The sequence below is a fragment of the Ctenopharyngodon idella genome, chromosome 10, assembly GCF_019924925.1.
Source record: "Ctenopharyngodon idella isolate HZGC_01 chromosome 10, HZGC01, whole genome shotgun sequence".
NCBI classification, from domain to species: Eukaryota; Metazoa; Chordata; class Actinopteri; order Cypriniformes; family Xenocyprididae; genus Ctenopharyngodon; species Ctenopharyngodon idella.
The window spans coordinates 21050430-21194608 of NC_067229.1; the positions used below are offsets into that span (position 1 = coordinate 21050430).

The 144179-nt window shown below is 36.3% G+C and overlaps 5 protein-coding genes, 1 long non-coding RNA gene and 2 other non-coding genes across 18 annotated transcripts in view; 5 read left to right on the top strand and 3 right to left on the bottom strand.

The window, feature by feature from the left end:
* ncl (nucleolin) overlaps positions 1-7130 on the top strand; it is a 10102-nt gene extending 2972 nt beyond the window's left edge. For 4 of the 6 annotated variants that reach the window (XM_051909158.1, XM_051909161.1, XM_051909160.1 and 1 more), the window contains exons 5-17: positions 2077-2196; positions 2319-2450; positions 2539-2661; positions 2817-2906; positions 3090-3213; positions 3339-3475; positions 3662-3788; positions 3873-4003; positions 4128-4266; positions 5284-5426; positions 5602-5728; positions 5972-6240; positions 6517-7130. In XM_051909158.1, coding sequence (XP_051765118.1) covers positions 2077-2196; positions 2319-2450; positions 2539-2661; positions 2817-2906; positions 3090-3213; positions 3339-3475; positions 3662-3788; positions 3873-4003; positions 4128-4266; positions 5284-5426; positions 5602-5728; positions 5972-6240; positions 6517-6572 — 1718 coding nt within the window. In that variant the 3' untranslated portion in view covers positions 6573-7130. The remainder of the gene's footprint in view (positions 1-2076; positions 2197-2318; positions 2451-2538; positions 2662-2816; positions 2907-3089; positions 3214-3338; positions 3476-3661; positions 3789-3872; positions 4004-4127; positions 4267-5283; positions 5427-5601; positions 5729-5971; positions 6241-6516) is intronic. The other 2 variants (XM_051909159.1, XM_051909163.1) reach the window with 1 other exon arrangement.
* Positions 2948-3019, top strand: LOC127521991 (small nucleolar RNA SNORD82). Its single transcript, XR_007932506.1, has one exon. It is a non-coding gene; the product is annotated as a small nucleolar RNA SNORD82 (small nucleolar RNA).
* On the top strand, positions 5764-5898 carry LOC127521983 (small nucleolar RNA SNORA75). The gene has a single exon (XR_007932498.1). It is a non-coding gene; the product is annotated as a small nucleolar RNA SNORA75 (small nucleolar RNA).
* Positions 7131-18070: 10940 nt separating the features above from the next.
* b3gnt7 (UDP-GlcNAc:betaGal beta-1,3-N-acetylglucosaminyltransferase 7) lies at positions 18071-22236 on the bottom strand. The gene is made up of 2 exons (XM_051910958.1): positions 22010-22236; positions 18071-20260 (listed from the first exon to the last, which is right to left on the bottom strand). Coding segments are annotated over exons 1-2 (1233 nt in total). The 5' UTR covers positions 22012-22236; the 3' UTR covers positions 18071-19029.
* Positions 22237-38553: 16317 nt separating this feature from the next.
* Positions 38554-83366, bottom strand: LOC127521415 (lisH domain-containing protein ARMC9). 3 transcript variants are annotated; one of them, XM_051910665.1, is made up of 27 exons: positions 82977-83366; positions 82675-82713; positions 82433-82518; positions 82213-82338; positions 81486-81656; positions 81061-81216; positions 80679-80771; positions 78816-78840; positions 77918-78075; positions 77712-77810; positions 75618-75653; positions 72645-72679; positions 71859-71970; positions 71322-71414; positions 70502-70592; positions 69670-69793; positions 68304-68443; positions 68053-68129; positions 65975-66049; positions 64408-64498; positions 64011-64081; positions 63736-63834; positions 58899-59008; positions 50643-50779; positions 48656-48764; positions 47339-47520; positions 38554-39213 (listed from the first exon to the last, which is right to left on the bottom strand). In XM_051910665.1, the coding sequence occupies exons 3-27, from the start codon at positions 82505-82507 to the stop codon at positions 39191-39193; spliced, it is 2508 nt and encodes an 835-aa protein (XP_051766625.1). In that variant the 5' UTR covers positions 82508-82518; positions 82675-82713; positions 82977-83366; the 3' UTR covers positions 38554-39190. The 3 variants fall into 3 exon arrangements, with proteins under 3 accessions (XP_051766625.1, XP_051766624.1, XP_051766626.1); XM_051910664.1 differs by lacking the exon at positions 82675-82713 and having other exon boundaries at positions 82977-83363; XM_051910666.1 differs by lacking the exons at positions 75618-75653; positions 82675-82713 and having other exon boundaries at positions 82977-83192.
* Positions 83367-83713: 347 nt separating this feature from the next.
* On the top strand, positions 83714-89494 carry polr2h (RNA polymerase II, I and III subunit H). Of its 2 annotated transcripts, none has more exons than XM_051911063.1 (6): positions 83714-83932; positions 84040-84160; positions 85159-85242; positions 86370-86463; positions 87099-87182; positions 88799-89494. In XM_051911063.1, the coding sequence occupies exons 2-6, from the start codon at positions 84088-84090 to the stop codon at positions 88914-88916; spliced, it is 453 nt and encodes a 150-aa protein (XP_051767023.1). In that variant the 5' UTR covers positions 83714-83932; positions 84040-84087; the 3' UTR covers positions 88917-89494. The 2 variants fall into 2 exon arrangements, with proteins under 2 accessions (XP_051767023.1, XP_051767022.1); XM_051911062.1 differs by having other exon boundaries at positions 83714-83866.
* Positions 89495-90527: 1033 nt separating this feature from the next.
* On the top strand, positions 90528-107090 carry mfsd8l1 (major facilitator superfamily domain containing 8-like 1). 3 transcript variants are annotated; one of them, XR_007932431.1, is made up of 13 exons: positions 90528-90977; positions 92218-92403; positions 92482-92544; positions 94211-94330; positions 97841-97920; positions 98012-98327; positions 99866-99939; positions 100439-100652; positions 100749-100871; positions 101113-101243; positions 101982-102067; positions 102327-102524; positions 106471-107090. XR_007932431.1 is itself a non-coding variant. In XM_051911006.1 (12 exons), exons 1-11 carry the CDS (start codon positions 90902-90904, stop codon positions 102060-102062), a joined length of 1464 nt encoding a protein of 487 aa, XP_051766966.1. In that variant the 5' UTR covers positions 90528-90901; the 3' UTR covers positions 102063-102067; positions 102327-104658. The 3 variants fall into 3 exon arrangements, 2 of the variants coding, with proteins under 2 accessions (XP_051766966.1, XP_051766967.1); XM_051911006.1 differs by lacking the exon at positions 106471-107090 and having other exon boundaries at positions 102327-104658; XM_051911007.1 differs by lacking the exon at positions 106471-107090 and having other exon boundaries at positions 102416-104658.
* Positions 107091-133675: 26585 nt separating this feature from the next.
* On the bottom strand, positions 133676-135906 carry LOC127521656 (uncharacterized). Its single transcript, XR_007932432.1, has 3 exons — positions 135769-135906; positions 134901-134949; positions 133676-133897 (listed from the first exon to the last, which is right to left on the bottom strand). It is a non-coding gene; the product is annotated as an uncharacterized LOC127521656 (long non-coding RNA).
* Between the last annotated feature and the right edge of the window lie 8273 nt (positions 135907-144179).

Consider the following 144179-nt stretch of genomic DNA (forward strand, 5'->3'; position numbering starts at 1 on the left):
GACATGCGTGTAAACTGTACGATGATGACACCTATTGACTCGTAGGCTATGATGCAAGTTTCTATAGAAGAATATAACGTCATCAGCATACGCTAGTAAACAAAAATACCATGTTGAATCACACTTTGGCAGTTGTAGATTTTGTGTGCTGAAAATAAAAAGGAAGTGGCAAAATAAGAAGGGGAAAAGAACTTGAGGTAAGTGGGTTTTAAGTTTTAGTGCCGTGTCGCATTGATTTCATGTCGCGTTTTTATTGGCTGGTCAGTAGACGTAGGTCGTAGCACCAAACGCACTGTGCGTTGATCATGCTGAATTTCTGACACTGTCAGAAAATGATTGTAGGCTATCTTTGGTCGCAAAACCAGGAAAACGGCCAGCTTTGAACCTCTCTCACTGTACAACATAAGGCCACGATCACAGAAATCATCACGATTGTTTCACGATGGCAATCTTTCGTCTGGGACAGCCAAAAATCATGCAGTGTATCCTGGGCTTAAAATGTTTACTTTTTTTTTTTTTTTTGGTTTATCTCTCCATATTATATATTGTCTATGTATTTTAAACATTTGAATGGACCGATAAAGGGAGCTGTAAAGTGTTTTTGTTGAAGTACGGTGTCGTTTTGACCATAATGTACCAAATCTAACTTAATATTACAGTAATAGAGAGATACTAGGCTTTACATACATTTATAGGTAAAATTGAACTCCGAACCTCCTGTACCCATTCTGTGACGCCAAACAACTTCCCTGTGCAAAGGATCATGGGGGCCCGAAGTGTCCATCAGTTGTACCCTTTGAAATCATTCCGAAGGGCCACTTGAAGGCAGCTTTTTTTTTTTTTTTTTTTTTTTTTTTTTAAATCCTTAAATTATAATTGAATATTTAAAGATGGAGGCAATTTTATGTTTAGTTTTCTCCCTCCTGCTGTACCGAACCGTGACTTCAATACCGAGGTATGTACTGAACCGGAATCAATTATTCTGCTTATACTGCGGTTAAAACACCTCAAGGCTCTATTCCGATGTTGTATTTCAAGATATTTGTCAGATTTCTGTCCTTAAAACACTCTTGTGTGTGGGACTAATTTCTTACGCATCTCATCCCAAGCCTCCGTTGCTAATTCTAAAACAATTTCAGAACTAGTAACGAAGGCTTGAGTCTTGATAGCAGTATAATACCGTTGATACAGTTAACGCAGAGAGAGAGAGAGAAAATAAGCAGCATATGTGAATTAGCCTACCTGATCTGGGGTGCGTTTCCCAAAAGCATCGTTAGCCAACTATGGTCGTAAGTCCCATTGAACTCTTGGTAACAATGGAACTTGCGACCATAGTTCGCTTTGGGAAACGCACCCCTGTGCGTCTCTAACGGCAGCATTGTCTCTACCAATAGCGAAACTAAGTTCATCTCAAGAACCACACCGTTATTACCTCACTGGCAAGTCATGTATCTTAAGTTGCTAGACCAAATTCGTCAGAGCAGGCGCTGACCAAACGTTTGTGCGAGTGTGTCCGTACTAGACGGTAAGTTATGTGTGTATGTTTGAAAGCGAGAGTAAGCGCTTTCAGGACACAATGTATTTTGTGGCACAACACAATTTGTCATTTTCATCCTATTTACTATATTTATTTGCTTGGTCTGTGTCGTTGTGTGTTTTTGGTTCTTTTGCGGTTGTAGGCTGTAAGGACCTATTGAAATAACTGAAAACATTTTGCAAAGTGATAAAGAACTGCAATGCGGTCAAGACCTGCTAGAACTACTTTAGCCATGTGTTTCCCTGAAAATCAGATTCGAGCATTCAACATCCCCGTAGTATAAATCTGTTAATTAAAACACATCTGAAAGTGGAGGTTATCCGCTTGCTTACTCTTGAACATACCCCGGTTTGTCATACAAGCTGCTTTCTGGAATACCCCCAGAAAGAGTGTCGGAAGATGTGGTACAATTTACCGAAACGAGTATCTGTAGTTAACAAGAACAATGAACTCTACAGGGGAGAAAAACAACTTTGCTGTCCAAAGTGCTTCACAATTTAATTTCTAACAATTCTATTTTCATTTCCTGTCTTGTATAGATGAATCGGAAGAAGAGGCACCACCACCCAAGAAGGGTGCACCTGCAAAAGCCACACCGGCGAAGAAAGCCACTCCTGCGAAGAAAGCTGCTTCTGCTGAGGAGTCAGACAGCGATGATGGTATGAAATATTCTAATTATACACCAAAGACTGCCTACCGTCATATTTAAATCAAGTCATTATTTTCACTGGGAGCATGCCTTTTTGTGTAAATGACTGTCTAAACTTGCGTTCCTTTGTAGATGAATCTGAAGAGGAAGAAGCTCCACCTCCTAAAAAGGCTGCAGCCGCTAAACCTGCAGGCAAAGTGCTTGCCGCAAAAGCACCCGCAGCCAAAGAGGAATCGGATGATGACGATGATGATGACGATGATGGTATGTCTTTTTTTTTTTTTCTTTTTTTTTAAAGATATTTATTTTTACACGTCTCAAATGTGATATTTATCGGCTATTATACATTCAGAAGAAGAGGAAATGGACACGACTCCTGCGCCCAAAGCCTCTGCCAAAAAGGCAGGAATGGTGAAAGCAAAAGAGGAATCTGAAGATGACGACGACGACGATGACGACGACGACGAGGAACAAGGTAGGACCATAAAGCTGTTTTTGTACCATTTAATTTATACTTTCATGGCTTTGTATTTTTGGAGCTTGGCAGACTTAGTTGCCGACCCTGCAAATGCTTGTTTTTGACAAGTTTTTTTTTTATAAAGTTAACGTGTTCTGGGTTTTGTGCTCCAGAAACCCCTGTCACTCCAGGGAAGAGGAAGGCAGAGACTAAAAAAGAGAAGGGAACACCACCAGCTAAGAAAGTTAAAACTGATGGCGAGGGTGAGACTTGCATTCTATATACTTTATTTCTTGTGCATTTAACTACATATGATGATCAAAAGGGACTTAATACTGATGTATGTGATGTCACCTTTTTGTGAATTCTGATGCTGTTTAAGGGGGGAAAAAAGGTGGATTTCTTTGTCATGGTATGGTAATCTTACCTTGGTTTTAAATTTTCAGGTTTCAGTGTCTTTTTGGGCAACTTGAACCAAAATAAAGACTTTGATGAACTTAAATCTGCAATCTCCAAGTTCTTCTCAAAGGAAGGCCTTGAAATTCAGGACGTGCGACTTGGTGGGACCAAGTAAGGAGGTTTTTTTTTTTTTTTTATTTTATTTTTTTTTTTTTTTTTATAAATTTTATTTTAGTCAAATTTGTTATGTGAAACATTGTGGACTCTTGAATGAAGCTTCCTACTTTCTTTTGAAGGAAATTTGGCTACGTTGACTTTTCATCAGAAGAAGAGTTGCAGAAGGCTTTAGAGCTCAATGGCAAGAAGCTGATGGGTCTGCCGCTGAAACTCGACAGGGCGAGAAGCAAGGAGAACTCCCAGGAAAACAAAAAGGGTAAGGACCTACAGCTGCCACTTTGAACGTTAAGCCGACAATGTCTAGAAATGATGACAGCTTATCACTTACCTGAACTCCTATGTGGAAATTAAGATGGTCAAGTACTGATCTGGATCCATCACTATGTTGTATGTTAACACTGAGCTTGCAGAAGCCAACGTTTTATCGTTTTTCTTCCCTCAGAGAGAGATTCACGCACTTTGTTTGTAAAGAACCTTCCGTACTCCATAACACAAGATGAACTGAGGGAAGTCTTTGACCAGGCTGTTGATATTAGAGTACCAATGGGCAACAACGGTTCTAGCCGAGGGTAAGACTAATCCATGACTGTTCGCGTTCTAACGCATATTGTTTCAAACAAATGGTTCACTGACGTCCTCCGCTTCGGCAACAGAATCGCCTACGTTGAGTTCAAGACAGAGGAAATTGCTGAGAAGATGCTGGAGGAGGCACAAGGAGCAGATGTTCAGGGCCGTTCTATCATGGTTGACTTCACAGGAGAAAAGAGTCGGCAGGGCGGGAGATGTGAGTAATGATGCAATCTAGGTGTCTCTGTTCCTGCAGTTTGGCTCTAGACTAAATCTGTTTTAGTTCTCATCTGTCCTAGTTTTGTGTTATCATGAATGCTAAGAGCACTCTTGTTTTCTAGCCCATTCAGCCCCTAGTTCTACAAGCAAAGTCCTTGTCGTGAACAATCTATCATTCAACGCAACTGAAGATTCCCTCCAGAGTGTGTTTGAGAAGGCAGTGTCCATCAGAATACCACAGAACAACGGCAGGGCGAAGGGGTACGCCAGTTGCTTCATTAATGTCATTAAGGATGTGTAGGCATATATTGACTATATGTATCAAAGTACTGACTGTGATACTTAGTTGGTACTGAAATTTTAAAAATGTGACCCTTTGAGCGCTGTTGAGCAGATTCGTAAACACCTGATTGGCCGTTGTTCACGTGCTCATTGGATATGAATGTGATTGGCTGCAATGTTCAACGCATGGGAGCGTATGAAAGCACACGGAAGTGTTTGAAAAGTTGAATTTGAAAGCAAGATAAATTAAAAGGAGTGAGCAAAGATGAGCATAACCGATGTCCCCTGCATATGCAGATTGATATTTAGAATTTTTTTTTTTTTTTTTTTTTTTTTTTTCCCCTTCACACGAACATTTAGGTATTTAATAGAATAAAACGCCTATAACAATGTGAACTAGGTAGTTTCGCTGATTACCTTTTAAAAGTCCATAGATATACCATCAGTTCATACTGCTGTTAACACTTTATATGCTAGACTTCCATTTCTTTAGCTGCTGTAGGTAAAAAATTAGTATAACAAAGTATAACTAGCAAATGAAACCACTTACACTGTAAAACAGTGGGTTTACGATTAAAAGTTCAAATATTGTAAAATACCAGTTTGCAATGTCAAGCAGCATACATAAGGCTTCTTTCCTTTGTTTTTCCAATACACAAAAAAAAAAAAAAAGCGAGTGATACTGAAAGCCAGACAAATTCAACTTAATGGCTGCTACCACTCTTACAATGAATATGGTGGATTGGTTGGCCAGTTTTCTTCGCAGTGCTAAGAACATTAAGTAAAATGTTGTATTGATGCATGCAGGTTTTCATGTTGGTCTGAATAGACTCATTAGCAACCGTTCATTCAAGTAAAATGTTTATTGCATCAAATATTGGACCAGATATGTTGTAGTGAACAGGCCATAAAGTTGGATGCACATTTTGGGTGTTTTTGCCCACTTATTGGACTGGTGTAATGTCTTGTGTTGGGGGTTTTTTTTTTTTCTCCTAGATTTGCATTTTTGGAGTTTGAGAGCATGGAGGATGCCAAGGAGGCACTGGAGAATTGTAACAACACAGACATTGAAGGCAGAAGCATCAGATTAGAGTACAGTCAGAACGAGAGAGAGCGAGGCGGTGGAAGAGGAAACTCTGGTTTGTAGATTGCTTTTGACTGAAGTTATATATATATATATATATATATATATATATATATATATATATATATATATATATATATATATATATATATATATATATATATATATATATATATATATAAATTAAGTGCCAACTTTTTTTTTTTTTCTTTTAAACCCACTCTATTTAGGACCTACAAAAACCCTGTTTGTCAAAGGTCTGTCAGAAGAGACCACAGATCAGACTCTGAAAGATTCTTTTGAAGGCGCCGTCGCTGCCAGAGTTGCCATGGACAGAGAAACCGGATCGTCAAAAGGGTACTATGTTTGATTCTCTCGCAAACCATGATTTTTGCTTCTCATGAGCTCCTCTCTGTCAGTTCAGTGGCGGTGTATGGATTCGCAAGAGAAGTAGATTCAAATTCACACTTAAACAGGTGTTTCCAGATGTTATATTGGAACATACCCATGTCTGATGTGAGACATTTTAAGCAGTTTAGATCTAGAAACTGCTGCTGTTTGTCCTCCTGAGTGTTTACCAAATACGGTTTCCTCCCTCAGTTTTGGTTTCGTAGACTTCGATAGTGAAGAAGACTGCAAGGCAGCCAAAGAAGCCATGGATGATGGAGAGATTGATGGAAGCAAGGTCACTCTGGACTATGCTAAGCCCAAGGGAGAGGGCGGCCGAGGGGGTGGTTTCGGAGGCAGAGGTGGTTTTGGAGGACGAGGTGGCGGACGGGGTGGTTTCGGTGGCCGAGGAGGCGGTAGAGGAGGCGGCTTCAGGGGAGGACGAGGAGGAAGGGGTGGTGGCTTCAGAGGAGGGAGAGGCGGTAGGTGTCATCTGATTTATTTGATTCAAAAACATCATTTGTAATGGAAAAATGCTATACTGTACTATTTAATGTTCTGAAGCACCAAAATGGCTTGTTGGCACCACCTACAATATTTCAAAGTTTCATGTATGAAATTCAGTAGTCTTGTGTAACTTCTCAAATTCAGCAGTGTGCTGGTCTGAATGTTTTAACATTACTAAATTTTTATGATGTAAAATTAAAAAGAAAAAATTCTTTTTTTTTTTTTTTTTTTTTTTTTTCTCTCTTCATCAGGTGGACGAGGTGGATTTGGGGACAGGCCACAAGGAAAGAAGACTAAGTTTGATTAAATCTGTAATTGAATGAACTGTTTTCATTGCTTAAGTCCACTTTGTCAGAGCATTTCTAGGACATTCCAGAAAGCATCAGTAACTGTACAGTGACTCCCAATCCCTCTGAGACGTCCCGACCATCCGCGTAAAAATTAAATGTGAATGTTGTAATTATGCTCTGCTGGTTTAGGTACATGTTGTACAAGTTTGTTTTTGACTTCTTTTGTTGGTGTGCGTTTCTCCACTCGTTAAACCTCCCCCTTTTTTTTTTTTTTTTTTTTTCTCCTTTTCCTTTTTTTTCTTTTAGTTTCCTTTTTAGGTGCAAGTTTAATGTGCAGTACCTTTTTAATGTGCAAAGCATATTGTAACGTATACATAAGTTTGTTGCCTATTTAGTAGTATTTAGATGTAAATCTATAAGAAAGGTTTGAATAATGAAGACAGGCAACAGCTCTGTGAGGATGTCAAATTTATGTATGCATTAAATTTGGCTTGTGACTTAAGGATTTTTCTTTTTCCAGTTCATATTTTTCATAATGTAAAGAACCATTTTGATTAAATGTGGTTTTTAAACTATTTGGTTTGTCGTGATTTGAAGGTATTATTCAACAGTTGTGTGTGTGGTGCAAATAAGAAATACTACAAACTGATATCACTTTAAATCTTTTCCTAAATTTAATGTATTCAAGACCAAACCGGTGACAAATTTTCCTAATCTGTCAATCGGGCGAGTTTCCCAAAAGCATCGTTAGCCATCTAACATCGTAAGTTCTGTCGTTACTAAAATAGTTAAACGATTTGGTGTTTCCCGAAACCATAGTTCAAACAAACGTTCGCAAACTCCTGACCTTTAGGTGAGAATTCAGTATTCATAAGATTAATATAAAAAGCTGTTAATAAGCGGGCATGGCTGACTTGTTTTGATTTTAACGTTGTTAGCGTTATTTCCACCGAATTGAACATACTTATTAATTTTATTCTAAAAACAACTTGCATAACGCTACTAACATTAGCTACCATTTTGCCAATGAATACAACTTTAGTTGAGCTCTACGATACTATATTGTCAAGATGTTCTGTGCAATTTCATAATGACAGGGTTTGAAACGAATACCTGTAAAATGCAGGAGGAACTGTGGAGGGTAACTATGTCAGATCACTAGGCAATTTGGCAGGTTGTTTCACAGGTTATGTCTTGTAGCCCATTCCAGCCTTGTGAAGGTCTACAATCTTATCCCTGATGTCCTTTAACAGCTCTTTGGTCTTGCCCATGGTGGTGAAGAGGTTAGAATGGGAGATACAGATTCTGTGGACTGGTTTCTTTTATACTCGTAACAAGATGACATTAGGAGTACTTAAAGTGACAGGACTAATCTGTGTTCCACTTGGACACAACCAATCTGTGGGAGCCAGAATTCTTGTTGGTTGGTAGGGGATCAAATACTTATTTCACTCACTGAAATGCAAATCAATTTAAAACATTTATATAATGTGTTTTTCTGGATTTTTTGGTTGATATTCTGTCTCTATCCGTTTAAAATAAACCTACCATAAAAATTATAGACCATTTCTTTAAGTGGTCGAACTTACAAAATCAGCAGGGGATCAAATAATGACTTTCCCCACTGTGTGTGTGTATATGTATGTATGTATGTATGTATATATATATATATATATATATATATATAAATGAATGAATGAAGCGTTTGGTTCCAAAACGCGATAAACGCCATTTTTTTTTTTTTTTTGAGTTTCCGCCAAAATCAGTAGCCTATTTGGTCGGTATTCAAAAGTCATTCATTAATTTTGTGCAAAATGTGATATCCGTCGTGTTATTCTGTCATGTTTTGTCCCAAATATCTAGCATGCTAAATATCTGGAGCTGTCGGCCGACTTCATATCCTGTGGTGTCACGTGTCGCGACGCAAGCCAATGAAATATACACTGATGTCTATGGAAGCAGCAATAACAATCCATTCAAATATAATTTGCTGACGTTTTTTGTCTTTTTGTGTATGCTTCGCTCATGTTTCCATTTCTCCTCGAGATGGTGCGGGAGCCTCAACAGCGCAACGTTGTTATCGGCTACATTATCCATCTTATTCCTACGCCCCATGACGCTTTGCGCGAATTATGGGTGTAACTTCCATCAAAGAGTATAGAACCCAAGAGGCGACACTTTGATACTTTTTGGGTAACAGCCACTAGATGGCGCTCCGGTAGCGCAGCTGCCATTATGGGGTGAAAACACTAACTGGACCATAGAATCCTTCACATCTTACGCACACAAAATCGGCGAATTTCACTGCCAAATCAGAAGCGCAAAAGAACAGTTTTTTAAATTAAGTCACCAGTAAATTGTATGGCTCCCACAGTAAATGTTGTATTGTCTTATATATGTTTTATTTGACCAGTTGTGGAATCCAACCATTCAACCATCTGAGGTAACGTAGTTAGCCTACTTTATTGAGTATTTCCATTTTATGCAACTTTACACATTTATTAATAGTAAATTAATAATTAATAAATGTAAGATCATCATGTTTGCAGCGAACAATATATTTCAGACCTAGTGGAGTAATAATAGTATAGGTCTGAATTGAAATATATTGTACGTTTTAATGGATCACGCTACAAACATAGCGATCTTATAATACATGATGCATTGCTGTGTCCATTATCGCATAATTCCCACTTTTGGACACTTTTGCTTTAACGGACATTAGACAACACTGCAAAATCAAGCTGTTATATTCATATATTTATTGTCCAACATTCCCAATTTTTCTGATGCATGTCCTTAATTTAATTTCATATGTTGGTATTAATTCACTGTTTATAATGCTAATACTTGAACTTCAAAGAATTTTAACCCAAACTGACTGAGTTTCTAGAGAGCAAAGGTTTTGTGAAAAAAGTGGAAGACTAAACACAAAGTGTGTAAAATAAACTGTTAAAATGATTTGATGATCACTAGTGATAGTATTTTACTCTGTGTTGTCATCATTCAGGTTGGATTTCAGCTTTAATGTACGTTCCTTTTTTTTTAACAAAGCAGCTGATATTACCATAGAAACTAGTGGACTGCCGACTCGCTTTCACCCCAAAATGGCGGAAACGCAGGGCTGCTGCTGGGCGCCGGTGTTGCAATGGAACCTTCTATTAAGTGTCGCTTCTTGTTAGTGTATATTCTTTGCTTCCGTTAAGCTGTAAACAGTCAGTGAAAGGCTCGCTCTATGAACGCAGTAATACGTTTTTTTTAAACTGGGTACAATGAGATGACATTTTTCTACTCACCCTTCAACCAACGAACATGAAAAGGACAGTGTAAAAGCATCAACAAGGTACTTTCAACAGGCCATGAAAAAGCGCGATTCTTTCCGCAGCAATAACGGACGGGTTAAATATAACTAGTGATATATATCTGTATTATGTAATATACGTTGCCTTAATAAAAAAAATGTTCATTAACTTCAGCATTGCGTGATACTATTTCAAAGTGATTTCCATAATTTTTAGATAATAAATTGTATACCTGTGAAAACAAACCTGGAAAGAGACGCGAGGCTTTGAGGAGAAAAAAAATCTTGTTATAACATATTACGTTAAAATACCAAGCGTTACATTATTCTCATGATGTCTGAAAATAAAACATAAAAGAAAAATTGACAGCTCATTCAGTCAAACTGACGGATAAGCTTTATTTGTAGGGCAACCTTATTTGAAACGATTCATTTCAGTCTTTTTAAATGGAAGTTCCCCAAACCGGAAGTGCAACCCATAATTCGAAACGCAGTAGGCTAGTCAGGAATAAGGTAGATACAGCCTATTATTATCCACTATGGATCGCCACTTAAACTAAATGTAATAAATTCAGTCACTCTCGCGTTTTTTTTTTTTTTTTTTGGTACTGACGTTTTAATCAGGTCCTACACTTATCCCGGACTAATTGACAAGCGTTAGTGTCGAGCCCTTACATGTTAAACCAGCGCTAAAATCCTGATTTATAATCGAGACGTTGTCTGACAAAATCACCATACACGTAATATAAAGACATTTGCTGTGATTTTGGCTATATGTACACGTAAAATGATCACTCAGATTAGAAGCAATATTTTATTTGTTCTCTGACATCCTCAACTGAATGCGCTGCTCCTCTCAGCCACTCACTGAACAGAGCAGACACAGGTACGCCTGCGGCAGGAAAGCAAGACCTCGTGCTCATGCGGCAGTACCAGGGAGTCTCGGAAGCTAGATCAGGTCAACAAATATCCAGCAGGGGCTGGCGCAAAATGCGCTTTCTTGGAAAAAAGTCGCAAAAGGGGTCTGAAAAGTCGCCAAGTTGGCAACACTGATTCAACCTTCCGTCTCCATGCCCCAGCCCGCCGCTGTCCAAAACGGCGTTACGACAATTTTGCACCGGCCGGAGGCAATTACCAAACTGGTTCCGTGTGTGTATCACACCAATGTAGATATTTTGCGACAGCAAATCAAAGTTATTAATTATAAAGGCTATATTCAATATAAACTGGTATTATTTTCCTTCAAAACTATCTAAAAAAAGTAATGCCTGTAGGAATAAAATTTAATGCTTTTTAATGCCATTTAAGGCCGTAATTTTCGCAAAATCCATTTAATGACTTTTAATGCTTTTTAATGCCCCGCGGGTACCCTATTTTAGAGTGTAACTTCACCCTTTAACTGACATCTCTATAAAAAGAATAAAATGAATAAATCTGTCAAAAGGAGATGAGAGAGCAATCTTACAGCTCTACTGTCCCATTCCCATGTCCATATGTAATTTTTTTTTTTTTTTTTCATTCTATTTTTTTTTTATTTATTTATTTATTTTTTTTCATTTAACTTTTTGATACACTGCCCTGCTGGGGTAACTTAATGGCTGCACTTTGTTCTGCACTATGTTCCACCACTTTAAGACAAATGGATTTGTTGTTTGTTGTTTTTTCATATTCAAGAGATTATAAGCTAGATGAAGCCTTTTTGGGTTCACATTGAATGTTCTTGGACGTTTATACATAATAAATCTGTTTATGAATAAAGATTGATCTGTTGAAAGCAGTTATTTTGAGTTAGATGCCAAATGTTCTCCTCCTATTTAAATTTTACATCGAGGGGGTGCACACAACATATTTCAAGAAAAAGAAGAAAAAAAAAAAAACCTGTGGAAAATAAATGCAGAACATGTTCTCATAGGACACTCTTAACACGACTATATGCATGAAACCATTCAGAAAAAAATTGGGCACAAATGGGTTAAATTTAGACGAATTGAGCACCTGCGCATTTCTGGCTTACTTCAACACAACCATCACTAAGCAACAAGTAAAGGCGCGTTGGTTTGAAGGGACCAAGAAACATTATAATGTGTAAAATAGAAAGAACAACATCGCAGCAGTGAACAGACCCTGGCCAGATATAAACACTGGTTTTGTAGCAGCGATCAAAATGAGTAAATGACCTTTGAAACTAATGTTACACTTCAGATAAAGATTGCATTACATTGTTATGCCAGTAGGTAGCGACCAGTGACTTTTAAAATGTTTTTACTTTTTAAATAGAGATTCGTTCAAAAACTTTGGACAAGTCTTCATTCATTAATTTCAAACGATTTTTTACACAATGAATCCATTAAAAAAAAAAAAAATCCAGATTATCCAGATATTAACAAAGTCCCTTTAAGACAAGTCATTTCACTCGGCGGCCATCTTTGAAACGCTTCTCGGGCATTCAAGTGCAGCTCCTATCTCTTTGAATGGAGAAACATCAAATTCTCCAAAGCAGTTTGCCAAGCTTTCGTATTTGAAATCACCAATTAAATCTGACAACTGTCTCATAAATGTTGTTTCTAAATGCTCAAATCATGACAAAAAACGGTATTTTTTCAGGCTGGATCAAGCTAATTCGCATGCGCGTCTCATGTGTCTCATTTCGGAGGCGCGCGTCTGACTGTTTCTATAGGAACCGAAGCTTCTAAGGGCTGCGACTTACGCGCCATACTGCGCATTGCACTTTCTCCCATTCAAAACAATACGAGTGACGCGTCTTGTGTTATTCATAAATTAAAGGGATAGTTCACCCAAAAATGAAAATTATCTCATGATTTACTCACCCTCAAGCCAGGTGACTATCTTCTTTCAGACGAACACAATCAGAGATATATTTAAAAATATTCTTAGTCCGCCAAGGTTTATAATGGTTGTGAATGGGGGGCCGCATTTTGAAGCCAAAAATATCCATCCATAAAAAAAATAAAAACAATAAAAAAGTCCATACGACTCCAGTGGGTTAATAAAGGCTTTTTTAAGCGAAGCGATGCGTTTTTCTAAGAAAAATATCCATATTTAAAACTTATAAATTCAAATAACTAGCTTCTGGTGGACAACAGTACGTAGAATGCGCAAGTCAACTAGCGCCAAATGAGTAATCTTTTGACGCGACGTATGACGCAGCAGGATGTAGTATTGTAAGCTTACACACCTCTCGCGGTTCAAACAAATAGGGCTGTGCAACACATTTAAGCTCCTCTTATATAGAAATCCTCTGAAATTTCTCATTAAAAACACACATTTCTCGTTTTAGATTTATAATCTGTGACTAGTAATTTCTTTTGCTTTATCCTCTGCGCCTCCGCGTTCCTCATTACGTTGTGCGTCAGGTCAAAGGATACTCTTTTGCCGCAAATCGTTTTGCGCAGTATGCGTACTGTCGTCCGCCAAAAGCTAGTTATTTGAATTTATAAACTTTTAAATATGGATATTTTTCTGACAAAAATGTATCGCTTCACTTCAGAAGGCCTTTACTAACCATCTGGAGTCGTATGGATTAGGCTACTTTTTAAAAAAAAAAATTTTATGGATGGATGCATTATTTTTGACTTCAAAATCGTGCCCCCCATTCACTGCTATTATAAACATTGGAGGAGCAAGAATATTTTTAAATATATCTCTGATTGTGTTCATCTGAAAGAAGATAGTCATATACACCTAGGATGACTTGAGGGTGAGTAAATCATGGGATAATTTAAATTTTTGGGTGAACTATCCCTTTAAGTTTTAAAAAAATATATAATAGCCTATATTTGGCATCTAACTTATAAGCACTGTTTCTAATATTAAAATGTACAATCTTAAAGACTAGGATGAAATCTTTATGCACATTATCAAGGCTTTGGGACAATCATGATGCCTTATAATCCAGGATTCTGGAATGTTTTCAAAAATAAGCAAGCTTATGGTGACCGGGAGGGGACATGCTCGGTTCACTTATAGTTTTGTCTTGGCAACGACATATAAACTCGAGGGAACGTGATATGTCGTGGCCACGAGATATTAATTCGTGGGAACGTGGCCTCGAGATCATATGGTGAGGAAACGAAATATTTTTCTCGTGGCCACGACTTCATTATGTTGAGGGAACGACATCTATTTGTGTAAACAACCTGCGCGACCTATAGCAACCTGGAATTATCAGAAATGGATAGGCCTATAATAGTATTTATTTTTAATTAAGAAATAATTATATTTACATATTGCAAATTATATTATATTGCATGCTTATTAAAACCAAGTTATTTTTCCTTCGTTGAGCAATATAGGGTTTTTTGCTAATTTAACATCTTATCCATATTACAAATGTAGATTGTGAATGAGACAAACGCGAACTTTAAAATTAAGAGCACTTATTTTGTGCAATATTTAGTTATCTAAAATGTGTATATCCTTTGACAGAGCTGCCAGTAGGATGTAGAACGAACACGAGAGGGCGCTAATGCTTCTGTTGCTCGAAGCACGGAAGGAAATTTTTGTCTATGGGGAATTCGGTAGGCTACATCGCTAGTTATTTTTTACTTTTAGTGACAAGTTTAAAAACTAGTTGACACAGTCTTTTACTGAAAAATATACCTTTTATAAAGAAGTTTAACAACATTGTATCGGTTGAATTACCCATAATCACCTGCTGTAATGCCAGATGGCCAGGTGATGGCGGACTCCTCAAGAAAGAAGATCACAAAGAGAAAAGCATTTAAAAAAAGGACACATTGAACGTTTAAAGAAAATAGGGTTTGTTATCGTCCCTGTACCTTGAACGAAACTTATTTCCCCACAGATTCTGTTTTTTTTGTTGATTTACTTATGGCAGCGTCTGCTGATAAAATGATGGTCTGGTTTTCAAGCACTAAACATGTTATTGTTCGTGCTTGTGCCGTTTTTCTTTAAATCATTTGTATATTTGACTTTTAAAAAGGGTTTTTTCAGTATGTCTTGTACAAGCAGCTTTGAACTCATAAATAAGCCCCGCGGAAAGTGCGGATGGCCACAGAGGCCTTCTCTTAGCATCGTTATGAAATAAGTTTGTTGGAGGGTTTTGTAGAAACTCTCTGTGAAGAGCTTACAGCATTTCGACCTCAGCACTCTTCATTTACTCTCAGAAAACAGTCGGTGATCACAGCTGGGTATCAAAGCCTTTGAACTGGGGTTTTGTTCAACAGAAGATCCAACCAGATCTATCGTACTGAAGTCTATGGTTCACACAGTCATTCAAATGAATAAAATTAAAAATATCTAATAAAAAAAAAAGATACATACTACCTTTCAAACATTTGGGTTCAGTAAGATGTTTTTAAAGAAATGAATACTTTTATTCAGCAAGGATGCATTAAATTTAAAATGGCAGGATTTTAAAACAATTCAAAAATGTCCATTTCCACAGAAATATTAAGTAGCTGTTTCAGCATAAGAAATGTTTCTTGAGCAGCAAATCAGCATATTAGAATGATTTCTGAAGGATTATGTGACACTGAAGACTGGAGTAATGATGCTGAAAATTCAGCTTTGATCACAGGAATAAATTACATTTTAACATATTCAGAAAAATATATATAAATAAATAAATAAATTGTAATAATATTTCATAATATTACTGTTTTTATTGTATTGAATCTATTAATAAATATTAAAAAAGATGAATATCTGGCATATGAATGAAAATGTGCACAGCAAAAAAACAAAAACAAAATCATGAGGAACTAGAAAAGTCATAGAAATGTATGTCAAAAGGTGAGAACTGCAAGTTTATAATTCACAATTCTGACTTTTTTCCCCCCAGAACTGTGAGATATAAACTCATAATTGCGAGGGAAAAACGTCACTATATGGCCAAATATGTGAACACTTGAAAGCCACATGCATATCTGCTCAATGAGTATTTTATTTCAGAACCAGTGGCATTAATAGGGAGATGCTCCTTCGTAATGTCACAGTCTGTTTAGTTTCAGTTTCTGTTCATAAGGACTTCAGTTTGTTTTCATTTGTCACATGTTCCTTTTACATTGGTTTACTTACATTGGTTTACAAAGTGAGATTAAATACATAAAGGCCCGGTTTCACAGACAAGGTTTAGACTAATCCAGGATTTGGCCTTAATTCAATTAGTGCATTTAAGTAGCTTTTATTAACGTACCCTAGGGAAGAAAAAAAAAACATACTGGTGTGAATGATGAGACAAAACAATGGCACTGACATATTTTAAATTATGTCAGTGCAAGTTCCTTTCAGTTAACTTTAGAGTAGCACAGCTGATTAGATCTCTTTAGATTGAGGTATGAAAGCTGCACTGCTTCATTCATTGTGCTTACGAATTCTCAGTCATGTGACATGGCTTTGTGATGTCAGGCATAACTTGATCTCAGTTTACAGAATCACCATTCATAGGTATGTTACTGTAGTCAAATAAAGGGTTGCTGAACCCTCTGGTGTCACATGTCAAGATGTCTATCTTTCTGTATAGCAGTTTATATACTGACGGTTTTATGTTTATTTTTCATTTTTGTCCTTTTGTGTGTGTTTTTCAACCGTATTTTGACTTTTTAACTAGCACAATGAACAAGAAATCCTACACCATTTTTACTGGGTGTACCAACTAGGGCTGCACGATATTGGAAAAAACTCACATTGCAAAATTTTTTTTTTTTCCTGCGATATATATTTTGATATGAAAAAAAAATTCAACAGATGACTTGAATAGCTCTATTTGGAAAGAATTAATAATTCTAGGATGATTGGTATGATTTTGTAGGTGAGTGAATATGCATAGAAAATAATGAACAAATTACAAGAATAGATAAATATAATAGAACAAAGATACAAATGAAATAAATAAATAAATGTTTTATATATTTTAGGTAAGTCTGACAGTATTCTGGTACAGAAATTGAATAATCAATTGTAAAATAACACTGCATAGTCTTCACTGTATAAATTAAATATAATCTGTGTTAAAACTACAAAAGTGATTTTTCTCTTTGTCTTTTGTTGTTTGATTAACATTCATGACAGAAAGCAGCAGAGGCTTCTGTCACTTTAAGACCGAACGCACAGCGCGGATCCAAAATACTGTTACACATCCGTTTTTCTTGTATAATCATAAGCCATAATCAATTGTGTTTACGAAGATAGGCGATCTTTTAAGTGCATTTTGACATTTTTTTTTTTTTTGCATGTATGTGTCCGTTCAGGCACAAATAGGCGCGGAAGAGAACGGCATGCGGTGTTCACGTGCATCTGCGCAGCTCTACTTGTGTGTGCGCACATAAAACAGCCGCACGTGCAGAATTGAGTTCCGTTTCGCTCAAATGGTTTAAAAATCGCTTGAATGTTTAAACTGACAGGACCATTGTATGGTGGTCAAACTTTGCAATTAATCAGAGAATCAACCTGCGTTTTGAACCGTGGTGTCTGGTCCGTATGGATTAACGATCCCTATACTAAACATCGCACATCCTGCGATGAGACTATCGCAAATGCGCACATCGCGATTTCGATGCTAAAATGATATATCGTGCCGCCCTAGTACCAACCCAAATGCAAATACAGTGAACTTTAATTTTTTTTTTTTCTTGAATATCTTAGTATTCAAGAAAATCTAGTATTTGACTTGTATCTGCTTGAACACTGTTTAGTAGCGTACATCTTCATTTTAGGAAAATAATATCAAGATTATTGATATTATAGAGACTATTGTGGAATTTGTTTCAAAGGGTTAGAAGGTGGAAATGTTGTGAATACATTAAACATATTGTAAATTTCATAAATGAACTATTTCAGATATGAACTATATGATATATTGTTATATTTCAAATATATATTGTGTATTTTATGTATGCAATATTATGAAATATATACTATTATATTTTAAATATATATTTGAATTGTGTTGAAATTTTTACATTAGAAAAACTGAAAAACTCACAAAAGACAACATATTGTACATTTAAATACAAAAATTATATGTACTTCTATGTTACATCATTTCTAATATTTCAATTAAATACATAAGTATATGTGAAACTTTGAAATTTTGAAAAAGATCTTGATGAAATGCAATTAAATACAAATACATAAAGAAAAAATAAAAATAAACTAATGCTCATTTTAAAACTTTTTAAGAAGACTAAAAATGTTTACTTTTGACACTTCAAAAAAGATACAAACACTTCGTTTTTCTTTTTGAATAAATGTTTATTTACAAATAATAATCCATTTTCACCTTAGTTTGTTCATTCTTTTTTACAGACCATGTAGTGTTTTGCGTAACCTTCAAGTACAATTAAATTTCATACACCAGAATCCGCCCCCTCTGATTCAAGGAGGTATTTCATAAATTAAGACAACATGTACATGTACCAGACAGTTTGCTGTTTCACAGTTTTAAAGTAAACCCTCTACCAAATGCATCTCAAGGCTATGGGCAAATCAAACAATGCCAGTGTGTAAAGCAGAAAAGAACAAGCTTTAAATGATGTAACCTCTTGAAGAGCAACTATCATTAAAATATATGTACATTATGTAATGTAATTTTAGTACATCATTGCAGCAAAAATAACATGGTCTTATTTATTGAATGCACTCTGAAAGCATATTAAGGTAGCATTCATCCACAGAGGGGCAGACTAAAACAAAAATGGTGAGGTAGAGACTAGTTTCCTTCTATGTATGACAAATGACTTAAAGTGTTTGTTCACTCAAAAATGAAAATTCTGCCTTAATTTACACACCTTGTGTCTTTTTTGTAAATACATTAAATGTCAGTGGAGTCCAGAATATTAGACCACTTTGACTTTCACTGCATAAACCACAATATTTTTGAGTTCCACAGAAGAAAGAACGTCCAACAGGTTTGGAACAAAATGAGGGTGTGTAAATGATTTTAATTGTTGGGTGACAAAAAAAAAAAAAAAAAAGAACCCTTTACACATTATTCACATTGTACAAACTACATACTATGTCATTTGGTACATAACTTAAATTAAAATATTGTCCAGAAATCTCCTCAAAAAAGGAGTACATTGTCTTTGAGTAACCTCAAAGTTCTCTCTGCAGATCCTTCATTTTATTTCCTTCAATTATGAATAAATTCTGAGATCTTTCAGATTTAGAAACAGCAGCAACGTCTTAGACTATAAGAATTCCATTTTCTGCGAACAGATCAAGTCACTGTTGACCAGTTTCCACATGTTTTTTAGATCCGGCGGAAGCAATTTATGAACCACTATCATGCTCTTAAAGAAACACGGCTCCCTGTTCAGTCGACTGGTTTTGTTCTTCACGAGCCCAAACGTTTTGAAAGCTTCGTGTTTTATTGGAGTTACTTGAAGCACCTCCAAACACATTCCAAGAAACACATCATCAATAGGATAAAGTTCCAGAGTTTCGCAAGCTTCGTAGAGTTTCCGTGCCAAAGGGCCATCCATCAGGAAACCACCTCCACCGGCATACGGTGGGTAGAGCGTCTTATTATACAAGGCTTGTGGGATGTAATACTTGTTCTGCTTTTTGCGAATGGGCTTGGCTTTGAAGAGAACGTCGCCAACAAAGAGGTCCTTCAAGTCTTTGCTGACTTCCAGATACTCCAAGATGTTGGGAACGCTGACAAACACGTCATCGTCGCCTTTGAAGATGTAACGGGTGCTTCCGCAGTAGATGGAGAACCATTTTAGGAAGTGGATCTCCTTGAGGGTAAGATTGAAAAAGCTATCCATGAAGTCCCATTGCAGGATATCTCCGTAAATGTAATCCTCATATTCCAGAAGCTTCTGATGGTTCACTCGTTCTTCTTCGTTGGACGACGTTCCGAGAAGGAAAAGAGTTTTGATTCTTTTTCCGTTGATCACTTGTTCTTTGCCCCAAGTTTGCCTTATGACCTCCCTCCGATCATACTGTGTTATTACTGACTTGATGACCATCAGCAAGTCTACGTCTCCAGCGCACTTCTCTGGATGATTCATGAGGATGGGAAAGTATCGGCAGTGCCTGTAAACCAGGAACTGCTTGAAGTTGGCTTCAAGACCCGTGAACCAGTCTGATGAAGAGAAGTTGAGGTTGATGCTGCAGTTGGAGGCGGTGACGTCCCAGGTTGTAGGCCTTTGCCTTTGGGTTGTTCTTGGACCTTCTGTGTTGGACTCCAATCTTACTAAACTACTCTTCCAGAAGTTTATAGTAACCAAGCCCTTTTTCTGCAGCTCGCCTTCCGCCATGAGCTCCATCCGTGTTTGCCTCTCGATCCTGTCTGTCTGGAAGTCTTGTAATGAGGTGATGTTTCCTCTGTGAACCACAGTAAGTGTGACTATAGCCAGGAAGAACATCAGGCTAATGCGCTTGTAAACTCTCCATCGTTCTCTTGTGGTCATCCTAGAGTCAAACACGAGAAAAGCAAGAAATGTGATCTCCTTCTACATCATGAACAAACGGCTTAAGCAATAGGCCTATTAAAAGCCTCAAAACATGAGCAAATTATAATGACTTCGATTCAAATGCAGCTTTACATCTAAACAATGGAAATTTTATCCTATATATGATCAGTGTTTGCCATTAAAACAACCACAGTTCTTGGCATAAACAAATGGGCTGCATTATAGGAAACATTTTTTTATTTTCTTTTACATGGAATAATTGTCTTTGTTTTTTCAAAGGGTTTCAGTCTTATTACAGATACTGATGATCTGACTGCAGAATGTTCATGGTGAAAATTCAATTGTATTCAGTTGTAAAAAAATATCTATAATCGCTAAAAAAAAAGTGTTGCATAACATTACATAATGTTTGGAGTCAAATGTGATCATTTGTTCAGTTATAAAAATGACAAAAACAATGTTTCAAGTTAAATCTGAGTATTTGAATTCAACTATGCCTGGAATGTGTAACATTAAAAATGAGTCAATTGTGTAATGTGTGTGTGTGTGTGTGTGTGTGTGTATATATATACACATTATATATACAGTCAAACCAGAATTTATTCGGACACCTTGAACATTTCATTTATTATTACAGTTTATTCACTATAGTTAAAAAAAATGGTAATAAAATATGACAAGATCTCAGAGTTAAACTGTGTCAGAAAAAAATTATCTTAATTATGTCAGATAAAACTTAAGCAAAACATGGTCAGGTCAAAGTGTCTGAATAATTATTGGTTCCAATTTTTTTTTTTTTTTTTTCAGTTTTACTGTTAGTCCACTGTATGAAGAATTTTTGGGTATAATATGTCACAGTTTACTTTATTTTGCTATCCCCACTTAAATGAACTATAGTGTCCTGCACCCACTAGTAAAAATATATCAAAAATGTCTGAATAATTTTTGGTTTGACTGTATACATACATACATAAATATATATAATGTTTAACATATTAGTGCATAAATCAAATAAGTTATTTGATTGTCACTATGTGACGTAACATGACAGCTTTCAATGAAGTGTATTTACATATATCATAATATTTTACAGTACTGAATGACAAACTGAATAAGGTGTGGATTTGAACATTGCAAACCACAGATGCTGTTGCTAACCCATATTCCATTATATCATAAATTTTATAATATATTAATATTGTTATTATTATACAATTTTTTTTATGTTTTGAACAGTCGCCAAGCTAGGTACATTTTGAGTTTCATGTAGGTAATATAAAGACTAATAAAATCGTTAATCTTTAACAAATTAACCAAACATCAACTCTTTAGTAAGTAGGCTACATGTTAATTATTATTACTCGGTACTTAAACGAATAATTAGCCTACACTGTAACAAGGACATCTTAATATAAAGTGTAACCAAATGAGTATTAACAAAACGGTAACATTTTACAATATGGTCTGATTTGTTAACATCATTCAATGCATTAGTTAACAAGAACTAACTATGAGCAATACAGATTTAAAGCATTTATTAATCTTTGTTAATGTTACTTAAATATAATTGGCCATCGTTTGTTCATGTTACTTCACAATGTATTAACTGATGTTAAAACATACAACTTTTATATATTTATGTAGAAGTAAATGATGAAATAATGTAGTCTAATGGTAACAAATGAAACCGTATTTTAAAGTGTTACCAACGACACAACAAACAAACACTTATCGAATATATACTCACATTTTGAGAGTTTGTCTTGTCTGTGTTTTATTTTGTATAAGATATGTGAAATAGGTCTTCTGCTCTTCAGATGAAATAGTCTCTTTAGACAATCCGGTGCATAGTTTCAATAAAGACTGAAAAGAAACGCGACAAAAGACGATAAAAAACTCCGAAGCACGGAGTTTCACATGAAGATGTGAAAGCACTACATCCTTGAAATGTCTGCCGGTTTCTTTTAAAGCGTGCATGCCTCAGATGAGGGCTAGAGGACTCCGCCCATCACACGCACACGCACACGCTCACGTTTACACCCAAAACCAGCAGAACCTTTCAGATTAAATTATTGTTGCTTTCACTTCAGGCACAACGGAGCTATATTGCCATTGAGATGACTGGAAATATATATAATATAATATATAACCTGAAAAAAAAAAAAAAAAAAAATATATATATATATATATATATATATATAGAGAGAGAGAGAGAGAGAGAGAATTCAGGTTGATTGGGACACTTTTTCCAATTTCTATTATACTCTATTATACTATAATAGTATAATATTCTATTATACTATTATACTCTATTATACTTCAGTCAACTCTCTTGTTGGGAGTCCTAAACAAAGAAATGCAAAAGTGGATTTTACATCTGATATATTTGTTTATACTCAATCTGAACCTTTGCAAATTTGACCCCAGCAGTCTGAAGTAAAACTATGAACATTTCTCTAATATCCACGTTGCTTAGGTCAGGATTTATGAATTGACGTATGTCAATAAATTACCAAAAGGTTGTGCGTCAAACACTCCTTCTCCACTGGAAGCTTGCTTTATGTGTGTGCAAATTTCAAATGTTTGAATCAACAGAAAGAATTAGGATAGGCTTACTCTGATGCAAAAACTTGCGTCATTTTTTGTGGCACATTGGAGTAACTTCGCCATTTTACATTTTCCCTCTATATAGTAATAAAGCAAAATAAAACAAGATTTATGTGTTCATCAAATGCCAAATCTGATAAAATAAAAAGTTTATTTATTTTACAAAATATTATTTTTTTTAATCTATAAATATATAACTATATAAATATTTAATAAAATAAAATACATATTTTTTGATCATCATATAGTTTGAAAAAGAAAAAAAAACATTTTCCATAAAGTGTGCTTTTATAGTACCCTAAAAAAAAAAGGGTAAAAAAAGAAAAGGGAATTATCAAGGCAACAGCGCATCCAATGACTTGGTTTAAGCAAAAATGATTTACCTCCCTATAGTGAATCAAGTGTGTTTAGATTTTTGGTCACGGAAATGAAGTCAAAGCACAATGTGAGGAAACCAGCTGCACGACATAATGAGTCACCATCCAGGTGCTTGTGGAATTGCATGGCAAGTGGAAAGCAGTGAGTCAGCAAAAGAGTACAAAATGCAAATTTATTATGCAGATTTGTATACATTTTACAAATCAAACATCATTGTGATTTCATTGAAGTATATCTTCTGAAGTGCAGAATCCAGTCTCTGTGGAGGCCCTTGTGTTCGGTGTCGCTGTGAAGGGCCCTCAATGTCAGTGTGCTCACGAACACTCCGTCAGCCGTGTTTATCTGGAGACGGCGGTGTGCTTTACTGATAACAGACGCTGTCATGTACAGCCAGCACTTCCTCCCGCCCCCCTTCCCTGTCCTAACATGCATTTACTCTTTCCAATCGGCATACATGATTTGTGAGTGTTGCTTTGGGTGCTTTTGTGTTTTTTTGGAGGATTTATATTTTTTCTTTTTTTAAGGTCACATTAACACTTGGAATCTTTTGCCTTTACCATTTTTTGCTGTATTTCAAATGCCATTTATGTTTATATTTTATGGTTTTACCCGTGACCCAGAATCCATCATAAAAATGCTATGGTAACACTTTAGAATACCGTTCCGTCATTAATGTTAAAGTGTTTCTAAATGTTATAACATTTTTAAACTATAATTTAAAAAAGTAAAATAAACGAACCATGCCTATTATCATATTGGTACTAAGGGGCCCAAAAGTGTATCAAGAAAATATCCCTCACACCACCAGCAGCAGCCTGAACCACTGATACAAGGCTGAATTGATCCATACTTTCATGTTGTTTACTCCAAATTCCGACCATACCATCTGAATGTTGCAGCAGAAATAGAGACTCATCAGACCAAGCATCTTATATTGTCCAGTTTTGTTGAGTGCTTGTGAACTGCAGCCACAGTTTCCTATTCTTAAATGACAGGAGTAGCACCCTCCTGTGGCACCCAGGAGTGTGTCTTCTGCTTTTTTAGCCCTTCTGCTTCAAGGTTGGACGTGTTGTGTGTTCTTTTCTGCAGACCGCGGTTGTTATTTGAGTTACTGTTGCCTTTTCTAACAGCTAGAACGAGTCTGGCCATTCTCCTCTAGCATCAACAAGGCTTTTTTTTCCTCTGGTTCTTCCTGTGCAGTCTCTGGCTGACGTAAGCACACACACACACACACACACACACACACACACACACACACACACACACACACACCCTTGTTTATACTATAGTAAGATAAGATAGTACGATGAGGAATTTACAACATTGTGGGGTCCTTTATTCAGAAACCACAAAGACAACATCTTAAAAATCAAATATAAGAATGTTTGACAAAATATTAAAAGTCACTATAGTATGGCCTTTCCCTACACGATACCTAAACCTACCCGTCACAGGAACCAAACGTAATTTTAACATTCTTATATATAACATAGTTTAATTATATATATATATATATATATATATATAAGAATGTTAAAATTACATTAGGTTCCTGTGACGGGTAGGTTTAGGTATTTTAACATTCTTTAGGTTTAGGTGTGTTTAACATTCTTATATATAACATAGTTATATATATATATATGATGGGTAGGTTTAGGTATTGTGTAGGGAAAGACGATAGTAAATTGAGTCAACATTTAGTCTCATATAAAAGATTTCGTCCTTGTGGGGTCCAAGTAAAGGACCCCACAAAGTCAAACATGCAGTCTCTTCTGGACCCCACAAAGTAATAAATACAAGTTCACACACACACACAGACATTTCAGAGATACAGAGGTCCTACAGTCATGGCAAGCAACATTAAGCATAAATCCTTGAAATCTAAAGCAGATGTATTTCCCAGAATGCACTGTGATTAACTTCCTGGAAAAAACAAAAAACCAAATGTTGTCCGATACACTATTTGTATGACATATAGAGTTGCAGCCTATGTAAAGTGCTCCAAATCAGTCTAGTGCACAGTTTCAAAGCCATTCAAAGTTCACTTCACTGTTCAGCACTGTACTGATGATGAAATTTGGGTCACATGGACTGTCCATGAGTTGGAGTGAAACACAGAAATGGGAAGTATCCTATCGTATATTTTCCACATTCCACTCTATCTAGCGCACAGTTGAGTGTGGAAGCCATTCGAAGTACACTCACTGACTGTAAGTGGGGACTGATACAGTTGGCATGTACAGACTACCCAGTGGACATTTGTTTTCGAACACTTGTTCTTGCAGAAGTTCATGTGGACACAGAAATAGGGCTGCATGCGAATAGTGTGCTCAAACTGGGCTGATGAAATTTGCGTCATGTGAATCGTTCCCGAGCCGGAGTGGAACACAGACGTATACTTTTGCATATTTGCATATGTCTCTGTGTGTGTGTGTGTGTGTGTGTGTAGCATGTTGTTTACATTGTACACCAAGGCACTTCAAAGAATACTATGGTATTACCATAGCATATGTCCAAAAATGTAGAATATATTTTAATGACAAACAGAAATAAGTAATATGTGTTTCACATGATAGCTGTTGCTGTAATTTTGTATGACTGAAATGATTTAATGACCATTAATAGGTCATTGCACTATAACATCCTGTAAGTTTCAGAACTCAGAACTTTCTCGTTAGTCTAAAAACAGCTTATATTGAAGCCAGTCTGGTAAAAGGACAGGTTCTGGAATGTGCCACTTTATAATGTAATAGTGTGGCTAAGCACCGCCTCCGCAGAAGAAGATCAAGGCCTGCTTCTACATCACTGCCTGTTTAGCCCCACCCACAGATTCACGCATAGTTGGTAAATAATGAGAAAGGAAAATGCAGGTCTACACAGAAACCAAACAATAAAGATGGCTCCGAAGACAACAAGACGCTGTGCAGTTCCAAGTTGTGGAAAAACACAGTCTTTGCATTGCCTTCCTACTGATGCGAACATTAGGAAAGAGTGGATGAACTTTATTTTTAATGAAGTTCTAGACCGCGTCAGTAAGAACTTGGACCTTTGTTCATTTCATTTTACCGCAGATTCGTTTACAAACAAGGCACAATTCGACGCAGGATTTTCAGCAAGACTGAAAGTAAAAGACAATGCTGTCACATTCTCATTGGTTCTTTGGTTCATTGTTATTTAGTCATTAGTCTTTGTGCCTAAATAGCCCTCATGTTACCATTCTCTCTTGTCTAGCTTTGTTTGTGTCATCCTACTGTTGATGAGTTGTTTATGTTTATGTTTATGTTCATGCTCATATCTAGTCAAGTCTTTGTTTTGCTCACTTTGGTTTACTTCCAATAAACTGCACATGGGTTCAAGTTCATCATGCCTTCAGTGGACTTATGTGACAATGTTTCACAGTGATCATAATTTACCCAGGGTTAAAGAGTTATCATTAATTACTCACTCTCATGTTGTCCCAAACCCGTAAGACCTTAGTTCAACTTTGGAACACAAATGAAGATATTTTTGATGAAATCCAAGGGTTTCTCAACCACACATAGGCAGCAACGTCATTGCACCTTTCAAGGCCCAGAAAAGTATTAAAGACAAAATAGTCCATGTGACCACAGTGGTTCAACCTTAATGTTATAAAGCGACAAGAATATTTTTTTATGCACAAAAACAAAACAAATGACTTTATTCAACAATTTTTTCTCTTCCCTGTCAGTCTCCTACGCTGTTGACATAGTGAAGGCAGTGCGACGGTTCCGTGTTTACGTCCGAAAGCCGTTGCAGTATCCAGAAATTTAGATTTCGACGCCGGAGAAATACATAAAGCAAATTTACCTGTGAACGCTTTACATAAATACAATATAAGTAGGTCTAAATCCCGGTGATCACTTATATCAGTGTTATATATATCATCCAGTCCTAAAACTTGTAAAAATGTAAAAACACCCAATTAAGCAGAATATAATATATAAGATATAATATTTAATTGATGAGTGGTCAATACAATATATGATTTTACAACAAAATTCAACATATTGACAAAATGATAACTGCAAATCCACATTTCTCTGCCTGGAGTCCAGTTGTTTCTGTGAATTGCAGTGATCCATTTGCTTCTGTTTTCTTTAGCTTTCGGCAATCTGTAAAAAATATACCTCAGATTTCTTTTTTTAAATCTATTTGTACAGTGAATCGCAAAGCTCTTTCCTGTTTTGAGTGCATTTTGTGTGTTTTTAGTGGCATTCACGCTCAGTGTTGGAGGCAACGCATTACAAGTAACTTGAGTTATGTAATCAGATTACTTATTTCAAGTAACTAGTAAAGTGTAACATTACTTTTACAATTTACAACAACATATCTAAGTTACTTTTTAAAATAAGTAACGCAAGTTACTTTGTTCCCTTTCGAAAGGGAACTTCAACTCTGCGTTGAACACGCAATGAGGAACGTCACACATGACCAGGTGTCTGAAAGCCAACTATTCAACAACTCCAATCCCTATTGGCCGGCGACAGCCTATGACGTAATATGGCGCGACCCGGATGTATAAAGGAGCGCCTGGAGAAACAGTCAGTATCTCTTCGTCTTTCGGGTCTGTTCTGTCTGATCGCGACTATGTCAACTCCGGTAAGGGATTCTATATATGCCTTACAAACGTTCAAGAGAGTGTGTTCATCCGTGTCCCAGGGTTTGACACCTGACATACAGAAAAAGAAAGGGGCTGCGCGTGGAAAACAGCTTGATGAGCGGTTCCTTTCTGTCCATGAATGTTGCAGCTCCCATAACTTTCCATTCCTTTCTGATCTCCGCGTTTGAGATCGGGAGGGCATGGAAAAATCCCTAGCCGTTCAGATTTGTGTCTGAGCCCAGACAGACGGGAGGAGAATGAAGTAAGAGTGAGATGGGCGATCGATTGTAAACACCGTTGCTTTTGTAATTGATTCCCCAGCTAGATAAGGGTGATTTATATCTACCCTCTCCTCTTCTTCTTTCACCTCCTATATATATGTATATATATATATATATATATATATATATATATATAGACATATATCATACTCAGATGCTTCTTATGGTCAGACTGATGGCTGGGCCCATAGTGATTATTTCTGTTGGCCCGCTTTTTCGGTTTGATAATGAGAGGATCTTTTAGGCTTAAAAGAACCTTAGATTCCATCCTTTCATGTAAAAAGGAGTATTAGGAGTCTTTGGTCTTTGAGCCGCAGGAGGGTCTATATTTTTTGTGTTTTAAAATAAGACCTTGTTTTGCTGTATAGTTTTCTGAGCATGTAGTCAGAAAAAGTAGGGGGTTTTTGGGCAAACTGAAGTTGATAGGCTGGCTAGAATATATATTGTGCAGGCCACAAAATGGCCGCCTCTAAGCCACCTGTTGTTTAGAGTAGCTTCTCATCTGCTGTTTTCTAGAGTAGTTTGAGTTAGCACTCGTCACTTCAGTTATTATGTATGTTTAGGTCAGCCTTAATCGCCGCCTGACATTGTTTGCTTGTGAGCTTTGCTTTCTTTCTCTTATCCATGAGATTTGGAGGTGAAGCCCAGGTGTCACTAGGCTTGTGGCCCTGTAAGAAGGCCCGTAGCCTAGCGGCCAGGCTAGAGCTAGGTTTGGTGTGTTATTTACATATAACCTTATGTATACTTCCCTTGTCAGGTTGTATAATTCCTAGTTCTGGCCTCCTCCCGAGGGAGTTGTTAGGCCGTATGCCCATTATCCCCTTGCTATGTAGGTGCAATTGTTGAGTTTAACAGCTAGGTTGTAGACTGTTTTTAGACTTCCTGATGCTGTTATCTCAGGTGGTAGGCCCTTATCTTTGTGTAGATAAGTCATGCTGTGTGTGCTAGGCCCCACTTTCTAGAACTTTTATGCTATGGAAAATGTGTTTTTTCCTCTGAGCTACTTGTTTTCTTTAATCAAGTTTGAGTTGACGTTGCTAGTGTTTAGAATCCATCCTCTATGGCTCAGTACAGATTTGAGAATCTGTATGGAGAAAATTATTTTCCTCTGTGAAAATAGCATATACATCAAAGCGTTGTTTGCTTTGAAGTTCTAGACTTTTGCCCTTTTGCCCTACATTGTATGAGCTTACTTATGCTGCCACAGGTTAGCACCTGTTCTCATAATAGCAGGCTTTTTCATGTAGCCGCTATTGGAGACACTGGTGACCTAATATTCCCCATTAGTAGGTTTATTGGTGTTACTGAGTGCATCACCTGTTGGATTGCATACTCAGGGTAGTACAGAACCACTTTTTGAGAAAAGCTGGTTTCTATTAGCTCCCTTTTTGTGATCTTGTTAACAGCTATATTGCATATATCTTTGATTGTAGGCTCTTATGGTTAATTAGCCTCCTTCTAGTTAGTTAAGTGCTGTTAGCTGATCATAGTTTGCTCACATAGTTTACACTGCCACAGGTTTCTTGCTACGTGTCCGTTTGAGGCAGTAGGCCATTTTAGGCCTCCCTCAGACCATGTTGGCATTGTTTGGTTCCCTTTAGTCACATATGATTTAGGGTACATTGTCTGTTGGAATGTGTAGCCTAGCTGAGGTTGCAGTTAGCTTCCCACAGCTATTGTTGGGTTAGAGCTGGTTCCCTGTAGTTTGGTTCCCTTTATTTCACGAGCTGAAGCCACGTGTCATTGGAACGGTAGGCCCTAACAGGCCTCCTTTCTAGTTCACATGTTGGCACAGTTTGTGTTTATTCTGCAAACAGGCTGAACGCCACTTGTTGCTGAGATTGTAGGCCCCACAAGGCCTCCTTTTTTAGCTGACTTGTTGGCAGGATGCCTGGGAATCCGAGAACCCATACCACCATCGGCCACACCCCACCTCTGTTGAGTAGGCCTTAAGCAGGTCTCTCGTGGAGTATGGCGGCATAATATGCATTCCTTCTCTCAGTAGTGCATGAAAGGTTTTCCACTGAATGCATGGCCTGATGGTTGATATGGTCTTGGACTGGCTGATGCCACGTGTTTACTAGGGAAGGCCCTAACAAGGCTTCTTTTTAGTTTACATATTGGCACAGTTTATGGACAAACGGGCTGAATGCCACTTGTTGCTGAACTTGGAGGCCCCATAAGGCCTCCTTTTTAGCTGACATGCTGGCAGGATGCTTGTGAATCCAATACCACCATCGGCCACACCCCACCTCTGTTGAGTAGGCTTTAAGCAGGCCTCTCGTGGAGTATGATGGCGTAATATGCATTCCTTCTCTCAGTATTATGCGTGAAAGGTTTTCCACTGAATGCATGGCCGGTTGGTTGGTATGGTCCTGGACTGGCTGATGCCATGTGTTTACTGGGGTAGGCCCTAATAAGGCCTCCTTTTAGTTTACATGTTGGCACAGTTTGTGTTTTTATTCTGCAAACAGGCTGAACGCTGCTTGCTGCTGAAATGGTCCTTTTTAGCTGACTTGCTGGCAGGATGCCTGAGAAGCCATACCACCATCGGCCACGCCCCATCGCTGACGGATAGGCCCTAAACAGGCCTGTTCACGATGTATGGCAGCGTTTTATGTATTCCCTCTTTGGAAGAATCTCTGAATACATGGCCTACTGGTTGGTATGGTTATGGTAGTCACTTGCTGATGCCACGTGTTTACTAAGGTAGGCCTACTTCGGCCTCCGGTGTAGCATGTGGAGTTCAGTTATGTACTCCTTTCGCTGTGAGAGTAATAGGGTGCTTTTACTGAGTACTTTTGAGTGGCTGGCCCCTCAGGGTGAATGTTGTTGTGAAACCTTACTGAGGTTTGGTTTAAACTACATCTGCCTCCCTGAGTCTGATTCCTACTCTAGTTGAGCTGAATAGCCACCTAGAGCCTAGGGTGGATCTATTGTGCTCCTAGAAATGGCCACTAGACTTACGCCGTATGTCTTAGAGGTTGCTAGGCCACACTGGTGTATGTTTGTGTATATTTCTCTTTGAGAATTATCTGTATACACTTCTGGTTGGCCAGAGGCCCAAGTGATAAATCTAACCTCCTATGGTTCGGTTATTTATCGGTCTTGGTGCCTAAAACACTGCCATGAGCTGATGCCACGTGTCGGTTAAGGTTATAGGCCCGTCCAGGCCTTCCTTAATACATGCTGGCGTACGCTGTACTCCTCATGCTTTAAAGAGTAAAAGGTGCTTTTACGGAGTACACTGCTCGTTGGATTGTGTAAGGTGGATTGTCATGCGGGCACTTTGCAGCCTCTTATGCTGCCTTTGAAGTTGTCTGTCGGCCCCAGACAAGACAGGTGTTCAGGGTGGCCCCTCCAGGCCCCTTTCTGAATATACTTCTGTTTCACATATAGCTACTATCATGCTGTAGGCCCCTCTTCGGCCTCCATGAGTATGTGCCCATTGCATGGTCTACCTGTTAGGTGAGCTTTGTACTTCCCCTTTGGGTTATGTACGTAATAGTGCTTAGCTCCCTAAGCTGATCATGGTGGTAGGCCTTATTCAGGCCTCCTCCTAAGATTCAGCCCTAGGCTGGTTTGTGCTTCCCTGTATGAACAGGTTTTTTAGCGCACAGCCTCCTCAGTATATTAATTAAGCGCTGAGTAGATCCTAGGATGAGTGGATTATACTCCCCTCAATACGAGGGTTCATAGCACTCAGCTGAGTTCTGCTCTCCAGGATGCCCATCTCCACGCGTGGGTCTGAGTTGCTCCTGCCTTTCTGCAGTCACTCTTACCTGCTCTCTTCTATGAAGAATGCGTTATGGAGATTCTGTATTCAGACAGGGTTGGCCAAGACTAAGTTTGTCCTATGACAGACCAGGTCGGCCTCCCTGGTGGCACTGGGGGTGACTTCGTTCCCCTCTAGTGACTGGCCGGGGTTCCTTTCGGTTCTCTGGCCACATTCCCTTAAAGGGACCACTTTCTCTTCGGAAAAGTTGGTTCCAGATGCCTTTAGCGGCCTTGGTAGGCCTTCTGCGGAAGGCCTTCTTGAGGCTCAGCTTGGGCTGTTGGCCAAAGGGAATGCTGTCACTGACAGCCTGGTGTAACCCGAGGGTGAGTTGCTAAGCGTTTCCTTCGAAACTGCTCAACGTTTGTCAGCCATATTATTTGGCATGCACTCTCCTCGAGCATGGCGGCGTGGGTATATCGTTCCCCATTGCGTGTTCAACGCAGAGTTGAAGTTCCCTTTCGAAAGGGAATGTCTCAGGTTATATATGTAACCATAGTTCCCTGAGAACCAGGGAACGAGACTCTGCGTTTCCTTGCCATGCTTTGGGTTGCCTGCCTGCAGAACAGTCCCTTAAGACGATAGATACTGACTGTTTCTCCAGGCGCGCCTTTATACTTCTGGGTCACGCCATATTACGTCATAGGCTGTCGCTGGCCAATAGGGATTGTTGGATAGTTGGCTTTCAGACACCGAGTCACGTGTGACGTTCCCCATTGCGTGTTCAACGCAGAGTCTCGTTCCCTGGTTCTCAGGGAACTATGGTTACATACGTAACCTGAGACGTTTTCACATTTATTGACTGACAGCTCTCCTGTCCCCATGTTGAGAGAAATAAAGTGCAGAGGTGTTGTGTGCGCTGCGTGAACATGATGGTTATTGTAATTCTAGACTAAATGTGAACATGCATTTACTCATCTCACTTGCACGAAAACATTTAATATTCCACAAAATTAATAAACGGTGACATACAAACTCTGAATTTTACGCTAACCTGTAACAATTTAATATATTAAATTACACAAATATACTTTATGTATTTAATCTCACTTTATTAACCAATGTCTTTGCTGCTGACCTTCAATGATCCATTTCAATCATACTAATAGGCAAAAATTACTTTAGATTAGATTTAGAAATAAGAGTGTTGAACTTCCTTCTCCTGTCTCCTATTCTTCTTTAATCCAGAATGGCAGCACATCTGAAAGGTTTATTTGAGCTGCGCCTTCTACTGAACAGGTGTAAATATGCATTTCCTTCAGCCTGAGGCTTATTTTTTTCACTTTTGGTGTGAAAGAGCCTGTACATTGGCCAAAAATAGAACCTTTTTTTGTTGTTATTAAAAAACAAACAAACAAGCAAGCCCAGCCCAGGTGAGAAAAAGTAACGCAAAGTAATGTAACGCATTACTTTTCATGAAAAGTAACTAAATAACGCAATTTTTTACTTTTTTAGAGAGTAACGCAATATTGTAATGCATTACTTTCCCCAACACTGTTCACACTGAAAACCAATGCTGCCATTCAGTCTTTTTGCCACTCAGTGGGCGTAACCGCAGTCACTCCGGCCGATGGTTATGTCACATGCATACCCTCTATTCATAAGCTGCCATTTCGCACCATATGTTTCTAAACCCTGGGTTAACGTCATTATTTGTGGTGTCAGTGCCACTGATTGGACAAATGCTGCATGCGATATTTTTACGTAAAGGCACTGGGCATTGTGAATACTCATATTATATATTGCCGACAGTACTATCAAGTGTAACCTGCACTTTGCGGACTATAAAGCTAAGAATGAAACGATTTCTTCTTCACTCCAATTATCAGGCTTTTTGTCACCATTTGACATTGTTTCGCATATAACGCTGACAGTACTGTTTATACAACCTGCTGTGTTTCCTTCACTGTCCAAAACACTTGAATATGAGGCACGCGTTGTCGGTTACTAAGCATCTAGTAATGATATTTTAACACCTCACTATACAAGTTTGGCACCACAATGCGGGGTTAACACTGCAAAAGCGAAGCTAACCCTGCTCTGGAGCAGAAGTGTGAAAAGTTCCTTTACCCGGGGTTAAAAATGGGGTTTAGAACCATGATAACCTGGTATTGAGTGCAGGGTGAAAAGCCCTAGTGTGATTCCATTCTTAGTATAACACTTTTTTTGAAAGATAAACTGTCATTAATAAATGTTTTACATAAATGTTCTGAACTAAAGGTTGAAGGATTCAGCTGCTTCGTTTTTCAAGCTTTCATCTGTATGGTTGTCACAATGCCAAGGCCTGCAGGAAATCTGCAAATGTAAGGTACAACACAGCTGAGGATTCAGATGTTTGGTACTCCATCATGCCGAGCTCAGCTTGAGTCATAAAAACATGTCCAGAGAGCTTGTCCCCTGTGGACAAGTCTAACCTCACCAGGAATTCTGTTCCAAAGAGCACAGCGTTCCGTAAGCAGGACAGTTTCCGCTAAAAGGACACTGCCATACTTTAACTGCCATACTTTTGACATCTCCTGATCTAGTAACTCTGCAGTCTTTCTTTGGGATCTGCTAAGACAAGCCCAGTTTCATCCGTCATTAACAAATAACTTGCTCTTTGATGGTTTCCTTTGGACTTCCTCATTCCCAAGAGGCCGCAGATCAGATTGGACAATAGAATCTCTAGGGCACACTCGTCTGCCAAGAGCTGGTGGCAAAGGAGGTGTTGCTTTAGGGGACAGAAACATAGGGACTTATGGACCAAATATGGTCCACTTTCAGGTCAAAGGTGGGGTGGGGTGGGGGGGGGTGCAGGAAAAATCCCACTGAAGCACAGGATGCACATGGACAGACCATGTCAACTAGAATACAGCAGGAAATGGGGGGAGAACGAAAGGAAGAAAAGATTGTGGGATGCAGCTGAAGTTAGATTAAATAATTCCTGTTTTTCAGTGCTGTTTTTGTGTCCCATTTTTGTAGCGCACCATGCAGGAAGCTGGAGAAACAGTGCTGTCGTCAGAACTGAGTTTACGTGTTGATAGTTAGATAGCAAAGCACTGCCAAATAAAACACATTAGTCACTTTAGTTAATGGTTGCCAACCCATGTCAAAAAAAGAGCCCATACTAAAGTCTCTAGATGTGGTTCAGTAAGTCAAACAGATTTTTGCATGTTTTACCATGAGTTTTACACGCACTCACATTTTCTTCATTGTCATTGTAGACCTTTGATGCTATACACAAACGAGCCAGTTATTATTAGAACCTTCATCTCTTCTAGAGAAGTGTGCTTAACATACCTTTTATTCAAATCAGGTACTTTTGTAACTCACACTTCATAGCAAGAGAAATTTGAGGAAAACAGGTAACTCAATATGTAGAATAAGAGAACAAAAGGCAGAGAGAGGATTAATGAACCCAAAATAGAAGCATAGTGCTGTTGTGCTTTATGATTTGTGCATATGTTTAGACCAACTGGTGAAAGACTTGACACACCGTAGGACTTCTCATCTTCTGCCAGTTTTGATCAAAATGAAAACACACACAACAACAAGAAAACTGTCTGGTAGGAACATTTCACACAACATTATGAATATAAAATAAGCCTTTTGCCTTAAATATCTTTAAAATATATAAAATGCACAGTCAAAAGTCTTTTTCAAACCTACAATATATGTAAGTAGAGGTAGTACTGGGTTGGATCCCCTTTTGCCTTAATTCTACATGGCATAGATTCAACAGGGTGCTGGAAACATTCCTCAGAGATTTTGGTCAATATTGACATGATAGTTTCACACAGTTGCTGCAAATTTGTCGGCTGCACATCCATGATGCAAATCTCCTGCTCCACCACATCCCAAAGCTGCTCTATTGGATTGAGATCTGGTGACTGTGGAGGCCATTTGAGTACAGGGAACTCATTGTCATGTTCAAGAAACCAGTTTGGGATGATTTGAGCTTTGTGACATGGTGTGTTATCGTGCTAGAAATAGCCATCAGAAGATGGTACACTGTGGTCAGAAACAGGACAGGGTCAGCAACAATTCTCAGGTAGGCTGTGGCATATAAACAATGCTCAATTGGTACTAAGGGGCCCGAAGTGTACCTAGAAAATATCCCTCACACCATTACACCACCAGTAGCCTGAACCACTGATACAAGGCCAAATTCTGACCCTACTATCTGAATGTCGCAGCAGAAATCGAGACTCAACAGGCCAGGCAACATTTTTTCAATCTTATATTGTCCAGTTTTGGTGAACTGTAGCCTCAGTTTCCTGTTCTTAGCTGACAGGAGTGGCACCCAGTGTGTCTTCTGCTGCTGTAACCCTTCTGCTTCATGGTTGGATGTGTTGTGCGTTCAGAGATGCTCTTCTGCAGAGTGCGGTTGTAACGAGTTGATATTTGAGCTGCTGTTGCCTTTCTATTAGCTAGAACCAGTCTGGCCATTCTCTTCTAGTCTCTGGCATCAACAAGGCATTTTCTCTCAAAGAACTGCCGCTCACTGGATATTTTCTCTTTTTTGGAACATTCTCTGTAAACCCTAGAGATGGTAATGTGTGAAAATCCCAGTAGATCAGCAGTTTCTGAAATACTCAGACCAGCCCGTCTGGCACCAACAACCATGCCACGTTCAAAGTCACTTAAAGGGATAGTTCACCCAAAAATGAAAATTATCCCATGATTTACTCACCCTCAAGCCACCCTAGGTGTATATGACTATCTTCTTTCAGATGAAAACAATCTGAGATATATTTAAAAATATCCTTAGTCCTCCAAGGTTTATAATGGTTGTGAATGAGGGGCCGCGTTTTGAAGACAAAAATAATGCATCCATCCATAAAAAAAAAAAAAAAAAAAAAGTAATCCATATGACTTGTAGGAGGAGGTTAATAAAGGCCTTCTGAAGCGAAGCGATGCGTTTTTGTGAGAAAAATATCCATATTTACAACTTTATAAATTCAAATAACTAGCTTCCGGCAGACGACCATATGCAGAATGCGCAAGTCGACTTGCACCAAATGAGTAATCTTCTGACGCGATGTACGACACAGGATGTAGGAGTATTGTAAGCTTAGACGCCTCTCACGGTTCAAACAAATAGGGCTGTTCAACAAATTTAAGCTCCTCTTTTCTTATATCGAAATCCTCAGACATTTCTCTTTAAAAATGATCATTTTAGACTTATAATCCATGACCGGTGATCTCTTTTGCTTTATCCTCTATGCCTCCGCGTTCGTCATTACGTTGTGCGTCAGGTCAAAGGATACTCTTCCGCCGCAAATCGCCAGAAGCTAGTTATTTGAATTTATAAAGTTAAAAACACATTGCTTCACTTCATAAGACCTTTATTAACCCCCTGGAGTCATATGGATTACTTTAACCCCCCCCCCATTCACAACCATTATAAACCTTGGAGGACTAAGGATATTTTTAAATATATCTTTGATTGTGTTCGTCTGAAAGAAGATAGTCATATACACCTATCGGATGGCTTGATGGTGAGTAAATCATGGGATAATTTTCATTTTTGGGTGAACTATCCCTTTAAATCACCTTTCTTCCTCGTCTGATGTTCAGTTTGAACTTCAGCAGATCATATTGACAATGGCTGTATCCAAAAACCTAGGCAGCTGACTTGTTGCCTCACTGCCCTATCAGGCAATGACTTGTAAGGCAGCGTTTCTGCATGAAGGCACCTCACAAAACTGATTTCGAACAGACTTCTGAGGCGGCTTAACGGTTTAATGATCTACCGCAAAATAGCGCGAGCTTTGGTGAAAACTAAACAAATATTTAATTACTACAGTAGTAATTTTTCACTAGAAATGACATCAAAAGTGGAAAATGTTGGTAAAAAACGTACATTTACACACAAACTGACCAGCAAGCGCAACTTTCGGACGCCATCTTTATTTTTCTAGCTCAACTGTCACAGAATGTAAAGCACAGGATTGTGGGATATCAAACACAGCGAAGGATACATCTATGCTGCCTTCAAAAATGATCAGATGAAGGTATCTCAGGAGACAGTAAGTGAAGCTAACATTGGAAATGTGTCACCCTGAACACCCTGAAATGTGTCCTCCGAAGGCAGCATTTTCCAGTTTTTGGACGCAGCCTCTGTCTGCATGCCTAAATGCATTGAGTTGCTTCCATGGGATTGGCTGATTAGATATTTGTGTTAACGAGCAGCTGAACAGGTGTACCTAATAAAGTGGCCAGTGAGTGTGCACACACACACACACACACACACACACACACACACACAGTAAAATCCCCAGAGTTAAAACAACTCTACTCAGAGTACGTATGGTCTCTCTCTAAATAGTGTTAAAACAACACTGAAACAGAGTTAAAGTTAATGAGATAATTAAGCAATTAATTAATGATTGCGCATTAGTGATGAACACCTGTTGTTAACAAGAATCTCTGAAGAAAAGAGAAACACAAGAACTACAACTTACTTCAGTCACAGCCTTATTAATTGCTTAATTATCTCATTAACTTTAACTCTGCTTCAGTGTTACTTTAACACTATTTAGAGAGGGACCATATGTACTCCGAATAGAGTTGATTTAACTCTGGGGATTTTACTGTGCGCGCACACACACACACACACACTTTATGTAATATGAGACAACAGGACATTTTTATATAAAAGTTATTATATTTAATGTGCAAAAATATTCACAATTAATAGCTTCAAAATATTTTAACACACAAAGCAAAATTTAAAATAGCCAAATACAGACCCAAACATCAATCTAGTAGTTCAAAGTTACCGGTGTTAGTTTCCTCCATCAAGTCTATTTTATACAGCACAATCATGCAAAACAAACTACAAGTGAATATGATGTTTTATGACTCTCCAGGCTAGCTGAAACAGGGTGACATACAAAGCTGCAATAACAATAAAACGGCATCAAGTCACATGTGCGATACAGAGAAAACAATTAACAATGACTGAAAACACCTTCATTCTTCTATGTTTTGGAATACATCTGCTTCCTCTGAGTGAGGGTGGTCGAGGTTCAAGAGTAACAAAGCCGGAGTCGAGCACCAGGCGTTTGAAGGGTTGTGGGATAATGAAAGTACTTGTTTTGATGATTGCTGAAGTGTGTTGTGTTACATGTGCACTCTGTGGCAGGGGCTGAAAGGCCCTCAGGAGCCACAATCCTCAGCTTTGTTTCACAGGCCCACAGCCTGATAAGAAAATTGGATGCTGTTACAGGAAGCTGGATGCTCCTCTGGTGATAGGCTTCTGCTGCTGAAAGCTTCCCCTTTTCACTTTCTATTTGACTGGCTGCCTGGAAGGTGAAAAGGTGGTGTGGAATATAATAAACGTGTGTCTTCTTTAGAACTGGTTTAGTCACTTTAATTTGTGGATAATGCATTAATTTGTAATTTGTTATCCCTTTAAATCATATTATTTCAGATAATAATAGAGTAAGAATATAGAATAGAATAAGAATAAGAACATAATTAGTCAGACACTACTGTAAAAGATGATTAAATTTCTGGATAAACCCCTAGACAGGCCTAAGAAGAGATAAATCATCATCATATTTCAGACAGTTCAAATGCCAGATACATAATACGATTCTTTCATTCTATGGCACATGCACAACAGCATAGTATCAGGTGTATCGAGTATCATAGTACAACATGCATAAGGAATATCAAAAAGTAAAAATAACAAATAAGAAATTACATTTTCCATAAAGAAAAAATGTTTTATTAAGTATTTTTTAAATTGTGAAAATATTTAACCAAAAAGTCTCATTCTTTTCAATTTATTTAAATCATTATAAATTCATCAAGTACTAAAATAATGTATACATTTTTAATTTAAATAATATACCACTGTTTTAATATGTCATTTTGATTATATATATATATTAATTGATTTAGATTGTTGTTTGTCAAATGTTAACTTGGTGTGATTCAATAAAAAAAAAGTACTACAAATGTCACAAATATCATGCATTTTGACCCTTACATAAACATAGGTAGTAACAAATTTGATGAAACAATGAAAGCTTGAAGCACTACTTTATTACACTAGATACTTCAACACCATTCCACCCCCTCCCCAAGTTAAACTATTTTGAAGTTTATTTTATTGTCTATTGATTTTTTTTTTTTTTTTTTTTGTCTGCTACATCAATGCAATGTCTTTGAATTATTTTTATCTGGGGGCTTTTCTTAATAAATATTGATACATGTGACTTATTGCAATTAATTCATTGGCATTTCATGTAATTAATTTGATATAAAAAAAGCCCTTAAAAACCCAGGTTTTGTGAGCTTCACCCTTAACCCACTGATCTCAAATTGGCTAATGGTGTATTCTTAGTTCAATAGCCACATTTCCTGTGGTCTTAACTGATCAGATTGTGGTCAGAACAGACACACGGATTACATTTTCCTATTTGCAATATTATGATCAGTGAGGAGATAAGATGGAGCACTTAAACATAATGTGGAGCTTTGACCATGTGTGCATTATAGAGGATAACTGATTTTCCAGTAATGCAACAGGCAGGAAGGAGTTGCCACCAAATACAATATGGGCAAGTCTAATTTCATTTCATTTCTGAAAGACAGACCTCACAGTGGAATGGATATAAAATGTTTGATATGGCCTGATTAAAAAAAAAAAAAAAGAAGAAGAAAGAAAGTATGTATTAGAAACAGTTGGAAAGAAATAGTGAAAGGACAGGAATAGAATGAAAGAAGAGAAAAACTAAGAAAATATATGAAGTAAACGTGATCAAATAAAATAATGAATTAATGTAAATCCTGGTTTCATTGTCTGATCACAATAGTGTCCGTAACTGGTAAGTTTTACAGTGCCTTTGTTACACGTTACATGTACTTAGTCTAGTAATAACAGTAAATTATGCATAATTGCATGCAACTAACCATAAACCAAACTCTATTCCTCATTGTACAGTAAGTACATGTTGTTAATTAATGTTACTCAGTAATTAAATGTACAGTATAGTTACACTTAAACAAGGACAATTTAAAATAAAGTGTAACCCTGAAACTTTATACAGAAATAATACATACATTTACAGTAATAGAGTAAATGATGACACTGTAATGTCAAGACAGAATGACTTTTTTATTAAGTTAATTCAGTAGTAACTTGCACGTAACCTAAAGCTATGCGTAACTGGTTCATTCAACAAAAACAACTCAGAACACCTTAGCAACCACACAACAATGCCCTGGCAACTACCCACAACAATTTAGCGACCAGCTAATAACCTTGTAAACATCTAGCAATAGAGAACACCTTAGCAACACCCTAGCAACCACCCATAACACCATATCAATCCTTACCCAGACAGGGTTTTTCCTGGGTCAAAAATGGTCTTCGGTGGTGGCTGTCAGACATGGTCATCCACACAAACAGTAAAAAGTACCCCACGTGATCTGCAAGCCCAATACTGACAATAAACTACCTGCCACCCTCACTGTAATCCTTTCTTGCCTTCTTTGCAAAAACAAAATCTGATTTCATAGCTTTGTAAGAGAAGATGCACATGACATGCAAGAAAAAAAATTAAATTGTGCGCACGATTTACTAATTTGTTCCCTCAATTTACTAAAACGTGCGCACGATTTACTATTTCGTTCCCTTGATTTGCTAAATCGTGCACACGATTTACTATTTCATTCCCTCGATTTTTTAAATCATGCGCATGATTTATAAATCGAGGGAACGAAACAGTAAATCGTGCGCATGATTTAGCCTACTATTTTTTTCCTGCATGTCATGTCCGGGGCTCCGTAAGATGCTTCTTTGCTAGACCTGAAAATTATTTTGGTATATATAATAATAATAATAATAATAATAATAATTAATAATCAGTATTAAAAAGTAGCATTAAAAAGTTAATTTAACTAATAATCTAATTTTCTACCATATACAATTGAATGCACCTAGCTTTGTTCTGGTTTCACCTCACTCCAGTCTAAACTAACTGATTTTATAGGTAGGCCTAATTTACTACACATTGTCATAGAAATAACCTGAAAATACTGTGGATAATTAAGGCTAAATCTTACTAACCACTCTTGGGGTAAGCACACTTACGTTCACGTTCTCATTTCAGAGTTGTTCTGAGTAAATGATTTGTTATACTTACACCGATTCAGACAGTGACGTCTCGTGGGTTCAGTGTTGTACAGATCAGTTGTTTTCACGATTCATTAAAATGAATCTGTTCAAATGAATCGGATATTAGCGGACGTGTGTGAATCGCGGCTGTTATTAGGACATCGCAAACGATTTGTCAACACGGAAAACACTTCATCACTGGATAGGATTTTTTTTTTGTTTATCAAAATTGTGGTTTATGTCAGCTGCATGTGCGGATGAGGCGACGTTCTTTTTAGCGCTATTCACACCCAGCGGATATTCAGGAAAAAAATTCTCCGAATGCACCACGTAAAACATGGATTCGGCCTTCCGAACTTGTAGTGTCGTGCCCGTTTATTTAGATTACGTGCAAGCAAATTCAGCGCTTAGTTTGAAGACCGAGAGAGTTCGTGCGCACAAGGGAGGAGCTCTTTGCTCGTTCTCTCCGTCAGTTAACATGCGCCCTATCACAAGCGCAGCAGTCATCAGCATCACTAATAAACAACTCTCAATAGAGTACCTCAGGGATGACGTGTTTTTTAGGCCAACCCAGAAGTTAGCGGCGCACGGGTTCCCTCGATCGAAAGCCAATGCATTTTTCCCATAGACTTTTGGAAAATCGCAAAAAAAAGCTCTGTGTTTAACAAAGGGTTATGACACTTACACGTTTTGTCTATCAAGATAATTTTTACAAGTTAACACAGCATTTATACATTTTGAAGCCTAAATAAAGTCGTCAGATATAAAAAGCTAACAGTAGGCTATAAACGGACTACAGCACATCATGGTCGCGGAACAACGTCACCACCACCAAGATTCCTCAAACTTTATTTAGAAAACAACTTTATTTAAAAACATGTTCGCTGATTATGATCTGCACTGTGTATGAATACTTATCCACTTTTTCATGAGAAATGCTGTCCAAATGTCCTGTTTGTCATGATGACGTCTAAAGTCCCCACCAAAGGAAGTAGTTCCTTTTAGCAATTTGTTAGCAACCGCCGTTTTTAAGACACAATAACGGTTAAAAAAAAAAAAAAATAATAAATCACAAGCGGGTTATAACTGGTGTGTTTTATGTCATAGATCAGGGGGTTTGTTAACCACAGACCTTATTTCAGGCGATTTAGCAAAAACCCATTCAAAAAACCCATTGACTTCGGGGCGATGGAACCGGAAGTCCTAAAATGCTAACTGTTTTTGTAGGTTTTGCCTACAAAAACATGTCATCCCTGAGGTACTCTCATCAAATAAGGCTTTGGCGGGACAAAAATTCGTTTTGGCGACCGCCAAAAAATTTTCAATGTAGGAAAAACCCTGCCAGAATGCTGTAGCAAACACATTAGCAATCACTCAAAACACTGTATCAACAACCCAGTGCACCCAAGTAACTGCCCAGAAGACCCTAACAACCAGCTAACAACACCTTAACCAGAACACCCTATCAATTACCAAGAACACCATAACAATCACCCAGAACACCCTAGCAACAACCCAGAATACCTTGACAACTGTCAGGAACACCTTATCAATCACCCAGAATGCCATAACAACTGGAACACCCTAGCAACCACCCAGAACACTCTTTTACTAATCCTGAATGTCCTAGCAACAACCCAGAACACCATAGCTGTATCTGAAATCGCGTACTGTTGAGTAGGTACTATATTTGAATTTAAATTTACTTCATGACCGCTGAAAAAGTATGTTCTATATATTATGAATGTGTGTAGTATGAATGAATTCAGACGTACTACATTCGCCATGTTATTACTGTCACATGACCTACCAGCTGTAGTTACGTCCCTTCAACTCCATTCACAAATCCTCTCCTGTTGCCTCATGGGATAGTAAAGTGTCCATCGTATGCACACTTCAGAATCTCACCGGAAGTAGTAAGTCATCTGGATACTTTTCGCCTACTGTTTTTCGAATACTATGAATTCGGACATACTACTCTGTTCGCATGCTGTTTTTCGCCTAGTATATAGTAGAGAAGTATTCGATTTCAGATGCAGCTCATATCAATCACACATAACACCCTAACAAAAGACCTAAAAACATTCCAGTATACCTTAGCAACCACCCAAAACATTACAGCAACAACTAAACACCATAGAAACCACCCAAAAACTGTAGCAACAGCACAAAACACCTTAGCAACCACCAAAAAACATTGTAACAACAACCTAGCAACAACCCAGAACAATCAAGTAACTGACCAGAACACCCTAAACAAACCAACTCTTTTACTAATCCTGAATGTCCTAGCAACAACCCAGAACACCTAAGCAACCACACAGGACACACTATCATTCACACAAAACGGCCAAACAAAACACCTAAAACATTCCAGAACACCTTAGCAACCACCCAAATCACTGTAACAACAACCTAGCAACAACCCAGAACAATCACGTAACCTGAACACCCTTAAAAAAAAACACCTAATAACCCAGAACACCCTATCAACCACCTAGAACACTATTAATCACACAGAATGCCCTAAAAACCACCTACCAACAACCCAAACACCAAGCAACCACCTAGAACACTCTATCAATCACCCAGAATTCCATAGAAACCACCAACCAACAACCCAAACACCTAGCAACCACATGGAACAACACATAGAAACCACACAGAACACTCTACCAATCACCCAGAATTCCATAGAAATCACCTACCAACAGCCCAAACACCTAGCAACCACACGGAACACTCCGTCAATCACCCAGAATGCCCTAGAAACCACTTACCAACAACCCAAACACCTAGCAACCACACAGAACACTCTATCAGTCACCCAGAATTCCAAACCACCTACCAACAACCCAAACACTTAGCAACCCCAGAACACTCAATCACCCAGAATGCCCTAGAAACCACCTACCAACAACCCAAACACCTAGCATCCACCCAGAACACTTTATCAATCACCCAGAATTCCATAAAAACCACCTACCAACAACCCAAACATCAAGCAATCACCCAGAACACTCTATCAATCACCCAGAATTCCAAACCACCTACCAACAACCCAAACACCTAGCAACCCCCAGAACACTCTATCAATCATCTGGAATGATCTAGCAACCACATAGCCCTGGCCAAGAAGGCTTTGAGATTTAGTACATTTACTTCAGGAGGAAGACACATTTATGTTCCTCAATTGCAAGTCACTTTAGATAAAAGTGTAAATGTATTTATGTCCAAATGGTAATTTACACAGAATGGAATCCAAACCCAAATCTGATCAGAATTAAATGATTACTTGTTAATAACTTGTTAAACCAAGAACTCTTCACTTTCATCAGCTAATTAAAATAAACGTTAATGCACACATAAAGATGCCTTTGTCAGTCTCCAAGACACACTATCCTTTGACGTCATAAAACACTCAGCTGTTCTGCAGCTGTTGTTCATACTGCTTGACATCTGTTCCAATAAAAACAAGAACAAAGACTGAATGAGAGAGTAAACAAATAAAAACACGTTAAAGTGTTCCCTTTTCTCAAGTTCAATATCTCCATGTTTACATTTCATAGTAATATAATCTTCATTAACTTCACTTCAAATCTGCATTTCACTCTATTATTTACTGTTCATAATTTGACCTTAATTCATTTAATTCACTTCATGTAAAAAACTGAGCTTAAACGGTTAACAACTTCCGTAACCTAAGCTGAAATCAAACACTCTGGGAAAACCGGTCATCCTAAATTACAAGATTTCCATTAAACTTGTTCCTTTCATTGTTTAAATGTGATTTCTATGGGGATCAAGTACAAGTACATGGAGAAACATGTTTTATAAAGAACAGAATGAGAAACAAACAGTACCTAACAAGAAAAAAAAAAAAGAAGAGGTTTGGCTATCAGACAAAGAGGCACTTTGAACTTCAAAGTGCATATTTTCTGTTTGTAAATTTTTAAATGAATTTTGTGTAAACATTGTGTACCACAAAATTGATAAAAAAAAATGTAATTACAAAACAAAATAATTAATTAGAATTAAAATGTTAAAAAAAAAGAAAAAAAAAAAAAAAGTATTTTATAAAATTAAATTAAATTAATGAAATATGTTACCACATTTAAAAAAAAAAATGTTTAGCTTGTTTTAAAGGGTTAGTTCACCCAAAAATGAAAATAATGTCATTTATTACTCACCCTCATGTCGTCCCACACCCGTAAGGCCTTCATTCATCTTTGGAACACAAATTAAGATATTTTTGATTAAATCCGATGGCTCAGTGAGGCCTGCATTCACAGCAATGACATTTCCTATCTCAAGACACTCAAAACACGATTCAAAGCACTGATTCGATTCATAAAGCTCCGAAGCAGTGTTTTAAAATCGGCCCATCACTATATTGTTTAAAAGTTGTTATTTTGCTTTTTTGGTGCACAAAAAGTATTCTCGTCGCTTTATAATATTAAGGTAGAACTACTAAACTCACATGAACTGTTTTAAATATCTTTTTAGTACCTTTATGGATCTTGAGAGAGGAAATGTCATTGCTTTGAATGCAGGCCTCACTGAGCCATCGGATTTAATCAAAAATATCTTAATTTGTGTTCCGAAGATGAATGAAGGTCTTACGGGTGTGGAATGACATAAGGGTGAGTAATAAATGACATTATTTTTATTTTTGGGTGAACTAACCATTTAAGTATTAATAATTTATATATTGTTAAGGCCAGTTACTGGATTGCATGTACTTTGCATTTAGAAATACAGTTAATTAAGAATTAATAATAAAAAAAAGTAATTAAAAAGTTTGTGTAAAAACCTTTAAACTGATTAACGAATCATTTCTCAAATGTATTTTTTTTTTTCTAGTTAGTTCTCAAAAGTACTAAAGGAATCATTAATGCACCTAAGGAATTAAGGTAAACAGTTAACGCACCTGTTAAGGAATTACAGGAGTAATCTGAACCGGAACCGTTAACAACACTCTTTTGCCGTAGTAAAATCACTGTAAGGAATGGCCTGTCATTGGTGTATTTGCTATACATAAGAGCTTACAATGATGATACACAGCATATGGTAAACATGAGAGTAAAAGTATATAATAAGGGCGTGTGTACTTGTACTGCACACACACAAAATGTCAAGCACCCATCAGATTTACATTAAAAGGGATTTGCAGGGATAGTTTTCAAACATGGGTGGGATTGGTGTCTGATCCCATAGATAAGATAAATACACACAAGTTTTGTTTGAGAGACCATTTTGAGAGTATCGGTTTTGATGGGAAAGTTGAGTGAATGACTTACTCTGTTGGCTGGGCCGCCCACTGGAGCCCCCTGCCGAACCGGGCCTGCTGCCGCTCTGCTGGGGCTCACTGTTGGAGAACTGGGGGGCCAGCGGGGGCAGACGAGACCTGCCAGCACTGCCTGCGTCACTATCAGGGGTGCGAGGAATCTTTGGCCGGCTTGCAAAGCCCACAGTCTGGCCACTAGAAAGAAGACAATGAAAGAGATACCATTAAGTTTACATTTACAATTTGCCTTTGTCCAGTGCTGCTCAGAGTGACTAGCAGACTCATTTGAATCCATTTGCATTTGCTTATCAATCAAATGTATCTAGTTGAGGGATTTTTACTGTAAAACAAGACAAAACTTCCTAACAAGAATAGTTTTTTTAAGAGATCTTTTCTTTTGTATAAGGAGGTTTCATTCAAAATACAGAAATAGCATTTTAGCTTAGCATAAAGCTAAACGTTCATGACAATTTAAACAAGTTAAACTATTTCCAGTAGTGAAAATTTGCTTCAACAACCCACTGAGTGTAACACCAACATTAACTGGTCATATGTGGATTCTTTTCATCTTTTCACAAAATCTATTATTTGTAGCTTTCTATACAATGCTAACGGCTAAAGCATTTTTCATATAAACACCAGAAAGATATAGTTCTAAAACTCTTTCTAAATATAAAAGAAGTCCTCATCAGAGTCCACATCACAACTATAACAGTAACACCACAGAGAAACAATATTGTTGGAATCGCTTTCAGAACTTTTTTTTTTTTTTTCCCCAGCTGATGAGTGATAAAAACATTGACAGCCAATCAGAATCCATCCTGCTTTCACAGCCTGAGCATTTAAAGTGGCAGAGGACAAAACTGCAGTGCATGCTTAGAATGCTGGATGTTGGATGTATAGCTTTTTACAAGAGAATGTGGTGCACGTGTGTTCAAAGGGTCATTACATACACAGGTCTCCAGAACCCAGGTTGGACAGGGATTTGGGAAGGAAGGTACCTGAATAAGCCCTTTGTTTAGCAGTTGTTGGATTCTCAAGACAAAATCTGTCCTGTGGCAATGCAGACTCAAGGTTCGATGCCTCACTCCCACCCCAAATTCCTTAGGTCTCTCTCTAGCTTGCTGCCTTCCAGAGCTGAGTTACAGCCTGTGACATGCTTGATAACACTGGATCCTGTGGACCTTTACATTTTAGATATGCCATGCCACAGTGAGCATGGAATGTCACACCCGGATCCTTAAACGTCTTGTTAATGTACAACTGTTGTGGAAGATCCCAAGATGGGTAATGTTTGTCTAATAATATGCTGAATGGGCAGCAAACTCACCTGTATGATTGGCCATTGGTGTTATTCTGGCCTGGCGGAGGCACACATCTTTCCGGGGACCCCGTGAGCCCTGATTCCACAGAGGAACGCCAGCATTCCGAATCGGTGGCTGTTTGGAGAAAGACTAGAAGATGTCACACACACACCTCACATGCGGCTGACATCATTAACACACACGCGCCACAGTGAAGGACTTGAGAGCTGTTCACTTTCACAAGGAAATGCAAAGTGGTCTAGGAGAGATGTGCTATATGGTTCCTGTTCGTAAGAAAATTGAATAGGAATAATTGCTAGCAGAGAAAGTCAGTGAGAAATGAATGAAACAGGTGTCCCATAATTTTGATGACACAATATAATTGCTACTAAGACAAATGCTAAAAAAGTGCCATGAGAGGAAACTAATTTTATAGAGATGGGGTTTTCATAGAAACAATGAGAAGCTGATTTTATGTATCTTTTTATATAACTGTTTGGTATTTTTGGTGTTTATAGCTGCAAAAACACTTTTAACATGGCTCATCCAATCAGATTATAGAACCAGAATCATATATTTTATGGTGCTTTCCACAAATAGGGTACAAATTGTCATTGGACGACTTTTTTAAAAGCAAGTAACAAATCCTATATATTGGCCACAATTGCAAAGTTCAAGCATTCAACCAAAGTTACCAAAGTTATAATGATCAAACTTTGGTAACAGGGATGAATGTTTGTTCGTCAACCCTGTTTTCAAAGTTCTTAAACATTCAACCCTGTTACAAAAGTTATTAAAATGATTACCAAAGTTATAAGTGACCAAACATTCAACCATTACCAAAGTAATGAAAACGATCAAACACTCGGTTTTCAGCCCTGTTTTCAAAATTATCAAAGATCAAATGCTCAGCCCTGTTACTAAAGTTATCAAAATTATCAATTGTCTTTAAATTATTTGAATTACAAATTTATCAACAACTACCAACTAATTCTTGGCTCAAAACTAGCTAGTGCAATTTATATTTTAATTAAGGCTAAATTGACATGATAATTAATGTTAAATCTGCTACTCTGTTACTAGTTTGAGCATTTGTACTATATATATATATATATATATATTATATATATTTTTTTTTTTACAAAATTATAATTTTCTTTTTTTAATGTTCTTCTTATTATGAATCATTTACTACTTATATATTATATATATATATATATAATTTTTTTTTTTTATTTATTTATTTATTTTTTAACAATTATAATCACCCAAATCAAGGACTTAAACTTTATTTATTTAGACTGTCCAAACAGGGAACAGGGTTAAAAAAAATTGCAAACCTGATAAAATAAAATAATAATAATAATAATAATAATAATAATAATAAACACCTCTTGAGGTGAACAAACAACATTTTTGACCTACAATAATAAACACCTCTTGAGGTGAACAAACAACATTTTCGACCTACAATAATAAACACCTCTTGAGGTGAACAAACAACATTTTCGACCTACATTTACACTCCTAAATATGTTTCAGAAGGAACCATTAAAAAATGACAGCACTTGCAGGAATGAAGCATGTCATATCTGGTTGTGCCTGATGTCGTGTTTAGATGATAGTGTTTTCAGACAAACCCTCGCCTGCAGCCACTGAAAGCCACATCAAAGTGATTCCATCAGGCTGTGCATTTGGAACGCAAGTGAGAGGTCCATGAAGGTGCAGTACAGGCTAAGGGCCTCGGAAATTAAATCATTTCAGAGAAACGTTGAATATTTATTATAGATGGAACTGTAATCTCATCCTTCTGAAAGGTTACAAAACAATAACATTTTTATTTTTTGGAGAATAAAGATTTTTTTTTTTATTCAGAGAATAGAGAAGATAAAAAGGACATTACAAAAAGCTCAACTTTTGAGGTGGATGAAAAAAGTAAATCAATGAGAAAAATGTAACACAAGACATGCTGGGATACATATGTAAATATTTGTCAGTCGACGGCACACGTACCCAGTGTTTGGTGGATGGATTCAGCAGTGCTGGGCCGACTGCCGGTGCGAGTAGGTGGGCGGGAACTAAAGCGAGAGTGGGCGGGGCTATCTTCACTTCTCAGTTGGGTAACGGGGTAGACTCCATCGCCACCAGATCTGAATAGGCAATGACACATACCCACATGTACAAATAATCATTAACATGTCCAACATGGCAGTTTGAGTAGATAAAATCTAGTTCCGACATTGTGAAGGTAAAAACTTGCGATTGCTAATGAGAGACAAGCGTGACACATGGCTCGTGAGCAGTGGAGCTTTTATTATGCCGCAGACGACCGCTTCCACTTCTTCCGGTCATGAGTATGTGGGGTAATGCAGCGCTGTTTTAACGTATTAGATACATTTGCGTGTTGAAAGTTGTAACAGTGCTACTCTGAGTTTTTCAGCTTCATTACTCCAGTCCTCAGTGTCACATGATCCTTCAGAAATCATTCTTAAACGATTAGTTCACTTTAAAATGAAAACTACCTCATGATTTACTCACCCTCAAGCCATCCTAGGTGTATATGACTTTCTTCTTTAAGACAAATACAATCGGAGTTATATTAATAATCACCCTGATGCTCCTAAGCTTTATAATGGCAGTGAAAGTTACGCTTGTTTCGTAAGTTGAACACTTAAGGTGTAGGATGTAGAGTAAGTGTTTTGAACTGCGAGAGGCGTTACATTTGAATATGGAAGGCGGTCTGGTGGAAGCTAGTTATTTTACTTTATAACGTGTTAAATATGAATATTTTTATTACACAAACACTTTGCTTCAGAAGGCCTTTATTAACCCCCCAGATCCGTGTGGAGTATTATGATGGATAGATGCACTTTTTTGAGCTTCAAACAGGTGGTTTCCGTGCACCGCCATTATAAATATTAGGAGCATCAGGGTGATTATTAATATAACTCAGTTTGTATTCGTCTGAAAGAAGAAAGTCATACACATAGGATGGCTTGAGGGTGAGTAAATCATGGGGTAATTTTCATTTTAAAGTGAACTAATCCTTTAACTTGATCTACTCCAAACGTCCTTTGGAGGTGGTAGTATATTATCTTAAAACACGCTCTGACAAATTCTTGCCCATTAAAGAGCATAAATACAATGCTGAGTTCTTTCATTCATACCATTTCAACACAGCAAGGTCAAAACATTGACAGTCACGCAACCAATTGTCCGTAGTTGTTCCAATCACTGATCCATATGATTCCATAGAAACAATGAGGATATATGCAACTGAGGATGGAGTCTTGTATATCCTGCTTGCACATTAACTTTATTTGACTTGAGGGCAGAACTATTGACTTCTTTTTACTGACGACAAAGCCAGAGGTGAATACAGACACACTTGCCCTTCTGCTTGTAAGCAAAGTCCCTTTGTTTGAGGTATCCTGTATTATCATCTCAAATTAACTATTAGACGCCTCTAATGATAACACTTTAATTTGTAAAAGAAAAAAAATGAATAAACAATTTGTGGTTACTGTATCAACAAGAAAGCGAACTAGTACACATACTTATTAAAGTAACACGACATTCACAGGAACCATATCTGTTTGCTTTTAAATATAACACATAATTTCAGAGTTTGTAAAATTTCTAAGATTTGTGACAGAGAGAGGGAAATTTCTGAATGATTCAAATGTTAATATGTGTAATGCTCCATTTTAAATGTCACATGAAAAAAAGATGACTTAAAGGGATAGTGAGAAGGGATAGTGAGAAAATTCTGTCATCATTTACGCAACCTCCAAACCAGTATGAATTTATTTGTTCTGCTGAACACGAATATATTTGGAAGAATGTCAGTAATCAAACAGATCTCGCCCCCCCCATTGACTACCATAGTAATAAAAATAAATACTATGGCAGTCAATGGGGGGTGAGATCTGTTTGGTTACTGAGCACATTTACATGCACACCAGTAAGCTGATAACTAAAAAATATCAGCTTATTAAAATAACCAGTTTTCCCCGTTTACATGCAAACCAGTTAACTGACAACGCAAGTAAACCGCGTTTACATGACTTTATTAATAAATTGGTTTATTTCCCTGTAGTGAAGTAAAAAATAATCATTTGCGTTTCTGACTTTCATATGTTATGTCAGTTTTGATGTTAAATAAAGCTTGCAACATGTCAACGAGAAACTTACGGCTCATATATTATTCTCTCATGCAGTTACAGAAGCAGCGTTTTTACTGAACCACTTCTACTTCTGCACGAGAGATGAGAACACATTTTTACAATTTTCTGGGTCTTGAAAGAGTCTGAATTTGCGATAGATTTCCTTATTCCTTTCCTGCAAAACACTCGCTCTGTCTGGATGCGTTTAAATTTGCACTAAGGATGTGTTTCTGTCACGTATCACACATGCGCACTTCAATAAGCCGACAGAAAGCAGGTTAATGCGTATACATGCCGCGCGAAATCGGGGTAAGAGCCAAAAAACGTCTCGGTTATGTATATAACCTTAGTTCCCTGAATAGGGAACGAGACGCTGCGTAGTCGCTATGGGAACGCCTCTGCGTGATGTCGTCACGAAGCACGTATGAAATCTGTCCAATCAGGAGACGGAACGTCATAGGCGGGTGACGTCACTGACCAGGAACTATAAAGCCAGCCCGAAAACACTCTCATTCAGCTTCTGAAATACTGAAGCAAGTCGCTTACGGGCATGACGGGAGTATGGCAAGGCAACGCAGCGTCTCGTTCCCTATTCAGGGAACTAAGGTTATATACATAACCGAGACGTTCCCTTTCAAGGGAACTCGCGCTGCGTAGTCGCTATGGGAACGAAATCCCAACGTCGCCATACGAGCAAGTGACCGTTTGTGTAAGGCCTCAGCGCTCAACTCACAGTAACACCTGCGCCCCCGGAGTGGAGCCAAGGTCTAATTCATAAAACCTCACAAATGTATGCGGTGAGGACCAGCCTGCCGCATCACAAACATCATTTAGGGAAACCCCTGAGATTAAAGCCTTAGAGGCAGCCATACTCCTGGTTGAATGAGCCCGGACGGCCAAGGATGAAGGCTGTCCAACTGACTCATAAGCAAGTGAGATGGCCTCGACCACCCACTTGCTCATTCTCTGCTTGGATGCAGGGAGACCCTTCCTAGGTGCTCCAAAACATACAAATAGCTGATCAGCTTTTCTCCACATGGCAGCTCTGTGGACATAAGCATCCAGCGCCCTCACCGGGCACAGCAGATTTAGCTTTTCCTGGTCCGAGGACGTAAAAGGAGGAGGACAGAAGGCCTGCAGCACAATAGGTCTCACAGGATTAGTGAGAACCTTAGGTATGTATCCCGGTCTGGGATGAAGGAAAGCCTTAACATTACCAGGCGCAAATTCAAGGCACGATGGAGACACCGACAGGGCCTGACTGTCTCCAATTCTCTTGAGAGACGTAATAGAAAGCAGAAACACTGTTTTGAGCGTAAGGAATTTTTCTGGCACCTCCTCAATGGGTTCGAAGGGGGCCATAGAAAGGCCTTGCAACACAATGGCCAAATCCCAAGCCGTTACTCTCGTGCGAGCTGCGGGTCTCAACCTCAAAGTGCCACGGAGGAAACGAGTGATAAGTGGGTGTCTCCCCAAAGATACCCCACTCAAAGGAGCGTGGTAAGCAGCTAAGGCCGCCATGTACACCTTCAGTGTGGAGGGGGATAACCCTAAAGAAAATCTATCCTGTAGGAAATCCAGTACTGCGCTAACCAGGCAGTTAACAGGATCCCACTGGTGATTTTCACACCAAGAAGTGAATAATCTCCACTTCAAAGAGTAGAGTTTCCTCGTGGAGGGAGCTCTGGATTGGAGAATGGTCTCTACAACCTCGGTTGAGAGACCGGAACCTCTGAGCTGTGCCTCCTCAGAGGCCATGCCCACAGCTTCCATAGCTCCGGACGGGGGTGCAAAATCAGACGGCCCGCCTGAGAGAGAAGGTCCCTCCTGATCGGAATCTCCATCGGAGACCCGTCGAGAAGGGATACCAGGTCCGAGAACCATACTCAAGCCGGCCAAAACGGGGCTACTAACAACAGACGGGCCCCGTCCCGGCGCACTCTCTCCAGAACTCCCGGGAGCAGCGCAATCGGGGGAAAGGCGTACAGCGGCAGCCTCGGCCACGGCTGTACCATAGCATCCAGCCCAAGAGGTGCTGGGTTTGACATTGAGAACCACAGTGGACAGTGAGTCATCTCTCGAGACGCAAACAGATCCACTTGGGCTTCGCCGTAGTTCTCCCATAAAAGCTTTACTATCTCTGGGTGAAGTCTCCATTCCCTGGGCCTCGGCCCCTGCCTCGACAGGATGTCTGCTCCCACATTCAGGTACCCCGGGATATATACTGCTCTGAGGGAGAGCAGTTTCCCTTGGGACCACAGGAGGATCTGATTCGCCAGCTTGTACAAAGGGCGTGATCTCAGACCCCCCTGATGATTCAAGTAAGAGACCACCGAAGTGTTGTCTGATCGTACTAACACATGATGGTCCCTGAGGTCTGGAAGGAAATATTTCAGAGCTAGAAATACCGCCAACATCTCCAGGCAATTTATGTGCCACGAAAGATGATGGTCCTGCCAAAGACCTTGAGTCGAGCGACCACTCATGATCGCCCCCCAGCCCGTGAGGGACGCATCTGTCGTTAGCGTGACGCGACGACTGAGAGCCCCCAGCACAGGTCCCTGGGACAGAAACCAAGGTTGCTTCCATATGACTAGAGCACGTAAGCATCGCCGCGTGACTCTGATCATACGAAAAAGATTCCCCTTCGGTGAGAACCCCTTGATTTTGAGCCACCACTGCAATGGTCTCATGTTCAGCAGGCCAAAAGGTATCACGCTGGACGCTGCTGCCATAAGACCTAACAATCTCTGGAACTGTTTGACAGTGAGTGACTGGCCTAGCTTTATGTCTGAGACAGTCGAGAGAATCGATGTTATGCGAGCCGGAGATAGACGGGCGCGCATAATCACCGAATCCCACACCACACCTAGATAAGTGGTCCTCTGCGCAGGAGAAAGCACACTTTTCTTTGCGTTTAATCTCAACCCCAACCTTCACATGTGAGCGAGAACAACATCTCGATGTTGGACCGCCATCTGCTCTGATTGAGCCAGAATCAACCAATCGTCTATGTAGTTAAGATGCGGATGCCCTGCATATGCAAGGGCGTCAGAGCCGCGTCTACACACTTGGTGAAGGTGCGAGGTGACAATGCTAGGCCGAAGGGAAGAACCCGATATTGGTATGCTTCGCCCCCGAAAGCAAACCTTAGGAACTTCCTGTGTTGCAGGAGGATTGATACATGGAAGTATGCGTCTTTTAGATCTATCGTGACAAACCAGTCCTCGGACCTGATTTGTGACATCTACTATCTACTAAGGGAACCAGCCTCTCGAGGCTGGCCTCTGGTGGAATATGGGCAGCCAGCACAGTGCCCTGAAGCGGAACCCCGGCAGGGAACAACTGAACTGCCTTGCAGAGAAAGCGCGCCACCCTCGGGTGACCCGCGAGGAGCTACTGTGCCCCGGTATGATAGCGGGGTTGGCAGAGCTCCCCCCTGAGGGCACCGAAGACAAACAGGCACCGTTGAGAGAGGTGAACACTGTTTGACTCCGGAGGGGACCACCCTCAGGATCCTGACACTGCTGGCGTCAGGATTTCTTTGCCGAAGCCCTCTTAGCCGCAATGACAGCCCTCAGATCTGTCTTGCCCTTGTAGGACTTCGGCTGCGAGCGTTGCCCCGACTCCCAGCTCCTCGGAGGGGGAGTACGGGTAGCAACGCTCTGCTTCTGCTGTTGTCTGTGATGTTGCGAGGAGCTCGTACTCGGCTTCGGCTGCTCCCGCCCAGCAGCCGAAGGGACTTGGGCACGACGAGGAAGAAACTGCTGCATAGCAGCAGCCTGCTTCCTCGCCTCCTGAAACCTCTCGGTGACAGACGTGATAGCGTCACCAAAGAGGCCAGACAGATTCAGTGGGGCATCCAAGAGAAACGTCTTGTCGCGATCTTTAATGTCAGATAAATTTAGCCAGAGATGGCGCTCCGTAGCCACCAGGGCTGCCATAGAGCGGCCGATTGACTTGGCCGTCTCCTTGGTGGCACGGAGCGCTAAATCTGCTGACCAGCCCCCACTTCCTCACTATCGCCCAAGTCTTTCAGCAGGTCAGCTTGGTATGCTTGAATGATGGCCATAGTGTGTAAGCATGCCGCAGCCTGACCTGCTGCCGAGTACGCTTTGCCCACTAATGCTGATGTAGTCTTTAGTGGCTTAGTGGGCAACGTCGGGGCTTTGAGGGACGATGCCGCCTGTGGAGAGAGATGGCTCGCGAGCGTCTCTTCCGCTCTCGGCATCGCCCCATACCCGTGTTTTCTCATACCCACCACGTTACTGTATGTGGAGGTTTGAGGAGAGTAAACACGGGATGACACCAGTCTCTTCCACGATCTCGACACCTCAGTGTGGAGATCGGGAAAAAATGGTAGCGCCCGACGTGGAGGTAGAGCAGACCTTGAGGGTAGGAAGCGTTCATCAAGTTTACTTCCAGTTCTCTGCTCTTGTTTCTCGGCTGGCCAATCGATATTAAGCCTGGCAACAGCGCGAGTAAGCACCTCCATGAGCTCCTCGCTCGCGGGAGAGTGAAGTGGCGAGTCTTCAGTCTCTCCCGTTGTCACGCTAACAACGTCCAGCTCCTCAGAACTAGACGCCATTAACGTGACTGTGTCGACTGGAGCGGAAGAAACCGCAACGCGTGCTTCCTGCCTCCAAATCGACACACCGGATGCAGCAGGTGAAGGCAGAGATAAGGCAGGGCCCGTCTCTAACCCCGCTGCTACATCCATTTGCGAACCCCAGGACATGAGACGCCGTCCTGCCTCAGCAGAAGCGGGGGCGCGCGAACCGAGCCACTCTCCTCAAAGAGGGCTCGGCGGGAGCGCAGCGTCCTCAAAGGAAACTGTTCACAATGCACACAGGCAGCCCCCTCGAGAGCTGCCTGGGCATGCTGCGCTCCCAAACAAACAAACAACACAAAGATCGTGTGTATCCCCACCCGTAATAAAACGAGGGCAGGGATGAACACACTTTCTAAATTGCTGTTCGCTCGCCATAATACCAATTCTTTGTAATGAATGATGGTAGACAGACAACAATAAATAAGACAGACAAGATACACGTAGCGCTTGCTGAAGACATAGAAGCTGAATGAGAGTGTTTTCGGGCTGGCTTTATAGTTCCTGGTCAGTGACGTCACCCGCCTATGACGTTCCGTCTCCTGATTGGACAGATTTCATACGTGCTTCATGACGACATCACGCAGAGGCGTTCCCATAGCGACTACGCGGCGTGAGTTCCCTTGAAAGGGAACTACCTGCTTAGACCGGTTTATGCTTAAGCCGTTTATGACTTTACTCCGATAAAATAAAAACGGGTTACCGCGTTTACATGACCACGTTTGTTTTCGGCTTATTAAGCATAATCAGCTTAAGAACGTGCATCACGTAAACGCACTCACTGACATTCTTCCAAATATCTTCATTTTTGGGTGAACTATCCTTTTAACAGTTTCCTTAAGGGTCTTGCTTTGGTGTGAATCTATAATCATATATCATTCCAATGTGTTAACCAACGTGAAATTGCTTTTAAGTAATGGTAGACTAATTTTATTGATCAAAGATGACATTAAAGTCACAAACTTGTGTACTTGTGTTAGCGACTCAAGGCATGTTCATACCAACAAAAATGTTCAACGCGAAAATTCTGTTCAATTTTCACATGCGAATTGTCTGTTCAGACTACTGCATAAAAAACGTCAGAGGGGCTGAATAGAAACCAAATTCACTCTCTGACTGTACTAGGTGGCACTTATAGAAAAGAAAAATACCCGAGTTAATCAGGTACAGAAAGCGCTGCACAACTTCTGACACGTTTCTGCTATTCACTGTCTTAGCAAAATACTGTTTGCGTATTGTTTATATTGTTTATGTAACAGCAACTGTTCTGGGCATGTGATCAAAAGAGAATATCTTATTAGTTGGCCAATTTTCTAAGCAGTGTGACAGAAGACAAATTAGAACAACTCTCCATAACACATTTTGTTGCACTGACGGCATGTGAATGTTTGTGTTGGTCTGAACAGACGCATTCAAATCCGTTGATTCAAATTAATGTTTATCGCAGCAAATATTTGTCTTGTTATGAACAGGCATTCAGAATGAGGTTCTTACATGGAGTTTTTGTGAGAACTGGGTGTAACCGGCCGCTGGAAGGGCTCATCTATGCTGCGAGATGATGGAGGATATGATCTTCTCTTCATCTTCACCATGTTGGTCATTATCTACAAAGCACCAAAGAGACAGAATACAGCTGATACATCTCAAACATAAATCACAAAATATCACAGTTTCTCAATGAATAATGTCTATCTTCCTATAAATAGATTTTGAAAGTGACAAAAGGGGAACAAATACTGGCTGTTTACATTGCCTGGCCGAGATATCAGTCTACAACTTAGATGCATCTGGGACGCATGATAATACCAGGATTAAGGCCAGATCACAACAAGAACGATAACTATAAATATCAGATGATAACACTCTATTTATTGTAGTGAGTGCTACATTTATGTTGTCTGGCACTTTAAATGCTCGAGTTCTTTAATGCGGTGTGGATTCTGATTGGCAGTCATTGTTTTTATTGTTGGAAAAAAATGGTTTTGAAAGCAATTCCAACTATATCGTTCCATTGTGGTTATAGCTGTGGTGTGGACTTGGTATGAACGGGCCTTCTGATCACTTGTTACCACTCCTGTGTTGATGTATTTGCTAGGGTGGGGCATATTGAAGGTTTTGTAACCAATAGCCATTAAGGCCCGGATATACACACGGCAAAGTCCTTTTTAGTTATTCGCTAGGAATTAAAACAAGTTTGAAATGTGCGACCAGTGGTTTACTGTTAGCGAACACTCTGACGCCATCCACACTCTTGGAGAGTGACGTTTAGATGAATATGTTAATATGTGCTGCATGATTTCCTCTCAATAACAAAATACACAACAAAAAAGACAGCGGTGAGAAAACAGCAGTTAAAGGGATAGTTCTTAAGAGATAAGTGAAGTGAAGTGAAGTGACGTGGCCAAGTATGGTCACCCATACTAGGAATTTGTGCTCTGCATTTAACCCATCCAAGTGTACACACACAGCAGTGAACACACACACACACCGTGAGCACACACCTGGAGCAGTGGGCAGCCATAGTTCTTAAGGGATAGTTAAAGGGATAGTGGACTTTAGGAGAAACCCCCCTGCACTCCCCCCCACTCAGCATCATGAACAGCACTGTGGAGGCAGTGGAATCATTCAGGTTCCTGGGCACCATCATCTCTCAGGACCTGAAGTGGGACAATCACATTGACTCCACTGCGAAAAAGGCTCAGCAGAGAATGTACTTCCTTCGCCAGCTGAGGAAGTTCAACCTGCCACAGGTGCTGCTGACACAGTTTAACTCAGCTGTTATTGAGTCAGTTCTGTGCACTTCTATAACTGTTTGGTTTGGGTCAGCCAGCAAATCAGATATAAGAAGACTGCAACGGAATGTTAGGACAGCTGAAAGGATAATTGGTATGCACCTGCCCAACCTTCAGGACTTGTACAATGCCAGAGTGAAGAAACAGGCAGGTAACATCATCACAGACCCCTCTCACCCTGGACACAACCTGTTTGCACTTCTGCCCTTAGGCAGACGTTACAGATCTCTGTGCACTAGAACACCTAGGCATAAGAACAGTTTTTTCCCCAATGCAATCTCCAGCTTAAACAGCTAACATAGCAATTACATAGCAATTATATATATACAGGTGCTGGTCATATAATTAGAATATCATCAAAAAGTTCATTTTTTTATTATAAATTATTTTTAAAAATGAAACTTTCATATATTCTAGATTCCCTACATGTAAAGTAAAACATTTCAAAAGTTTTTTTTTTTTAAATTTTGATGATTAGAGCGTACAGCTCATGAAAGTCCAAAATCCAGTATTTCAAAATATTAGAATATTTCCTAAGATCAATCAAAAAAATGGATTTGCAAAACAGAAAAGTTCAAGTTCTTTAAAGTATGTTCTTTTGTGCACTCAATACTTGATCGGCAGGACATATTACAGCAAATGACTTGCTCCTAGCACAAATTACTGCATCAGTGAAGTGTGGCATGGAAGTGATCAGCCTGTGGCACTGCTGAGGCACTATTGAGCCTTCAGATCATCTGTATATTGTTGGATCGACTGTTTCTCATCTTTCTCTTGAAAATATCCCATAGATTCAGGTCAGGCATATTGGCTGGCCAATAAAGCACAGTAATATCATGCTCAGCAAACCACTTGGAAGTGGTTTTTGCACTGTGTGCAGGTGCTAAAGTCCTGCTGGAAAAGGAAATCAGCATCTCCATAAAGCTTGTCAGCAGATGGAAACATAAAGTGCTCCAAAATCTCCTGGAAGATGGCTGCATTGACTTTGCACTTGATAAAACACAATGGACCAACACCAGCAGACGTCACGGCCCCCCCAAATCATTATTGACTTCAGAAACTTCACACTAGACTTCAAGCAGCTTGGATTCTGTGCCTCTCCAGTCTTCCTTCAGACTCTGGGACCATGATTTCAACATGAAATGCAAAATTTACTTTTATCTGAAAAGAGGACTTTTGACCACTGTTCACTGTCCAGTTCTTTTTCTCCTTAGCCCAGGTAAGATGCTTCTGACGTTGTCTCTGGTTCAGAAGTGGCTTGGTAGTCCTTTTCCTGAAGATGTCTGAGTGTGGTGACTCTTGATGCGCTGACTCCGGCTTCATTCTACTCATTGTGAAGCTCTCCCAAGTGTTTGAATTGGCTTTACTTGACAGTATTCTCAAGCTTGCGGTCGTCCCTGTTGCTTGTGCACCTTTGCCTACCCAATTTCTTCCTTCCAGTCAATTTTGCATTTAATATGCTTTGATATACACTCTGTAAACAGCCACCCCATTCAGTAATGACCTTCTGTGACTTACTCTCTTTGTGGAGGGTGTCAATGATTGTCTCCTGGACCATTGCCAAGTCAGCAGTCTTCCCCATTAGTGTGGTTTCAAAGAACAAAAGATACCCGGAATTTATACTGTAGGGATGGTCATTTAATGAAACTCAAATGTAAATATTCTAATATTTTGAGATACTGGATTTTGGACTTTCATGAGCTGTACGCTCTAATCAACAAATTTAAAAAAAAAAAACTTTTGAAATGTTTTACTTTACATGTAGGGAATCTAGAATATATGAAAGTTTCATTTTTTAAAATAATTTACAATAAAAAAAATGAACTTTTTCACGATATTCTAATTATATGACCAGCACCTGTATATTCATCCTGCTGTATATACAATACATATCTGTGTCTTCTGTTCCAGATGTATACCACATTAGTATAATTATTTATTTTATTTTACTTATTATTATTTTCTTAGTTTACTTATTTAAATGTTCTTTCTGTTCTCATGTCATATGTATGTGTGTACCAAGAGCTCCTGTAGAAAACCACAACAAATTCCTTGTGTGTTTGTGCACACCTGGCGAATAAAGCTCATTCTGATTCTGATTCTGATTAACCCAAAAATGAAAATGATGTCATCATTCACTCACCCTCAAGCTGTTCCAAACCTGTATACATTTATTTGTTCTGCTGAACACGAAGGAAGATATTTTGAAGTAAGTTTGTATCCAGGCCGCTTTGGGGCACCATTGACCTCCATAGTAGGAAAAAAAATACTATGGAAGTCAATAGTTCGCCAGAATTGTTCAGTTTCCCCACATTCTTCAAAATATCTTCCTTTGTGTTCAACAGAACAAAGAAATTTATACAGGTTTGGAACAACCTGAGGGTGAGTAAATGATGACAGAATTTAAATTTTTGGGTGAACTATCCCTTTAAGAAAGCATCTGATCATAGCGATGTGGATGTTTGTACCAGCTCTGCAATTCAGCACTCCAGCTAAGTCACGTCATGTTTATTATATGTGACCTTGGACCACAAAACCAGTCATAAGTCGCACAGGTATATTTGTAGCAATAGCCAACAATACATTGTATGGGTCAAAATTATCGACTTTTCTTTTATGCCAAAAATCATTAGGATATTAAGCAAAGATCATTTTCCATGAAGATATTTTGTAAATTTCCTACCATAAATATATCAGAAATTTATTTTTGTGAGTAGATATGCATTGCTAAGGACTTCATTTGGACAACTTTAAAGGCAATTTTCTCAATATTTTGATTTTTTTTTTTTTTTTTTTTTTGCACCCTCAGATTCCAGATATTCAAATAGTTGTATCTCGGCCAAATATTGTCATATCCTAACATATCCATACTTCAATGGAAAGCTTATTTATTCAGCTTTCAGATTATGCATAAATCTCAAAAAAATTCAAATTCTGGTTTTGTGGTCCAGGGTCACATATAGCACTTTATACAATAGATTGCTTTAAAGCAAGCAGATTTATAGTATTAAACATGAAAAACAGTGTCGGTGTCTCTTTAAGCTAGAATTACAACTTGAATTTCCACTATAAAGTGGTTCTCCAGTGTGTTCATGTTTTTACTCACGAGTGTCTGACCTCAACGGAAATAAACCAGAGAAGATTTTCACATCAAAGAAGTCTGCTTTGGCAAGCGGTCAAACTCCCAAAATGAACTTCTGGCCTGATTTTGTTCAAAATGATGTTGCACCAGTTCATTCTTCATTTACTCTTGAAGTATATTGGGGCCTTTTGTTTATGTCACAGCAGTGAACTACGAATTGCTGATTGCAAGACATTGAAGACGCGTAACTGCTTTCAGATTTTTGATATATCGAACGCTGTTTCCTTTGTGAGGGATTTAATTAATGACAAAAAAGGAAGTGTGGCACTTACTTTTAAATAGCTCTCTTTATTTATCATTTAAATGTCTTGACTCTTGACCAACAATACACTTGTGTGTGAAGTTCTTTGTCTGGATTTGGTGTCTATCGTCATATAAATGTACTGTGATGTTTTACCCCTAGATACTCTGTTGTCAGTAAAGACTCTCCACTGAGTTCTTTTGGCTGAGGCTGCAGGACTTCCTCTTTATCTAGGTCTGCCTCCATAACATCTTCCTGTTAACAAGATTAAAGAATTACAGACAGATTAAATGACCAAGCAATGAGCATATGAACACCGCCAATACTCATAAAATGCAAATAGCAGCGATAGCCTTTCATGTAGATTATAGGAAATCAAAAGTCATGCTGAGCAATAATTTTTCTCAAAAGACAAGATCAAAGTGAATTACCTCATCATCGTCGTCGTCGTCATCATCATCCTCTTCATCATCCGACTCAGGTTCGTGTTCAGGGATGTCAGCTGTTTACGGCACAATTATAAATGAAGACAGAAGAATCACTGAAATAATGGAATAAACATAGGACCCCAACAAAGTCTGTCATTTGTCATTATTCTATCTGTAACAGATAGAATCATAAGAGCATCATAAAAGTAGTCCAAATGACCCAAATGTCCTCATTCACTTTCATCGTACTGAAAACAGTGGCCAGGATATTATTCAAAAAAGCACTTTTTGTATTCCATGGAAGAAAAAAATTATATGTGTTGTGTAGGTGAGGACAATTTTTTTTTTTTTCTTGTTTTTTGGTGAACGATTTTGAGGTGACCTGCTTTTATCTTCTTACCTGAGTTAAGCTGTTTGATGATGAATTCGATTTGTCTGTTGAGTTCAGGATTTTCTTCTTTACTGTAACAGCGTAGGGTCTCTTCCATACTCTAAACACAACAACAAAATACTCACATTATTTATATTCTGTATTTGTAGCTATGGAGCAGAACATAGCTACAAATACTAAGCACTAAGCAGCCTTGGTTCCTGCAGGATTCTTCTTATTAATTTTCTCCATAGAAATAATAATAATAAACTGCAACAAACTAGATTGGACTTCGACTTAAAATAAAAAAAATAAAATAAAATAAAAAAAGTGTAAAAAAATTATTTTACTTATTGTGTAGTATTACAAATGATGTCATTCAAATTTAAACTAAAGTAATTGATTATATATAAAAACCAATATATTTTATGCTAAATATTCATAGAATACACTACCATTTAAAAGTTTTACTCATTTTGAAAGGTCTCTTCTGCTCACCAAGACTGCATTTATCTGATTAAAAATACAGTAATAACTGTAATATTGTGAAATATTATTACCATTTAAAACAGCTGTTTTCTATGTGAATACATGTTTTAAAATATAACTTATTCCTGTGATCAAAGCTGAATTTTCAGCATCATAACTCCAGTCTTCAGTGTCACATGATCCTTCATAAACCACCCTAATATGCTGATTTGATAAAACATTTCTTATTATTATCGATGTTGAAAACAACTGAGTTGCTTCATATTTTTGTGGAAACTGTGATCATTTTTTTAGGATTCTGTGATGAATGGAAAGTTCTAAAGAACAGCATTTTTTTTTGTTTTTGTAAAATTATAAATGTCTTTAATGTCAGTTTTGATCAATTTAATGCATCCTTACTGAATAAAAGTATTAATTTCTATATAAAAATCTTACTGACCCCAAATATCTGAAAGGTAGTATATAAATATATAATCTATAATTAGTGATTGTAGGGAGACCATCTGAAATGCATCATTCGCAGTGTTTTATGGGATTGGGTGCTGAGCTCTTTCGGCACAATTTCTGTTTGACAGTGACTTTTCTGATTGGTAGATTTCACTTAAGGATTATGGGTAGTGTAGTTTTTCACTGGGAATTTGACTATAAAACATTTGGTCACACTTTAGATTAAGGTCCAATTTTCACTACTAACTATCTATTACCTATGACTTTTGCCTCAATAAACTCCTAATTATTGATTATTAATAGTTAGTAAGGTAATTGTTAAGTTTATGTATTGGGTAGGATTAAGGGATGTAGAATATGGTCATGCAGAATAAGGCATTAATATGTGCTTTATAAGTACTAATAAACAGCCAATATCCTAGTAATATGCATGATAATAAGCAACTAGTTAATAGTGAGAATTGGACCCTAAACTAAAGTGTTACCAAACATTTTTTTTTTTTTTTTGAAAATGTAACTTCTCACACGTCTACATGGGCACATCACTGTTTAACTTTGAAAGGTTTGATTGTTATCGCTAAAGTATGAATAGGATTTTTATTACCCATAACTATTGGAGTCTAGTCAATAAACTGTAAATGAAACGTGATTAAACACATACCATCTGTTTCGCTTCCTCTCGTATCTCTGGCATGGACAGGATGCTGTATAAAGCTCCATTCACATAGTACCGAATCTATATTCACACACATGAACACAAACATGCAATGAACATTTGAAACTTTAGCATCTCTGATGCATTCATACATTACAAAATGAATGGAGACATCTCAAAAACATTTTGCTCTAAAAAAATCTTAAAAGCTTGAAATGACACTGCATCATAATTAATGAACTTTGCAACATTTACACTGTTATTCAACTTAATTGGATCAACACTGAACTAAACTGAGCTGAATGAATGACACTACTGTCTTCTGTATAGCATAACTGAGGAATTTTGCAACATTTACTCTTATTTGCCTGTTTATTACTGTGAAGCTGCTTCAAAACAATGTGTATCGTATAAAACACTACGGGCCATATTTACTAAACAGTGCAAATTAGTGTGAGAGCGCAATTCCAAAAAAACGCTGATGGGAGTGGAAAGTTCTGCATGTGATCTACTGACGATGTGCAAATTAAAGAACACAGACGCAGCCGGATCATTTCCATAATGACAAACACAATCTACCAAGAGCAGCACAAATTAGCATCTGGTTTAAAACATGCTTTTTTGGGTGATAAATAATGGCACAAATACCAGTAATTTGACTAGTGGAAACCTTAGTAAATCACCTTGCATGATTCATTTAGATACTCTCATCTCATAAATTTTACGTCTGAAAGGAAACTCATACAAAAGCATATGCAATAAGGTCAGCCGCAAAAATAGCACGTATTCAGCACTACTTTTTCACTGCGTGTCTTTAGTAAATCCTGATAGTAGTTTTTTTAATGGCAAAGAGGGTTTGCATGGAAGCTTGTTTCCACCACAGAATAAAAAAGAAAGGTAATTGTGACATCTTATCTCACAATTCTGACTTTTTTCTCACAACTGCGTAATATAGTCTCAATTGCGAGTTATAAAGTCAGAATTGCATGATAGAAACTCGCAATTGCGAGAAATAAAGTCAGAATTGCGAAATATAAACTTTTTTCTTGCAATTGCGAGTTTACATCTCGCAATTCTGACTTCTTTTCTAAGAACTGTGAGATATACACTCGCAATTGTGAGTTATGAAGTCCAATTCTGAGGGGAAAAAAAAGACTGAGTTTATATCTCACAATTCTGACTTTATAACTCACAATTGCCTGTCAGAAAGTTTATAAAGAAAAAAAGTCAGAATTGTGAGATATAAACTCACAATTGCTAGAAAAAACTCAGAACTTATTTTATAACTTGCACTTGCGACTTTATATCTCGCAATTCTGACTTTATAATTCGCAATTGCGACTCTATATCACGCAATTCTGAGAAAAAAAGTCAGAAAGTCAGAATAGTTGCAATTACGTTTTTTTCTTTTTTTATTCAGTGGCGGAAACAAGCTTCCATAGGTTTGCGTTGGCGCAAGCTCTTAGCATATCTGGCCCTATGACTTTACTTAAAAATTGTGCCTATTTAAATAGCTGAACTGGACTGGATATTGAAGGAAAATCAATGACTTTTATTATTATGTCTTTTAATATTCTATTAATCTAATGTATTTATTACACAATTAGTCAAAAATGTGGGGAAAAAAAGTATAGAATGTATATTACATACAGTATCTTTGACCACAACTAATGTTGAATCAACTACAAATACAATATATATATATTTTTTTTTATTGTAACATTTTTATTTATTTATTTGCTCAGTACCAATTTACATAGTTTAATATTGTTTAACAGTAACTTTTAAAAGAATTTTTGAGGCCGGTGAGCAAATTCATTAATGAATATAATATAAAGTGTTGACTTGATTCTCCATTTCAAAAGTTTCAAAAAGGGAGTGAAACGTTCATGGTACACTTGCAAGACAAACTTTTTAATCCAAAGTTGACAAAAGCCCTCTTATTTGAGAACTGGCTGACGTAAAAAGGACTAAGCTAATTTACGCCTTCAAGTTCACTAATCATGAAAGCAGTGAGGGGAGAACAAATTCAAATGACACGCCTTGTTTGTGGATAGCGGTTGAGCAATTCGATACCGATTTACCTCATAGTTCTCATGTCCCAAGAGCTCCGTCAGCACTTTCAGGGCGTGTTTGGCCTCCTCTGCACATTTTTTCTTTCCTGAAACGTGAGAGACATAAAAAAATAAACATTGACTTGCTAAAGTAAGTAGTACTATAAGCAATGCAAATAAAAGCGTAAACAAACTAAACAAAGGATTAATACACAATACAATTGTTTATATGCATCTTTATTTCTTTATTATGGTCTTTGATTAATAAATCATTGTGTTACCTTGAGTGCGCAGACAGAGGTTCATGAGGAGGGAGATGGCGTATTCAAGTGTGTAGTCAGATAGACAGTCGGAGTCGTGGAGCTCTTTGACCAACCAGCCAATCAGACCATCTCTGATCATAGCAGACTGCTGCGCTCGCCTGCTCACAGCAGAAAATATACAAACACTGAGCAGTTTTTTTGCCTTTTAATATAATATATAATAAATAATAACATATTTTTAAAGACCCCATGAAATCGCTTGAAGTATTTCCTATTGAAACCATGATGGGAAATATTTCATCATTTTTTTAAATCTCCATTGGGTGTTTAGTATGGAAGCTTGTGTTCACCACGGAATAAAAAATAGGAAACTGCAGCTTTTTATCTGATAATTCCGCCTTTCTTCTTGCAAGTTTATATCTCACAAGTCAGAATTTCGTGTTCATATCTCGCAATACTTTTTTTCTCAGAATTACAAGTTTATTTATCGCAATTTGAACTTTATAACTTGCAATTGCAATTAAAATTTTGTAATTATGACTTTATGGCCCTGTTTCAACCTGCTGGTATCAAGATGCATTTTGGTCAATCAGATCACAAGTGGACGAGGGAGAAACATACCCGTTTCCACCTGGTATTTTAATCTGTCTCTTTTGTCCACTGTCAATCACTTCTGTCCTGATTTCTTTGAGGGAAGGGTCTATGGGTGGGTAAATGTATGGGTTTTTCAGATGTTTCGATCTAATGGACAAAATAAACTCATGTAATTTACGTATGAACATGCCTGGAGACGACGGAAACACATATGGAGAGCATCAACTTTAGTTTCTGCTCTGATAGCTGCAAGACCACGCCAAATGCTGAGACGCTGTTCGAAATCAAGAATGGTGAGAGAACATTGTGCTTGGTACATTTTTTGAAGCACGAAACGAAAAAGTTATTGCAAGTTTATAATCTCACTTTTTAATGCAATTCTGACTTTTTTCTTGTAATTACGAGTTTATAATCTCACTTTTTAATGCAATTCTGCATTTTTTTTTCTCATAATTGTGAGATATGAACTCGCAACTGCAAGAAAAAAGTCAGAACTGTGAGATAAATTAGATAAATTAGTTAATTAATTAATGTTTTGTGGAGGAAACAAGTTTTCAAATTTAGTTTACATCACAGCCATGAAGCTACTTGCTAGTTTGTTAAAAGAAAAAAAAAAGTTTTTAATTTTAAAAATGTTGGAAATTTATTTAGCTTTTTTTTTTTTTTTTTTTTTTGCATTTTGAAGTAAATTTTAAACTTTGCATTTTAAACTTTTCAAAAGTGAGAAACAACTGAAAACATATTATTATAGTGTGCATGTTTTATTACCATTTATTAATAAATGACGTACCTGAGGCTGAGTTTCTGCAGTGCCGCAAGCACGTTTTCTCGAGTTACAGACTCTTTCTCCTCAGTCTTCAGACAGTCAAGCAGAAACCTCAGTAAAGAGGGTATCTGAGACAGGTACATGCGCCCTGGGTGTGCAAAAGTGCAATAAGACGACAATAAACACGTTTCAGAACTGAAGACAGATGTATAGACAATTTATACAATTACCACTGTAAAAATTTTGTACAAAAAAATTTGAGAATTGAGAACCAAAAATGAGTTAAATATTAATTTAATTTGTTTGGGTCATATCCAAAAAAAAAAACATACCGATGTATTTTGGGGAAATTTGGTGGGAAAAAAAGATCAATTTTCTACTGACAATAGTGATATTCATCAAAGCAAAGAATGTAGTGCAGCAATCAATGCAACAAATCTGTGTGACACACTGTTTGACCAATTCTACCTTCCTCACACAAAATTCCCAATCACGTGGATTCCTATTTAAATGACTTAATTTAGCCTGCGGAAATTTGACCAAACAACAGGAAATGTGAACATATATTCAAGGGGTAATTCACCATTCTCAAAATGGCTGCCTATGCGGTAGAATGGCCAAAAAAAAAAAACTAAATAAAAATCCACATGCTCAGTTGGAAATAAAAATCCACAGGCCAGATTTTTGACTCTAGCCCATACAATTCTGGAGTTACGTAAAAACTTTGCATATTATAACACCACATAGAGCGATGGAGGGATGTGTGTTTATGATTGGGGGGTCCTAGTTTGTTTACAGTCTGTCACACAAACTGCTTTAAGGAACAAAAAGAAAAAAAAAAAACATTTTCACTTACCATCACACAATGATGCAAAGGCATTGATGAGTCGTGCCATATACTGTCTGACAATCTCATTTTTGGATTTTATTAGATAAAGAACAGTTTTCTGTAAAGTACACAAGACTGGTTAGGCAAAAAAGTGACTCTTGGTACAGTATGTTGTTTGCAAATGACTATTTCATTTATACTGGATTTTAGTAACATGAGATGTTATCTTTTGGCCTGCAAAAAATTAAAGGATTAGATTGCCCTAAGGAACTTGAGGACAATGATTGGAAGTGATGAGTCAAGAATTCACGTAAACTGCTGAAACCTGATCATCCACATTCAGATTCATCATAAATACCTGAGATGACATTTTAGAAGAGAAGTAGGTCATGGACACCACTAATTATGTTTTAATTATTTTGAATGTTGTAACTGTTACATAAGCGTTCTCATTGTGAACTCAAAAACAAAAACTGATCTAAATCAATCAAAATGCAATTTGAATACATTGGTCTATTAAAAGGGGTCTATTTTCAAAAGTGATTTTGCACACTATCCTAAAATATAGTCCATATAGAGAATGGGCTAAAAATGTTTTTATGTGGAACTCTATGCTTAATTATAGTAACATAACAGAAAGAGAGAGGCAGCATACGACAGTTAAAGTGTTGAAAACAATTTGTGAAAATAGATAAATACATGATATCAGTGCCCTGATAAATTATGTTAACTATAAAGCCATTATCTTAGTATTGTAAAATTATTCTGCATGCATTTTTCTATACAATTCCATAAAACACACAAAAAAGGTTGTTAGCATAATCATGACAAGGAGTTTGAAATGTACCTGTTTGGTACTGTACCGTTCCAGAAGATCATTGTTGATGAAGGCCTGTAGAACCGTGTCTCTTTGCTCACCATGAAGAGATCGAGTCAATCTCTGCCGACCAATGAAATTCACAAGAAAATTAGCATTTAATATGAAAACCAATTTGTGCACCTCAAAGTGTATTTAAAGGACAGAAAATACCTCAAAGATGGAGAAAAAACAACAAAGTATCCTTTACAAAACTGAACTATGGCTTCAGGTTAAAGGATTCACACTTGCATTTTGGCCATGTACACGCTGCAGTGCTTCTTATCATGTTTCTATGCAGTTGCTCAGGTATTTTCAGTGGTTGTCAAAAGATCCCACTTCAAAAGGTATTATGTTCTTGGGTTCCTTGTTAACCTATTTTGTCATGTTTGAGCAATACTAACAGTGGTCCTTGACAGTTAGAGAGAAAACACCTCTAACTGTAGTAATAGGATATTTCAGGGTCGATGCTGTAGTCCTGCCAAGTGTGCTGATGTTTTTTGTTTACTAACAGCAATTCTGAGTTACCCAGCGCAAAGCTTGAAGCAGCAAAGCCTTCAGTCGATCTGATCCATTCACTAGGTCTTTCTTTAGTTTTTCGTAGTCAAGCGAAGGCAGCAACGGCACGTCTTTGGGCCTCCTGAGAACAGGAAGTAAAAAATATGATAAATCGACACATGAGAACTTGTTCTTCAGGTTACTGATGGGAATTTGTTTATTGTTGGAAACAATGTTTTTTCCATCTTAAAGATCATGTTTCCAAGGACTGGTTTGATTGCATTTACAGAATTACTTTTTAATGATCTGACAAAATGCCAAAGTTAACAAGCCACTCAAGACAATTAAATATTTTTAAAGCAAATTTAAAATTATTACAGAATGAGTGTCTGTAAAGACTGTCTAAAATGCATTTTATTGACAGCTATATATTTTACATATAATAAAATAATATTAAATATTTTATATAATATTAATTATTTTTACTTGCTTCAGGTCAATGACAATTATTTAATTCTGAGAACAAAATATAGTGTGTTTTATATTACACATAACATATTTCTCAAACAATGTATATGGGTCATAACTGCCTTTATATTTTAAAAAGGGGGTCAAACAAATGGATCATCATATTTAGGGGCTTCTGGCAAAAAAATGTGTAAAAACCCCTGGTCTACTTCAAGTTGTCAAATGTTTAGTAGATATACACTCTATTACTGCTGAAACAATACTTTCTACTAATCTTTTTTTTTTTACCAGTCTCAAAGTAAAAAACAAAACAAAAAAACATCAACAATAACAACAAAAAAAACTTACTGAGGTGCAACCGATGCCCGCAGCATTGAGGATGCCTAAACGAAGAGAAAAAAAAAAAAAGTAATTTGAATCTGTTGATACATTGGCTTGCAAACAAAAATAAAATGCCTCTGTATATGTTAGTGAACTGTTCGCTGGTTATTCTATGAGAGACTAGCTCAATGTGAGTATTCAGTAATAAACTAGCATGCGTTTTACAACAATTGGACCGCATGCAGTACGGGGGGGTTGACGTGTACATTTACATGCAATGAATGACCTGAAACACATAAATGACCTGTCCGCAAAGCTGGAGGGTTCGAGGAGGGGGGTTAGTGAGAGGAATTCCCCAAGATCATTATAGCGCTGCACCTACAAGATCTAATTTCTAACAGAGCCAACGAGCGCAGCAAATTCTGGAATCTCAAGGATACAATTAGAGGCTTTCCCATGGGGGAGGGATACACTGAAACCCAAGAGAAGGCGGATCAAGTAAGCACAGGTTCAAGTAATTCGTTCGGCATTATTTGGGGTATGAGGATTGCTTATATTTGATTGTTTGTTTTGCTGTATGCAAGTATGTGAAGCCATCTTTTCCTGTCAAATGTAAACATCCTTCTCTGAAGGGCTGTTTATGCAAGTTTGAGTTTAAAACTGGTTTGAGGAGAACAGTCCGGATAGCCAGAGTTATGCGAGCACTCTCAAGTTTGGCAAATTTCAAGTGTTTGCTTAGGATATTTGCAGACCGTCTGCATACGTGGATTTAACAATTATGAGAGTTTGCACATAATGAATGTGTCCTGGTTGAAAAAAAAAGTCTCTTATGCTCACGAGGTGGCATTTATTTGATAAAAAAATACAGTACAATCAGTGATATTGTGAAATATTATTACAATTTAAAATAACTGTTTTCTATTTGAGTCTAAAATGTAATTTATTCCTGTGATCAAAGCTGAATTTTCAGCATCATTACTGCTGCCTTCAGTGTCACATGATCTTTTAGAAATCATTCTAATATGCTGATTTGCTGTTCAAGAAACATTTATTATTATCAATGTTGAAATGTTGCATAATATTTGATCAATGCCACGCACCAGGCATGTTGTGTCACTATAAGAATCACAATCTTTTCTTTAAAGGGTTAGTTCACCCAAAAATGAAATTTCTGTCATTTATTACTCACCCTCATGTCGTTTCACACCCGTAAGACCTTCATTCATCTTCGGAACACATATTAAGATATTTTTCATAAAATCCGATGGCTCAGTGAGGTATGCATTGCCAGCAAGACAAATCACCCATCACTAGATATTGTCATAAAGTCGTTATTTTGTTTTTTTTGGTGCACAAAAAGTATTCATGTCGCTTCTTAACATTAAGGCAATTTTAAGGCATGCAATTTTAAATACATTTTTAGTAGCTTTCTGGGCATTGAAATTGTTAATTGTCTTGCTGGCAATGCAGGCCTCACCGAGCCATCGGATTTTATTAAAAATATCTTAATTTGTGTTCTGAAGATGAACAAAGGTCTTACAGGTGTGGAACGACATGAGGGTGAGTAATTAATGACAGAATTTTCATTTTTGGGTGAACTAACCTTTTAAGGTGTTTTGTACCCACAAAAAGTTGTGATTTATTAAGTATTATTACTCGGCTCTGTGGAATACTTGATTCTGATTGGTCAATGGCACCATCCAGCGGTATGTTATTCCCTGATAACAACCGCTGAAAACAGTTAACACAGGCTCATCCGGGTTACTGAAGTCTGCAGCGCCTATATGCTTGTTAGGAACTGGTTTTCCTCGTGGAAGTTTTGCCTTTTGTGAGCTAATAAAATATTAAAAAGCAGTCAAATTTTGTGTAGTTATTTAATTATGTCATCTGGTATCGCGGACTCGCTCTCTTGTTTCATACAAAGCAGCTGCTGACATTTTGCGACGATTGTTTTGTTCACTGTAATGGATTAAGATAACAAACAGGTACAATTTTAAATCAGTTTAATCTCAGATCAATATCTTATCCCCATAATTATTTATGTGGCGAAATGCCGTGTAATATGCCGTATGACTGTACCATATCTCTTAAATGTGTTTCTGTCTAGTTTGAACTTGCCGCAGGAGCAACTGCTCTCTCCGCGGAAGTAGACTCAGATCAATATTTCGTGTCTAATTATTTACTTATGTGGCAAGTAGCCGTGTAATAAGCGGGATAATGTACATCCATCTGGTTGTTATGTCAGAATAAACCCCTTCAGGCTGATCACCCTGTCGGTGTTTAATCTGAGATAACAACCGGCTGGATGTACATTATCCCTTACTTGTTGTCTTACTATTCTTGAAAATATCTAAGCATCCTTAAAGAAAAAAGTAACAAGACTTTTTTTTAAGATAATAAGACTTGTTTTCAGAGAATGTTTAATTAGGTTTAATTTTGATTCATCTTTGGCAAATTATTCATTTTATTTATTTATTATTTTATGGTGTATTTATTTTTTTCAGAGTGTTTCCTCCTTCCTTCTTCACTGTAATCTGGCAACCAAAAAATTGTCACCGTTGACGTGTAAATGTAGGAAGGCATGTGATTTATTTATCTGATGCCAGGAAGTCGCAGATTATATCAAAAGGGAAAAGGAAATATTTTTCATGACATGACCTGCAATATAACCAATTTTTGTCCTTTTTGTAACAGTTTGGGATTTATACTGTCCACTCTGGGGAACTGGAGACAAATAAGTGAAACAAATACTAAGCAGTCTTCAATGTAGTCAGTATTATGTGCTTCCTTTGGGATTCAGCAACAATGTACATGCCTGTTGGACAAAGTAGATCATTCTTAGACTGAACAAGAACGTACGTCCCATGACACTAGTGTGATCTAATGGGAACTAGGGAACTAGGCTTTGGGACGAAATGCAAAGGAGGAAGAAGACAGGCAGGGCTAATGGTTATGCAGGCAAGACCAGGAGGTAAGACAATGAAACATTCAGCAACTTACATATCCATCATCATAAGGGCTCATAGAGTAATATCCCTTCATGAACAGATGATCAGACACACACAAACACAGAGGAAGATATGATTGAGGACACACTCAAGTTAAAAAAAAAAAAAAAAAAAAACATTTTAGGGAATGTCAGACTGTCCAACCACTATGCGATTCTTTAGAGGCTATGAATGTGAAAAATTTTGGGTTGTTTATATTACAAATACTCATCACATATGTTATGTAACACTTCAGTTGCTTTAAGTTAATAAACCATGATAGAAACTGAAAAAACACAGACTATATCATAAAAGCAATACATTAAAAAAAGCTCCAATTAGTGTATATCTAAAGGTGCAGTCACATTAGCAAAATTTCGGTGAAATATCGCAGGCCAAAAGGGTTCTATTTTTAAAAGTATGAAGTAAAGCTCACACAAACCGAATGAATTAGGCCTACTATTATTCTTAATGGTAATTCATTACTGTAATAATATGAAAAATAATGGTTTTTATTTATTTATTTATTTATTTTTATTTAAATGAGCATTAAATAAAGTGACAAATACTACCACAATCTATAACTGTAATATTTTTAATTTCAATGACATTACGGTAATGAGAATTAGATTTCTATGCATTACGGTAATGACAATTTGTAAGCAAATGTGCTTAATTGCTTCAAATATAATGTCAAAATGAAAAAGACATAATAGTTCTAAAATAAGCTTATTTTAGGTACAATATTATTGAGTATATCTTTATTTTGATTTTGGGGTTAATTTAAGTCATTAAGTAATATACACTAATTATTAATTACACTGTCTGAGCACAATAGCGGAATGTCAGTTGTGTGGAAATCTTTTGCATGGATTCCTACTGAAATGACTGGATTTCGCCTGCGAAAATTCACCAAACAGCGGTAAATGTGACCACAGAATGTGTTTTTTGTTAAAAAAATGTGAGACACAGGGAAGTGAAATGAAAAATAATGAAAGGTCTGGAGACATGTTTTTTAAAAGTTGAACTTCTAGAACACTGTAATATGAAAAATATTACTTAAAATGAAACTTATTTTACTATTACTATGATTTTTCCCATTGTTAATAATTACATTTATGATAATTAAGCAAAATTCCATTTGTCATTACTATAATGCAAAAAAATCTATTTTCATTACTGTAATTAAATACACTACTGTAAGAAAAATTCTGGTAGTGTTCGCCACATTAATTTATGCTGATTTAAAAACAAATGTTTTGTATAATATTATGGTAATGAAGCACTATTGAGAACATTAAGAGACGTGAGGCACAACGATCAAACACGTTTGTCTAGTGCATGTTTACATAGAAAAGCGATGGAAAAGCAGCGCGATGGAATGAAAAAACTAGTTCTGTGTGTAAATTTATATGCAACGCACAGTGGTGAGTGAGTGAGTTACAGAATGTATGTCATGATGGACATGAGCAGATTTTTGAGCAGAAATTTCTCAGTTTCTGTGCTCTCAACAAAATGTTATTTTGCATTTGTAACATCACTGTCATGACAATTAAGCATTTTTAATTGTCCCATCCAATTCTTATTAACGTAAAAACAACAACAACAACAACAAATATTCTCATTACTATAATGCATCCAGACATTTTATTTTTAAGAATGTTTTGTAATTCCCATGAATATATAATATGAAAAATAATATTTGATTTTTATCTAAAACTAGCATATATTAAAGAGATTTCCATGCATTACGCTAATGACAATTTGTAAGACAAAAGATATGCTTTAATGTCATGAATATGACATCACTATGCAAAAGTCATAATAGTTCTAAAATTATCTTATTTTAGGTACAATATGATTTATTATAACTTTATTTTGAATTTGGGGAGAATTTAAGTAATTAAGTAAAATACACCAACTGAACAAAGAGAATCATTTGCTTGAAAAACAAATTGGTTTTGGGTGCAGTGTGGTCAAAGCCTAATATTTGGAAAAGTATTGCAACTTTTTATCCAACATTTTGGGAGCCAAATGCATACATACAAAAGTTGTATTCCCATCTAGGGTTTGTAAAAGCACAAAAACAGTGGACCCAGTGACTCACAGTGCCAGGTCTGGTGAAGTCTACACTCTGAGCAGCACTCTGTCTCATGTGACCACTGAAGAGCCGCATACACACACCCTGCAGGTACTCTGGGGAGATCTGCAAAACATTAAAGACATTCCCTTGAGCTTTGTCATGTGCAATTATCTGAATTTTTGGAATTGTGGGCGTAATTTGGGGACTTGTTTGTTGAGATGTTTGCTTGCCATCTTTCCACGGACTGTGGCCTCCAGTGAATCCACCAGCTCGGCCGTGATGCCAATAAGGTTGTGATGGTCAGCCTGCAGCTTAGCAAATCTCCTCATGTAGATGGTGGCCTTCCTTTCTGCCTCAGTCAGATGGAGCTGCATTTGCTGAATCGTTTCTGGATGACAAAACACACAAAGTCAAATAAGGGGTTGGTGTGTACGCATGAAGCAAAAAAGTTACATAAGTACAGCAAGTTAACAATTTCAGGGTATTACAGTGCATTTTACCTACAATCAGGACCAAAATTAACACTAAAACATTCCTCACATTATGCCACAAACACAAAAATATTTAGAACAAAAATGTTACGATTTTTGGTGGTGGCAGTTTGCAAGGAAAACAGATAATTAATACCATTATTATGGAGAATATTATACATATTTTATTTATTATAATAATTATATTATATTATATTATAAAACAAATGTAATTATTTCCCACAGTAGTGTAATCATGATTTACAAAGTGACTGGAGATTCAGGATTAAAACTACTTCCTCTACATGCTTCCCACACCTTGTGACCAATCAAATATGACAGCCATTTGTGATTACTGGATAAAGATTTTTTTTTTTTTTTTTTTTAATCTTCATCATTATTTTCAAAAATCAATATATCATTTATATCATGTACACTAAATAGAAAGTATTGTAAAACGTAAAACAAAATTGTAAAGTTCTAGTGACAGGTGCAATTTCATATACACGGAAAAACAGAAACAATCCCATTATTAGGGACAAAATTATACACATTTTAATTAAATAATTAATTAAATATTATATTATAATTTTGCTCATTTTGGACCCTACCAACAACACTACAGTAAAAATCTAGGAACTGCTTCAGAATAATTCACCTTTGTTGCCCTTTCCTCCATCGTTCTGGTTTCTTTGTGTTGAGGAGTCATGCCAACAAGTCATTTTCCATTTTGATGGATTAATGTCAGCAATTTTCCCTGCCCTCAAACTACATCAGTCAAAAACAGCCCCGTTTGCTCATCAAACACATCATTCAGAGGACTTGTTTTCACAATCCACGGCCCATTGTTCTGACACAAAACTAGAACGTACATTTTATATATAGACTATATACAATACACTTACATGATGTTTAATAATTATGCAATCATAATCCTCAGGCTTTCCTATATTACGACAGAGATTCAGCTATCAATAGCTGAGGTAGTCCACACATGCGCTGAGTTTATTGTAAATTAGCTTTGGTTGATTCAAAGGTGCACGGTTCAGCTGCTCTTACACAACCATTTATTCAATGCTCACGGCTATTTCAGGTTTTGGGTAAAACTATTTAAGAGCGATGATGTGTCATAAGGCAAGTATTGCTTTTAATATGGCTGGTGCTTAGGTTCAGTAAATTAAACAATCAACTAAACCTTTTTTTTTTTTTTTTTTTTTTTAAATCTTTTTATTGAAAGAACTCTCTTATGCTCACCAAAGCTGCATTTTGTTCTGCTTAATATTTTTATGGAAACCGTGATACTTTTTTTTCAGGATTCTTTGATGAAAAGCGAGCATTTATTTAAAGAAAAAAAAAAAACAACAAAAAAAAAGAGAAAAAAGTATACATTATAAATGTGTTTACTGTCACTTTTGATCAATTCACTGCATGCTTAAAAAAAACAAAGCATTATTATTATTATTTTATTATTATGTATATACTAAATTAAAAAACTAATTATTATTAGTACATTATTACTATATGTACGTTTTAAGTGAGATGAAGGCTATTAGTCATATAAGTAGTTCAGAACACATTTATTCTATAAAATGGTGTGCCCTCATGTTGGCCGCCATGTTAAGATCATGTGACCAGCTGAATTATGCTGTATCTCCATTACCTTCATTATCAGATAGGCTACTTTTATGCTTTTAAGACTACTGTTTTATTGACCTAAAAAAATATGTGTCTTTAAATTGTTCACAATATACAATGCTTCGGTTTCATATATCTGCTTTGATAGCTTTTCTTTCCTTTTTTTTTTAAAAGGCATAGTTCACCCAAAAATGAAAATTGTCATCATTTACTCACCCTCAAGTTGTTCCAAAACTGTATGAATTTCTTTGTTCTGTTGAACACAAATGAAGATATTTGGAAGAATGTCAGTAACCAAGCAGATCTCGCCCCCCATTTACTACCATAGTAGGAAAAATAAATACTATGGTAGTCAATGGGGGACGAGATCTGTTTGGTTACTGACATTCTTTCAAATATCTTCCTTTGTTTTCAGCAGAACAAAGAAATTTATACAAGTTTGGAACAACTTGAGGGTGAGTAAATGATGACAGAATTTTAATTTTTGGGTGAACTATCCCTTTAATACACATGGACGTCTTTTAAAGAAAAGCCACATACAGAAGCAGTTGCCATGAGATTAGAAAAGTAACATGCGATAAGGTTCACAGAGTCATTAAAAGTTAAACATTTTCATTGAGAAACCTTCTGAAGATACAACAAATTTAATTATTACCCAACCTACTAAACCTACTTCATTTACTTCTCACTGGACCAAGTGGGGATATATACATATACATACATACATATATATATATATATATATATATATATATATATATATATATATATATATATATATATATACACACACACACATGCATATATTTTAAAAAATACAAATAAATAACTTTTACAGGCTGGGAAATCATAGTTTTAAAATTATACTGTTGTGGAAAAAGGATACATATAAAGTTAAAAGCCTCGGTATGTTTGAAGCTTTCAGAGTCACTGAAAGGAACTTCTCCAGCCTTTCTCTCAACTCTGGCATCCAGGAATCCTATGATGAAGTAAAAAAAAAAAAAAAAAGACAACACATTAAATCCTTTTCTGTTCTCTCCATAAAGCAAGTGTTCAGTGTAACTGATATGTGCCATACAGAAATATATTAATTTTTCAATATGCTAGTATGATGTACCTATAAGACAATATCTCCTCTTCTAAGAACTAACCTCGGTTTTCAAAGCAATTTTTTGCAATGACTTTTAATCAGCTGATGCTTATTAGTAGATGTATGTTGTACCTGGATAAGCTCTTTTTTTTTTTTACGTTTTTTTTTTTTTTTCTACCTGGAAAAGCTCTTGGAAGGACGGATGCACCGTGGGATTGGGCACAAACGGTAGGGCATAGAATGGCAGGAATTCAGTGGTCTGGCACAGCGCCGCCCCTCTGGTCTCTAGGTAGTGTTTGAAATGTGTGATCCTGTTGTCAAACTCTGCTTTACCCTGCATTACACAATTAGAATTTTACATTAAACAAAAAAGTTATTTGCATTTTGACTGAAAGCCAAGACAATGTCATTTAAATATTGATTTAAATCATGCATTTGACTGAACGAGAGGTTTGCTTGAATATCTTATTTTATGAGGACATCTGTTGGTCAAACAGAGTACATACATTGTATAGTTCCTTATGTGTATACAGTCATTTATTTATTTATTTATTTTTAAAAAAGGTAATTTTATTACCATTACCAACAATAAAATGCACTTACGTGACTTCCTACAGGTGACTTCAGGGGGTATATTGTAAAATGAATCTGTAAGTAGAATTCCAGTTTCTGGGCCACTGGATCAAAATCCCGAATCTCTGGAGGAATATTTTTAGCCCACAGCTCAGAGAATACCTTATAGTCTCCATCATTGAATGAGCTGAGAAAATCATCCTATAGGAAGGGGAAAAAAAACTTTATTAAATAATGAATTAAGTTTATTTATTAAATAACAATAATCTTTTCAGTTGCTCTTCATTTTTAATCTTATTTTACTCTTTTAAAATTCACAGAGTTTGTGTAATGACCAGAAATAAAGCTTTTCTCTCATCATTACGTAAACATTTTACTTCTGATATTTAAATTTTTATTCTATTAGAAGAAAAAGAAAGTTTTGTAAAATGCTTGACAGGTAATGACAGCAATGTTGGGGACTTTTTTTTCCATACAAATATTGAAATAAATTAGATAGATACATAGATAGAAAGATAGATAGATAGATAGATAGATAGATAGACTTCATGAAAAAGTGCAAAAGTTTTAAAATAGGGAAATTCTGGCTAATAACACTAACAAGTTAGGATTAATTAAGGAGACCAAATTTAAGAGTTAAACTTTTGTTAATGTTTATAATAAGATTAAAGTAAGTAAAGCTAATCTATTAAAACACACACTGTGCATCAGAATTTCATGCTGTTTGTGAATAAATGACATCTGAAAACACTCTTACGTGAATGGCGATGGCTTTGGAGTCTCGGCGTGACGATCCTGCACTTTTGAGGGCAGGTTTTCCTTTGCGTTTGATTTCCTTTTCAAACACTATCGCAGTTTCTTCATACTCACCAAACTTCAGATACTGAACATTGTTATATTATTTGTCATTGTATGTCTATACATGTAAAATATTATTGTAATAAATAAATAAATTGATAAAAGTGATGTATGCCCACCTCGTTGATCATTGACAGCAGATCACTTTCACTTGCTAGATCCTCACCCATCCTTTGAGATTTTCTGGAGCTCATTGATCCACAATCTAATATATATATATATATATATAAATAAATAAATAAATACTTTAATACTGGAATACTGTGAAGAGCATAAAGAAAATATTAGATCTCAAGAAGAAGATGCCATCGCTAAATAACAAATAATACTTTTATATAGCATAGTACACGAACTTCAACACCTTTTTGCTGGCTAGGCTGTATGTAATCTCTGAGAAAACCTACACAAAACAAACAAAATACAGCATTTGCTTTACAAATAAGTCACTCGGGAACTGTTTTCCCATCTTCAGCCGCAAGGCAAAACAAACAAACAGTTTACGTAGAATTAAGCTAAACCAACTCATATATGCTGTTGAAAACACTACACACATTTATTCGTATATAATGACGAGCAGAATGCACATAACGTTATATAACATATAACGTTAGCTGGCGTGCTTGTTTGATAGCCAGTTTGCAGTATAAATATAACAGAACTCACCTCACTTAGAATATATTAATGTACAACCGTCGCTCAACATATCTGGTGTGTTTTACGTAAAATCTGTAGAGATATATATGCCATTAAAGATAATTTCCGCAGGATAAACAGAAGCTGTTTGGCTAAATGTGGCGGTAACCATGAGGAAGACGCTTTCTCCTAACAACCGCAACGGAAGTACGGTTGCCGGAAATATTTGTCGTAAAATGTTGTAGTTTTACGTGAGATAAAATGTAGTCATTTGTATTTTTGTTGGTGATCCCGTTGGCGTGAGAGTTTCAAAAGGGAAAATTAATGGTTTGTTTCTTTGAGTATGGAATTATTATAATCACCAGTGGCATGATTTTTTTTTTTTTTTTATTATTTTGTCTTGCAAGCCTTCTAAAAAGAATGTATACTTAATCACTTGTATGTATTTATTTATTTATTTTTTATGTATTGCATTTTTCTATTTATGTAAATATGTATGTTATGTTTACAAAATAATGTATTATTAATAAGTGTGAACACCGATTATATATTTGAGTATATATATATATATATATATATATATATATATATATATATATATGCAGGCAAATATTATATAATTCATACAAAAACATAAGCAGAACAATTTAACTTCTTTATTTTATGAATGTATTATATATTATAATGTATTATATATATATATATAATTTTACTTTGCTCTAAAATATAAATATTCCACCGTCGTTGTGAATTTGTGCCATGAACCGGATGTAGTAGTAAATCACGTGGCCGGAGGTGAAGCACATTGTTTCGCGGCATGTTTCATATTTTTGTTGAATGAGAAGAAAGTTGTTTATTTATACAGTTGTTCTCTTCAATTCTTAACTGGAACGATCTTACGCACACTAAATCGGGAGAAAGTATGTCATATTTGCAGAAAGCTTTTATTTAAAACGCAATGCACTGTACTTGATACTAACTAGAGTGTTAGTATGAGTCATTATGAAACATTGACATTTATATTTAGTTCATTTATATTTTAAAACGAAACAGAGTCCTGTGTTAAATATTGTCCTCTTTTCTGTTTTACCAGGGTAATACATCGCCAAATTGAGGGGTTTTTCCATTTACAGTTGCGCAGATGGCTGGGATTCTGTTTGAGGACATCTTTGATGTGAAGGATATTGATCCAGATGGGAAAAAGTTTGACAGAGGTAAGAGTATGTCTTCAGTATTTACGACATTTAATAAATACAATTTATTAACTTTTTTCAATATCCATTAATAAAATAGTATTTACATTACACTGGCGGTCAAAAGTTTGGAATAATTAAGTTTTTTATGTTTTTGAAAGGTCTCTTATCCTGCTTAATATTTTTGTGGAAACAAAAATATATACTTTTTTTTAGGATACTTATGAATAGAAAGTACAAAAGAACAGCATTTATTTGAAGTAGCCTAGATTTTTTTTTTTTTAACTTTATATATAATATCTTACTTGCGCCAAACTTTAAAATAGTACTGTATCACAGTTTTCACAAAAAATATAAAGCATAAATGTTTCTTGAGCAGCAAATCATCATATTAGAATGATTTTTGAAGGACCATGTGACACTAAAGACTAGAGTAATGATTCTGAAAATTTAGCTTTGATCACAGGAATAAGTTACATTCTGCAACATTCACATAGAATAAGAGTATTTCACAATATTACTGTTTTTAACGTATTTTTCATCAAATAAATACAGTCTTAGTGAGCAGAAGAGACTTCTTTCAAAAACATTTAAAAAAAAATTGTAATTATTCTTTTGACCGTGAGTGTATAAACTTTAAAAAAATACATGGATAAATAAAAATAAATTAAGATTTAAACTTTTATTTTAATTTTATTTGTTAATGTTTGTAATGTAATACTTTAAAACAAACATAAAACAGTTTAAAAAGAAATTAAAAGATTGAAACTTATTCTACATTTTATTAATATTATTTTAATTGTATTTACTTTTTAATGTATTATTTTAATGTAAATGCTACTTTAATAATGGATATTGGGAAGACCTCTAAATAAAAACATAACATGCTGTATAATATTGCTATATCCACTACAAAAGACCTTACATGCCAGAAAAATATTGGGTAACCCTTTTTGATGGTCCACAAAAATTCTACTAAATTAATTAATTATTCTAAATATTTGTTTTGTTGTTATTAGTATCTCGTCTTCACTGTGAAAGTGAGTCTTTCAAAATGGACCTGATCCTTGATGTGAACATTCAGATTTATCCTGTTGATCTCGGTAAGTCATTGATGTTCAGTCTTCATTTAATACTGTCATCATGTCTCTATATATCATTTCTATCTATCTATCTATCTATCTATCTATCTATCTAACTATTTACACACACACACACGTCACGGTTAAATGCATACGGTCAGGTGACGAATACAGTCAGTCACAGGTGATCCACACTCTAATCCAGAAGGGGGCACACACGGTAATGCAATGCTTTTTGCTAACCACCACAACAGGGAAAAGAGCAGAAGAAGAACAGACGATCTGTGCACCAACCCAAAACAAGAGTTCAGACGGCATGCAAGAGCTTTCTAGTAGCCTATACTCTGAGTTTCGAATAATTCAAACTTCACGGAAAGGAAACCGGGACGGCAGAAAGTGGCATCCTCTTTGTTTTCTTTAATTCACAAAAGCACAATGTTTTGTTTTTATTGTGAGTTTACAAACAAAAAAAAATAGACCCTTTACAGTTTCGAATGATGTCTTACTCTTACTCGTATGACCGTAAATGATGGAGTATTTTAAATTGTTTACACTGTTATATTGAGACAAACTCATTTGGCATTGTGCCGATTTGGACATGGACATTGTCCAGCATGCTAACACATCAGATGACATTATCCACATATGCCAATCACTGGAGCTAGGCAGAAAAAGACTACAGGAGTGCAAAAACTAATCTCTGCACAAGTTTTATTTTTCTTTATTATATTATTATATATTTTTGTACTTTTTTTTTTTTTTTTTTTTTAACACTAGAGATGCTTTCAGTTTTGTAGCTGATTGTGACCAAATACCTTTTTTGTTTTTTTTTATCAGCCCTACCCCCCCCCAAAAAAAGACCTATATAAGAGTGCATTCTGTTTATTGCTTAGTGTTTAATACACTTAAGGAAGCTGTACTGTTACCAAATACCTCAGGGGGACTAAATGCTGCTAGTTGGAACAAACTGTAATTTGCACTACTGTCTGTTCAAAATAAATGAAAAGAAACCTAGCATTGGGGATTTGTTGCTTTTCTTGCTGTACCGAACTCATATCGACCCGAAAACCGAGGTACGTACCGAAACATGACTTCTGTGTGCCGTTACATCCTTAATAAATATATACACACGTGTGTCCTTCTCTCAGGTGACAAGTTCAGATTGGTGATCGCCAGCACACTGTATGAGGACGGAACGCCGGATGACGGCGAATACAACCCTCAAGATGACAGACCGTCTAGGTAATCCTGTGGTTATGGTGAATGTATAAAATATGTAATGAAAAATGTCACTAAATTAACATTTATTGATTACAAATTTTAAATGCTTGCTGGAACAAAAACAAATGTAAGGCAGGACTTGATTTTGTCTATATGGAATTGATTGGATGGTTGCGGTTTGCTATTGGTGGGTCTCATTTGAAAGACAGGTTGCCCCGCCCTTGATTTGTTTTTAAAATGTAACTACATTTTAAACTTACATTAAAAATAGTTTATTTAGTGCTTTTTTTTATTTTTGAAAAGTGATTTATTAACATTAAATTGATCAAAAGCAACAGTAAAGACACTTGTTACAAAAGATTTATTTTTCTAATATTTTTTAACTTTTTATTCATCAAAGACAAAAAAATTATGGTTTCCACAGAAATATGAAGCAGCTCAACTGTTTTCAACATTGATAATAATCATAAATGTTTCTTGAGCAGCAAATCATCATATTAGAATGATTTCTGAAGGATCATGTGACACTGAAGACTGGAGTAATGATGCTGAAAATTTAGCTTTGATCACAGGAATAAATTGCATGTTAAAATGTATATTCATATAGAAAACAGTTGTTTTATTGGTAATATCTGGTGTTTTTTGTTCTTTTGCAGGGCCGATCAGTTTGATTATGTCATGTATGGAAAGGTTTATAGGATTGAAGGGGATGAAACCTCAACAGAAGCGGCCACACGACTGTGAGTGTTTTTTTTTTCCACTATATAAGTTTCCTAAAAGCTTCATGACATTCTGCTCTAATGCTCTATTTAATGGGAAATTTCTCATTGTGAGTGCAATACTTGCATATTTTCTTATTAATAAATTATAGTATTGTATGATTTAATTAATAAATTATAATATTTTATAGGGATGCACCGATACCACTTTTTCCAGAACAACTCTGATACCGATACTTTAATTCTTGGTACTCGCAGTTACCAATACCTGTATTTTTACTGTATTTGTAATTTTTTAAAATACATTAGGTAGAGAAACCAAAAGAATATGAAGAATATTTGTTGATTTAAATTCACATATAAATTATATTTTTATATATATATATATATATAAAATTTCCTTCAGTTATTTTCATGCTTAATTATGCCTGTTAAAATGTATTGTACAAGCTTCTGTTACTATGACTGTACATTCTATTGCTATTCATTCTATTATATATCTCATTTTATCTTTCATTTAATAGCACAGCGCATATTTAGAGCTGCTTCAGCAGGGCTCAATGCTAAGGATTTTTTTTTTCTACTGTCCTGCTTGGGTCAGTGGTTCAAAAGTTTATATACCAGTGAAACATGACAATGATACTACAGCAAAAACTACTAGCCTAATTAATATAAATTAAAAACAAGTAAACAATCAGTAATAAAATAAGAACAATAATCCAGTTACAAATAGCACAAATAAATACAAAAGAACAAAGATACAAATGAAATAAACAGTGCTTTTCAGGTAGTTCTAACAGTAGTTTTCAGGTACAGAATTTGAATAAAGTAATCAAATGTAAAATAACACTGCTTATAAGCTTCACTATATAAATTTAATATAGATAAATCTTTATTAAATTTACAAAAGTCATTCAGTCAAGAGCAGTGAGTGAATTCTTTGTCCTTTGTTGTTTGATTAACATCAAAAACACAGCAGCAGATTTATTAAGGTGCTTTCCCTTTAAGACCGAAAGCACGGTTCAAATATACTGTTACACATGCGTTTTATTTCTCAACTGTAAAAGAGAATTCAAGAGAATGCAGTTTTCAAATGCTGCCTTCTGGGCATGATTTGGATGTTTGAGTACAGTAGACTTCTTGTCCTGTAGTAATGTAGGGAAGCAGTCGTTATACATAAATCATGTAACAGTTCAAGTTTTACTTGCATATACGATTTAGTTTTAATTCAAATGACGCATGTGTGCTTAGTGAACGATCAACAAAAAAGAGCATGCAACAGAAGTTAATACCGTCAGTTAATGTTAGTAATATGTGCACTTGACAAGCTCGAGCGTCTGTGCTGCTGTGTGCTCACACCGGCTTTATAGGCATAAATATTTAATGTTTAACATTCTATTAATTTGATACATTTACTTCATAGACATCGTTCTTTGATATATCTGTTCTGCTCTCTGTTTGCTCTGTTGTCTGTGTTTCGTCACAAGCGCTGTACTACACGCTGCGTGGTATCGGGTGTTGGTATCGGGGCATTTCAATGAGCTCAATATCGGGCCCGATACCAATACAATGCATCCCTAATATTTTATAATATGACATTTTTTATAAATATTTCATGAGTATGTGTATTTGCACAGATCTGCGTACGTGTCTTATGGAGGCCTGCTGATGCGACTTCAGGGAGATGCCAATAACTTGCATGGATTTGAAGTGGACTCCAGGGTTTATCTACTGATGAAGAAACTTGCTTTCTGAAGGGTTTTCAGATTGTATTTCCTGTCCCGCGGAGCTTTTCACTTTTGAGGACTGAGGACTTTTTTTTTTATTTTAACTGCTTTCTTTTGATGAGAAACTGATATTACTGATAATATCTGGAAACTGCGGCCCGTGGTAAATTGTTGAAAACAATTTGGTTATATATTCAAAACATTTGATGAGCTGTTTTCTCATTGCATGTGCACTACGTTGGCCAAACGTTTTAATACAGTCCTTGTTGAATTACATTAATGCCATCAGATACATGTAACATTTTGTACATTCATTTTCTTTTAAACCATTTATCAGTAAATGAGAAATTGTGTTTCTTAAGTCTAAAAAAACTGCATCCTGGGCCTTGAGAATTTAAGTGACAGCAAAAATGATGTCCCAACTCAGATAGAAATGCAGTTTAATCTAATTTAAAGGAAATAAAAGCGTCAGTGTACGGCTGCGAGTGACACAGTTTACTGTGAGAGGGCCGTAATGGAAATCATAAGACACAAGTTTGCAGTTAAATGAGGGGTGGAATAAATATTTAACCCTTGGTTATCTTTATTCAGTGGCAAAAGAGAGAATTTCACATTATTATTCAAATATTTTTTTCAAAAGAGATAACTTGATCAACAATAAATGTCAAAATACACTTTAAAAACCTTTATTTGTTATTTTATAGCAATAACCATTTAACAAGTTAATCATATTACATTTTATTTTAAAATGAAGTCTATATAGTTATATATATATATATATATATATATATATATATATATATTTATATATATAATTTTAAAATATACATTTTTACATTTTCAAAATAATAAAGTGTGTGTGTGTGTGTGTATATATATATATATATATATATATATATATATATATATATATATAATAAAAACTAAAATAACTTTAACTTAATATAACTTTGGCTTACACTACGTTTTTAGGCAACTTTAGTCGTGAAGGAGGGATATTTTGTGTTTGAAACATTTTTCATGCTATGGTAATGTTTAAATTTTTTTAGTATTTAAAAAAATTTAGTCGAACATTTAATACCAATGCTGTGTTCGAAATCGCCCCCGTTGACCCTCATTGACTATTCCCTACATTAGTCCACTAATATAGTCCACTTGAAGGAGTGAATGAAACGAGTGAATTCGGACACTGTGTGCCGGAAGGGCTGCCGATTTCGCATAGTTTGTGCTGCTGTTTAATAATCTTTTGAAATGTAGCAAACTAGCAGCTCCAGTAGTAATGAATATTTATGTTAAACTCTGCCATGAAAACTAGCATGTACAAACCTTAATTAAACGATTTAATGATCAATTAAAAAAGGAAATTATACCTGTATGATATTATACTGGACCAGCGCGGTTTGGAAAATGAATGGATGATTGATTCAGCTGCGGGCGCCATCTCCTGGCGAGACGCGGGAATTCATTCAGCACGCGACTCTCACAGTGCACTATGGGTATTCTCTAGCCTAGCGTGCATCGGTTATACACTCGTTATTGCAGTGCATTGTTTCGGACACCACTACAAATGGCTGTCCCCTCAAATAGTGCCCTATTTAAGCGTATAGGGGGCGATTTCGGACACAGCCCAAGTAAGATCGGACGTGACGCAGGAGTGACGTTCCAAAGGTGCATCTTTTACTGCGACTACTGGTGTAAATCACTGCGTTCAAATAATGCGCGTAGTGATTTAAGCATAACTGACATGTTATATACCACTGACTTTTAAAATGAGCTCTCTGAATTACATGACGACGACAATAGTTTTGGCCGGTTCAGACTTGTATTTTTGATTATTCGGCGATATCAGACAGTCCTATAAGTATGCTTCTCTAGTATGCAGTTGTATGTGGAGCGTCTCTGAATAAGCGCTGAAGTAATTGGCAGCAGTGTCTTGATCATTACGTGCAGTGGGACGCGATAAAATGGGCCAAAGTCGCTGTGATAAGTTATAAATCTTGTTAAAAGTGTAAAATGGACTATAGACACAAGAGGAGACTGACGTTCTTCACTATAGGGCTGATCTTCTTACTGAGCGGAATTGAGTACGGTAAGTTCAGTATCTCCGGTACACTGTAACGGACAATGGTTTACATTTGAAAATAACAGTATGGGTGATATAAATATATTTTGTATAGATAGCATCATCGCTATTACCACAGTAGAACAGAAAAAAAATGCCATTAATTTAACAATATTTATATATACTTCAAGCTACTGGTACTCCACAGTATCATGACATTATAGTATCTATCAAAATATTGATAATATAATGGTACCATGTCTGACTGATTTATAACATAGTGCTTTTTTGTGTATTATTTTATGTGAATTCATTATATCAAAAATAAATGTATACATATAAACAAAATAAATAAGTTGCTAAATGTTTCAGTTGTCAGGGAAATTCTTAATGAATTGATTTGAATTTGAATTTATTTGAACGGCCATTTAAATATAATTTACCACGCACTCCACAGAACGTTGAATTGGACTTTGAGTGGATTTGGATTTAAATTGGAATTGATTTCGTGTTGATTGGAATTAGAATTAAATTTACCACACACTTTACAGAATGTGAATTAATTTTTAAATTGAATTTGCCACATATTTGAATTACCAATATTATAGTACACAACAGTTGTCATTAATTTAACATACTATTTACATACACTTCAAGTTAATGGGACTCTAAAATACAATAACATTACCTTGGTACACATTAAAATATTCATATTGCTATTAATAAAAAAAAAAAAAAGGTTATATGGTGCTTTTTGTTATTTGTATATTATTTTATTTGGATTCCTAATATAAAAATAAATGTAAAAATAAATGTTAATATATTTATATATTAAATAATAATATGTATTATAAATAATAATTATATAAATAATAATGCTGCTAAATGTTTCAGTAGTCTGGAAAATTCTTAATGTAAATCACCCTCTTCTTTTTGACTCCATAATAACGAGACTGTGTCACATTCATCACAAACATATAACGTGATGTTGCTAATAACAGTGATTGAATTGTTACTTGTTGCTAATACACTTGTTTCTTATATAAGAGACATTTTCCGACATGCCTGTCTCAGAATCGCTTTTTGTGTTTAGAGATTCTTAAGATTTTTTTTTTTCTTAATAGTAAGTCACAGAAGTTTCTCTATTGATAAACTGGCATTAATTACTAAGCTGATTAGCTATCAAGATAATAGCTAAATTACCAGATCAGATGTACCCATAATATTCATGTGCAGATATGAATAAACATGTCTGTTTTCATTTCAGCTGTGATTTTGCCGACAATATGGAGGTATCTGCAGACGTTGAATGCGGCGCCATACTTTCTTGGCCTCAGCCTATCAGCATTCAGCTTCAGTGGGCTTCTCACTGGTCCTTTGTTTGGCCACTGGTCAGATCGCACACTCAGCACCAAGAAAATCATCCTGTTCGCTAATGTCTTTGAGATTGTTGGTAAGTTTCACACTTAATGCAGACTACGCTTGCAACATTAGTGGCTTGTCGGTAACATCTCTTTCTGTCTGTTTTTAGGTAATTTCATGTATTTTATGGGATACTCCAAATGGTTATTGCTCTGCAGTCGTCTAGTTGCAGGTGAAGATTTTAATCTTTACACTGTGTTCCAAATTATTATGCAAGTGACATATCAGTAGGATTTCAGTACAATAAACATTCAGATTTTAGTTTTTCTAATAAAGTGTTTGTTTGTTTATTTATCCTTGTCTTTTTAGATAACTGGTATCAATCTCAGACAAAATAATTTGCCAGGTCTACTTAGGTAAATGGAAAGCCTACTTAGAGGTTGTTCCACATTATTAAGCAAGTCACAGTTCTCATGCGATATGGGGAGGAGGAAAGATCTTTCTGAAGATGAAAAGCATGAAATGGTGCAATGTTATGCAAAAGGCATGAAAACAACTAATATTGTGTGAAAACTGAATGGAGATTATCGAATTATCATAAGATTTGTGAATGATTTAGAGCACAGCAGAACTCGGTCAGATAAAGGCTTATTAAGGAAAGTTCCTGTCAAAAAAATCAATTGTATTAAAAGGGCAGCTATAAAAAAAGCCAGTGTTGAGCAGAAAACAGGTATTTGAAGCTTATGGTGTCTCTGGAGTCTCAAGAACCTCTCCATGCAGACTGGCAGTGTGCGTAAAGATGCATTTCAGCCACCACTAACCAAACCTCACAAAGAGAAACATTTACAGTGGGTTTAGAAATACATAAAGACTCATTTTTAAATAGTTTTATTCACTGACAAATGCCGTACTACAATGCATGGTCTAAATGGATGGATTTCTGGATGGTTGGTGAGTGGCCACCACATTCCAACAAGACTGTGACGTCAGCAGGGAGCTAGCGGGTGATGATTTGGGCTGGAATATTGGGAAGTGAGATGGAAGGTCCCTTTAGGGTCTCTGAGGGTGTCAAAATGACTTCACCAAGATATGTGGAGTTCATAACTGGCCATTTTCAGCTATGGTATAAAAAGGAGGATAGTGCCTTCTGAAATACAATGCACTATGCACTATCCCATGCTGCAAAAAATCACCACAGCAATAAAACTGTTTGAAAATGTATTTCTACACCCACTGTAAATGTTTCTCTTTGTGAGGTTTGGTTAGTGGTGGCTGAAATGCAATTTTACACATAACTGCCAGCCTGCATGGAGAGGTTCTTGAGACTCCAGAGACACCAGCAGCTTCAAATATCTGCTGCTCAACAGTGGCTTTTTTTATAGCTGCCCTTTTAATACAATTAACTTGTTTGACAGGAACTTTCCTTAATAAGCCTTTATCTGACCGAGTTCTGCTGTGCTCTAAATCACTCACAAATCTTATGATTCTTCAATAATCTGCATTCAGTTTTCACACAATATTAGTTGTTTTCATGCCTTTTGCACAACATTGCACCATTTCATGCTTTTCATCTTCAGAAAGATCTTTCCTCCTCCCCATATTGCATGAGAACTGTGACTTGCTTAATAATGTGGAACAACCTCTAAGTAGGGTTTCCATTTACCTAAGTAGACCTGGCAAATTATTTTGTCTGAGATTGATACCAGTTATCTAAAAAGACATGGATAAATAAACAAACAAACACTTTCTTAGAAAAACTAAAATCTGAATGTTTATTGTACTGAAATCCTTCTGGTATGTCACTTGCATAATAATGTGGAACACAGTGTAGTCTGTAATTTCTTTATGGTTGTGTGTATATGGTGTTTTAGTGATTGAACCAGTTTCTGATGTTCTAGGTATCGGCACTGGTGCTGGATCATCTATCTTTGGCTTCTTGACTAGAAATACGGCCCCTGAGGACCGTTCGACAGTTTTCGCTGCGGTTATGGCCTGCCGTCAGGCTGGGCTTCTGATTGGTAGGTGCAAAAGAACGATTAGGCAGGGCTCGACATTAACATGTTTTTTTTGAAGGGGCAAGTGAAAGAGAATTTTACTTGCCTGACTGGACAAGTAGCTTGAAACTTTATTGATAAAAAATAACTAGGGAAGCATCGAAATGCGTGAATGATTCAGATTTATATTCTGTGTAAACAGAGATTGATAAGGGATAGTGTATTTCTGGTAACAAGGTTGTGCTGTTGAGGCTCGCGCTGCCTGTCTCTTTGTGAGAGAGACTTTCGTGGAGAAATCAAAACAAATATGCATAACAGCACACACAAGAAACTCACTGAAGAAACATACTGGGGTATGCTGGAGTTTTTTATTTATATGTAATAAAAAAATACTTATGATATTGATAAAGGGGGACCTATTATGCAGAATTCACTTTTATAAGTTGTTTGAACACTGATGCGTGTCCACAGTGTGTGTAAACAACCAGACTATAATGGTAAAAATCCACCCACTCCTTTTTTTTATAATTCCCACAAATCATAAACAGTCTCTCCAAATGCTAACGTAAGAGTAGGGAAGCCCTGCCCATGACTGGTGACGATCTGCCCTATTATAGTAGATACCGCCTTGAGAGAGCCGCAGCAGTCCACCATTTCTGTTTCCTCTCTGTAACAGTTGGAGATGTACAATATCTGTGCCAAAAACCTTTACAAATGTTCTGTTTTTGGATGTACCAATGAACATAAGAGTCTCCATAGATTCCCAGCATCTGAGCTACTAGGGGCACCGTGATTAAATTTCATTTATGAAGGAAATTTGCCACAGAAAGTCATTAGATTCAGTTTAGATATTAGAATCATTTTACGCCGGTGTGATGATTTTGCTCACATTTTGCTACCTCCCATTAAAACAGTAGGTAGCAGTACAATGCAGTACAATGCAATGCACAATCTAATAGGTAGCATTATTCGTCAGACTGTTTCAAAAACAAGGGTCAGTTCAACGCTGGATTTGCACAAAAGATTAACATGACGGTACATGCTAGTCGATGAGTTGAATCAATCTACTTAACTCCACAACTACATACATTTAATTTATCCACTAACCATTCAGAAACATCCAGTTGCATTCTAAAAGTTGTAACTTCTTCCTGAGTTTCTCCACCAGTGTCCGACTCCGGTTCAAACATGTAAGGCTGAACATCGCTACTGACAATTTCTGACATTTTGGCTGCTTGAGATTCTCCAGTTTTGTTGTTGAGTATATGAACGCTGAGCTATTAAAGCTCTGCCCTCTTATGGAAAGGGGGCTGGGAGCAGCCGCTCATTTGCATTTAAAGGGACACACACAAAAATGACGCGTTTTTGCTCACACCCAAATAGGGACAAATTTGACAAGCTATAACAAATGATCTGTGGGGTATTTTTAGCTGAAACTTCACAGAAACATTCTGGGGACACCAGAGACTTATATTACATCTTGTGAAAAGGGGGATAATAACATAGCATGTAACATAGCATGACTAAGGGAGCTGTTTTGCTGAATATTGTCACGATGGCAAATGTTACATTGAATTTATAGTTCAATAAACAAGTAGTTAACATTAAGTTACTTACGTTTTAGACACAATATTGACTGTTTTTGTTCTATTTCATCAACAAAAATAGTTCCAAAGGAAAGAAATATTCAGCGCGTTTTGTTACTGAATGATTCAGCGTTTTGAACGAATCTTTTGAATGAATGACTCACTCATTAAGATGGTCACCTGCTGCCACCTATTGTCGGTTTAGTGTAATGTGCATGTTTACTTTAAAAGTATCATTGCATTTTTTTTTTCTTATTTGTATATTCAAACATTTATTTAAAACATCAATCTCATAACATTATTTATTGCAGTTGTAATTTTGGAGTGTAAATTATTTAATTTGATTGGTAACAGCCCTGTTACATGAAAGATGATGCATACATTTAATAAGGAAAAGTAACTTTTTTACTCTGACAAGTGAGTGAGTGATTTACATGTCCGAAAGACAGGCACATCATGACAAGTCTTCGTCGAGCCCTGGATTAGGCATAACCATTTAGATTCAGCAACTATTCTGCTAAACACACGCTTTAAAAAAAATAAAGGGGTCATATGATGCAATTTTAAGTTTATTATTTGGCTTATTGGGTGTATTAGAATAAGTTAACATGCTTTAATTCTCAAAAAACACATTATTTTTCACATACTGTACATCATAGAGAGTATGCACGTGATGTCACCGTCGGCCAGAGCGACTGCGGTTGCGCCCACTGAGTGGCAGTATTGTTTTTTTTTTAGTGTAAATGCCGCGAAAAACACACAAAACGCATTCAAAATAGGAAAGAGCTTTGCGATTCACTGTGCAAATAGATATGACAAGAAATCTGAAGTATATTTTTACAGATTGCCGAAAGCTAAAGAAAATAAAAGCAAATGGATCGCTGCAATTCACAGAAACAACTGGACCCAAGGCAGCGAAACGTGGATTTGCAGTTATCATTTTGTCAATATGTTGAATTTCGAGGTAAAATCATGCGCTATATTTTGAATTGTTATATATTATATTGATAACTCATCAATTAAATATTTACCATCTTATATTCTGCAAAATTGGCTGCTTTTTAAATAAACTGACAAAAACTATACAAGTTTTAGGACTGGATGATATATATATATATAACATTGATATAAGTGATCACCCAGATTTAGACCTACTTGTATTATGTTTATATAAAGCGTTCACAGGCAAATTTGCTTTATATATTTCCCCGGCATCAAAATCAGGCACACAGGCTATAAATGTCTGGAAACGCCCGATTCTTGGCTGCATGTCAATATCCATGGATTACTAGATCTTTGGTAAACCTTTAGTTTAATCTTTTGTTTTACTCACGTTTTCACAGTTTCCTCTATTAAATCCAGTCATGCAACAGCTATTTTGCCACTCAGTGTGACTGAGGGGGCGTGTTCCGGCGGGAAAATGACGTCAATGCATACCCTCTATTGCAGCACCTCTATTCCCAGTCTGTCTGAAACACACTCTTCTGAAAAGCTCATAGTGCTCTGAATGGCCAGCTGACCCAGAGCATTGTGATTGGCCAAAAATACACAAGTTGTGAGAAAACAAGACTAACAAATATGTGACCGTATCAAATGATCCTTCAGAAATTATTCCAATATGCTGATTTTGCTGCTCAAGAAACATTTCTGATATTATTTATGTTGAAAACTGTTGTGCTGCTTCATATTTTTGTGGAATTTACTTTTTTTTCTTTGAATAGAAAGTTAAAAATCTTATTAGAAATAGAACTCATTTGTAACATTATAAATGTCTTTAGTGTCACTTTTGGTCAAGTTCAGTCTTGATGAAAACCATTAATTTCTTACTGACCTCAAACTTTTGAACAGTTGTGCATAAGAGAATTATTTATTTTTCTCGTAATGACAGCACAGTTTCGGTATTAATTTAGTGTTTTCCGCATACTAACTTTTTCCTGTTGTCTTCTAGGTCCTGCATTCAATATCTTTCTCAGACTCTGTAACTTCCAGATCGGACCTTTTACAGTGAATAAATACACTTCCCCAGGGGTAAGATACTGAAGCTTCCCAGTCGACATTGAAATATCTGTGGACGTTTGCAGACACACATTACCTGAACGGATTTATTATTGTGTTTCAGCTTTTCATGTGCCTGCTGTGGATCCTTCTTCAGTTTGTAGTCCTGTTCATGTACTGGGATTTCACTCCTCAAGATGATGGGCATCAGAGGAATGGAGTGGTGCAGGAAGAGGTAGAGCAGGAAGAAGAGGAGAACGAAGAGAGCAAACCTTTGGTTGGGCCCAATGAGCTCACTGGGTCATACGGGACGGTCACCAGTGTCCAGTCCAGAGCCTCCTCCATGGCCAATGGTGATGTGACTCATGTTTCTCCTCCACCTTCACCTCCACCTGAGGGTGTCAGCTCCAGTCCCTTCAAGAACTTCAGTGCCAGCAGAGGTGACAGCAAAATTACATATTCTCAGTCAGAAATAATTACATTAGAACAAGTCGACTGGTCTGTCTTAAAGGGTTTATGAAAATTCTGTAATTTATTACTCACCCTTGTGTCATTCCACATCCGTAAGACCTTCGTTCATCTTCGGAACACAAATAAAGATCTTTTTGATGAAGTCTGAGATGTTTCTGTCCCTCCATAGAGATCCAACACAACTACTACTTTCAAGGTCCAGAAAGGTAGGAATGACATCAAAGTACTCCATGTGACACCAGTGGTTTAACCTCAATTTTATGAAGTGATGCGAGTGGTTTGTTTGTGCAAAGAAATGTAATTTACCAGGTTACTTACAAAATATTGGCAAAAGCAAAAGCTTCACGACACATGCGTGTTGTGTTCAAACTTGCATGTCAACTCACACGCGCGAGTGTTCATGAGAGCATCACGACACATGCATTTTATGTTCACGTGAGAGCTGATTGTTGGATGATATTATTTTGTAAATAAAGTGGTAAATTATGTTTTTTGAACAAAGAAAGCACTCATGTCGCTTCATAAAATTGAATTTAAGCCACTGAATTCACATGGAGTACTTTCGTTTTGTCTTTCCTACCTTTTTTGGATTTGAATTTATTTGAATTGGAATAAATGTTGAATTGGAATTTGAATCAATTTGAATTTTTATTTGGAGCTTACATTGAATTTGCCACAAGCTCCACAAAATTTTGAATTGGAATTTGAATTGATTTTAATTTTATTTGAACTGAAATTTGAATTGAATCTATCACACCCTCTACAGCAGTGTATCCCAACCCTGCTCCTGGAGGCACACCAACAGTGCACATTTTTGATGTCTCCCTTATCTGACCCATACGTTTTTAGGTCTTGCAGTCTCTACAAATGAGCTAATGAGTTGAATCAGGTGTGTCTGATTAGGAAGAGTTGGAAAATGTGTAGTGTTGGTGTGCCTCCAGGAACAGGGTTGGGAAACACTGCCCTACAGAATGTTTAACTGGAATTTGAATGGATTTGGATTTGAATGTAGATTTATTTAAATTTATTGAATTGGAATTAATTTTTTATTGGTAAGTTGACATTTAATATACACCTTTATCCTATTAAGCTGTTACTATCTTATTTTTTTATTTTAATATAAGCAGACAACTTGTTGACTTATTAGTATACTAATAGGATTACTGTAGAATTTGTTATTAGACTTTCAAAGCTGCTTTACTCAAAGGAGAACTTAATGATCTTAGCTTATAGAATGTTTGTTTGGTGCTGTAGAAAAACACACTAAATGCTCAGGTAAGTTAGAATCTCTCTTGATATAAACTGAATCTGGAAGACCTAGTTTGACATATTTCAGAGTAGTGTTGTCAAAAGTGTCGGTACTGCAATTTTAAAAATGTGACGCTTTGAGTGTCACAGAGTTTACTGACTGTAATAAAAACAGGTTGTTGCACCATAATTATCAGTCTCTGTATGGGAATCAGCTTGGCTTAATATACATTGTGTGTTTTATTGTTTTTACTTTCAGAGTTTCTCCGTGAGGAGGTGGTTGTGCTGTTGGCAGCTCAGTTTATCACACTGTTTAATCAGACCGCTCTGGAGGTGAACACACACACAGACACATACATGCACGTACATGCACACAAACACACACACACACACACACATAGGCAAAATTCAGAGTTTAACAATTGACACACTTTCAATTCATGTGTTGGAATTAAAATGTTCATCATTAACTTAACTTTTGCCATCAAAACAAATTTTAATTTTGCAATATAGCACCACTTTGTTTTCAGTTTGTCCATAAAATGAAAGTTAACTTATTACTTATAACGCAATACATTTAAATTAAATACTTTAAATAGTTTTAAATAGATCTAAAACATTTAAATTTACTACATTTTTATTAAATTTGTTTCTTCCTTAAATTTAAATTTTTATTACAATTCTGCATCCAAGTTGTTGCCTCATTTCAAATTCAGTAATTAATTTAGAAAATAAAATGCATTTACATTTATAGCTTATGGAAATCACTTACACTGCTTTTTATGGCTATTTATTAAGTGTAATGTTTTATGTGATTACATTGTCCCTCTAGACTATGGTGACTCCTCTGACGCAGAAGTTCTTTAACTTCGGTGAGTTGGAAAACAGCATCATGTACTGTATATGTGGCATAGAGGTGATCGCTGGGTTCCTGTTCGTGCGCTGGTTAAGCAAGCATGTGGCGGAGCGAGTGGTGCTGGCCATCGGCCTCATCCTCTGCAATATTTCCTGCGTCTGGTGCCTGATCTTCCTGGCCAATCCTCAGGGTAAGAAAGAACCCTGTGATGTTGATGTTGTGATGCTGATGTTGTGGTTATAAGCTGTAAAATCCCACATGGCTCACAAATGTTTCTTTGGTTCAGGTGGATTTGCATGGCAGCTGGCAGAGTTCATCATTGGTGTTTTCCTTCAGGTCCTGGGCCTCCCTTTTGTGGCGGTTGCCCAGGTGTCTCTCTTCTCCAAAATTACATCACAGAAGACGCAAGGTCAGTCCTAAGAACATAGTAGTAAAAAATAAAGTAAAACTAAACGCATTACAATGCATTGAATTCTGAAATTATCACAAGCGACTATCTGATAAAGAACTCCCAGGCTTTTTTTCAACTTTTAGGCATGGCTTTGTCAAGCAACATACAAAGTTCATCTTGACAAACTTTTCTAGTTTTTCTGGCTTACTAGTCTGGTTTACGAAGACCTTGTTTGGATTAACCCTTCGTTTGTTCTCAGGATTCAGTCAGGGGATTCGCCGTTCTGTTGGAGGACTGGCCACCATCCTTGGTCCTCTCTGGGCCGGCGGTTTGACCTCTGACCTTTATGTGATGATGGGGCTGATGATGGGTCTGCTTGCCCTACTTACTGTGAGTCCTAATGTACACATGTCCTTGTTTGGTCACATGAAAGTGTGAGAACACACTATAGCCGAGTTTCAACTGTCGTGTCAAAAGTGAGCGTGCTAGTGCATGCCAGGGCCAGTCGCATTTCCACTGTCACTTCCGGGTCTTGATCGGGCCTCATCAGGGCTTTCGGGGTTTTTGGCTTGCCGAATACCTTGGTCCAAAGTGAGCCAAATGAGGCTCGAGAAGTGTAAGCTTGTTCAGAAATGGTGACAAAAACTTGATGATTAATAAATAACGTCTTTCTCGTTAAATGTCATTTAAATAAACGTATATTTGAATATTCGTTTTTTATGAGCCCAAATATTCGAAAGCATTATTTTTGAAAAATGCCCATCCCTAGTAAAACATTGGTCAAATATCGATGCTGGAGTCTTAAGTCTTTAAGTAAAGACCAAATGTTCGCTTCTGTCATACTCATTTAATTTACGATCTAGCTAGTTTTCAGTCAGCTGGTGAAATGGTGGGGTTGTGTGACGTCGTTCTATGGAGGCATGTTAACGATGGGTTTTAGGTTAGCGCTGCGGGGGTACTGGCCCGACAGTGGAAACGCAGCTTGATTTTTGGCCTTGCTGCACGAGGTCTGAGGCTATTGGCCCGGCCCGGCACATTGTTAGACCTGGCTCGCACTGGCCGACAGTGGAAAATTGGCTATTATACAGCTCTTTGGTTAAAATATAACTGCTTATGAATGATTGACAGATCATGATGGTGGTGTCATATGAGCGTCTGGTGGAGCCTGTAACAGTGGACAGTCCGACAGGCACTGAATCTGAAGACTGACACAGGTACTCACTTAATGAGATTCAATCTGATGAATGGAAGTATAGTATATGTATATGATGTGCAGTGTGTTTAACAGTATGCAACTATAAATATTTAAATAGCAGTTTGCTTTTCAAAGGGGATCTATTATATAAAATTTACTTTTACATGGTGTTTGAACATAAATGTGTTGGCACTGTGTCCACAACCACACTATAATGGTAAAAATCCACCCACTCCTAAGCAGCTTATTATGTAACAATGCTCTTTCTTTGTTTCTAGGTTTGACATCAACTATAATGTGCTGTTGTTGGTGAACAAGCTGTTTACTGAAACATTTGACTCCAATAAATCTTTTGGAATCGGTCTAGGGTTGATTCACTAACACGTGCTGAACTTCCACTGGTGACGACTGAAGAGAATCTGCATTTACTGCAGGAACAAAAATAAGTGGCAGTGAATGGAGACTTCAGGAGTGGGGTAAGACCAAAATTACAAACAAAATGACAAAAGGAGGTGAATATTTGGATGTCTTCATCTTTGCTCTGTGCAGAGGTTTGATCAAGGCAAAAACTCTTTTTATAAATGTAAATTTCTACTATATTTCCTATGGAAATTGCAGTAGATCAAATGTTTTATGATTAGGAACGAACAGGCCACATTCCAATGGAAGATCCATTTATGTGAGTCTTTTATAGTAATAAAGAGATTAATGCATTAAGTTTAGGACAATATATATTTTGGGCTATGTTGCTGATTGATGGTTGAATAAAAGAGAATATTATTACTAGGGATGCTCCGATCAGGATTTTTGCAGCTGATACTGATTACCGTTTTTTTTTTTTTTTTTTGTCATCATGATTAGCTGATCCCGATCATCAAACTTTATAAGTATTTTATAAGTAATAATTAAGCTCGCTGTTGAATGTCAGTATCTTCTCTTCTGTCATTCTCCTACGCTGTTAATGTTCAGCGCTTCCAGGTTCTACATCAGAACGCCTGCTCAGTATTGGCCATGTGAACAGCATGACATGCGCGCGATGCTGACACAGGAGCCGGCCAATAAGTTGCCGTTCTGACAAAGAACCTGGAAGTGCTGAACGTAAACAGCATAAGAGAATGACACAGAAGAGAAGATATTGTTGAATAAAGTCGTTATTTTTGTTTTGTTTTAGCGCACAAACAGTATTCTCGTCGCTTCATAACATTGAAGTTGAACCACTGCAGTCACATCGGCTATTTTAACAATGTCTTTACTACCTTTCTGGGTCTTGAAAGTGGTGGTTGTCTATGGACGAGTCAGACAGCTCTCGGATTTCATCAAAAAGATCTTAATTTGTGTTCCGAAGATGAATGAAGGTCTTTAATGAGTAATTAATGACAGAATTTTTAGGTGAACTAACCCTTTAATTTTACAATGAACATATTAATAGGCCTTTAAAACAGGGCTTATGCAAAACACTATCCATATTAGGATACTCTGGCTTATTAAAGAGCCTACAAGACTTAAAGCTGCAGTCCGTAAGTTTTGCCTCTTTGTCGCCATCTCTGTTTGAAACCGGCAATTGCAGTTATTTGTGGAATTATCATCTTTACGTGGGTTGTGCCTCGGCACGGCTCCTCAGCGTGGATGAATCTAATGTTTGCTGTCAGTCACCACACCGGTGTGGATACTGTACTTCGGAATCACAGACTGTAGTCTTGAAGTATGACCAAAGTAGGAATTTTCACCAGAAATTGTCATCTGAACAAGTAACATGTCTGCCACTTATTTTCTGACCAACTAAATAAATCGCGCTGCCAATGGTGATTAAACCTAACGATTGCTTAGCTCGGATCACGTCAAACCAAATTATTATTATTGTTATACTTTGTTCTCAAATTATTAATGTTAACAACATCAGCCTTGCGTGACTGTGTATTTAGTGAGTATTAGTGTTACCTATAGTTTTCAATTTCTATACAGTCTAATCTCTAATGTTAATTTGTCATACCATACAATCCTCCATCAAAATGATAAGTTTATTTGCAGCTGCTGTGAGAAAAGGCTGTAAATGATCTGCCTCACATGTGATATAGTCTACTAGCTGGGACTCGTTCTTTATGTAAACAGATGTGACGCAATGCCACAAAGACAAACGGCGACATGCTCAAACCCACCAGTACCACCTCAATTATAAAACATTATTACAAGCTTACCATTGTGAATCGGGCTAAGGTAAGGAGATAGTTTCGAACACTGGCTGGTTATGTACTTGCTCAACAATTGATTCTGGATAATTTTTAACCAAAAAAAGTTATGGACAGCAGCTTTAATGTCAAATTGAACATAATTAACCCATAAGGTGTAATTAAACATTGTCCAATATGTGACTAAGGAAAAAAATAAATCGAAACATTGCAACTCCTAAATGAACAAAATGAGTAGTCCGAATGTGACACAAAAATGATCAGGAATATTATTCAGCAAGTGCTGAGTATTTGTGTCCTTCCTTCCTATGTCCTATACTTAAGTAGGTAAGGCAGAATTCTCTTTATAAATTCAAGCTTTTCTGCATTTTGGGGAGTTAGTCTATTCCTCTTTTCATCCAAAACATATGAACTGTACTGAATAGTCGCTCACCATCAACACTCGAGCGTTAAACTTCAAGCACTAGAAATATAGAAATGCAACATAAATTGTATAAAGTAATCAAATGTACAAAAACAGTGCATAATCTTCACAAAAGTGATTTAGTTAATGGGATAGTTCACCCAAAAATGAAAATTCTGTCATCATTTACTCACCCTCAAGTTGTTCCAAACCTGTAAAAATGTCTTTGTTCTGTTGAACACAAAGGAAGATATTTTGAAGAAAGCTTGTAACCAGGCCGCTTTGGGGCACCATTGACTTCCATAGTAGGAAAAAAAAAATACTATAGAAGTCAATGGTGCCCCAGAACTGTTCAGTTTCCCACATTCTTTAAAACATCTTCCTTTGTGTTCAACATAACAAAAAAATTTATACAAGTTTGGAACAACCTGAGGGTGAGTAAATGATGACAGAATTTTCATTTTTGGGTGAACTATCCCTTTAAAGAGCAATGAAAGACTGTTTGATTAACATTAATGCAAGGACGGCAGCAGCTTTATTAGCCTGCTTTCATTTTAACACCGAATGCACCGTTTACGCTGACATTCACTTAAGGCATAAACGACTGTGTTTACAAAGATGCTCACAAAGACAGGCATTTTGACACATGAGTGTGTGTATTTGACCATTCAAGCCCAGTAAGATAAGTACTCGTGCCCTGTTTGAGCAGCAGCTTTATGTGTGTGCATTCCAGGTGCGTGCGCTGACTGCGCTCAGAACCCGTCTCTCAGACAGCTCGCGCACATATCAAATGAGCACTGTTTTGCTGCTTACTGCACGTCAGCGGTTCCAAATCACTTGTTCTTAAATCACAAGGCTTACAAATGCATTGTTTCTTAAGACTGCGTAATAACACTGGTGATGACATGGCTGCGGCACTAAAGTCTGACATCATCAATTTGCAATCGGTTGGTGAGATTTGCCTATTTTAGCGACTCCCGTTCGAGTCATAGAATGTGATTATCGGCCGGTACCGACCTGCGGCTGATCGATCGGAACATCCCTAATTATTATGGATGCGTTTTTGAAATGATGAGCTTCAGATGGGTCTTTTTCAGGCTGTTTGTGTTAGAAAGCTTCAGGATTTATTTTTGATGTTTTTATTTATTTATTTATTTATTATAAAAAAATAATATTTTTTTTTTCATTTGATAAGATTTCTGCTACTTTCAAAAGTCATATTTTACCACCTCACATGTCTTTATGAACAATATTTTGTCAACCATGTTACATTGAATGTTACAGGATTAGATTAGTTATCAGATAAGGATAATATTCTTATAACAAGAACAATATTTGTTTCTAAAATTAATCAAACAAGATGACACGATGACTTGATCTTGATCTATATACATATAAAATGAATATAATGTCATGTCATGAAGAATGATCAAATGTTTTAGCATGATGGGGTTGAATAGAAAGTTTCTGCATGATGAAACTTTTTTTTTTATATATAAAAATGTTAAATGTTAAACATTTTATTTCAAACATTTTCGTTTTTTTATTTTAAATCCATTAAATTAGAGCAGTACATCAACTGTACACTAGAGGACGTCCTTAACACAGATAAAACAATCAGCAACCTTTGAGAATAAGAAATATTGAGGTATTTCTTAATCCACAATCATTTCTTTTCTCTTTTTCTCATATGCACAAGCTGATTTTAAAATGTCAGTATTTGTTAGTGAAATTACACTGATCACTATTATGCAACAACCTGTGTTACTTTGCTAATTAATGTGTTTATAAGAATGACAAAAATGTTTTTTTTTTTTTTTTTTTCTATAACAGAAATATTTTGCCATTAGAAAATGTGGAGCAAATGTAATTTGTTTTAACATTTAATATACATGTCATAATGTGTGTCATGAATTTGCATAATTTAAGTGTGTGGCTAGACATAGCTTTGTGTTTATTGAACCAACAATATTTCTTATTTTTTAATGTATTATTAATTTTGGTTTTAGTGCAAATATATGTCTTTTTGTGTTTTGAAAATCATGAATTTCAACTTTTAATTAATTTACATCTAACTTTATTTTTGTCAGATTTTTATTTGACATTCAGTTTATTTTAATGGGTTCATTAATATAAATATTATTATTTATTATTTATCATGCTCTTTGATTGATAGATGGATAGATTCATTGATCGATTCATTGATTGAGCAATCAATTTAAACATTTTTAGTTTCATGCCGGAAATAATGGAATCCGTGTCAGCCAGAAAGTTCCATGTTTGACTCCTCATCTCTCTGATTCGGATCATCCAGGTGCTTGTTGACAAAGACGGTGTGATTATTATTTTTTATTTTTTTATTTTTCTTTGCACATTGTTTTCTGTTATGTTTTTCTCCCATGAAACCTATTTTTACACCACGCCTCCTAATAAACTGACCTTGTAAAAATGTTGCCAGGCTACATTTGGATGATTCACTTCTGTTACATATCATGTGTGATCATGTTTTCCAGCAAGATTTGAGAAATGCTCCGAAGCGCATCTTGCATTGCAGAATCTTTATTTTATTTCATTATGCTTCTTTGTTTGACATTTAAAATCTCTAAATTTTGTTATTTCCAGGATTTAATGTTAATTCCAGTTTTTGCTGTACATCTGTAGATAAAACGCAAAGTTTCAGTGCACTGCAAAAAAGAAAAAAAGAATGGAAGACATTTCTCAGTATTTTTGTCCTGTTTTCCAGTACAAATATCTATTCTCAAATAACATTTTTAAATCTAGATACATTTATTTGAGATGCTAAATGACATCAGATATTAAGTCTGATTTTCTGAAAAATGCATCTGTTAAGTGAGTTTTTGCTTAAAACAGTGTAGACAAAAAAATAAAACTTAATTCAAAGGGAAAACAAGTATTTTTCTGATACCATTGGCAGATATTTGTTCATGTTTGAGCTTAAAACTCACGTAATTTTAATGCGTGTTTCAGTAAAATTGACTTATATCAAGATACATTTAGTTGAGAAGCAAAATGACTTAAGGCATTAAGAATGTTTAGATATTTGTACTGGAAAATAAGACAAAAATACGAAGTAAGAAAAACTTATTTTGCAGTGTGTAAAGTTGGAGCTACAATAATATTATAGGATTGATATTTATATTTCTTATCATTACGCTTGTTTCACAACTGCAAATTAGTTCTCCTAAATCATATGCAAAATTTAAATATAATATTTAAGGATATTTCCAATAACAAATATTAATATGCATTTTCTATTTAGAATTAAGCTCAAGAAAACTTTAATGCTGAATTTTAGTTATTTGTAAATTACGCAGTGCTCTAACAGTCATGGAAGTATCAAAAATGAGTTAAAATATTGAAATAAAATGTTATAATTTTACATGAAAGATTTCTGTTTTCTTCCAAAAAAGCATGTGTAGTCTGTTGTTCTGTAATAATGTAAGTTTTTCCATCTTCAAACAACAGGGCGCGCTGTGTTTCTGTATGTAGAAACCGCCACGCATTGTGAGTTGCTTAACGATGGGCGGAGCAAAGTTGTTTGGAGGGCGGGGCAGATTCGGTGGCCTTTCTGTGAACTCTGATTCTAGACTGAGGAGGGGGTTGGTTATGAAGGAACGAAAATATGGCATGTTGGCAATAGCGAGGTATTTCGGTTATGTTTTAGAGAACCAACTCCTGGCCCGCAGGAGGGGTCTGACCGAACGATGACCCAGCGATTGGGGTCAGAAGTTCAGAAAATGTCACGTCATAGCTGACGTGACAGTCTGTGATTAGTTTTGAGCCCCCAAAATAACAGAATGAAAAAAATCAGCCTTTATTCTTGCCCATGTAAATCTATGATACCAGACACATGAACTTCAGATGAACCTTGCTTAATTCTTTCATAGGGACAGCGAGAGTTTGTATTTGGGTTTGTTTGGGTTTATACTTTGTTTGAGATTCAACATTTAAAAAAACACTGGAGCAATATCCGATTTTGTTAGCTCATCCGAGAACTGACCGAAGTTTGACCTCGTGCGCAAGCGACAAATTCGGCTAGACTTCGTAAGCGCCACTGAGAGACCGCGGCGTGCCATTTTTTATTTATTTTTTTTTCTGTTAACCTCTCAGTTTTCAATTTACGCACATTATAATGTCAAAAATGCCACTATGACTAAAACTTTAAAAATATATTGCAGAGTGCACTGCACTATAGGTTTTTGAGGCATGCAGTCTTTATTAAATATTAAGATTATACAGTAGTGTTGGAAGATGCTTTTAAGAGTTGTAAATCAAGTGTCACTGCTTCAAAAAAAATAAAACTTTAAATAATCCAGCGTGACATTTACTAGTAGTGCGGTGACGTGCGATAGAGGGCTGTAGTTGAATATTGTCCTCAATAATGGATGTGAGATGCATATAAAGTCCAGCCGAGTCCTTTTTGAAATCAAGGATAACGGCAGCAGGAAGATGTGGGAATGTCGAGTGGTCTTAAAATTTTAGGGGGAAAAAGTCATGGGTGTTGTGAAGGCGTTTGGATGTAATTACATTGAATTTGACTTTGCATACTTTATTTTTGTAAATAACTTGCTTTTAAAACAAAAACCACATAACATTGTGTTATGAAGACAAACAAATGCAATGCAATTTTGAAATTTAATTTGCATATTGCATATTAATGGATTAGTTTTGGATTAGAATAATTTAATTGTAAAAAATATCGTAAGTAGTCCATACTTATTTTATATATGTCTTCTAAAGTGATATGATAGATTTTTTATTTTTTTTTATTTGTCATTCTGATTTTTTTTTTTTTTTTTTTTTTTTTTTTTTTTAAACCTGTTAACTGTCACTCTGCTTTTTAAGCACAGGTCTGAACTTAAATTGTTGTAATTCATTAATGCTTTGGAATACAAACCTCAGCGAATTATTGCAGAAGTGAAAGCAGCTTCAAAGAATTAAAGTGCAAAAAATGATAGAAGTTTAATTTTACTGTCAAGCAAATGTATTGAACTAAACATTTTTTTGTTTTATACATAATTTATATATTACAAAATAACTTGAACTCTAAAATTGCTAGAAAATTAAAGCAGTATGTGTTACAAATTTGAAATTGATTTCACAAAAATTCATCCCACTAAAAGGTTTTAAAGTTCCGCTTCCATTGTAACGCAATGTCTAATGCCACGTTTACACTAGTGTGTTTTCATTTTAAAACGGCGTATAAAATGAAAATGATCCTCGTCTATACTGGCGTTTCCACAGCGTTTCAGAAACTATCTCCGTCTACACTACGCAACCGAAAATGCATGTCACATGACCGTTTATGCACACTGGGCATACATGTAGAAGTGTAAACAGTTGTCTGTTGCGCATATAGGTAGCTGCAGTATTTAAAAAAAAATGCAGAGTTTAACTGCACAATGGCTGCTAAAAATTGACAACAAAGCCAGCAAAGATTGCAGTTCAGTCTCCATGTTATTGTTTACACGGTCGTCAAGGATACGCAGAGCGAACGTGGGCAGCATTTTCGTTTTAAAATGCACTAGTGTAAACGGGGCATATTTCAAAAAGCTTTTCACCGGATAAATTCTGAGTCTTTGGAATGATACCAAATTTATGATGATTATTATAATAAGTGCTGGGGAAAACATGCAATCAAAAGGTGTGCCAAGTGTCCCACAAACAGGCTTTGTAAACCTCTGCAATGCAAATTCGTACGGAATGGCGAAACCATAAAAAGCATTGTTGTAGTTATGTCCTACAAAAACATACAACCCAACTCCTAAACCTAACCATGAGTTTTATAGGAAAACAAAAAACTATAAAAGTCAAGAATCAATTAAGGAAGTATCAGTTGGATAAACCAAATCATTGAAAAGATCCAAGTCAAAAAACTATTCTGTCGCAATTCTAATATTGCAATAGTATGGAAGCTTGTTTCTGCCACAGAATAAAAAGTATAATAAGATAAAAAGATAATTGCGACGTTTTATCTTACAATTCTCTTTTTTTTTTTCTCACAATTGCGAATTTACATCTTGCAATTCTGACCTTTTTTCTCAGAAAATTCAGAAAATAACACAGAATTGCGAGACAAACTAGTTATTGACTTAAAATTCACATAAGTATGGACTATTTTGAGTACATTCTTTAAAATCTCCTTTTGTGTAAAGAAAGTGACAAGTTTAGAAAAACAAGTAAATGATAACAAATTTTCAGCAATTGCGTGTTATAAAGACTTTTTTTTTTCTCGCAGTTCTGACTTTATAACATGCAATTGCGACTTTATAACTTGCAATTATGACTTTATAACTTGAAATTGCGAGTTTATATCACACAGTTCTGGGAAAAAAGTCAGAATTGTGAGATTCAAAGTCGCAATTATTATTTTTATTTTATATTATTATTATTATTATTATTATTTTTTTATTCCATAGTGGAAACAAGCTTTCATACAATAGTTATTGCAATGGTTACATCATTTGGATTTTTTTCATTTTGTGTTTCACAGAAGAAAGAAAATATGTGTTTGGAAGGACAATAGTCTCCGCGTTAGTGCCGCAGATGTCTAATGAGATCCTCCAGTCTTTCAAAATGGATCATAACCTCATCCTCTTGATTATGAGAAGTGTCTTTAGAATAGCTCATTTGTGCTTCTCTACTTTTGTGTTGTTTAATCAGTTTAGTTGGTATGACAACAGGTGTTGAGTATAGCACACATTCACTAGTCCACTCCATAGATAACAAAAACAGTTTTGTCGAGAGTATAAACTTTCCTTGCCCCCCCCGGTGCATTCGCTTCAGTTTAGTGTTAGGACGCCCCATCCGCCGAGCTGACGGCCCCTGAGGTTCCCATCCTCCCCGTAGGCGTGGGGATTATCGCCCCATCTGTGTCACCAGCGCAGGGCCACGCTGAGCTGCTGGGTCCTGTGCTTTAGCAAGGCACCTAGATTGTTAACCCTGATTAACTTGATGTGGCATTCAGTGGAGAAACAGTGTGAAAATCAAAGGCATGGCATGACCCACTGCCCTGCCGCTGAACCGAGCGCCGATTGGAGAGAGAGAGAGAGAAGCTCCTCAGAGCGAGAACACAAAACGTGTCAAACTAGAGACTCGCATGTTACGAGTGGCTAAAAGGTCTGTTCTCAATAAATTATATTGTACGTAATAAACACTTGCGTATCGTTTTTACTGAATTACTCAAAGCATTTTAACTTTGTCAAATAAAATGTACAAATATATTGTGCATTTCATATAATGTACAAATACATATAAATCTAGATTTTTAGTTTTTCCATGTTGTTTAAGTGGCTTTAATGTGTTGCTATGTGGTTTTACTGTCAATCATGTAATCACTAAGTAATAGCACACTTCTCAATTTAATATTTTTTTTCTTTTTTCCCCCCCGAATCACACCAAGCATAATAAGTAATAATAGTGGTGCTTGCTTGCCTTAGCAAACATTACTAATTAGATGTATAAATTGTTGCAATTGACATTCTTTTTTTTTTTTTATGTAATGCACAGTATAGTAATATATTTATTTGTATCATGATTAAGCTTCTAATGTGAAAATGCTTTAACAAAAATCCAAAAGAAAGAATGAATGAAGAGTGGTCATTAGCCACAGACCCAACACAACCCGCTTCCTGCTGGCAGTGTCTCCTTTGACCTAGTAATTAAGCTGCTATTGCCATTGAAAATCAACTTTCTCAGCATGCGGATGAGAATCTTTCAATCTAACCACTCATTGTAGTAAAACTCTTTGTAAAACTCTGGGCTCTGTTCTGTTGTCATCTTCCTGCTTCTTTTTTTCAGCTTAGACTCAGATGAAGAAAACACTAAAGGAAACTTTTTAACACAATTTAACAGTGATTTTGAAATAGTCAAACTATAAAATATATACCCCCGGTTTCACAGACAAGGCTTAAGCCTATAGTCCCAGATTAAAATGCATATTGGAGCTGTTTTAACTGAAAGCAACTTGTACTGACGTGACATATCTTAAATATGTCAGTGCCATTGTTTTGTCTCAAGATGTACACCAGTAATATTTTATTTTATTTTTTTTCTTTCTTTCTAGTGAACGTTTATAAAAGATACTTAAATATCCTAATTGAACTAAAGCCTAATCCTGGCTTAATCTAAGCCCTGTCTGTGAAACCAGGCCATAAAGTATTATATTTATTTTATGTAAGTGTTGTTATACATATGTTATTATTATTATTATTATTAAATAACTAATTTATATTATTATTATTATTATTATTATTATATTAAATAATTATAATAATAGTTATTTAATAATAATCATTCTCATTTTTGGCATGGACTGATAAAGAAAATGCTATTATATCAAATAGACATAAACATAAAATGTACTATTTATTTTATATAAGTGTTATACATATTATATTATATTATATTATTTTATTACTATTATTATTGTTATATTTATGTTTTATTAATAATAATAATAATAATAATAATATTTTTGCTTAGACTGATAAAGAAAACTAAAGAGAACTTAATACTATGTAAATTATTAGTTTTTTTATATTTTATTTTTATGAGTTAGTATTAAACCATTTTATTATTATTACATTAATGTCATCATTATTATTTAATAATTATTATTAAACTAATATAAATATGATTATATTAATATCATTATTATTTAATAATTATTATGAAACTAATAAATGATTAATATTAATTTAATTTAATTTAAATACTTACTAGGTGAATTTATCTACATTTTAATAAATTGTTAATTATCAAATTGTTATTGATATACAAGTTATCCAGTATTGTTACTGTTATTATGCTTAAATATGATTGGTGGTATGGGTTAAAAAAATCACAATAATAATTATTATTTGAATAAATTAAATAAAAAAAAAAATCCAAAATAATACATAAATAAATAAATATACCAATAACAAAAATGCAACATTATGAACCAATGGTAACACTTTACGATACAGTTCAGTAGTTAAACATTAGTTTATGTATTAACTAACATGAACTAACCATGAGCAATACATTTGTTACTGTATCTACTAATCTTCGTTAACGTTAATTAATGAAAATACAGTTGTTCATTGTTTGTTCATATTTGTTCACAGTGCATTAACTAATGTTAACAAGATTTTAATAATGTATTAGTAAATGTTGAAATTAACATTAACAATGATTAATAAATGCTCTATAAGTGCAGTTCATTATTAGTTCATGTTAACTAATGTTAACTAATGAACCTTATTGTAAAGTGTAACCGAACCAATTTAACTCCATGTATGTGTGAACTGTATCAAAGATTAACAACGAAAGCTCACATCTGAAAAGAGAGAGATATTTGATCAGTTTGAGGAGGCAAAGTAAGCAGAAGTTTCAGGCCCTTAAGGAGCTTGGGCTGTCTCTCGAGACATGTTCGTATTACAAAGCGCTGACCCGGGAGTAAATGGCCAGGACAGAGGCAGTTTGATTTGATCAGGCTGTGCTGTGTTAAATCATTCATTAAATCCAATTAGCTGAGGTGCTTTTAATCGGCCTAGGGAGAGGGAGGTTGTGAGGAGAGATTACATGCCTTTACCGTGCTAGCCCCTCTTTAAAATATCACATTAAAATACTAAACTTCATTGTTGTTTTTGAGGCAAAATGAATAAGATGCTAACTAGGCTACTTAATATTCTACAGTATTTCTGGAGCAATTCAGTTCATGCACAAGATGTTGTTTGGAACTTTCTCAAATTCATTTTTCAATTCAACTTCTCATAGTGTAATGCTGGTAATATAATTTGTAATGAAAAAGAATAGTATTAAATTAGAATAGAAGTGGTCTTGGCTGCTTTATCAGTACTGTAATGAACAGATCCGTTCCATCCGACCAGAGATGATGTATATCTTTGTGCAGCCAATGTTTTCCTTTTCTGCTTCATATAATGGAAAAAGAATCACTCCCAGAGATCCGACCCACTTTTTAGTCTAATCTGTGCTTATGGAAATGAATTATTCAGCAAGGATGATGTTGTAGTTGTGTGGAATCAAATAAAAAAAATAAGGTAAATAAATACCTGTAGGAGCATTAATGTTCAGTGGTCCAGTTTCTAAGCAGAAAGAAATTATGTTTTATATGTTTATAAAATATATTTCAAGATGTAACATCAGAGAGATTTTTTTTTTTTTTTTTTTTCCCCATTTGATCCTAATGCTGTTAGCACATGTAGTGTGAAACGTTGAGATCAATATTTAAAAGGTTAATAAATATTTGAACCGTCAGTGCTACATTTAAAGAAGCAGCACATATTTTGATATGATTTCTGGATATATTTCCATGTTTCAATTTTAATACTAATAATTTTGAGGTATTTAATCAATTTAAGTTTTTAAGTTTCTAAGTAAAAAATTCACCTTTATTTTTAAATTACTACCATTCTTACTTTTTTTAAATATTGGCTTTTCATGGAGCATAGATAAAATATCTATAAATACCAATAGATAATAATATATAACAATATATAATATAGGCTAATATAGGCTATATAACAAAAGAGAGACATTTTTATTGAAATAAGACTCATCACATAAATTAATCTCAAATAATATTAAGGAAATATGTAATATTTGTATTAGGTTTGTGAATTCTTGCATTAAGGTTTACAGGATACAGTTTTAAAAGACAAACAAAAACATTTAATTTTTTCAAACAAATGAAAAACAAAATATTTATAGATATCTATATCTGTAAAATACTAGAAAATATTTGTTAAGCCCTTTTTTTTATTTAACTATGCTATGTTGAAATATAAAGATTCTGGGGCACTGCCGTAGCCTAAAAATAGGTCCGGGTGAAATTGCAAGCACAATAAACCTCACGAATCGAAAATGGGCTACTTTCCCGTAAGCAGGAGTGAGACTATAGACGTCTCTTGAGCTGTCGCGATCTTTCTTGGTGCTCTGTGGTGTGACCGATCGCTGTAGCGCTTCAGTTGAAGCAGAGCGCACATGAACCGATCGTATCTTCCGCTTTACTAGCTACACAAAATAAATATAAATGAACATCCTCAGGTATGTTGAAAGATAAGTACAACTTAGCGAAATCCGTATCATGTCACATGTAATTGATCAATTAGGCGTTTTAACCGTGGAAAGGCGCCAATAAAACAGCTTGTAAAAATGTCACATTTACCTCAGAAAAGCTGTTCAATGTCCAAAAACTCATTAGTAAGCTACAAAAATTAACTTAGAGAGGAGCATTTTGTTAAATATATGCACTATAGGCTATTGTATATTCATTGTATTTGTACTTAACGTGCTTCAATACTGGATGTATAAATCCGTTTTATGACAGCCATTTAAATGTTGCCTATATAAAAAGGAGTAGAAACATAATTATGTCATTAAAAATGTATTATAACGTTATTATAAAAACTTCCTTATGTGTAATTTATATGTAAGTAGCTTACAAATAAATTAATACACTTTTTAACACAATTTAACATTGATTTTGAAATAGTCAAACTATAAAATATATACCCCCGGTTTCACAGACAAGGCTTAAGCCTATAGTCCCAGATTAAAATGCATATTGGAGCTGTTTTAACTGAAAGCAACTTGAACTAACATATCTTAAAATATGTCAGCCATTGTTTTGTCTCAAGATGCACACCAGTAATGTTTTTTCTAGTGTACGTTTATAAAAACTTATTAAATATCCTAATTGAACTAAGGCCTAATCCTGGCTTAATCTAAACCCTGTCTGTGAAACCAGCCCATAATGTATTATATTTATTTTATGTAAGTGTTGTTATACATATATGTTATTATTATTAAGAAATAACTAATTATATTATTATTATTATTATTATTATATTAAATAATTATAATAATAGTTATTTAATAACCATCATCCTCATTTAGAACACTCTAAAGAGAACTTAACATAATTTAACATTTATTATTATTATTTTTTTATGAGTATTGTTATTATTAAAGAACCATTTTATTATTATTACATTAATGTCATCATTATTAATTAATAATTGTTAGTAAACTAATTTAAATATGATTAATATTAAATAATTTAATTTAAATAAATGAACATAATTATGTCATTAAAAATGTATTATAATGTTATTATAAAAACTTCCTTATGTGTAATTTATATGTATGTAGCTTACAAATAATTTAATATTAACCTTTAATACTATAATGATTTACCAGCTGTGGTTCCCTGTATAGTTTACACTTTACACTTTAATTTCAGAGTGCACCAGAATGCTTCGTTTACATGTTAAATTCACAAAACATTTCTCCTGGGGGAGGATACCTCCAGACCCCCATACAACAATTTATTTCATAAACATGTCAACTTTTTCACCTCTTTTGAGTTTTAATCTGACAATAAATGTGGCACACCCATTTTTTCTGATGCACACTCAGCCTCTTTTCTGGCTACGCTAGTGTTCTGGGGCAACTCTTTACAAAAAGGTTCATTAGTTAACATTAGTTAACTACATTAGTTAACATGAACTAATAATGAACTGCACTTACACAGCATTTATTAATCTTTATTAATGTTCATTTCAACATTTACTAATACATTATTAAAATTTTGTTAACATTAGTTAATGCACTGTGAACTAACATGAACAAACAATGAACAACTGAATTTTAATTTAAAACGAACTTTGAGAAAGATTAGTAAATACAGTAACAAATGTATTGCTCATGGTTAGTGCATGTTAGTTAATACATAAACTAATGTTTAACTAATCAACCTTATTGTAAAGTGTTACCGATTCTGGAAACATATTTAAAGAATACAAACTATTTTGCACAATCCACAAAAATGTTATGCACCCAAAGAAAATCTAATAAATGTAGTGATTTGATTTGCTTTTTGATGTGTATTCAAAATCAGTTAAACGCCAAAGTTTGTATTAAGGTGCAATAACAATCAATACAGAAATCCTTTACAAAAAAAAAACTGTTTAAAATAATGTATCGTCAAATTTTACTTTTTTTTTTTTTTTCAAAATGTTATGTTTTGTGATATTAATGTTCAGTAATATGAAACAGCAAGATTATGCTTAACTATACAGTCATTTGATAATTTTATTTTTAAATATACAAATTTATAATTGCAACTTGTCTACATAAGCACTCAAGCCATGATGTGATGGCTTTATTCTGTAGTTGAAAAGGTCACTCAATACAGTTGCTCAGATAGTGTTTTATTTGAATACATTTACATTGATTATTTTACATTTTAATAATTATGAATGGTCAACTTAAGTTCTAAAGTTTACTACTAACTTACAACAAATTATGCACATTGTCTATATGAAAGTATACTAAAGAGTTGTGTATTTAAATAAAACAAAATACAAAATAAATAAAATTAAGATGTTAAGTTGTAGTATTTCCATGTTGTTATTCACGTCCCACTTTCAGCATTGCATGGTCTATATCCAAGATGAAATAATGACACAATTCAAAAAAGTTATTGTAGTGGAAACTAAATATTAATATGAAACTAAAATCTACATGTAAACAGCCCACCTTTTTGCTTATACAGTTAGAAATTATTATTATTATTATTATTATTATTATTATTTGGAAGAGGAATTAAAGAGCCAAAAATAAAAACAAAGAATAAAATTGGGTCAAGTACACGGCCTGGTGGCACCCCTACAATATTTTTATATTTTTTTATTTTTTGAATTCAAGTTTCTAAACTGTGATGTCTATGTAGATGTAACATTACAACAACGTGCACTTTAAGAGCCATAGAAGTCAAGACTAAACTCTTGACCCCATCCAGTGATTCTGGTTTTAATATAGGAGAACCAAACTGCCGCAGTCAGTGAAATCATAGCATGAGGAGCTGCCTTGGTGACTCAAGCTTACTTAAGGGCAAGAGCTTGGAAACATACCATGGCTTGGTGCCCTAATTACATCAACATGTGAGCGTGTTCCCTTTGGGTCACTGGGGCTATGCCAGCTGTGAGGCTGTCTCTCGTTCTTGTTCTGTCTCTCGAGCCAGCCATATCCTGTCTTTATTGCCTATATTTAGGAATTGTCACTGTCACATCCTTTTTTCTTTTTTTCTATTTTTTCTTTTTAAATGCTGAGTGTACAATCTGCAAGCAGATTAATGTTTCATGTTTAAGCCATCAAAATTCATAATCTTTGTTTGTCGAAACCAGGGTCAGAAATTAACCAGGACTGAGGGCAAAAGTGCCACAGATGTGACAGTAAAATGCCCTAGATATTTAAAATATGCCCAGAGTGCCTCTGTGTCATGTGTCTGGCACTTTCCATGAATAGGATACAAAATAAGGCCTGAAATGCAACAAATGGTCAGTGAAAAGAGGTGCACAGCCTTCAGAAATGTTGACTGAAGAGGTTAAACTAAATTACTAAAATCATTTTTTTTTTTTTCTGGGATTAAACATTAAACAAACATCCAAGTTAAAAATCTAATTTAACCTAAATGAAATGATTATTGAACTATGAACAGCTGTATTTTTATTAACTAATGTTAACAAATATTAATAAATACTGTAACAAATGTATTGCTAATGGTTAGTTCATGTTAGTTAATACATTAATTAATGTTAACAAATGAACCTTATTGTAAAGTGTAACCGGATATGTATTGTGTCCTATTTATGGCATTTATTGTTTAACATTTTATTTGTTTCAAAATATCTAGACATGGGTATTTACCATTTTAGTTAATTGATTCAATTGATCTATTTTGAATAAATTTAGGAGCAGTGTAATTTTAGGGAGATGGCCAAAAAAGGTAAACATTTTTATACTGAAAATTAATTTCAGGGAAATTAACCAAAAATTACTATGTTGAACTGATCTGAAACAACACCTAGACAATGGAATATTTGCAAAATATAAAAGGTCTATACAATATACAATACACATAATAAACTTGAATTGAATGTATTTCTGATCTCTCTCTCTCTCTCTCTATATATATATATATATATATATATATATATATTATTATTATTTTTTTTTTTTCCCTTTTCTGTATGCGCACTACTAAGCATCAGCCTTTGCATCTGTCCACATTTCTGCTGCGGGTCAGTTGTGTATGGCAGTATGTCATATGTCAATTATAGCACATTTACTTTCAAGATTCAACAAGCATGAGTAATCCAAGCTGTGGGGTAAAAGTGTGTGTGTTTCTAAAGTACTGCTTGTGTCTCATGTTCTTAAAATTCTCTTCATGTGTGGATTAATGTTTCATAAAAAGCAAGATTCTATGAACGAAGGTCATACATTTAGCAAGATGAAATATGCAGCAGCATGTTGCTAGAGGTTTGTGCCGTGACATTTACACATAAAGACCAGCACACAGCGGCCCATTTAAAAGTAATAATAATAATACATTTGTGTATAGTATGTATTTATATGTATTTTTATATATATATATATATATATATATATATATATATATATATATATATATATATATATATATATATATAATATATACTGGATGTATTGTATTTTCTCTTTTTGACTCTTAACTTCAATGGAAATTTTCTTATTGAAACTTTATTTTTATTGACTGCAATTGTTGCATGCAATAATAAAAAAAAACATTAAATAATAAAGTAATAATTTATTATTAATATTAAATATTAAATGAGAACAACTATAGAGAGAGAAAGATTTATTTAACATTATTTGTGCTAGTTGATTTATAATAAAATGTTTTGAATTATATTTAATATTAAAAAGATGTTGTTTTTTTAAACACGCACATTTATCTTTTTCACCTTCAAATCATTCAGTCTGCATTTCACCCATGAATTTATACTGCTTTTAGTCTGCTATAAACATTGCTTTAGTTATTTAGAGTCTGTCCTGTGTTTGGATCATTCAGAAAGTGTGGAAATGAAATTCAAAAATATGTAACCTCTCAAGAAAATGCCAGGTTTTCACTCCTGGGGAAGATCCAGTGAGCTGCACACACAGCGGTCCATGAATTTAAAACAGAAGAAGAAAGTGACAGAATTCTTATTATCTATCTATCTATCTATCTATCTATCTATCTATCTATCTATTTATCTGTCTATCTGTCTGTCTGTCATCTCTTCCGTCCGTCCATCCATCCGATCTATCTATATCTGTCTATGTGCAAGAATATATTAAGTATTTGTAATATTTTTTTTTTTTTTTTTTTTTAAATATAGAGCATGATTAGCAATCTTCACTTTACTCTGAAATAAAAGATGGTCATATTGTCAGTTTTGCTCAATAACTGTATAAGTGTAATCTTGTAAAAAACAAAAACAAAAAAAAACAAGCTGTTGGATTCTCTTGACTTTTGAAGCATGACATTGACTGGAGAATCAATTCAGTGTGTCTCTGCTGAAAGAACATTTCACCTTCGTCTGTCTGAATTTCTTCTGTTGAATTTTCAGTCTCAACCTACAAAAGTCCACAGACACAACAGTAACACTTACATCCAGCCAAACCTGGGTTCGCTTTTATCCATGCTGTCTGTCAGAAACCAAACTAAAATAAAACATGGCTAAAACATACTATTTCACAGCAAACCTTAGTTTTATTCTTTTATATATATATATATATATATATATATATATATATATATATATATTTTTTCCCTTTTGACAGTATTTTTCTCATTTATGTAATGATAAAAAAGTGATATAAAACATTCCCTCTGTAAAAACCTTTAAGATTTGTGTTCTAGAAATGTATGCAAATGCATTTTTCATTAGATAATAGTTTATTTGCTTATTTAGATAAAATATTTTAGAAAATTACAAATGAATTGCCCTAATGTACAGTGATTAATCAACTGGGGAGGTATGTGATATTATTCTCCAAGGCAATTTTCAATTTGCATTTCTGTAATACATACAGTCAGCATAAAGTAAAGTCATTGGAATTACCGTTACGCATAAATACTTTATTGTAAATGTAAATAGAGAGTGTGTGTGTGTGTGTGTGTGTGTGTGTGTGTGTGTGTGTGTGTGTATGTATATCCAAAATGAAAACATTCATATACATACAGCCAGCCTGTCACAGTCTTCATGATATATTATTGTTAGATAAATCTAAAAATCTAGAGATTTTGTTTTTCATATTCTACACTGTTGCCAAATTGTTGAAAAATCATCCTAATGCACTGCAAGTGTGATATAATGCTTAATGTACCATGCAATGCAATTCACCTATTTGGGTTGACTATGAAGACTCACCACTAGAGGGCAGCATGTGACCTACATTTTGCAGCTTGATCGTGTTCCATGTCGAAGCGCTATTGAACTGAAATGAATGCGAGTGAGTGAGAGCGATTGAGTGAATGATGACCTCTGGATGAACCGCAGCTCTGGAGAGATTCAAGCACAAGTATTCGTGCTGATTAAATGCCACCACAAACCTGATAATTGAAAAAAGAAATTGCACATTGGCTTGCATGTGTGTGGTAGTATGATGGTTAGATGATTGATGTGTAGGCTATAGGCATGTTTTGACAGGGGTTCGTGTCTGTCAAGCACAACCTCTTTGAACTGTACCCTTCATTTACAGTCTGTGTGTTGAACGGGCACAGAACAGTAAATGAGGACCATTTGTGTCCATAACATTTCACACAGAACACAAAAATCTTCTATTACTTTAAGTGTCTTGAATAGTGCCTACAGAAAGTCATCATACCTTGTGAAAATCTTTAATTTTTGTCACATTACACCCTGGAAAATAAATAAAAGTCTAGCTTTTTTTGAGCTGTATGTACTACATTATAACCCTCATTGTAACTACTCGCTGGTTATTAAACAGTCCAGGATTCCAAAGTACTGATGTCCATGAATTTTTATTTATTATGGAACACCGTGCAAACTAGAACAAACAAAAACAAAAAATAGTTTTACACACAACACCAAAGACATGAAAAACAAATAAAAGAATGTACAAAATATGAACACTTTTACCATGTTTGCCTGGTAACCAGCAGTAGAATGGTCAGGAGCACTAACGTGTATCTGAATTTGCGTATCGCCATCCTGTTGGCGCTAACATTTCCAGGTTAAGTAAATCAGGAAGAGTCACATGACACTCAATTTAGACAAACTATGAATATAACAATAATACTATACAATACCAACAAAATTATGAAATTGGCACACACACACACACAAAAATACACATTTAAATTATAAAGTTATGAAAATAATAAAAATTAACCCCTGAAACCACCAATATGTCATACATAACCCACAGCTGACCTACCAGCGTCAGCTACACTCATCATCAATGTGAAAATAACATTTTAAAACATTCTGGAGGATTATTAAAAATTGAAAAACTAGAATAACAGGGTTGGAAAAGACATCAGTTCCCTGATTTAAGACTTAATTACAACCATTAATCTTTTTGGATGTGTCTGTACTAGCTTTGCACACCTAGATTGGGGAATATTTGCCCATTCTTCCTTGCAGAATTGCTCAAGTTCAGTCAAATTCTGTGGTGAGCGGCAACGGACTGCTCTCTTCCCATCCATAGATTTTCTATCGAATTTAAGTCAGGGCTCTGACTTCAGGTCACTCAAGGACATTCAGCCTTCCTATCCTTCAGCCATTGCGTTGTTCGTTTGGTGGTATGTTTTGGATCATTGTCATGTTGGAAGGTGAATGACCTGCCCATCCTCAGCTGTCTAGCAGAGGGATGCAGGTTTTTCTCAAGAATTGGGATGTACTTGGCAGCATCCATTTCCCCTGAAATTCTGACTAATTGCCTGAAGTGAAACACCCCCACAAAATAATGCACCACCATGCTTCCAAAACACACCAGTAGGTATGGTGTGTTTTGGGTGGTATGCTGTATTTGCTTTTCGCCAAATATAGCGCTTGGAGCTCAGTCCAAAAAGGTCAGTTTTGGTCTCATCAGACCATAGATAGCACCTTTGTATCTATCTGTCTGTCTGTTCATAATATTTCACAATTCCATCACATTGATTCCTTCCACATTTTGACTGCCAATAGCCCATTAACATATGAATATGAATACTTGCTGACATGCAGTTGCATTGAAGGCCATTAAAATGCACATTGTGCTCATGATGGGGTAATAATAGAGATATATTGGAATGAAAGAGAGCATGGACATTTCAAATTTCAAGAAACCCAGGCAGAAACACATTGTTCATTGAGCTATATTGCTCACATACTCTGGTGACTAGCTGTACTTTTTCTCCTGTTTCTCTTTTTGTTTTTGGAATCCAGATTTTGGCTGTGTCATCTTTTATTTGAGTTTGAAATGTTATGTTCCCACCATATTAATTTGTTCTTTACCTTGAGATTGGCATTATATAAGTGCTAATAATTGTCTGATAGAATGCACTTTAAAAGTCAGCATTCAAAAGTGAAATAGCACCCATTTCAAAGAAAAAAACCCTAGTAATTTTCATAGCAGATTCAATTAAGACAATTTAAACTTGGCCAGATTGTTTCCAAGAGCAATCCCATTGCCCTGTACATTTTCTCATCTTTTCTTCCCCATCTCCTCCCTTTCAGTCCATAACGTGGGCCAGGAATTGTAAGCCCATGATTTTGAGCCAGCTAATTGGGTACAGATCCGAATTTTGGATCCAGACTGAGTTCCACAGTCAAGCTTGCGCACGTCTGTGTCTCAAGAAAGCTCGTACAAAACACAGATCGTTTCACGCTCTACCACCAACCTATTCACTCTAAAAACAAAAGGCTCTAGCCCCCATTGCCAAGCCAATATTAGTCTTTTGTCCAAGTTAATTAGACATTCGTAATTGACCGACAGTCCATGTGGTTTGTTAAGATTGACACCGGGCTGAAATATGGTTGTGTTGGGATAGTGGCGGCAGTTTGATCTTTTCCTAAAGCAAGGTCACTAGGACACAAGAGCCTGCCGGTTGCTTTCAGCATGTCACGCTTAATGCGTCTTGTCAGCGGGCCTCCTGTTTTGGTATTTTTGAAGGATTCTGATTGGCCCTTGAGTTGGCAGCGTGTTTATTTTGGTATAGCTTGTTTTGACTTATCACAGGACACAATCTGCCACATTTATAGTTTGTAATATTGTGCTAAAATCAAGGCTCAGAGCGGAAGGGGGTCTGAAGAAAAGGTGGAACATCTGCACGCTTGTGTAATGTGGCCCTTGGAATTTTCATTGTACACCACTATCAGATAAGTACGTAGCTCCTAAAGGGACATGGTGATGGTGTTGATAAGAAATAAGATGGGAGAAAAAGATATATATTTCTATGCTATTACTCGAGAAACTTTGTGTTTTTTCGTGGGAATACAATACTTTTGTGAGAGAACATGTTTTGCGGGATAGCAGAGTTACACAGGGGAACGCAATTCTTTTGCGAAAGAACACGTTTTGCAGGATAACAGAGTTACACAGGGGAACGCAATTCTTTTGCGAAAGAACATGTTTTGCGGGATAACAGAGTTACACAGGGGAATGCAATACTTTTGCGAAAGAACACGTTTTGCGGGATAACGCACAGTTTCTTGGGGGAATACAATACTGAATACAATACAAAAAAGCAAATGTTTTGCAGTAGAACGCAAAGTTGGAAACAATACTTTTGTGAGAGAATGCAAAAGCTTTGAAATATAATCCTATTTTTTCCCCTTAAGCCTGGGATACACTGCACGATTTTTGGCTGTCTCAGATGAAAGATTGCCATCGTGAAACAATCATGGTGATTTCTGTGATCGTGGCTCTTAATCGGTGGTCCTATGTTGTACAGTGAGAGAGGTTCAAAGACGGCCGTTTTCCCGGTCTCACGACCAAAAATAGCCTACGATAGTTTTCTGACAGTGTCAGAAATTCAGCATGATCAACGCACAGTGTGTTTGCTGCTATGACCTACGTGTACTGACCAGCCAATAAAAATGCGACATGAAATCAACACGACATGGCGCTAAAACTTAAAACTGCTCAAGCTCTATTCCCTTCTTCTTTCGCCCTCCCTTTTTTTTCAGCACACATAAAAACTACAACTGCCAAAGTGTGATTCAGCATGGTGTTTTGTTTACCACTAGCGCATGCTGATGACGTTTTATTCTTCTATAGAAACTTGCAACGTAGCCTACGAGTCAATAGGTGTCATCATCGTACAGTCTACATGCATGTCGTACCCAAGATTAATAGATCCATGTCGCACAGTGTGATAAAGTAATGATCTTATAGGATTGCTAAAATCGTGCAGTGTATCCAGGGCTTTAGGGTCTTCATAGATAAGAAATGTGTCACACAAATCAAATGTAGAAAATAGCATGTCACCTTCCAGAGACTTTGACAAGATTTCCGTTCAAATTGACAAAATTATATTTGATGTAAGAGTAAGCTATGAAAAACATAATCCTGCGACAGTCCGCTGTTCACTCCCTCACTCCCCCATGATTCTGCACCCGTTCAACCATTAGCTTTGGCCAAACACAACATCCAATTGCCCTGAAAAGCGAGAGGGACTAAAACAATGTTTTTCCTGCTGGTACATCTAATCAAATTAACAATAAGAAGAAGATGTCACATTGCCATGTCCTGAGTGAGACGGAAGGGCCAAGTTGTGATGGACTGTGGCCGCCTGTAGAGATCTACTGATAGTGGCCTGAGAAAAACAGGCTTGCACATTAATCCTGCCAGGAAACTAGAGAGAAGAAGAAAGAGACCGTCTTCAGCCCTTTCGAATCTACAATAATAACTAGCGTGGCTCAACACTGGTCCTAATCCAACCCAGGCCTCGGAACCCACTGAACAAGTGACGGGACCTGTCTGGTTCCAGTTATAGGCCCACTGGAGGTAGCACAACAGATGGGTCCTTATCTATGGCTGGGATCACTGCTTGCCACACATTCTTAGACATCTCGGTAATGCCTCTGTTGTTAGCTAATGCTAACTTCACATTGAATTACATGCCGAATTAACAACGCGATTCCAAGCGTTTGTTTTTACTGTCGGACTTCAAACACACATACACAATTGTTTCATAACAACCACACACTTAAAGAGCTCCCACATCGAGCATGTTATTCAATGATATTCGAGGATATGGCTTCACATGAAATCTGAGGAATAGCAATACGCTAAATGTAGCAAAACGTCACTCGGCTTTTAAGTTGTGCAGTTCGCAGGGTCCAAATATAACAACCTCAAAGTGTTAAATGTGAGTAAAAATTGCTTTTCTAGTAATTCTATTTCAAACTGAAACCTCATACATGGTTTCAATCAAATTGGAAAAAACAATAATTAAACCCTGGATTTAAATTAAAGACACACTAACCATACCAACAACAATAGTGTTGCAACTTATCTTTCGTCTGTGAAAGATCTGAGATATTTGCAATTAACTGCAATATATTAAATTCAATGGCATATCATAGAATTAATTCAGTTAGCATTTGGGTGAAAATTTTTATTGTCTAATTAGTTTTAGCGATTTGAATGCAAACAGTGACTTGAAAACACCTCTTTAAAGACAAACATGTCAGGGTGATACAACTTCCCTGATTTCATAATAAAGAAAATAAATAGATATTTATTTTCAGAATAATCTTTTGTTATTTTATTTTACTAGGAAAGAAAGTAAAATATTTATGAAACAATTACTATAATATATAATAAAATATTGTTCAAATATTCATAATATATAGATTGTGTAAATGTCAATATATTTAAAATAAAACTTTTGTCTGTCAGATCAAAGTCATGTGGTGCAACCAACATGTAACAAACATGGGGGAAAAAATCCATAAACAGGAAATTACATTATAGAGAGGACCCCCTGCCAAGGCAAGGTAGTTTTGGTTGTAAAATGTCACGTGGTACAACTCCCGAAAAAAGTTAAAAATAGTTATGAATTCATGATATTTGTAAAAATATATATTTTTACCTTGGAAAAAAAATATCTAAACTTAAAATTATGATTTAGATGTGTACACTCATTTTCAAGTTGTATGGAAAATGTTATTACTTTTTTTGATGGTTAAACCACATGACATTTTACAGTCATTACATTAATTAAACTTTTCTTGAAAATGTTATACAAGTTTTTTTAAAACCATATGAAACCAACATGAATACAGTACATTTCTAAATCCTTGCAACATGGACGGTTTTAAAATTTGTCCTTTTCTTTATTGTGGACATAGACTCATTTTAATTGATTGACTATTAAATAAAAATTATCCAAAATATAGTTTCATGGGTGACAATAAATATTTATGGGCAGTACATTTTCTCAGATTAACTTTAGTGAATCTTTTAGTTATACCAGTGTTGACCTGTCCTCAGATGTATTTACAGTATGGATGCACATGTAGGCTATATGACTGTTTTGCATAGCCATCAAAACCAGCCGCGGAAGAAACACAGAGATGTCCATTCGGCACAGAGCCATGAGCTTTCGTGAATATTCACCAGGTCATTACTCTTTCCTGACAGGGGTTTAAAGAAAGCTAAGCCAAAGGAGCCGCTACCTTGGCCCGGGTTACTGCTCTTGTCAGGGACCCAAAAAATTCGTTAGCAGGCCCTTAATAATAGAGAATTATTTTTACATGTTATTAAATCCTGTCACTCACGGAAATACCTGGAATACCGTCTGTGTTGGAGCTCTTGGTGAGTGATGCCCTGCGCAGGGTGAGGGAGTGAATGGTGCGGTACAGCACGCACTGGATGAACGCCAACTGCTTCGCTGTGGGGGTGAGAAGTTCACACTGGGATGATCCACCAAGCTGGACACCACACAGAGATGCTAACTGTGAAGCCCTAACCGGCTTTGACTGACGTAAAAAAAAAATTTTTATTATATTAAAAATATGTATTTTAATACTTATAAACCGAGATAAGCTACCATTCAAAATATCATGGTTTCCACAAAAATATTTTGCAGCAAAAACTTAATTAAAAAACAACAACAACAAAAAAACAATATTAATAACTAAGCACCAAATTAGCATATTAAAATAATTTCTGGATGATCATGTGACACCGAAGATTGGAGTAATGACGCTGAATTGTATTATTATATATTTCTATTAGGGCTGTCAAATTATTAATCGCGATTAATTCATATTATTTATCATTGGATTTATTATTATTACACAGTACACATAGTTATATTATGTAACAAACTTTTATAACAATAATTTCTATATAAAAACACTTTTGTAATTTCTGTCTTCAGGGTGAAATATGACCCAGACTTATTCTTGACCAGTTTTGAAAAAATTCACCTGTTAGCATGTTACCCTTCTAAAAAGCACAATGAAAAAAACTAATAAATAAAATTATAGGAAATTTGACCAGTGAGGATAGAGGACTCCGGTTGCAGGATTTGAGTGTTTTATCTTCATGTAATGCTGACAGAGCTGAGAATGTGATTGTTTAGAGAGCAGCAGAGTAGCAATGTGCCGATAGCCATGTTGACTTGGACACTTCCATCATAAGAGCGGGTGTAGATAGTTGTCAAGGTGTTTCAAGGTTTCCTGTTGCTGCTGTTGTTCTCTAATCAGTGCTGAGAACTACTGCCAACATACACATACACAACAGTGGCATTCTGGACAAATGCCCATGAGTGCAAGGCAACCCAATGAGAGCAACTGTGACATTGGCATGGCACTTCTTAGAAATTGTATTGATATTCCACGAGGCACAATACCTTAATATGTATCATAGTAATAGCATGTAAATACCATGATATAACAATAAGTTAGTTAAATTGGCATATTGGCAAAAAAAACATGGTAATACAATCTGGTCACTATACTACAGTACCATTATAGTACTTTTGTAGTGTTGTGGGTTTTAAAACTGTCTAATGTTTGTTTTTTTTTCTTTGAGTATTTCTTGTATATTGTAGAACACAATCCACTGAAATACTGTGGTTGGAATATTCTCTTGAAGACACTAGTCAATAAGGCTGAGGCCTTTTTATGGTGATCAGTGGTCACGTTGGGTTATTGCGTGTAACCAGGCAATGTAAGAGGAGAGTTATTGTAACACTTCTGTCCCGCAGTGTGCAGCTGAGCTGGCAAACGTCCTGCCAGCTGTCACTGTTTCTTTGTGGACAAGACCAATGGGACCAGTGCAAATCCTGCTGGAGACAGTGTGACGCTTAGACACTGACACACACAGTGCAGCAGCGGTCTGCTTGATGCTAAATACCTTGAATTCACCGCAGACATGTTTAATTAACCAAGCAGGAAATTAAACAGGTTATAATAAGCATTTTGGGTTGTAGGGGCTGGTAACTAATAAAAAAAACATTACTATATAAAAATTGTGGAAGTTGCTAGTAAACATTTTTATCATTTTGCCTGACACTCCACAGAAGTGTACCATTCAGCTAATTTAAGTCATATGTTTTATAATTTTCAGTCTATTTGTCAAATTTTAGCACAACAAAATTTGATTACATTTTTCCAAAAATAAAAAATTACCAAAATTTACCAAAATAAATTTTGAAGCAAAATTTACTGTTAAATATTACATTTATATATTTAAATAATAAATGTATAACTAGGATGCTACTGTACAAAGCACATGATTCCCTAAATGAGGAAGTACATGGCATTTGTATTGCAGGTATTAATTATAGTCAACTCATTGTGAGGTCTGGAAAAGGTGTGTTTTTAGAGAAGACCTTTCATCTGGAGATGAGTGCAGGGTTTAGGTGACAAAAAGTGATTTAACAGCCTGAATGTGATGTATAGCTTAATGATTAATTGCATGTAATGGGAGATAGACTGATGGTAACTGTAGTCTAAGCAGGCAAATGCGTAATGGATGTCCACTAAGGAGCCAGTGAAGAACCCTTAGCAGCATTTCAGAATCAGATGCACTAAATGGGATGTACAGGAGATGCAGATAGATGCAGTGAGCCACAGCAAGGAGACCAGTCAGACAGATAGCTAGAAACTTTTATTCAAAGCAATTTACATTAAGTTTAAGGCAGGTTAGCATTCCCTAGGAATCAAACCCATGGCCATGCTCTTCTGTTTGAGCTGTAATCTTTACCTCTGATGTTCAAATGAAAGTTGGGGTTCCACCACAAAGGAGAGTGTGAAGGTTTTGAAAAGTGACCACATGACATTGGTTGTTTACTGACCACTGGGGATGGGAGGAAACATAGAATTAAAGAAGATCAGGGGTGTCCAAACCTGCTTCTGGAGGGCCACTGCCCTGCAGAGTTTAGTTCCCACCCTAATTAAACACACTTGAACCAGCTAATCAAGGTCCAGGCAAGTGTGTTGGAGCTGACTGGAGCTAAACTCTGCAGGACGTTGGCCCTCCAGGAATTTGAATTTGATGCAGGTGGCTAAAGTTTAGCTCCTCAAATCCAGCACTGGAGGGCCACTGTCCTGCAGTGTTTAGTTCCAACCCTAATCATAGACATACAAGCAAGCTAATCAAGGTCTTCAGATTTACTAGAAAATTACAGGTAAGTGAGTTTGTTTAAGGTTTGATCAAAACTTTGCAGGGCAGATTTGAGGAACCCTTCTATAGCCAACAGAGAGAGACCAAGAGGGGTGGGATGTGGGCTATCTTGGCCTGACTATGGACTAATTGTGATGAATTGGATTTTTGTGAGTGTGATGGGAGTGTGATGGGACTAGACAAAAATTTATTCTCCATATAGGAGAGGTAAGGCAGGGGATAACATGATATCAGAAAGGAGGGATTGGGTTCAGGAGGGCAGGTGGTTTGTGCCTTATGATAAGTTGTAGTATGTTCTTGTCTGAGAAGGTCTCAAATAAGGTTAGCAGCAAAGTGGGTGGCATGCCAATAGATATCATCAATGGTCTTGGAGAATGAGTTGTGAATGATGGCCACTTCACTCTTAAAGTGTGACTCATGTGGAAGTGATAATGGTGTAGGAGATTGAAACGGACAAGGAATGACAACAGCTTCCCATGAAACACTGTACCTTCCCCCTGATCTCAATTGCTCCCTTCTTCTTCAAGAAATGTCCTTTGATCATCTGCTTTGCCTGATCTTCCAATGACAATTCACCCTATACCTAGTGGAGGCAGTTTCATTAGACTTGATTCTTGAGTCAAAACTGATTCTGGAATGGAAGCATAATTCCTGATTTGATGTCTAAAGAAACCTTGCATCAAAGGATGTATTATGATGTAAGGTCTTTGTAGGTATTGGTTTTCTTCCATTTTTCACTGTGTTGGAATAGTTTAGAACAGAGGTGCTTAATCCTGTTGCTGAAAAAAAAGGTCAAAGGGCATCAAGTTCTAACGAGAGGGTGGAATTCAGGGTAGAGGCAGCAGTATCTGCAGACAAAAATTAGTCGGAGGAGTATCGCAAGATGATTGTTGAAGAGGCAGAGGGTGACATGGGCTGAAAGTTGACCAAGTGACCAAGAATGAGTGGGAGGACAAGGAGGTAAGGGAGGCAGCAGGAATGAAATGAAGAAGTGGGTGTCTCTTGAAGGTGGGTTACTAATATTGTAGACTTTAGAGTTTAGACAAAGTCAAGACCTGGTTGTTTTTCTGCCTTTTTGCATTGGATAAAAACATCTGCCAATGTATATGTCAAAGCAACTTACAGCACATTCAAGGTATACATTTTATCACTTTGGCATTGCTAGTACCATGCTCTGCCAGTTGAGCTACAGCAGGGGTCTCCTATGCTGCTCCTGAAGGGACACTATCTGGAAAAGTTTAACTCCAATCCTAATTAACACACCTAAACAAACTATTCAAGATCTTCAGGATTAAACTTTCAGGCAAGTGTGTTGGGGCAGGTTGGAGCTAAACTCTACAGGACATTGGCCGTCCAGGAGCAGGATTGTTGACTGCTGAGCTACAGGATCCAGGAACCAAACTCTGTAACAAGAGGAGTGAGAGAGAGAGCCTAACCCTGAAATGCTGAAGATGATCCAGATGATTCAGAGTTCAAAAGACTTGGTAAAATATGAAATGAGACCATATTTCAAAGATGACAAAATGAGTGGACTTGTACAGATCACAAGAATAGTGATGCTTTTAGGGGTTATCCAGATTCAAGAAACATCAGGGAAGAGTAGATACATAATTTGGCATTGCTTGAGAATGTGTGCCACCTTTACAGTGAAGTAGCAGTTTGATGGACTTTCCTATCTTAAAGGTTAGAAGTTTAAATATGTCTTTATCTGAGAAAGTCTTAAGGTTAGCAACAGGTTAAGGTTAAATAGGTTAAAGGTTTAATAAGATTAACATACAATATTGTCAGAGGTCTTGGAGAATGAGTTGTGAATGATGGTCACCTCACTTTACTACACTTAGTGTAGGATAGGTTCATATCAAGTACAAGTTATTATTTCCATTACATTTAAAATACTAGGTAACACTTTAGTATAGGGAACATGTATTCACTATTAACTACGACTTTTCCCTCAATAAACTCCTAATTTACTGCTTATTAATAGTTAGTAAGTTAGTTGTTAAGTTTAGGTATTGGGTAGGATTAAGAATGTAGAATAAGGTCATGCAGAATAAGGCATTAATATGTGCTTATTAATTACTAATAAGCAGCTAATATTCTAGTAATATGCATGCTAATAAGCAACTAGTTAAAATACCCTAAAATAAAGTGTTACCAAATACTATTTACTGGGTTATTTATGAGAGTTTGTCTTTGGATTGTATATGAACTGTTTCATTCAACAAACTAGTCACAATGTTTCTGATTAGCTGTTTTTTTTTTTTTTTTTAAACTTATCCATTCAAGCTACAGCTACGGTTGTTTTTCTGATCTTTTTCACAATCAGTCAACTCTCAAACTCTTGATACCTGACAGATGTGATTCCCAGTGTAGTTCTTAGTTTCTTAGGATTGTGTAGCTGTGTTTGTATAGCAGAAGGAAATCAAGAAAAGTTCTATGAGCAATATAGGAATGGCCTGGGGAATACTAGTGATGGCTTGTACTGGCCTTCATCACTGTATGTCAAACCTCTGGCACAATTACACTGCAATAAATACAAATGAGCGACAGATGACATGACAATGTGACATATTTATTGGCTCAGACTCCTATACAAACTCCAGATCTCCATTAGCACGCTCTTAGGATGCAGCCGGGCTTTTAAGACAGTCATGGAAGTGACATTCACCCTGACCTCTGCCCTCATGTAGATTTGTTGCGATGGTGGTCACCCATGGGAAAGACCATGTGTCTCCATTAAGTGTTGCAATCAGGGTAATGCACTCAGATCTCTCTGTGTGTGAGGTAGAAAAAGACAGGCATTAAGAGAGGAAAATTGCTTTTGAGTGTCCATCTGTATCTCATTTCAGGGTTCGAATACTTTAATGACAACGAATAATGTTAACTAAGACTGCAGCAGTTGGTGTACTGGAAGACGATTTAGATAATATCTGTTAAATAACATTTAAGATTGGTTAGTCTATGAATCAGATAAAGTACATGAAAAAAAAAAAAGTATAGTATACATTGTCATACCAATAATGCCCTAAATAGACTTGCAAAATCTAATTTCTTTACAAGTTTGGTGAGATTCACCCTTTTATACTGCACATTATTGACATTAGTTGACATTAGTATTGAAAATAACATTCTCATTCTGAATGTACATCTGAAAACAGTACAGAGCAAAATAAACATTTTATATTCAGTTTTGTTCCAGTTTTCTTCACAGTTGCACAAGGAATTCATCTTGGTAAGTTTCGGAGCAGCAGTCAGTAAGTTTATATTAAAACTCAAGTGAAGCTCACTATAAGGTTTTAATTTCTGTTAACTGATGTCTTCATCTTAACTGACGGGCTCCTTTCATTAAAGATTAAAGGGGAGCAGTGAGCTAATGCATGGTAAACTCAGTGGCCTGGCCTCAGTGACCACTGCGTCATCGCTCAGCACTGCCACACAGCTAACGAGCGGCTGCTGTCAGTACAAATGAGAAAATTGATGACATAAATGGTCATATTTCTGCTGCTGATAGACAGGTGACCCTCGGCCCTCTGGGAATGACAGTTAACATGAGGCAAAGCAAAGAGACGGCCGATCCACATCGTCTGCAGGTTATTAGCCTCTGTGTCTTACACACATACATTTTCTCTTTTCCTCCCTCCCTCAACATTTTTGACAAATCCGATTTAACTTGGTACACACTTTGGATCCCATTTAAAATATCACTTTTTTACATAAATCCCAGGCTTTTTTGTTAGATACTATAAAAAAAACAGCATGAAAATAAGGTAACTTACCTTAAATTGGGTCATTTAGTCTGTCTCAACTCAGACGTTTTGACCTCAACTGTATACAAAAAAAATTTAAATAATAATAATAAATCAATGAATAATATCATAATTATGACAATGTATTCATAACTGATATTCATGTAATTGCAACGACATTTTAATTTTTACACAAATTGTAGTGTGTGGTGCATTTGTAATGCTTAACAACTCAACCCTACTGCTATTGTCAGACAAAAAAAGCTATGAAAAAAAAAAGTGAAACCAAATTTATAAAATTAACAAAAATTAATGTTAATGTTTATTTAATATTTGTTGCAAAAAATCCCATAAATCAGGTTTTAAAATGTATATAATTATATTTATGGTAATAGAGTTTCTGAAGCAACCCCCTTTTACTGACTCTTTACTGAAGAAGAAGAAAAAAAAAAGGTAACACTTTATTTTAGAGTCTTTTAACTAGTTGCTTATTAGCATGCATATTAATAGAATATTGGCTATTTATCAGTACTTATTAAGCACATATTAATGCCTTATTCTGCATGACCTTATTCTACGTTCTTAATCCTACCCAATACATAAACTTAACAACTACCTTACTAACTATTAATAAGCAGTAAATTAGGAGTTTATTGAGGGAAAAGTCATAGTTAATAGTTTCTGTGTTCCCTATACTAAAGTGTTACCAAAAAAAAGAGAGACTTTTTTGTGCACTATTCATGGAAAGTGCCACTCATACATACTTTTAAACCCTGCCCAGGGGGTAACCAAAACACAGCATTCATCTTCAAATCCATTTGCACTTCCCATCTCATGCCCTTAACCAATTGTTTGTTTATTCTTGCTTTTTCGATTCTTGAATTTCACCTTGTCTTACCTGCATTAGCGCTCCGCAGGAAGAGGATCAAACTCCACGTCTGTCAGGGCTGACTTTAAAAAGGGGTTTTATTTTTACTCTACAGACCTTCTGGATGACGTCACCATGGGATCTAATCCCATCAAAGGCAGGCTGGAGTGGTCTGGAGATGGTGGACGAGGCTTTTTTTCATGCCGCCTGGAGAGTCAAACAAAGCACATATGGTGTTGAAGAGATGAGATGGATAAGACGCATGGTGGGGTATAGGCAAAGGCTTATGAGAAGGCAGTGCTGTTTGATTTTCATGACAGGGTGTAATAAATAGTCATCAAATAGTTCCTTTACAGTTCTACAGCACAGTTCCCCAACAATTCATCTGTAGAGATACCACTAATAATGTTTTAAAAGATAAGAAACATTGGGTCATACTGTGATGACTCCCAGAAATCTACTGAAAGATGAAATCAACGATTAATTATCAATAGATAGAGAAAAGGAAAGGAATCAATAATGAAGGTAAAGCATGTGTAGAGAGCATGTTTTAGTGCGGTGGAATAGGAATCGTATTGAGTGATGCAATAGACTGTCTGTAACCTGTCATACTTGATATTAGGTACAGCTCATAAAAATAGAAAAAAACCAAAGCACTTTTTGATTTCATTTAAGCTTTTGTGCCTTTTAACTGGGTGAATTTTTAGGAAGAAAGTTTATTTTTCAGAAAAAGTAAAGTTATTGCCCTTTACTATAAAAAAATAGCACAGCTTTGAGTGGCTTGTTGCTTTCATGATAAAATAAATAAAAATATCACTATAAACAATTATTGTGTTATGTGAAAGTTCACTACCCAAACTATAGGGCTGTTTAAATCATTTACTCATCCATATTGTTCTAAATCTGTAACACTTTCTATGAAGACCATGCTTATAATGATTTATAGCCATATTTATACTTAAGTTACATATTTAAGTAAGTATTACTACTCTATAAATATATTTATAAAGACACATTAAGATCTATACTGCATTATAAGAACAGTTATAGATACATTTACATTATTTTTTATAATTACTTATAATCCATGTATTTGCTTTTTCAATGTGCATGCTCATAAGCCATTATACACTGATTTATAAATGATCAAATATAAAATAGTTCCAGAGACACTTGTTTGCGGTATCAGCTAGTCATTATGTCGTTAATGGCTAAAGTTTGCATTAGAGGTAATGAATGGTAATTTTGATTTGTTAAAATCTGTATCTCCTCAGCCATTTGCATGGTATTGCTTATAGCAGTTTGGAGTTATACTTTAAAAATATTGTTACAGTGTTTTGCTAGTATGTAACATTAAGAAAGATACTTTTTTTTCAACTGTTTGTATTAATGATTTGTTTTGTTTTTATTACAGTTACATTTACAAGTAAGCAACTTAAAATGTAAAATGAGCACATATTCGTGATTTCTTAACATTTGATTTGTGTTTTCACTTTACTTAAAGCCATCAATGATGCATTTATAGAGATTAGTAACTATTATTACTCACAATAAGTATTTATAAGAACACAACATGGCTATTAATAACAATATATTGACTAATTTGACAGAAATAAATCTGAATACAAAGTCATTGTAACTATAATATAACATTATAGCAGTGCAAGCTGCATCTTTACAAATACATTCATGGAACCAAACGACGGACTAATTAATACTTATAAATCAGTGTATAATGAATTATGAACATGCATTGAAAAGGAAAATGCATGACTTATATTTATATTATTTTTGTAATTACTTATAACTATAACTGTTCTTACAATGTGGTATATGTCTTAATAAGTCTTTATAAATATGTTTATAAAATAGTAATACTTGCTTATAAATAAGTAAAAATGGAGCTATAATTCATTATAAGCATGGTCTTCATAGAAAGTGTTACCGACTTTCTTTCTATCTACAGATATTTTGAAAAATGTTTCAACCATGTTGGACCATACAATTAAACCAAAACATCACTGGATTGCACTAAACAAAAAAAAAAAAAAAAAAAAAAGTATACACGTGTATTTGTATACAAGTTTGGAACAACATGAAGAATCGTTCATCACTTACTCAATGGGTGTTTGCAGTGAAAGGTGTGTTGCGCTATAGTTTGTTCATGCATTGTATATTTTAGCCTGACTAAAACATTGCATCCAGGAATGCAAATCTCCCTTTAATAATACTGGGTTTTTTTATATTTTAAATTTTACAGTACCACTACTGTTAACACTGGTCTCAGTCAAGTCACGTGTTAAGTAAACCACTTCTCACACAAGTCAACCTAGACTTCCAATCTTCCATTTCACTTTCAGTGTCCTCCAGAACTCTTCCTTCTCAATGGCACATTGTTTATCCGCTCTTTGATTCATTTTACAGGCCAGATGTGACTGCTTGCAGTTAATTTGTTTTCTGTGCAACATATTTGCACAGAGCTCTGCTTGTGTGCGTGGGAAGCTTTTTGGCGACGGCCGCTGTCAGACCGGCCTCTAATGAATCCCATTAAATCATGCACTTTGTCATTATGCTGCCTTTAAGAGCCAGAAACTCACTTTGGCTTTACAAGTATGCAACCCCCATTGTGACTGAATGCTACGTTGAGGAAAACAAACTGCTTGACATCAGTGGACTCCTGCAATAGAAAAAAAGATATCCATTGAGTGTCTTCTGACTTGGCAAACAGGGATTAGAAAGTTTGACACGCGAGACTGCTGTTGCCAAACTTTAAGTTGATGAGCACCTTCCAACGTCTACGGCATGCATAAACAATTGAAAGACCTGGATTCATCTCCATGTCATCTGCCAAGAAGGGAAACGTGTGTTTAAACAATGGCTCGGATAAAAAGGGTGGACTTTACACTGAGCAGACCAGCCCAATCAATCTTTTGGTCCACCACTTTCCAAAAAGCTTGTCTCGACTATATCCTTGAAATAAAAAAGAGCAAAAGGAATAGAGTGTAAGATAAATTTGCTGATTATGTCCACTAGTGTGAATTTTCAAGGCACATCAGACCATGTTTTGTTGGTTCTGAAAATTTCCCCGTCAGTACAGAGAAGATTTGATGGATGGTTATGGTGTGGACACTTCACACAAACAGATCCCTTGATCTCCAGTGTCCAGAAGGGTTTTGGTTCAGAGCGTGGCATGCGGCCCAGGCGCCGATCCTTTGGCTGAAGATGGTGTGAATCCGATGGACCAGAGCCACAGTGATGACTAGATGGTAAACCTCAAAACTCTCAGAAGATACACATTCGGTTAGGGTTGAGTCAGTGTTAGGGTTGCTCTCAGACTTATTGAACAAAATGCATGAATGTTGTATGCAAATCTCAGGAGACGTTTGTAAAATGAATATGACCAAAGCACTGTCCCAAATGATACCCCTAAGGTCATGCAGTGAGTCCACACATTAGTGACATAATGGCACATAGACTGTCAGGTAGTAGTTCACTGTGGAATCCCATGGACCAGAGCTGCAGTGCTCTCTAGATGTTAAAACATGTTTAGCGAAAGTCTCATAATATACACATTTGACAAGGTTAAAGGGATAGTTCACCCAAAAATGAAAATTTGATGTTTATCTGCTTACCCCCAGGGCATCCAAGATGTAGGTGACTTTGTTTCTTCAGTAGAACACAAATGATGATTTTTAACTCCAACTGTTGCGGTCTGTTAGTCGTATAATGCATGTCAATGGGAACTCCATCCATAAGAGTTAAAAAAAAACATGCACAGACAAATCCAAATTAAACCCTGCGGCTTGTGACGACACATTCATGTCCTAAGACACGAAGCGATCGGTTTGTGCGAGAAACCGAACAGTATTTATATAATTTTTTACCTCTAATACACCGCTATGTCCAACTTCTTCTTTGAAGAAACAAAGTCACCTACATCTTGGATGCCCTGGGGGTAAGCAGATAAACATCAAATTTTCATTTTTGGGTGAACTATCCCTTTAAGGCTGGAATTAATGCCCCATATGAATTTTGCTAGACTGAGGGTTACCATGGTCATGTCCCGAATGCTGCTCTAAGGTCCTGCAGTCCTCCTCTGGGTTGACATGTTAAAGCAGGAACACACTAAGCCGACGTTCGGCCATTGGGCAGTTTTTGTTCGTCGGCCGACTAAGTTTTCTGCTGGTACGGAAAGGCATTTCATCTTACGCAGGCATACTACTTGGCCGTCGGCTGTCGAGCATCGGTTTGGTGTGTCAGGGCAACTTTGGACCCAGACGCTGCCAACGTGAGCCAACCCCGCAGTCTGCTTTCGTCACCACTAGTTCGTTGGCGTCGGCTTGGCGTGTTCCTGCCTTTAGTGAAATAGTGCCGCTCTCAGGAAGTAATTGCTGGAAGTAAAAGACTGAATACAGTTCAATGAAACTGCCAAACTTAAATAGGACACAAGACAGGTGGTACAAATTAACCTATGGCGCTTTTCCACTGCATGGGATGGCTTGGTACGGCACGGTACGGCTCGCTTAAATAGTACCACCTCGGTGGAGGTTCCAAGCATGCCGTACTGAAACTAAATGTGACGTGTAAGCACTGTGGATCACTGATTGGTCAGAAAACGAGCCGAGCCGTGCTATACCAAGCTGAGTTGTACCACGCAGTGGAAAAGTGCCATTAATGAGCAGTCATAACTAGAGTTCACAGTATGTGGTGCCACCTATGGGAGAGTCTTCACAGTAGAGGGCAGGGAGTGCCTGCCAATGGCTGGGAGAGTCTTTGAAAGAGGGAGCAGACAGTGCTCCCTAGTGGTTGGGAGAGTCCTCACAGTAGAGGGAAGGAAGTGCCACCCACCAACTAACCACCCCCCTACCATGTCATAATATTTCCCTGGTAGCTGGTAGGAGCAACTTTGAGCTAAATTCTGCAGGAAGGCTGCCTCAGGGGAGCGGAAACTTCACAAACATGTGCACATAACAGCTGCATGTGTGAGTCTGCATTAAAAAACTCCCTGGAACCCTTGACACGTGGCCTTCTACCCTAGTACACAAACTTTCCAGTCCACTGTTAGCTTTTGGATAGACGGTCAGACAGCTCCTAAATATTCTTGAGTGTTTTTCTACAGACAGATATCTAGAATAAGAGCCAGGACACAGAAAAATACCAGTCATCTCACTGGACTGTTTATCTTCTGACTCCACTGATCTTCTCTGCCTCCCCCAAATGCTCGACCTCCCAGAGATAGCAAATAGAGCTAGTGGGACACTGACAGTATATCAGAACTGAGGCATTTTCTCACAGTTTTCCCATTTCCCGTCTGTAATATGGGAAGACCCATTGGGCCATTTCTCACAGGTGCAAAATTGAACATATGATTCTGTAATTTCCTTAATTTCATGATATTTGAGCTTCAGTAATTTTAGTGAAATTACAGCAGTGACATTTTTTGGCTGAGGACTACAAAAAGCATTTTGTAAAGGAATGTTTGTTCTGTATTCATTTCTCTTGAAAGTATATTATAGTACATCATGAGAAGGAGTATCTCAACCTCAATAAAATCCAATAAGCCTTGCATGTGTTCCAAGTGGTCCAGAGCTCCATCCACCAATCATCACCAATATGCAGTGATCTGAAAAATATTGACTTAATAAATATAAATGTCCTTAAGGAGGGATAAATGAAGTCAGTTCCCTTCAAGTTCACACAGGTGCCCAAGCAGAGTAAATAACACTAAATGCATTAAATGCAAGTCCCTTACAAGGAAAGAGGTTGAGCCAGATTTATGGGTAACATTTTCTGCTAAATTAAATTTTCTGCTAAAATTAAAATTAATGTTCTGGGTTACACTTTATTTCAATGGTCTATTTTAGACACTCTTCTAACTATAAGTATCTTTGCAACTACATGTCAACTAACTCTCGTTAGAGTATTAGTAGACTGTTAATAGACTGTTAAGTAAAGGTTAGTAGAATAAGTTGACATGTAGTTGTAAACTTACTTATAGTCAGTAGAATGTCTTTTGGCGGATCATCAAAATAAAGTGTTAGCAGATATTAAGCAGTCTACTAATATTCTAATGAGAGTTAGTTGACATGTAGTTGCAAAGTTAATTATAGATAGTAGAATGTCTAAAGTGGACCATCAAAATAAAGTGTTACCATATTCTGTCATATATATATATATATATATATATATTTGACCTAACTGGCCTAATGAAACAACACAGATGTGTTTATCAACAGGTTTTAAGAATGGAGGATGAACATTAAAGGATTAGTTCACTTCTGAATGAAAATTTCCTGATAATTTACTCACCCCCATGTCATCCAAGATGTTCATGTCTTTCTTTCTTCAGTCGAAAAGAAATTAAGGTTTTTGAGGAAAACATTCCAGGATTCTTCTCCATATAGTGGACTTCAGTGAGATTCACCAGGTGGAAGGTCCAAGTTGCAGTTTCAGTGCAGCTTCAAAGGGCTCTACACGATCCCAGACAAGGAATAAGGGTCTTGTCTAGCGAAACGATCAGTCATTTAAAAAAAAAAAAATAAAAATGTATATACTTTTTATCCACAAATGCTTGTATTGCACTGCTCTGCGATGCGCCACGCATTACGTTGAATTAATTTTCTCCTCCAACGTCAAAATCATCCGATATCATTGTTTTACCTTTTTTTTTGTAAAGGGCATTTGGCTTAATCTTTGCATGTTCGCTTTGTAGACACTGGATTGGTACTACGTCACACGTGAACTTGTAACGCGATTACGTCATGCATGCGGATCGCAGAGCTAGTGCAAGACGAGCATTTGTGGTTAAAAAGTATATGCATTTTTATTTTTTTAGAAAATAGCCGATTGTTTCGCTAGATAAGACCCTTATTCCTCGTCTGGTATCGCGTAGAGCCCTTTGAAGCTGCACTGAAACTGCAATTTGGACCTTCCACCCGATGAACCCCACTGAAGTCCACTATATGGAGAAAAATCCTAGAATGTTTCCTCAAAAACCTTAATTTCTTTTTGACTGAAGAAAGAAAGTCATGAACATCTTGGATGACATGGGGGTAAGTAAATTATCAGGAAATTTTCATTCAGAAGTGAACTAATCCTTTAACTTTCTGGAACCAATGTGCTTCTAAGAAGCTTATTTATAAGCGGAAATGTGTCACAGATACCAGGTGGTAAGGTTATTTTCAGTGCTGTTATGTTCAAGTTTCATTCTTGTATTTCAGGTTTGTCAAGAAACTCCCTTGAGTAAAAATTATAGTATTAAACTTCAACTGTATTTTAGTAATAGTATTATATAATAGTATTAAAAGTAGTTAACTGCATGTAATAGTATTAAACTATAATACAAAGTTAAAGCATTAAGGTAACCATGGTTATGGTAAGGTAACCATTTTTCCCCCAGATAATCTCTCAAAAAAATAAATAAATAAATAAAGATGATTATTGTTTTCCTTAACTCAAACATATTACACACACACACACACACACACATATATATATATATATATATATATATATATACTGTATATACATATGTTTAAGTTAAGGAAAACAATAATTATCTTTAATTTACTGACTTAGTTTGTGCAAGTGCAATGTTTTTATGAAGCTATTTATTTTCCCCTGCTCTAGAATATTCTCTAATCCTTCTCTCTTTCATTCTCATTCCTGCTCTACGTCAAACACACAATAGATCTCCTCAGCATTAGTCTGTTTGATGTCTGCCATGAAAAGGGAAGCCATTGCCCCTGTGTCACTCTTCTCTGTCTTTTATTCTCTTGTTTTTACTTATTTATTTCAGGCGTCTCACTCATCACTCTCTCTTTGAGCTGTCCCCCTGGTGCCCTTTCTCGAACTGAGCTTACGGTTTTCAATCAGCACTTCCCACTCACTGGGACTGTCCGGTTCTCATGTGCCTGGGCCCAAGTGTCCTGACAATGGCTGGACGTGAGCAGAACACAGCGCCTGAGATTCTGAGTGCACATACTGTATGATATAATTACACAGACGGCAGTTTGAACTTCTCTTGACATCCTGAGTGCACTAGATTTTTAGGGAGGAATTCACCATGAAGGAGTTGTGCCCACTGATAGTCTTGTTTGTTTGCATATGCTGTCTGCATTGTTTTAGCACCTGATCCACTAAAGGAATTACATGAATGCAAATCATGAAACAGCCCAAAACTCATGGGTTTTCAGTACTAAGTGGTAGAGGATGTAGCAGACGTGTTCTGGCGTACTTTACTGGTACTAAACAGCATTACTACAATCAAATCACCTTGTCTATTTAAAATTCCCTCTACTATATAGCACATCTGGATATGCTGTTCTCCATCATTAGATGAATTACTGCTGTCATTAATAATAACTATATGTACACAAGATGCAGGCCATATTATCAGGGGTGGGCTATATATCGCACGATTAACTGGTAGAGATTTTGAA

Bases quoted from the DNA above. Each gene is read 5' to 3' on its own strand.
- mfsd8l1 (XM_051911006.1), top strand. From the start codon at position 90,902: ATGGACTATAGACACAAGAGGAGACTGACGTTCTTCACTATAGGGCTG. The intron at 98,328-99,865 runs GTGACAGCAAAA...TTTTACTTTCAG, and splicing joins GAACTTCAGTGCCAGCAGAG to AGTTTCTCCGTGAGGAGGTG. The intron at 101,244-101,981 runs GTGAGTCCTAAT...AATGATTGACAG, and splicing joins GTCTGCTTGCCCTACTTACT to ATCATGATGGTGGTGTCATA.
- LOC127521415 (XM_051910665.1), bottom strand. From the start codon at position 82,507: ATGAGCTCCAGAAAATCTCAAAGGATGGGTGAGGATCTAGCAAGTGAA. The intron at 81,657-82,212 runs GTAAGAGTGTTT...CCCTTCCTATAG, and splicing joins CCAAAGCCATCGCCATTCAC to GATGATTTTCTCAGCTCATT. The intron at 39,214-47,338 runs GTAAGTCATTCA...TTCACCTTCCAG, and splicing joins TGGGCGGCCCAGCCAACAGA to GCAGCCAGTCAAATAGAAAG.
- polr2h (XM_051911063.1), top strand. From the start codon at position 84,088: ATGGCTGGGATTCTGTTTGAGGACATCTTTGATGTGAAGGATATTGAT. The intron at 86,464-87,098 runs GTAATCCTGTGG...GTTCTTTTGCAG, and splicing joins CAAGATGACAGACCGTCTAG to GGCCGATCAGTTTGATTATG. The intron at 87,183-88,798 runs GTGAGTGTTTTT...GTATTTGCACAG, and splicing joins ACAGAAGCGGCCACACGACT to ATCTGCGTACGTGTCTTATG.